The sequence below is a fragment of the Hyperolius riggenbachi genome, chromosome 10, assembly GCF_040937935.1.
Source record: "Hyperolius riggenbachi isolate aHypRig1 chromosome 10, aHypRig1.pri, whole genome shotgun sequence".
Lineage (NCBI taxonomy): Eukaryota > Metazoa > Chordata > Amphibia > Anura > Hyperoliidae > Hyperolius > Hyperolius riggenbachi.
Window position 1 is genome coordinate 58,221,771 of NC_090655.1, and position 144,179 is coordinate 58,365,949.

Consider the following 144,179-nt stretch of genomic DNA (forward strand, 5'->3'; position numbering starts at 1 on the left):
CTGACCATGGGTTTCACACTGACATATGACGCATGCACCGCCCACTGTTTAATATATCCAGAGTCAGCGTCATGTAGGGGCCAAAAACAGGTTTAATATAACAGAAATTGCTCCCATAGACTCACAACGAAGATTGCCTGGGACCTGGAGAGGTAGTTTACTATACCCAAATGTATGCAATATAAGAGTTTATTACAACGAGATTATACTGTAATAATAATAATAATAATAAATAGTGATGAGTGAAAATTCCAATATTCTTTTCACATAAATTTTTGTAAAAATAATGTAAAATATGCCATCGAAAAAATATTTTTCACATTTTTCATGTTTAAAAAAAGATAGATTTTTTTGCACTTTCGCAGTAAAAATCGTAGCAGTAAAAATATTGTTTTTCCGTGTTTTTGCAGTAAAATATCAATATTTCATGGTTTTGCAATTTGCATTCAACGTGTATATAAGCCTCTTGGGGGCGCTGCACACCTCTGTTGGTTTCATTTCATTTGCAGCTTGATTATGACCGCTGCCCATTCATTTCCTATTGTTTTTTTTCGAAAAAATGTGTAGACCATTAATGGGCTAGCAGCCCCAGGTTTAAACTATGTTTAATTTTCAGGTCTCCCCCGAAAGAACACATCATTGTCGTGGAAGAGTCTAGCATTGAACAATCTGTGCACAGGGTGTTTTTGAAGCCACCGTATTCCATTTGCTCCATCTGTTTTGAATGCAAGTTGGGTAATCTGCCCTTGTTGGGGCTCTGGACATCTATGCAGCTGGTCAATTCGGGTGCAGCCTGTATCGGATAGCACTGCCATTTCCTCCTGTTGTTCGTTTTCGCAATACAGGCTATTTTTTGAAATACTTTCTTGAAATCGAAAATATAGTGTTTTCGTTGTGAAAATGACTTTGGCGAAAATTCGCAAGCAACACCATCAGTAAATTCTTTGTTGTATGTGTTATATAGTTATAGTTATTTGGGTTGAAAAAAGACATACATTGAGTTCAACCAGAGAACAAGTACACCAGCCTGCTCCCTCACATATCCCTGTTGATCCAGAGGAAGGCGAAAAAACCCTTACAAGTCATGGTCCAATTACCCTGAAAAGGGAAAAAATTCCTTCCCGACTCCAGATGGCAATCAGATAAAATCCCTGGATCAACACCACTGGGCATTACCTAGTAATTATAGCCATGGATGTCTTTCAATGCAAGGAAAGCATCTAAGCCCCCTTTAAATGCTGATATAGAATTTGACATAACTACTTCCTGTGACAATGCATTCCACATCTTAATCACTCTTACTGTAAAGAACCCTTTCTTAAAGAGAAACTCAGACCAAGAATTGGACTTTATCCCAATCAGTAGCAGATACCCCCTTTTACATGAGAAATAAAATGCTTTTCACAAACAGACCATCAGGGGGCGCTGTATGATTTTGTGCTGAAACCCCTCCCACAAGAAGCTCTGAGTACCGCGGTACTCTGGGCAAACTGCCACAATGTAACAATGTTCACAGACAGGAACTAGCTGCTTAGAGCTGTCTCTAACAGCCAAAACAGCTAGGAGCAGCTACATAACCTGCCCACAGTAAAAATGTCACCATGTAAAAAATGTCAGAATGTAAATCGGGGAGAGGAAAGATTTTACAATGGGCAAACACTGACTAAATCATTTATACATAATTATGGTAAAAATGAAGCACTTTTTTTAATACATTATTTTCACTGGCGTTCCTCTATAAATAAATGGCTAAAACGTTTTTCCTCCACGCGCAGATCATGTCCTCTAGTCCTTTGTGAAGGCCTACGGACAAAAAGCTCATCTGCCAAGCTTTTATATTGCCCTCTGATGTATTTATACATGTTAATTAGATCCCCTCTAAGGTGTCTTTTCTCCAGACTAAATAAACCCAGTTTATCTAACTTTTCTTGGTAAGTGAGACCTTCCATCCCTCGTATCAATTTTGTTGCTAGTCTCTGCACCTGCTCTAAAACTGCAATATCTTTCCTGTAATGTGGTGCCCAGAACTGAATTCCATATTCCAGATGTGGCCTTACTAGAGGGTTAAACAGGGGCAATATTATGCCAACATCTTGAGTTTTTATTTCCCTTTAAATGCATCCCAAAATTGTATTAGCTTTAGCTGCAGCGGCTTGGCATCGAGTACGATTATTTAACTTGTTGTCGATGAGTACTCCTAAGTCCTTCACCAAGTTTGATGTCCCCATCTGTATCTCGTTTATTTTGTATGGTGCTAGACCATTGGTACGACCAAAATGCATGAATTTACATTTTTCAACATTAAATTTCATCTGCCATGTATGTGCCCATATAGCCATCCTATCCATATCCTGTTGCAATATGTCACTATCTTCCTGAGAGTTGATGATTCTGCACAATTTTGTAACATCTGCAAATATAGCAACACTGCTTTCTACTGCATCTACTAGGTCATTAATAAATACATTGAAGAGCACTGGACCCAGTACAGACCCCTGTGGGACCCCACTGCTAACAGTCACCCATTTTGAATATGATCTATTGACCACAACGCTGTTTTCTGTCCATTAGCCAGTTCCCTATCCACGCACACAGACTCTTCCCCAGTCCTTGCATCCTCAACTTTTGCACCAGACCTTTGTGGGGAACAGTGTCGAAGGCCTTTGCAAAGCCCAAGTATATCACATCTACAGCTTTCCCAATGTCCACATTAGCATTCACTACCTCATAAAAGCGGAGCATGTTAGTCAAACAGGACCTGTCTTTAGTAAACCCATGCTGATTCTGCGAAATAAGATTATTTTCTACTATGAAGTCATGTATAGTATCTCTTAGTAACCCCTCAAATAGTTTGCATACAACTGACGTTAAGCTTTCAGGTCTATAATTTCCCGGATCTGATTTATTTGCGCTTCTTAAATAATGGGAAAACGTGGGCTGTACGCCAATCCACTGGCACTCTGCCAGTTGCAAGAGAGTCACAAAAGATAAGATAAAGGGGTTTATCTATAACTGAACTTAATTCCCTTAGGACCCGAGGATGCATGCCATCCGGGCCAGGTGCCTTGTCTATTTTGAATTTATTTAGTCTTGCCTTGACGTCTTCCTGCGTTAAGTATTTAATATTACAATTGGAAGATTGAGACTCTTCCGCATCTTTAATTTGCAACAGTGATGTTTCCCTCGTGAGGACAGAAGCAAAGAAAGCAACTGTAGTGAGAGGTATATGGAGGCTGCCATATTCATTTCCTTTTAAATAATGCCTGTTACCTGACTGTCTTGCTGATCTATTTGGCTGCAGTAGTGTTTGGATCACACCAGAAACAAGCATGTAGCTAATCTTGTCAGATCTGACACTAATGTCAGTAACACCTGATCTGCTGCATGCATGTTCAGGGTCTGTGGCTAAAAGTATTAGAGGCAGGTGATCAGCAGGATAGCCAGGCAGAGGCGTAGCTATGGGTGGGGAAGGGGGACACATGTCCCTGGGCACAGAACTGTGAGAGGGCACAGAGCCTGGCCACCGCATCCTAAGTTAGTGAGTGGCAGCCCGCTGGCTGCCCGAAGTGCCCCTGCTTCTCTCCCTCCCTCTGCAGAGGAGTGCAGAAGTGTCAACAGCAGCAGAACAAGGGAGGCACATCTGGCTTTCTAAACGTGGGGAAGGGAGGCACGTCTGACTATCTAAAGGGGGGCACATTTAGCTATCTAAACAGCATTTGTACATGTGGATCCACACTTGACCACACCCATATTCCGAGGCATGACCATGCCCAATTTGTCCAGGGGGGGGGGGGGCAATAACTGTCTTTGTCCACGGGCGCTGAAAAGCCTAGCTATGCCTCTGTAGCCAGGCAACTGTTATTGCTTAAAGAGACTCTGTAACAAAATGTTTAGCCTTATTTCTTCTATCCTATAAGTTCCTATACCTGTTCTAATGAGCTCTGGCATACTGCAGCCTTTTCTAGTTGCACTGTCTCTGTAACAAATCTTATCTTCTTTCCTCTGTCGGCTCTGTTGGGCTCAGCCTGGAATGTGTGGAATGTGCAGTACTGCTCGTCATTGGCAGAAGCTATACACACCCTCTCCAAGCTCTGCATGAGTCACACAGTAAGCTGTTCTCAGCCTTTCTCACTCGGGTTAGAAGCCATGTTTTTTGTTTGTAAACACTGCATAAAAATGGCAATTACAAGCCAGGATTGAAGCAGGGAGTGACAGAAACAGCACAGGGGGGCCCAGGAGAACACCAGAAATAGAATAGTATGCTTTTTATTGTACAGATTCTCTTTAAAAGAAGTAAATATAGCAGCCTCCATATACCTCTCGCTACAGTTGTCTTTTAGGTAAGGACCTTGGTCATCCACAATTGAGTCCAATACAGTCAACCTTTCTTTTTTAAGAGTTGATCTACTTGTAAAACTTCTTTGGGCTTCAATCTTTGCCAGCCTAATTTTTTTTTTACAACTTTTATTGCACTCCTTATAATTGCCTAATGTCGACTTGGTCCCCTCCTGTTTTAGGTCCTTATAGGCATTCTTTTTCCACTTAATTTTATCTCTAACCTTTCTATTCATCCATAGAGGCCTTTTTTATTCCTAGACCTTTTGTTTCCATATGGGATATAATTACTACAGTATTGACTAAGAATAACTTTAAAAGCTTGCCATTTCCCTTCAGTGTCCCTCCCTTGTAGTACATTATCCCAGTTCACCAAACTTAGTGCCTGCCTGAGTTGATTGAACTTTGCTTTTCTAAAATTAATAGTTTTAGTTGTCCCGCTGCCCTGCGGCCTACCAGTCACCAGATCAAACGTTATCATGTTGTGATCACTATTTCCCAAATGTTCTTGAACCTGCACATTTGATACAATGGCCTCAATTCACTAAGATCATGCTGTAGATAATAAGGCAAGAGAAAACTTGCCACCACACTTGCCACCACACAGTAATCCTATCTCTTTATTCCTTAAAGAGAAACTCCAACCAAGAATTGAACTTTTTCCCAATCAGTAGCTGATACCCCCTTTTACATGAGAAATATATTGCTTTTCACAAACAGACCATCGGGGGGCACTGTATGACTGATTTTTGTGCTAAAACCCCTCCCACGAGAAGCTCTGGAACTGTGGTACTGTTGGCAGTTTGTTACAATGTAACAAGGTTCACAGACAGGAATTAGTTGTTTACAGCTGTCTCTAACAGCCAAAACAGCTAGCAGCAGCTACATAACCTGCCCACGGTAAAAATGTCAGAATGTAAATCGGGGAGAGGAAAGATTTTACAATGAGCAAACACTGACTAAATCATTTATACATAATTATTGTAAAAATGAATCACTTTTTTATTGCATTATTTTCACTGGAGGTCCTCTTTAAGTTACCTCCTCTGTAAAGTTACCTCCTCTGTAGTTATTTTCACACGCAGTTAATTAACAGCCTGTCTTTAACTTTAGAATTCTGGAGTTATTTTAAGGATTGAAGAGTTAACTTAAAGATAGAAGAGTTAACTTAAGGTTTGCCTGAGGTCAAATGTATCCTGAATACGACATGCCTCATCACCATGGTGATCACTCTAGAAACGTTATTAAAGACAGGAGATAAGCTTAGTGAATTGAGGACATTATCTGGTCTATTTGAAATTATCAAATCCAGTAACGCATTCCCCATGGTTGGCTCAGTTACCATTTGAGTCAGGTAACTGTCCTGTAGTGTTGCCAGAAATCTGCCGCTTTTACCAGAATGGGTAGCCTCAATACTCCAGTCAATGTCTGGAAAGTTGAAGTCACCCATAACTATGACCTCATTTTTACTTGCAGCTTTTTCAATCTGCTGTAGTAATTGCAGTCCTGCAGCTGCAGCTCTGCAGTGTTATAGCAGGGATGTCATCAGGATGTGACGGAGGTATAGCTGGGGCCTGATTAGGGGTGTGGCAGGGGTGTGTCTTCCCTCCATCTTTCTCATCTCAAAAATTTGGTAGGTATGGTGATGCCTCCAGGACTGGTGGCAGCTGGCAAGGTGGCATTCACAGATGCTGAAATAATGAAGGCGGGTGTAGTGCTCTTACTAACACTTCAGAGCTTAACTAGGTAGGAGTTATTTATTTTTTTATAATTTCCTTGCTAGAATAGTGCAGTCCTGATTATCCCATAAATCATACGACCACTATTAGGTTGAATTTATGGCCATTCCTGAACCCTATTGGCCAATAATTAGGCCGATTACACTCATCAATATTCAGATTGTGCGGCCCTGTGTTCTGCCTTGCAGCTGACATTATGGAGTTTCCAGCCTGGAATAATACAGGACAAGTAGGAAATTACTGTAATCAATACAAAGGCTGACAGTGAACATTAATCAGGACAAACCATATTCAAGCGGAAGGAGGACTGTTCACCGATGTTAATGTGAAAGGGAGTTCAGAGAAAAAAATAAAATAAAGGAGACCTATTGCTGAAATAAACTGCTGCGCATCTCTACATAAATACACAACAATGTACAAAAAAGCTGAATTAGACCCCCAGCAAACAGGATACAGAGATCTGTGAAAAACACACTATTTATTTATTGTATTTATAAAGCGCCAACATATTATGCAGCGTTGGACATAAGTTTAGTTTACAGACAATATTTAGGGGTGACATACAGCAATATGACAACACAGGACTACAGTGGCGTAGCTAAGGAGCTGTGGGCCCCGATGCAAGTTTTACATTGGGGCCCCAAAGCACTCTATACATAACAATTGATACGGCGCACAAAAACTTGCCAATGGCAACTACAGTGTCAGAGGTGCAAGAAGGGAATGGGGAACAGTTTGCTAATGATTACCACAATTCAAAGTATCTATAAAAGTGATTATTATGAGCACAGGACCAATAGAGAGCTAATACTAAAGTTGAGGGAAGGCCCTTTAGGGCCCCTCTGGCCCAAGGGCCCCGATGCGGTCACTACCTCTGCAACCCCTATTGCTACGCCCCTGCAGGAATACAAGAAAACCAGATCACGCAGCACAGTATGAGTACAAGGTAATGCTTAGTCAGTCACTGGATGGGAGAATGGAGATTAGGCAAGTTGAGTTCACTCAAATGCATAGCATGGGTGCACAGCAGGGGCGCAGCAATAGGGGTTGCAGAGGTAGCGACCGCATCGGGGCCCTTGAACCAGAGGGGTCCCGAAAGGCCCTCCCTCAACTGCATTATTAGCTCTCTATTGGTCCTGTGCTCATAATAATCACTTCTATAGATACTTTGAATATTGGTAATCATTAAACTGTTCCCCATCCCCTTCTTGCACCTGTGACACTGTAGTTGCCATTGATAGATTTTGGTGCGCTGTATCAATTGTTATGTATAGAGTGCTTTGGGGGCCCCCATGTAAAACTTGCATCGGGGCCCACGGCTCCTTAGCTAAGTCACTGGTGCACAGTAATGCAGGTGCATGATCGGGTAGGACACAAAAGGAGGAGGATCTTGCCCGAAGGCTTACAATCTAGAGGGAGAGGTAGGGACACGAAAGGTAGGAGACCAGAGTTCAGCTGCGGGTTTAGAGCACTTGTGAGGGGTGAAAAGGTGAGTTTTGAAAGCTTTCTTGAAGATGTTGAAGGAGGGGCTGCCCTAATGGGTGGAGGTAGGAAGTTCCATAGTGTTGGAGCAGCTCTTGAGAAGTCCTGGAAGCGTGCATGGGACTGGGTGATGTGGGGGGTGGTCAGGCGAAGTTCATTGGAGGAGCGGAGTGAGTGGCTAAGTATGTACCTCTGAGTTAGATCGGAAATGTAGGTTGGACAGGTTTTTAGGCCACTAGTAAATATAGAGCATTATTCCAGAGGAGGAACTACAGGGAAGGGGGAGCAGCCCCTGCAACAGGGGGGGGGGGGGGTTGCAGAGCTCTGAGGGGCCCCAAACTACTAACCTTTCCTTCCCCCATAAAGGGGTCTAACCTTCAGATCAGGTGTTCTTGTGGCTATACTTGTTATGTGGGTGAAGATTACGATGGCCACACTTGCTTTAAAAGAAAAACACTTATATAGCGCTTTTCTCCTGGCTGACTCAAAGCGCCAGAGCTGCAGCCATTAGGACGCGCTCTATGGGCAGTAGCAGTGTTAGGGAGGCTTGCCTATTGCCTAAGGTCTCCTGCTGAATAGGTGCTGGCTTACTGAACAGGCAGAGCCAAGATTAGAACCCTGGTCTCCCATGTCAGAGGCAGAGCCCTTAACCATTACACCTTGCAGCCACTCCCTGCAGGGTGTGAGGGTCACCAGGGTAGGCAAGGGAAAGGACGCAAACACTCGGGGGCCCCTTCAAAGTTTTGCTGGGGGGGTGGGGTACATGATTTGTAGTTCTGCCCCTGCCATTTAAATTTATACATATGGTTACAAGATTACTTTTTTTCCCTCCAAATGTTGTTTAAAAATCCTCCTTAAGCTCCTCATATGAGATTAGGGGAATAGGGGTACTGCAGTCGGTGGGGTTGCTATGTCACCTGCCAGCAATCAGCTGTGACATCCCCAAATAAAAACATGAAATGGCTCCAATATAATTTACCACTTCGATTTAAGTTTAGTTATTTAGTGCAGCATCAGTGTAACTGCCAGTAACTTTAAAGAGGACCTCCAGTGAAAATAATGTAATAACAAAGTACCTCATTTTTACAATAATTATGTATAAATGATTTAGTCAGTGTTTGCCCATTGTAAAATCTTTTCTCTACCTGATTTACATTCTGACATTTACCACATGGTGACATTTTTACTGCTGGCAGGTGATGTAGCTGCTGCTTGCTGTTTTGGTGGTTGGAAACAGCTGTAAACAGCTATTTCCCACAATGCAGCAAGGTTCACAGAAAGGGACCTGCCAGGACCATGGTCCTCACAGTTTCTTGTGGGAGGGGTTTCACCACAATATCAGCCATACAGATCCCCCTGATGATCCGTTTGAGAAAAGGAATAGATTTCTCATGTAAAAGGGGGTATCAGCTACTGATTGGGATGAAGTTCAATTCTTGATTACGGTTTCTCTTTAAGCAATATTTAGGGGGAGAAAAGAGAGAAGAAAAAGAAAGTTTGAAAAAACAAAGCCTTTCATGAATAACCCTTTAAAGAGACTCAGAAATGAGATAACGAGCAGCTCTTATACTTACCCCTTACCCGGCGCTTCCTCCTGCCCCATAGACACATCTAAGCCTTATGCTGTCCTCCCGCGGTCTGCCGTTCAGCCGCGATGAGCTCCGTTACCAGCCTCAGTCGAAGCCAGACAGCGTCTCCTGCACATGCGCAGACCTCCTGCTCATGCACAGTAGACCCGGACTGACGTCACTGAGGCTGGTAACAGAGCTCACCGCGGCTGAAAGCAAGACCGTGGGTGGACGGCGTAGGACTTAGACATGTTTATGGGGCGGGAGGAAGCCCCGGGTAAGTATAATGCTGAATACACACGTTGAGATTTCCAGTTCGATTCCCGGGATCGAACAGATCGAATCGATTATTTCCAACAAGCTCGATTCAGATTTCGACCGTTTCTGCCATCGATTTGCACGTTAAGTATGCCAAATCGACGGCAGAAACGATCGAAATCCGAATCGAGCATGTTGGAAATAATCGATTCGATTCGTTCGATCCCAGGAATTGAACGGGAAATCTCAACGTGTGTATTCAGCATAAGAGCTGCTCATTATCTCGTCTCGGAGTCTCTTTAAAGGATACCCGAGGTGACAGGTGACATTTTTTTATTATTATTTAGTATTTATATAGCGCCGACATATTACGCAGCGCTGTACAGTGTATATATATATATATATATATATATATATATATATATATATATATCTTGTCACTAACTGTCCCTCAAAGGAGCTCACAATCTAATCCCTACCATTGCCATATGTCTATATTATGTACTGTAAGTACTGTAGTCTAGGGCTAATTTTAGAGGGAGCCAATTAACTTATCCGTATGTTTTTGGAATGTGGGAGGAAACCGGAGTGCCCGGAGGAAACCCGCACAGACACGGAGAGAACATACAAACTCTTTGCAGATAGTGCCCTGGCTGGGATTCGAACCAGGGACCCAGCGCTGCAAGGCGAGAAAGCTAACCACTACGCCACCGTGGTGACATGATGAGATATACATGTGTATGTACAGTGCCTAGCACACAACTGTGCTGTGTTCCTTTTTTTTCTTTCTCTGCCTGAAAGAGTTAAACATCAGGTATGTAAAGTGGCAGTTCCCGACTAAGTCAGACTACAGTGTGACCCTCAATGATAAGAAATTCCAACCATAAAACAAGAAAAAGAAGAGAGATAGGTACAATTGTTTATTTCATTAGTTTATTTTCACCTCAGTTGTCAGTTTAAAATCCTGGGTTTGTCACGGAGTATGTTTTTGAGATAAAATCAGTAATGCGAGTCCATGGTATTATTGACCAGGTGTCCATTTCAAAATATGGATAACAAGTTAAGGAGAGTCCAAAGCCATTTAAAATACCTGATTTTATCCAGCAGGTAGCTTCCTCATTCTAATCCAAACTGATTCGCTGCAGGGACACGGCAGGACGAGATCTTAATACCCCCGAAATTCCTGGAGAAAAATGTGGGGCTTCCGGGTAGGGGCAGAGCTTTATGCAGTAGCTCTGCCTCTGCTTCCGTCAATCTCTGCCTCTCCTCGGCGCTGCGGGACTCCAGCCTCTCTCTCTGGCTACCTGTATCTTTCTTGGGCTGCCCGTATCCCCATATCCCCGTTCTTCTTCCGGGGACCCGGCGGCCAATCAGTGCGGTGGTTTCAGCGGTGCGGTGTAACATCATCGAGGGCGGCAACAATTTTTAAAGTGGAACACTAGTTTTCACACATGGCATAAGGAAAACAGAGAAATGTGCCATATTATTATTATTATTATTATTATTATTATTATTATTATTTATTGTATTTATAAAGCGCCAACATATTACGCAGCGCTGGACAATAAATATATACAATGATACAAGGATGACATACATAGGGTTATACACATAGAACAAAGTTATACATACAAATTGTACAAAATACATGATCATGCAATATGGGCTGGTTAGGTAGGCCCAGTAATACAAGTACAGGCTGTCATAGGACAGGAGCACATGATCCTGTAGATTACACTAGGGAGTGGAGGACCCTGCCAGAGGCTTACACTCTAAAGGGAGGGGTGGAAACACTAGGGGGGGGCTGTTAAATATTCCTTAGAGAGTTACTGTGTGGTAGGAGGTGGGTAGGCCATCATAAAGAGGTGGGTTTTGAGGGCTTGCTTGAATGTGTTGAAAGAGGGAGCAAGTCTGATGGGTGGTGGAAGGGCATTCCAGAGGGTGGGGGCAGCTCTTGAGAAATCCTGGAGGCGGGCATGGGAGTGTGAAATGCGCGGGGTGGTGAGGCGAAGGTCGTTGGAGGAACGGAGGGGGCGACCTGGTGTATACTTGTGAACAAGCTGCGAGATGTAGGTAGGGCATGTTTTGTGAACAGATTTATACGCCAGGCATAGAATCTTGAAACTTATCCTGAGACGGATAGGGAGCCAGTGCAGGGATTCACAAAGGGGAGATGTGGATGCAGAGCGGTGCGAAGAATGGATGAGTCTTGCAGCCGCGTTCATCACTGATTGAAGGGGGGCAGTGCGTTTCAGGGGGAGGCCAGAAAGGAGTGAGTTACAGTAATCAAGGCGGGAGATGATGAGGGCATGGATGAGCAGTTTGGTCGTGTCCGGGGTTAAGAATGGGCGGATCTTGGAGATATTACGGAGGTGGAAATTGCAGGCTCTTGTGATGTTTTGGATGTGTGGGATGAAGGAGAGGTCAGAGTCCAAGGTGACACCCAGGCAGCGGGCCTGGGAGGTAGGGAGAATGGTTGTGTTGTCGATTGTGAGGTGGAAACCTGGGATGGGTGCAGCAGCATGGGGTGGAAGGATCAGGAGCTCAGTTTTGTCTAGGTTAAGCTTTAGGAACCTAGCTGACATCCAGGAGGAAATTGCTGAGAGACACGAGGAGACCTTGTTTATGGTGGTGGCTGAGAGATCGGGGGTATGGAGGTAAATCTGAGTGTCATCTGCATAAAGGTGGTAATTGAAGCCCAGGGAGGAGATAAGCTTGCCAAATGAGGAAGTGTATATGGAGAAAAGAAGGGGGCCTAGAACAGAGCCCTGGGGGACCCCAACTGAAAGGGGGGCAGGAGTTGAGGAGGAGCCATTGAAGGAAGTGGTGAAGGAGCGATTGGATAGGTAGGAGGAGATCCAGGCCAAGGCAAGCCCATGGATGCCCATGGACTGTAGTGATTGGAGGAGGAGGGAGTGGTCAACAGTGTCAAATGCTGCAGAGAGGTCAAGGAGGAGCAGGATGGAATAACTGCCTTTGGCCTTGGCAAGGGTAAGGTCGTTGACCACCTTGGCGAGGGCTGTTTCAGTTGAGTGCGCAGGTCGGAATCCAGACTGTAGGGGGTCAAGTAGGGCATTGGTGTTGATGTATTGGGTAATGCGCTGGTGGACTAGGCGTTCGAGGAGTTTAGAAGCATAGGGAAGGAGGGAGATTGGGCGGTAGTTTGAGGGTAGGGATGGGTCGAGTGAGGGTTTTTTCAGCAGGGGAAGCACAGTGGCCTGTTTGAATGCTTTGGGGAAGATACAGTATATGTATGTGTGTATGTATAGAGAGTTTAGCTTGTCTAATTCCTCCTCATTTGTCTCTAATCACAAGTTGTAATTTGATCTCTTCCCAGTGTCACATGACTGCCATGGCAGAGATGGCAGATAAGCTCATTTGAAAGCACAGGATGACAATATAGCCATTTGGTCCTCAACTGTTTCTGAGCTAAGTGCTTCTGTCTTACTGTTACCAACTTTTGCCTGGCTTTTGATAACTTTCTGCCTGCCGCCTGCACCCACCTCTGCCTAGATTTTGACTACTCTCTGCCTGCCTTATTTGTACAGTTTCAGAATTTGTATTCATAAATATAATTAATTCAACAAATTTGTGTTCTAGTCTTTTATTTATATGTAGAATGTCTACCACGCTTTTATTCTGACATATTTTGGTGAATTATAGGATTTAAAAATGGGAGGCCTAAAATTCTTGAAAAAAAAATGTACCACTTTTGACTGATAATTCCAAACAGAAATGCACCACCAGGTAGGTTAAAGGACAACTGAAGTGAGAAAATTATGGAGTCTGCCATATTTTTTCTTGTTAAACAAAATATGGGTTGCCTGGCAACCCTGCTGATCTATTTGGCTGCAGTAGTGTCTGAATAACACCAGAAACAAGCATGCAGCTGATCTGATGATGTCATCAACATCTGATCTGCTGCATGCTTGCTCAGGATGTATGACTAAATGTATTAGAGAAGATCGCCAGCACAGCCAGGCAACTGGTATTGTTTAAAAGGAAATAAATATGTCAGCCTTCATACCATATCCTTCCAGCTTCAGTTGTCCTTTAAAGCAAAGCTAAAACGAAAATAAACTTATGATATAATTAATTGTATGTGTAGTACAGCTGAGATTTACCGATTACCCAGCAAGCTCATGGTGAACCAGAACTCCTAGGAGTGTGTAAAGGGCTACAAAAGGACCAAAAAGCCCTCTTACTAAAATGAATGCAAAGCAAAAGTTTGCGATAATTTAGATTAGAGTGAGCAAATGAGGTCCCCCATGATGCATCATTGCGGAATATGCAAATCATCCTTTGTTCCTGTAAGCTAGCCACACCTCCAGAACTGCTGAAATGCTGCTACGATGTGTCAGCTTGTCAATTGTACTAATTTAACAAGCTGACACATCATTGAATTCCAGTGGTTCTGGAGGTGTGGCTAACTTACAGGGATAACAAAGACTGATTTTCATATTCAGCAGTGATGCATCATGGGAGACATATGCACACTCCAACCTGACGTGAGCAAGGACGCCAGGGCCACGCAGGCGCAGTGGCCATCAATTTGTAAATTGGCAGAACTGAAAGCGAGCCACCGCAGGGGACCGCAGGATCCTGGAGTACCGGCGCAGGCACAGGTCTTCAGCAGGGGACCAATAAAATCACCGGTAAGTGAAATTAAAACAAACAAACAAAAAACCTAAAGAACCCCTTTAAGAAGGAAAGCTTTTGTTTTGTAGTACAGCTAAGAAATAGAACATTAGTAGCAAAGAAATTATTCTCATGTTGTTTTCCAGAACAAGAAGAGTTAAGAAACTGCAGTTATCTATACAATAGAGCTTCTCTGAGCTCTCCGACCCACTGGGTCAAATACAGTCCTGTTTTCTGAAGCACTTAAACATCAAATAAACAGTCAGATCCAGATTAGATAAGCCTTTTACTGCAGGGGAGGTCAAAGGGTAAGTAGCTCAAACATTACAGAATGATGCAATATTATATGCTATAAAAAAAAATTAAAAAAAAGCGCTATATAACTGAAAATAAAAATTTGAGACTCTTCTTCGTCTTCTCTCTTCTGAAATTAATGTTCTATTAATTATCTGTACTACTTACAATTCATTATATCATACGTTTTTTTTTCTTTAGTGTCACTTTAACCGCTCTGCAACCACCTAACTCTTGCGAGGGGTGAGATTAGATGAGAGCTTGCGCTCGCACGAGCGCGAGCTCCCATCTTTGTAAACAGCCGCAGCAATTAGCCTGCCAGCGGCCGATTAGTACTGGCAGGCGGTATATTGTATATATTAGACAAGTAAATATTTATATAGCGCTGACATCTTACGCAGCGCTGCACAGAGTATAGCATCTTGTCACTAACTGTCCCTCTGATGGGCTCACAATATATAGGCATATATTTTTATGTAGTATAGGGCCAATTTAGGGAGGGAGGGATCATATGAAAATGTAGGGCTTCTTTAATTAAGTACAAAAAATTGCAGCAGCAATCACATAGCACCAAAAGAAAGGTCTAATAGTGGGAAGAAAAGGAGATAAAATTAATTTGGGTGCTAAGTTGTATGGCCAAGCAATAAACTGCTAAAATTGTGAAGTACTGAATTGTAAAACATGGCCTGGTCACTGGGGGGTATAAACTACTGGTCCTCAACTGAATTAAGTATAAGTATAGTTCTTCCTCTGCACAAGAAGCGACGTGTCAGTATAGACCGCTAGGTGGCGCTGCGGCTCCAAATCTGAGTTTGCGGCTCTGCGGTGCTTAATGTGAGGCCGGAGAGGAGCTGCGATGTTGTTGTTGATATGAAGATGATTCGGCTTCTTGGAAGTGAACATCCTCTGAGCTGGGTTTATAGAGCGTGCATTCCTGCGGCTCCACCGCGCAGGCCATTAGTCTTACCAAGAAAATATGCTTCTTTCAAATAAAAACCAATAAGCAAAACTTTAAAGCCCGGCAAAAGGGAGCCCTTAATGGGCATTTAGACGGATCTCTCTTTAGCCCGTTTCCTAGCAGGATGAGGCAGTGATCTTCAATGTGTTGCAAGAAGCCGCGGGCCAAGCCACATCGCTGAGGTTACATTTATCCCGCCGCTGCTCCCACCATTCCGGCTAAAGAACATTTTTTCCTTTCGCTGAGCTTGTTAATGAAAAGATGAATATAGATCTTGCCGGATGGCCGAGCCAATCAGGAGATAAAGTGCAACCTAATGGCGGATTAATGGTTTTTCAAGGGTTCTAGTGGTTGTAATGTGGCGGTAACTGAAGACAACTTGTTTATGGACAAAGCAGCATATTAAAGTAGAATAGCACAGCTGTCCGGCTCATAAACTTTAAAGAGGACCTGGACTCAGAACTTCCTCTCTGCTCTAAAAGACAAGCAACAGCATAATAACCAGTGGTGTAGCTAAGGAGCTGTGGGTCCCAGTGCAAGTTTTACATTGAGGCCCACAAAGCACTCTATACATAACAATTGATACAGCGCACCAAGACCTGCCAATGGCAACTACAGTGGCGTACGAGAGAGAACGGCGCCGGAGACTTGGGCGCAGGACACAGCCAGTATATGGCTAATCCTGCTGCCGCACAAGTCCGGGCCGTGTTAATTACTATTCCCCCTCCAGGCCGACATGGATAGTGGGGGAATGAAATAATTCGGCTTCCAGCAATTGCTGGAAGCCGAATTATTGTTTTAAAAGCAACTTCAGATCCGTCTTCTGACGGCGCTGAAGTTACTCCCTGTGCCTGCGATAGCCGTAGTTCCTATTACGGCCTATGGTGGCGCCGGCTGCGCCCAAGTCTCCTGCGCTGCTGCGCCCAAGTCTCCAGTGCTGGATTTACCGTCCCTAACTACAGTGTCAGAGGTGCAAGAAGGGGATGGAGAACAGCTTGTTAACGATTATTATCATTCAAAGCATCTATAGAAGTGATTATTACCAACACAGGACCAAGAAAGAGCTAATACTACGGTTGAGGGAGGGTCCTCTGGCCCAAGGGTCCCGCTGTGGTTGAGATCTCTGCAACCCCTATTGCTACTCCACTGATAACCTTGAGGGCCCGTTTCCACTAGTGCATTGCGATTCCGTTGCGCAAAACGCGAAAACGAATTTGCATGCGGATGCAAATTTGTATGCGATTGTATGCACAATTTAAAGCGAAAACGCATTACAATTTGCATCGGTTTGTAGGTATGCGAATTTAACCATGTCAGTGCCTGTGTGCTTTTACATTGATTTTAAGCGAAAACGTACGAAATCACATGGAACATTTGCATAACGAAAACGCAGGCAAATTTCCTTTTAAAGAGACTAACAAAATGTTCAGCCTTATTTCTTCTATCCTATAAGTTCCCATACCTGTTCTAATGTGGTCTGTCTTACTGCAGCCTTTCCTAGTTGCACAGTGGCTGTATTATCTCGGTTATATAATCTAATCTTCTTTCCTTTGTCAGCTTTGTAGGCTCAGGCTGGAAAGTGCTGCTCTGCTTGTGATAGGAAGAAGCTATACACACCCTCTCCACGCCCCCTCCAGGCTCTGTGTGAGTCGCAGGCTGAGCTCCTCTCTGCCTATCACATGCTGGTTAGCAGCCATGTCTTTTGTTTGTAAACACTGCCTAAAACTGGCAAGTACAAGCCAGGATTGCAGCAGGGAGTGGCAGAAACAGCACAGAGGGGCCCAGGAGAACATAATTAATAGAATGGTATGCTTTTTATTGTAAGAATTTTAGAGTACAGATTCTCTTTAAAGGATACCACAACTGAAATGTGACATAATGAGATAGACATGTGTATGTACAGTGCCTAGCACACAGATAACTATGCTGTGTTCCTTTTTTTCTTTCTCTGCCTGAAAGAGTTAAATATCAGGTATGTAAGTGGCTGACTCAGTCCTGACTCAGACAGGAAGTGACTATAAAACACTTTCCTAGCAGAAAATGGCTTCTGAGAGCAAGAAAGAGGTAAAAAAGGGGAATTTCTTATCAGTGAGGGTCACACTGTAGTCACTTCCTGTATGAGTCAGGCAGAGAAAGAAAAAAAGGAACACAGCATAGTTATCTGTGTGCTAGGCACTGTACATACACATGTCTATCTCATTATGTCACATTTCAGTTGTGGTATCCTTTAAGTACATTACAGGTGAATCACACACTAGCCTTGCAGTGTGCGAATTCTGATGGCTCTGCTGTGCAGATTTTTTTCTGCACAGCTCACTGCACAGAATTTCTGACAAGTGGAAACAGGCCCATTGATTTACATTGGTTATGCAAATCTGCATGCAGAAAACGCATGCAGATTCGCTCTAGTGGGAAGAACGGGCCCTTACAGAACAAAATATTTTTTTGTTACAGCTGATACAAATCCTGCAATAAATCTACAGTGTGTCTACTTCCTGCTTTCCTGTATTTACAGATAAACTACTCTGCCATGGCAAAGGAGATCCCTGAGCTGACACAGCTGAGAGTTCACATTACAGTAGTGATTAGTCAAAAATTAAGGGGAAATAGACAGGCTAAACTCTCTAAATACATACAGGGTTCATTTCTCTCTGTTTTCCTTCTTCTGTCCTGTGCAAGGGTTCAGGTCCACTGGACAGGCACAGTGACACTGCGTGTGCTCACGTAGGTGGGTAGGTGCACAGTGAATAACAGGTAGGTATATGCAGTGGGTATTACAATGTGCCCCTGTCACACACAGACAGGTAACGGACAGGCACAGTGACACTGCGTGCGCTCACGTAGGTGGGTAGGTGCACAGTGAATAACAGGTAGGTATATGCAGTGGGTATTACAATGTGCCCCTGTCACACACAGACAGGTAACGGACAGGCACAGTGACACTGCGTGCGCTCACGTAGGTGGGTAGGTGCACAGTGAACAACAGGTAGGTATATGCAGTGGGTATTACAATGTGCACCTGTCACACACAGACAGGTAACGGACAGGCACAGTGACACTGCGTGCGCTCACGTAGGTGGGTAGGTGCACAGTGAATAACAGGTAGGTACATGCAGTGGGTATTACAATGTGCCCCTGTCACACACAGACAGGTACTGGACAGGCACAGTGACACTGCGTGCGCTCACGTAGGTGGGTGGGTGCACAGTGAATAACAGGTAGGTAGATGCAGTGGGTATTACAATGTGCCCCTGTCACACACAGACAGGTACTGGACAGGCACAGTGACACTGTGTGCGCTCAAGTAGGTGGGTGGGTGGGTGCACAGTGAACAACAGGTAGGTATATGTAGAGGGTATTACAATGTGCACCTGTCACACACAGACAGGTACTGGACAGGCACAGCGACACTGTGTGCGCTCATGTAGGTGGGTGGGTGCACAGTGAACAACAGGTAGGTATATGCAGTGGGTATTACAATGTGCCCCTGTCACACACAGACAGGTACTGGACAGGCACAGTGACACTGTGTGCGCTCAAGTAGGTGGGTGGGTGGGTGCACAGTGAACAACAGGTAGGTATATGTAGAGGGTATTACAATGTGCACCTGTCACACACAGACAGGTACTGGACAGGCACAGTGACACTGCGTGCGCTCACGTAGGTGGGTGGGTGCACAGTGAATAACAGGTAGGTAGATGCAGTGGGTATTACAATGTGCCCCTGTCACACACAGACAGGTACTGGACAGGCACAGTGACACTGTGTGCGCTCAAGTAGGTGGGTGGGTGGGTGCACAGTGAACAACAGGTAGGTATATGTAGAGGGTATTACAATGTGCACCTGTCACACACAGACAGGTACTGGACAGGCACAGCGACACTGTGTGCGCTCATGTAGGTGGGTGGGTGCACAGTGAACAACAGGTAGGTATATGCAGTGGGTATTACAATGTGCACCTGTCACACACAGACAGGTAACGGACAGGCACAGTGACACTGCGTGCGCTCACGTAGGTGGGTAGGTGCACAGTGAACAACAGGTAGGTATATGCAGTGGGTATTACAATGTGCCCCGTCACACACAGACAGGTACTGGACAGGCACAGTGACACTGCGTGCGCTCACGTAGGTGGGTGGGTGCACAGTGAATAACAGGTAGGTAGATGCAGTGGGTATTACAATGTGCCCCTGTCACAGACAGACAGGTACTGGACAGGCACAGTGACACTGTGTGCACTCAAGTAGGTGGGTGGGTGGGTGCACAGTGAACAACAGGTAGGTATATGTAGAGGGTATTACAATGTGCACCTGTCACACACAGACAGGTACTGGACAGGCACAGTGACACTGTGTGCGCTCATGTAGGTGGGTGGGTGCACAGTGAACAACAGGTAGGTATATGCAGTGGGTATTACAATGTGCACCTGTCACACACAGACAGGTAACGGACAGGCACAGTGACACTGCGTGCGCTCACGTAGGTGGGTAGGTGCACAGTGAATAACAGGTAGGTATATGCAGTGGGTATTACAATGTGCCCCTGTCACACACAGACAGGTAACGGACAGGCACAGTGACACTGCGTGCGCTCACGTAGGTGGGTGGGTGCACAGTGAACAACAGGTAGGTATATGCAGTGGGTATTACAATGTGCACCTGTCACACACAGACAGGTACTGGACAGGCACAGTGACACTGCGTGCGCTCACGTAGGTGGGTGGGTGCACAGTGAATAACAGGTAGGTATATGCAGTGGGTATTACAATGTGCACCTGTCACACACACAGGTAGTAGTCACTGAATGTGCTGGGCCTGGCAGTGGCACACACAGTAGGAATTAGCAAGGCTGTCTATGCAACACAAGTGTCAGTGGAACACACACACAAAAAAAATAGATCACAAGATTAGCTCTCAACAGAGCTGTTGGGTGTTTTTTTTAGCAATAAGAATCAGCAAAGAGCAAGCTAACAAGCCTACAAGAGCCTAACTAAGCTTTCCCTATGAGAGTCTGCAGCAGCTATCCCTTCACTAATTACTGCAGGCACACGAGTGAGTGAAGAGCCTGACGCTGCCTGCCTTTTATAAGGGGGGGGGGGGGGGGGGTTGCTCCAGAAGTGAGTGTAGTCTAATTGGCTACAATGTGCCTGCTGACTGTGATGTAGAGGGTCAAAGTAGACTCTCATGATGCACTATGGGGGCGAACCGAACTTCCGGAAAAGTTTGCGTTCGCTAGCGAACGACCGAAGTTCGGCGGGAACCGTTCGCCGGCAAACCGTCCATTGTTTATCTCATTTGCTTCTATTCCATTGGGAATCAGCATCAGAGCTGGGGCAGCACGTGCGAGATGGACTGGTAGGTGCGTGAAAGGGTCATTGTCCGGGTCTGTATGGAGCTTTCTGTACTTCACAAAGTGTCCCACCAGCTCGGATAAGCAGTCATAGAACAGAAAAACAATGGAGGCGTTCTTAGCCGTGAGAAGGTGAATAGCAGCGTAGAGTGAGGTCTGTATAAATCGGCATTATCCCCGCACAATCATCCGAACGTCCGCTCTATAGACCCGCCTGTGTTCTACCGTCACCGAGAGACCCTTGACATCTATTTTTTTTCCTTCATTTATATGGAAAATTGTAAATCAGTTCAAACACGTTTCGAGATCTCATCTCTGTGCTTTCATCACTTATCAAAGACGCTTACGTTTCTTTACGCCTCTGTTCCATCCCGGCTAATTATTCCACTTACCTCTACAAAGAGCTTATTTTTTCCATAAGGACATAACCATCCATATCTTCTAGAAAAAACATTATTAATTAGGTGGAAAGAAAAAAATGTGAATGGGTTGCAAGACAGTTCATCTCCCCACTGGAGTTTGCCACTCTAATCAACGATCCGCATTTATATATAATTTACCCTAACTAATCACATTGTATAAATCAGTGGATTACTTGTTGTTCTTTATATGAAGCTGTGGCGTTCAAATAATTGTTGTTGCGGTAGATATTCTCAGATGAGCACATTAGACAATGCAGCCTGATGATGAGTGCAGGCAAAGGCCAGCATGATGTAACTGTTATTTATTGCAGACTTAAAGTGCGTCTGAAGTAAGAGGGATATAGAGGCTGCCATGATTATTGCCTTTTTAAACAATACCAGTTGCCCGGCAGTCCTGCTGATGTCTTTGGCTGCAGTAGTATCTGACTCAAACACCTGAAACAATCATGTGGCTAATCCAGTAAGACTTCAATCAGAGCACCTGATCTGCATGCTTGTTCAGGGTCTAGAGGCAGAGAATCAACAGGACAGCCAGGAAAGGTGTATTGTGTAAAAGGAAATTAATATGGCAGTCTCTATATCCCTCTCACTTCAGGTTCCCTTTAATGATTGTACTAGTTTAGGTAACATTTATTCTACAGAAAAGGAAGAATATGATCCATTTGAGCAAGTTACCAATCCTGGATTTGCTGTCACGATCATGTGACTGTGTCTCACATCTGTTTCCTGTTTTTTCAGTGAATATTAGGAGAAGTTCACCTTCCAGTAGATATTTGCTTTCGGTGCAACCACACTCATCTGCACCCAAACTCTTCTTTTAGATTTCCCACACAAAATGGCTTGCCACAAGCCTTCTCCCTCAAGTTTCTTATTTGAGGCTGATACAGACGCTCAACAAAAGTCTTTTAAATGCACAATTATCAAACAACTTGAAGAAGTTGGCCAACTTTTGTCAAGAAAAGTTGCACAACGTTTGTCAAGACGACAAGGCGTTATCACTGATAAGAGGCGACCAACGACTGATAAGCAGCTCAATTCAATCCAACTGTTGGATTGACTTGAGCTGCGCCTTATCAGTTGTTGGTCACCTCTTATCAGTGATAACACCTTGTCCTCTTGACAAACGTTGTCCAACTTTCCTTGACAAAAGTTGGCCAACTTGTTTGATAATTGTGCATTTAAAAGACTTTTGTTGAGAGTGTGTATGGGGCTTTAAGCCCCATACACACGCTCAACAGCGGTCTTTTATGCAGCACAATTGTTGAACAACTTTTGTTGTGAAACAAGTTGAAACAGCTAAAAAATGTTTTGCTGTTGTTCAAAGAGCTGATAAGACTGTTGGGTTGACTTCTTATCAGTCTTATCAGCTTTTTGAACAATAGCAAAATACTTTTTTTTAGCGGTTTCAACTTGTTTCACAACAAAATTTGTTCAACAATTGTGCTGCATAAAAGTGTGTGTATGGGGCTTTAGATTATGCTTCAACTGAATATTTCTCACAGGTTTCTCCTTCAGATGAGGCTGCAAATAAACCCCTTCTTCATACATCCAAATCCCTTCTTCAGATCAGTCTACAACCAAACTCCTTCTTCAGATCAGTCTGCAACCAAAACTCTTCTTCAGATCAGTCTGCAACCAAAACCCTTCTTCAGATCATATTACAACTAAAGCTGGCCACTAACGGTCCAATTTCTAGCAAAAAATCGTTCGAGCGATCAGAAATTCTGATCGGACAAAAAATCGTTCACTACACCATCAACTAACCAATCATTGCTTCCTATCATGACCACCAAGAAAATCCAAATTTTCGTGGGGGCCCCCACTGCTCCCACCTCACCCCACAGCCACATGGAGTAACGGGTAGGACAATTTTTATCAACTGTGTGTCGTTATGCTAATCGCATGAAGCCGCAAGAATAAAGCTTTTTTACTGCTACGCATTTGCATGTGCCGACTTTCCTCTTGCATTCTGCTTACCATGACCTGCTGTTTTCAAGTCTGAGCACGCCATTTGTAGCATGACCCGTCACTAATCCTCTAAGAGGCACCCTACTTTAGTCCCAGTGCATGTTGATTGACAGTTGCAGTGCCGGTTCTGTGTATCTACTTAAGTCTTGTATTCCATATGCAGTAGAAGAAAAAGAGCGCTGGGCACCAGAACTTTAGCTTGCTATTTATTCCAGAATCATACAGACATTGAAAGCGAGGGGGGTAACAAAAGGCCTGACAGCCGTTTCGCGGGATAAAAGTTGCCCGCTTCCTCAGAGACCAAGATACACATGCAGAATGTCCCCTTAAATACATTAAAAGGTATGCAATCACTCACCAAACCGCAGAACGCCGTCTGTCCGGGTGCCCAGCGCGGGGATACATGGCCATGCCCCTTCCGGGAGCTTCACAGGGCTCACTGAGCCAATCAGAGGCCAGGGCTTTTGCCCAATCATCCTGCAGCAGTCTGGGTCACATGGGCCAGTTATCTATGCAAAAGAGCCACTGAGCTCTGTCTTCTGAAGCTTATTAGCTCAAGTGTCTGTAAGGCCTCTTTCACATTAGGACGTTGTGGTTTGATGTGACGTTAAAGTCGCAACGCAAATTACAATGCAACACCACCAAAAAGTTGCAACGCAACCTAATGCCCGTTATCGCATACAGTAGAGCATACAGGCAATGAAAAGTATGCTTCCAAGTTATTGCTCAGCATGTGCAAACAGTCCAACGCAGCTAGTAACATGTATAACGCACTGTATGCAGTACTTTCACTTAACATGCAGTGTTAGTCACCAACGCAACGTGTGCACTGTGAATGGGTGAATGGCTCGGATCAATAATGCTATAAACTTTCATTAGTGATTTTGCTGCTACTTCTTATACAGGTTATTTGCTGCTTCTGTTGACATTTCCAAAATTACTCAAAATTGGCCCATTCTCTGTTGATGTGCTGAAATTATCTCTAAACACTGCACACAGGGATAATTATGATTGCACAAGGTTTCTTTAACCCTTTATATTCACTGGGGAGAGTTTGAGACAGTTACAAGCAGAAACCAGACGGTAGCCAGTTTACATAGGGGCTGATTTATCAAAGCTACCGCTCTCTAACTGATTGGTTAATACCAACAAGCTCAAGCAGCGTGGGTTATTATACTAACAAGTGCACACTATGCGCGTTCCTGTCAGTGTAGCTGGCGCTCTTCACTTACACACTAACGTTCCTACTGCTGCGCGCTGGCCTTGTAGTGCTACCGCGATACTTCAGTAGCGCGCGTGCTGCTACGTTAATTACTACGTTTTTGTCCCCTGCTGGCGGACACAGGAGTGCCATTAGCCAGAACAGTCTTGATTGCGGAAAATGACGTGATGGAGCACAGTGTTTGCATGGGCAATGGTAAACGATCATGGCAGAGGTTCAGTTGCTTGAATGGACAGGATTTAAAAGGACACCCAAGGCAAAAATAAACTAATGAAATAAACAATTACATCTATCTTTCCCTTTCCTAAAAATGACTTTTTAAGCTATTTCACAGTTTTATTTTATGTTTAAATCTACTTTTTAAGTTTTACTGTTTTATTGTTTATGCTCAATGACCTGTCCCGCTCTCAGAAGCCATTTTCTGCTAGGAAAGTGTTTTATAGTTGGAATTTCTTATCAGTGAGGGACACACTGTAGTCACTTCCTGTCAGGACTGAGTTAGTCAATTGCATACCTGATATGTATTTCTTTCATGCAGAGAAAAAAAAAAAAAAAGGAACACAGCATAGTTGTGTGTGTGTTAGGTACTGTACACATCCAAGTCTGTCTCATGTCACAGGTCACCTTGGGTATCTTTGAAATTGTCGAGCGGTGCAGCCATTGTTTACTGCCGCGTTAGTGTCCGTGAGAACCGGCTCTTAAAAATAAAAAATTAAAAAAATATATGAAAGAAACTATATTTTAAAGTATAGACTATCAATGATCAAAGCCTCGTTTTCAATCTATTTTAAAAGGATGCTGTCCCCACTAATGTTCAATGTGCGCTCCGGTGCCCAGTGTACTTTACACATTACCTGTCCGTAGCCACCGCTAAGCTCCAGGCTCCTTCCGCCGTCCATACACGCGCAGCATGTAGTTGCCTAGTAACGTGATGTCACACGCACCACGTTACTAGGCAACCACGCGGAGCACGTGTATGGACAGCCGAGGAAGTACGGAGGCAGCGGTGGCAATGTACAGGTAATTTGTAGGGTGCACTGGGCCCATTAAACATTTGCGGGGACAGCTTCTTGTTCGACGCTCGTCATGAGATCATTCGCCGTTACCCCCGCACACCTGATCGAGCAAGTCAGCCCTACATCTTGCAGCATGTCCAACCGATTAATGCGATCCATTTCAGCCTGAAATTGGTTGCATGGTCGATCAGGCATGCACGTGGCGGCACTGATTTTCATCTGATTCCAATGATCAAACTGGATGGTCAATCGGCCGCCAAATCACCTGATGTATGGCTCCCTTTAGTTCTCAATTACTCTGTCATGGTCAGTTACCTGTTCAGCAATAAATATGGCAGCCTCCATATACGTTTCACTTCAGTTGTCCTTTAAGAAAGAGATATGGGACCTGATCCATTTCACTTTTTCTCCTGAGTTTTCCAGGTGATATTTTCACATTATAAATAAAACGCATTTTAAGCCACCAACAAGCAATAAATCATTTTTGAACTGGATGAGGGCCATAGTGTCGGATTGAATAGATGGTGGAATTGGGGATAGTGAGCAGGCTGGTACAGGCAGCTGAGGAACACTGAGGGTTTACAAATCAGGGGCGTTGCTAGGATCCTAAGAGATCCGGGGGCACTTTTGGGCACTCCAGCTGAAAAACGGGTGTGACCACGCACCAGAATGTGGGTGTGGTCATGGGTGGAGCCAAATTTACATGAACTTAAAAGCGGTCTTAGTAGGCCTGCCCAGCAAAATGTTGGATAAAGCCCCCCCTCTTCATGAATAAAAAAAAAAAAGCATGCTGTGGCATGCAGGGTACTGTGTGGTGTCATGCTGGGTGCTGTGGTGCCTCTATGGGGCATACTGGTGCTGTGGTGCCTCTATGGGGCATGCAGGGTGTTGTGGTGACATGCTGGAAGCTGTGGAGCCTCCATAGGCAGCATGCATCGTTGTGTGTACTCACTGTTACTCCCCTCAACCCCCCCCCCCCCTTCCCAGCAGATTAGCACAGCGGGAAGAACTACTCATCTCCTCCATCTACTTTCCAAGTCTGGTGACATCCTCTGTAGCTGGCGATCCTCCCCGTAGCATACAAGAATCAGACGCTAGGAGCTCTAGCTTCTGATACCCTCCCAGGCACTAAGGGGAGAAGCCAAGAAGTGACATCTGCAGAATCAGGAGACCAAGAGGCCAAAGATGAGTACGGCCACCCACTGCCTGACACTGCCTGGGGGGCATCCGGGGCATCCCAGAATAGATCCGGGGCACATGCTAGTGATCTTTGGGGCTAGCAACACCCCTGGGTATTATTTTAAACTTGCAACACAAAGTTTTTACATTTTTTACTTTTCTAGTAAGCAATTTAAAATTATGCCTGAACTGGGTTTGAAGCATGTTTTGCACGTGTGATTCTTTGTCTGAAACGACTCATAGCCACAATAGAGGCAGCTTCTTATCACTCAGTTTCCCTCCTGAGGGGATTGAGCAAGAATAGGAACATATTATAAATGCTAATTGGTTATTTTACTTCTGCACATGATCTTCATTAGTGTTCATCTGATTAATGTGTATCTACTCTGCTATCTTAGATGACAACTTTTCCGGGAGCTAGGTCTGCTTTAAAGTTATTCATGGAATAAAGTCCCAAAACTTGTCTCAGCCCTTTGATCGTCCTTGAACGCGGCGCACTAGAAGAAGTTGTTGCCAATCGGAAGGTGAATCATAAAACACAATGTGAGGATTGTTCTGCTAATATTAAAGATTTCCCCTGAAACCTCTTTATATGAGAATTTTCAGCAGGCTCATCTGACAGTTATTAGAGTCTTTAACGTACCTGATATAACCTCCTTGGGTTTAGCCAGATCTGGATCTCTGTAATCTGCAGGTTTTATTAAATATCAGATTCACATTTCTAAAATTCTAGTCTGTGCCTCTCACCGCTTTGTTCTGAATTCTTCCTGTATCAGATCTAAGTTTCTCAAGCCCCCTGAGGATTGCTGAAGACAAACAAAAAAAAGCAAGAAATAAAAAAGAAAGAATTCTACAGATTTGATCAGAAACTGCAGATATTTACTGTAATTGTTATTTTATCATCAACACAACCATAAAACAAATATGATGGATAATAATGTGAACAATAGTAGTATGAATAAAACTAATAAAAATACTAGGCAGACAGACATACAGACAGTATTCAACATCATTCACAAATGAGTCTTTCAAAATCGACAGTAATTCAAGCATGAAAAGAAATTGCAATAAAATTGGCTCTTGGATGCATGGGAATATCAAACTTTACTTTATTGTTCATAAATATTGAAGTAGTGTAATAAACATATACATAATACAGATGACTACACAGAGTAAAAACACTGTGCCACACTGTAACCACATTAGCAACCGGGGCTGCAGTCCCCAAATCTAACTGGCAGCAAGTCCAAGCCCTGCTAAAAAGTCTGGGTAGGAGACAAAGCACCTTATAGGCAGTATAGGATAGGAGATCATACAATCATTGATCCAGCTTACAGATAGTACAGTAGGGTGACCATATTTTGATTTCCAAAAAAGAGGACGATCACAACAGCATGTGAGCGTGGTCATGGGTGGGACCAAATATACAAGACCTTAGCAGTGTGCTGTCCAACTCTGAGGGCTTGGAGGGAGGTTTTTTTTTTTCGAGACCACATGGTGGAGGGCCGGCAGACCACAAAATGTAAGCAGATTTCCCCACAAATGCAATGAGATTGGCAGCACATTTCCCCACAAATGCAGTGAGATTGGCAGCAGATTTCCCCACAAATGCTATGAGATTGGCAGCAGATTTTCCCACAAATGCAATGAGATTGGCAGCACATTTCCCCACAAATGCAATGAGATTGGCAGCACATTTCCCCACAAATGCAATGAGATTGGCAGCACATTTCCCCACAAATGCAATGAGATTGGCATTGGTGGTATGCTGGGGGCCCCAGGCTCATATCAGTATCACATGCAAAAAGACGTTAAAGTTGGCTTGGATGCGCAACCCACCCATGGTAACCCACCTTGAGTCCTCCTCCTGCTGCTGCCTGCTGAGCTATTGGCTGTCCTCTTCGGACTCCGAATCTCCAAGTCAGGGGTGCCTCTAGCCTTTTTGTCACTCCAGGCAAGAAAGCCTGCGCCCCCCCCCCACTTCTGACACACCTTCCACTTATTAATAATATCATAAGATGTTAAACTAAGTATGGTAGAGAGATTACATTGTGAGCTCATCTAAGGACAGTCAGTGACATGACTATGTACCCTGTACAGTGCTGCAGGAAATGTCAGTGCTATATAAATACATAATAATAATATGGTAGGACATTACACTATGGCTATGGTAGGGCTAGAGTGTGAGCTCCTCTGAGGACAGTCAGTGACATGACTATGTACTCTGTAATGTGCTGCAGGAGATGTCAGTACTATATAAATACATAATAATAATATGGTAGGACATTAGACTATGACTATGGTAGGATTAGATTGTGAGCTCTTCTGAGGACAGTCAGTGACATGAATATAAACTTAATAAAATCTGTACTGAAGATGAAAGCATTGTAAAATAACACATCATAATCTTGATACAGGTCAGTAATTACTATCTTATGAGAGAAAAAAGTGAGGGAGAAGGAAGAGAAAGACAGCAGTCTGTGAGAGAAGGCAGGTAGGGATAGTAAGAGATAGCAGATGCAGGAAAGTGGAAGTGTCACAAAAGAGAGGAGGAAAAGGAGAGTGGAGAGTGGGGAGATGTAAGGTAGATAGAGGAATGTAGGAGGGACAGACACTGAAAAATGTGCGAGAGTCCCAGGAGAATGAATAGTGAGAGAGATGTGTCTCACCATAGGCTGTCCAGTTCAGCAGGGCAGGGGTTAAAGCACTGGGAAGGGGGATACAAGGAGGACGGAGGGTGAGAGGAGCATATGAGAAGCAAAGCAGGACAATAACAGGGCAGCCAGACACAGGCACTTCCAGCAGCAGGTCTGCTTGCCAATGTAAGAATAGTATGGACCTTATGGACAGTACTTCCATGTCTGCTTCTGTACTATGTGCTGTCCTTATCATTTAGCCTGGACAGTACTATGACTGGCTGTTGTGCACCACTGAGAGATCAATCTAATCAGGTGCATATATGCTGATTAGAATCTGTAACCAGTATTGTCCACAATGCAGATGATAATATCAGCAGTTGCAGGAGCATAGTGCCCACCTTCCTGATAAGCTCACTGACTAGTTGCAGCCAGGGAGCCTCCTCACTCAGCTTGCCTTTATTCTGGAAGGGTGGATCAGAGCAGGTGTACAGGCCCTGCTTTGAGGTTGTCCAGTGAGGGCTGGCGGGGGGGGACCTGGGTGTAGGGATGGAGAAAGGAGAGAACAGTAGCAGCACACTTGCTAAATGACAATACCCCATTCCCCCTCCTGCAGCCGCCCCATCTCCCCGGAGTCCAAGTGTCTGATTCTCCCTGAGTCACAGCAGTCAGGCAGACGGCAGTGCTCAGCTCACCTCTGTCACACATACAGCCGGATCGGCAGACAAGGGGGGAGTCTCTGGAGAGTCACGCACGCTGGCTGGACAGGCGGGGGCGGAGTTAGAGGTAATATACACAATATACCCAGGCACTAGCGGGGGCGGAGCGGAGGAGTGACAACAGCAGTGTGGTGGAACACTGCTTGCTTCTATTGGCTGGGCTGGGCTAGAGTCTGGCCCAAATGGGAAGTCCTAGTGAGCCGCAATGAAGTGCTAGAGACGAGTCTCTGGCTGGCTGCTCCTGTGAGTCATGAGTCGACTCATAAAGAGCCGGACATTTCTAAAACCCGCCAGGACGCCCCGGACAGGTCGGAAAAAGTGGACCTGTCAGGGCAAAAGAGGACGCCTGGTCAGCCTATAGTACAGTCACTAGAGATAGCTCGAACCTCCGATTTTCGGCTTGTGAACCGCGAACGCGAACTTGTGAAAAAGTTTGCGAACCGGTGAACATCGCAAGCCGCAATAGACTTCAATGGGCAGGCGAACTTTCAAAACTAGAAGCACTGTTTCAGGCCACAAAAGTGAAGGAAAATATGTTTTAAGGGGTCTAACACCTGCAGGGGGGCATGGCGGAGTGGGATACACGCCAAAAGTCCCAGGGAAAAATACGGATTTGACACACAGCAGGGTTATAATCCCTAAAAGGCAGAAATCACATTGCATTCCTAAATTGCATGCCTAAAGTGCTTGAAAACATCTTGCGAGTGTAGACATGGATCAGCAGGTAGTGTAAGTAGTGTACTGCTTCACACTGACAGACTAAACTCACTGTGTAACGCACCGCAAACAGATGGCCATGCTGGTGCGCACGTTGGCGAGAGTGCAGGTGATGGCGGCTTTCCAGCCCATGTGGTCGGGCTGAGGTAGCTCAATGACAGAACAACAGTGACTGTCCAGCTGATCGAATTTGGTCTGTCCACTATAAAGCAACGACCTCATTTTCTTGGTTGTGCCCCCCAACACACTCATATAGGTAATTGATTCCTTGTGATACGCAAGCCCCTTCACCGCGGCAAGGTAACGATCACGAAGGGGAATTGACACATGTACATGCCTTTTGTTTTGTTGTTGCAGCCACAGTGCAGCCAGAAAAATTAGGCAGGCTTGTACGCACACAAGAAAAATTATTATAGTGGCCGCTGCTAGCAGCGGCCTTAAAAATTCAGGAATCCACCTGGAGTCCTGGACCCTGTTGGTGGTGGCAGAGAAGGCATTCAAGCAGCCTGCAGGCAGAGATGCTGTGTGGGGACTGACTTAGTCTTGGGGCAGGCAGTCACATGGTGTGCAGGCAGAGATGCTGTGTGTGGGGACTGACTTTGGGCAGGCAGTAGCCCTCCGGGATCCATGCCTCATTCATTTTGATAAAGGTGAGGTACTGAGCACTATTTTGACCTAAGCGACTTCTCTTCTAACTGACAATGCCTCCAGCTGCGTTTAAGGTCCTTTCTGACAAGACGCTTGAGGCAGGGCAAGCCAGAAGTTGGATGGCAAATTGTGACATCTCTGGCCACAGGTCAGGCCTGCGCACCTAGTAGTCCAAGGGTTCAACACTGCTAAGACTGTCGATGGTTCTTTCTCTACCATTGTTAAAGCTTAGATCTATTTTTTTAAATTACTTTTTCTGCTGTCTGTGCAGTTCCTTCAACGAGATTCTGTTATGGAGGGCAAGTCTGCCATTCATTCAACTATGTGATAAACTTTCCATGGTACATTCTGGTGGTTTAATACAATGTGCAGTCACACAAGTGCAGTGAAAAGGTATGCAGTGACTGCTGGTGGTATGATACAATGTGACAGGTGCACTGAAAAGGTATGCAGTGACTGCTGGTGGTATGATATAATGTGCAGTCGCACAGGTGCACTGAAAAGGTATGCAGTGACTGCTAGTGGTATGATACAATGTGACACAGGTGCACTGAAAAAGTATGCAGTGACTACTGGTGGTATGATACAATGTGCAGTCACACAGGTGCACTGAAAAGGTGTGCGGAATGTGCTGGGCCTGGCACAGTATAGCAATTAGCAAGGGCCAGCTGCGACAGACAGGGCTGTATATGCAGTGTCAGTGGGCAACACACACACAAACACACCCACACAAAAAAAAAACACATCACAAGAACATTAGCTCTCAAAAGAGCCGTTTTGGTGGTTCTTTTCAGCAACAAATATGAGCAAGGAGCAATCTAACAAAACCTAACTAAGCTTTCCCTATCTCTGCAGCAACCTCTCTCCCTTCTCTCACTAATAACAGCAGCAGGCAGAGTGAGAAAATGGCCGACGCTGCTGCCTTTTATAGGGGGGCTCCAGGAGGGAGTGCAGCCTGATTGGCTGCCATGTGTCTGCTGACTGTGTAGAGGGTCAAAGTTTAGCCCAATGATGTAGTATAAGGGGCGGGTCGAATGCACTAAAAGTTCGCATTTTGCTGCGAAAGCAAACTTGCGTTGTTCACACTAATTAATTCGTGTGCAAACATTTCAGGCCATCTCTAATAGTCACTACGCTGATAGGTGAAGCACAAAAGTGAAGCACAGATCCATGCCAGTGCTGGGCGTAATGGAAAAAACTACGCTTACGGATCATTACGCGTAATTTTACGCTATTACGCATTACGGAATTACGCTTACGGCGTAGACATTCATTTACGGTACATGTCTGTAATTACGGATAGCCCTTACGCAATTACGCGTAAGAATACCGTAACTCAGGTTGTTACATTATTGGCTTGCGCGTAAATTCCTACTAGCAATTAATGCGTAAGGTCATGCTGCCAAGCGGAAAAGTTGATGCATAGATAAATGTTAGGTAGCCGCCGACTTTAAGGGTTAATAGCAAAGCCCCCTTAAGTGCTTAGAGCCTCAAATTTGGAGAATATATTAAGGAGATCAGAAGGAATAAGAGGAAAATTTTTTTTTTCAAAAAGACCTTATAGTTTTTGAGAAAATCGATGTTAAAGTTTCAAAGGAAAAATATATACATTTAAAAACCCGCCGATTTTAACGGTTAATAGCAAAGCCTGCTTAAAATTTAGGAACACCAAATTCACAGGGTATATTAAAAGGATCAGTGGGAATAAGAGGAAAAATTTTTTTTTCAAAAAGACCTTATAGTTTTTGAGAAAATCGATTTTTAAGTTTCAAGGGCAAAAATGTCTTTTAAATGCGGAAAATGTCAGGTTTTTTTGCACAGGTAACAATAGTGTTTTATTTTCATAGATTCCCCCAAGTGGGAAGAGTTTTACTTACTTCATTCTGAGTGTGGGAAATATTAAAAAAAACGACGTGGGGTCCCCCTTCCCAGACCTCTTTAACCCCTTGTCCCCCATGCAAACTGGGATAGCCAGAATGCGGAGCACCGGCCGCGTGGGGCTCCGCACCCTGACTATACCAGCCCGCATGGTCCATGGATTGGGGGGTCTCGGAAGGGGAGGGGCAGCCAAGCTTTCCCCTCCCCCTCCGAGCCCTTGTCCAATCCAAGGACAAGGGGCTCTTCTCCACCTCCGATGGGCGGTGGAGGTGGAGGCCGCGATTTCCTGGGGGGGGGGTTCATGGTGGCATCTGGGAGTCCCCTTTAAAAAGGGGTCCCCCAGATGCCCACCCCCCCCTCCCAGGAGAAATGAGTATAGAGGTACTTGTACCCCTTACCCATTTCCTTTAAGAGTTAAAAGTAAATAAACACACCACACAAACACATAGAAAAAGTATTTTAATTGAACAAAAAACATAACCACGAAAAAAGTCCTTTAATATTCTTAATTAACCATTAATACTTACCTGTCCCTTTAAAAGCCAGTTCCCACGCAATATCCTCGGAAATATACTAATCAGTTACAATGTAACAAAGTTGTTACAATGTAACAACTTTGTTACTTTGTAACTCCACCGCACCCGACGTCACTCGCCGCTCACCCGCCGGCCGCCGCATACACTAACGCTAAGTCCCCGCCGGCTCCCGCCGTCCACTCCGCCCACACCTGTCACCTATATACATGCTGGCACCCATGGGTGCCAGCATGTATATAGGTGACATGTGGGAGAGGCGGGGAGGGCAGCGAGAGCCGGCGGGGACTTAGCGTCCTACACACCCGACAGAGCTCTGAGCTATATAGCTCAGAGCTCTCTAAAGCATCTTTGTATTTGGGCTCCAAGGAGCCCCATTGGTCCTTAGCAGACCAATGGGGTTCCTTCAAATCAGAAGGAACCCCATTGGTCTGCTAAGGACCAATGGGGCTCCTTGGAGCCCAAATACAAAGATGCTTTAGAGAGCTCTGAGCTATATAGCTCAGAGCTCTGTCGGGTGTGCAGGACGCTAAGTCCCGCCGGCTCTCGCTGCCCTCCCCGCCTCTCCCACATGTCACCTATATACATGCTGGCACTCATGGGTGCCAGCATGTATATAGGTGACAGGTGTGGGCGGAGTGGACGGCGGGAGCCGGCGGGGACTTAGCGTTAGTGTATGCGGCGGCCGGCGGGTGAGCGGCGAGTGACGTCGGGTGCGGTGGAGTTACAAAGTAACAAAGTTGTTACATTGTAACAACTTTGTTACATTGTAACTGATTAGTATATTTCCGAGGATATTGCGTGGGAACTGGCTTTTAAAAGGGACAGGTAAGTATTAATGGTTAATTAAGAATATTAAAGGACTTTTTTCGTGGTTATGTTTTTTGTTCAATTAAATACTTTTTCTATGTGTTTGTGTGTTTATTTACTTTTATCTCTTAAAGGAAATGGGTAAGGGGTACAAGTACCTCTATACTCATTTCTCCTGGGAGGGGGGGTGGGCATCTGGGGGACCCCTTTTTAAAGGGGACGCCCAGATTCCACCATGAACCCCCCCCCAGGAAATCGCGGCCTCACCCGCCCATCGGAGGTGGAGAAGAGCCCCTTGTCCTTGGATTGGACAAGGGCTCAGAGGGGGAGGGGAAAGCTTGGCTGCCCCTCCCCTTCCGAGCCCCCCCAATCCATGGACCATGCGGGCTGGTATAGTCAGGGTGCGGAGCCCCACGCGGCCGGTGCTCCGCATTCTGGCTATCCCAGTCTGCATGGGGGACAAGGGGTTAAAGAGGTGTGGGAGGGGGGACCCCACGTCGTTTTTTTTTTATATTTCCCACACTCAGAACAAAGTAAGTAAAACTCTTCCCACTTGGGGGAATCTATGAAAATAAAACACTATTGTTACCTGTGCAAAAAAAACTGACATTTTCCGCATTCAAAAGACATTTTTGCCCTTGAAACTTAAAAATCGATTTTCTCAAAAACTATAAGGTCTTTTTGAAAAAAAAAAATTTTCCTCTTATTCCCAGGGATGCTCGGATGTGCCTCATCCACGAATTCGGAAATCCGCGTGGTTGCAAAAAAAAATCCGCATTCGGCCCCGCCGCATGCGGATTTTCGTCCGCGTCCACGCAACCACGCGGATTTTTTCCCGTGAATGGCGTAATCACGCGCGAATTCACGCCCGGAGGCGGATTTTCTTTTAACGTTAATAACAAAGCCCCCATACATGCTACAGTCCCCCAAATAGCATGGATTATCGAGGTGATAAGGGGCAACATAACTTCAACATAAAAAATTCCCCCCAAAAAAATTTTTCTAGAGAAAATGGATTTTAAAGTGAAATCAACACTTTAAATGGGGCTATTAATTGGTAATAAGTGGTTTTAAAAAGGGATATACGCGTTAAGCAGTCAAAGAGGTGAAGGCGAGTTCCAATGGCACTTGGCGGCGAAGGTACCGCTGGAGGAGGATGAGTGGCTGACGGCAAAAAGGCTCCAGAGAGGTTTTTGTAATTTTTTTTTTTTTTTTTTTTTTTTTTTTGCAGCAATTAGCAATGACATCGCAGCAGAGTTGTCAGTGGACACGGGCAGTGTGAACGCAGAGTGCAGTGGTGGTAGCGACTGAGTCAGGAGAAGGACTATGCGGGCGGTCAGTTCAGCAGCACAGAAGGACCACGGCAACATACTGGTGGTAGTAGTAGCAGCACAGCGTCATAGTGCTGGCCAAAAAATTAAATGCACCCGGTGACCCGGGCAGTGTGAACGCAGAGTGTAGTAGCGACTGAGTCAGAAGGACAAAGCGGGCGGTCAGTTCAGCAGCAGCAGCACAGTAGTAGTAGCACAGCGTCATAGTGCTGGCCAAAAAATTAAATGCACCCGGCGACCCGGGCAGTGTGAACGCAGAGTGTAGTAGCAACTGAGTCAGGAGGACAAAGCGGGCGGTCAGTTCAGCAGCAGCAGCACAGTAGTAGTAGCACAGCGTCATAGTGCTGGCCAAAAAATTAAATGCACCCGGCGACCCGGGCAGTGTGAACGCAGAGTGTAGTAGCGACTGAGTCAGGAGGACAAAGCGGGCGGTCAGTTCAGCAGCAGCAGCACAGTAGTAGTAGCACAGCGTCATAGTGCTGGCCAAAAAATTAAATGCACCCGGCGACCCGGGCAGTGTGAACGCAGAGTGTAGTAGCGACTGAGTCAGGAGGACAAAGCGGGCGGTCAGTTCAGCAGCAGCAGCACAGTAGTAGTAGCACAGCGTCATAGTGCTGGCCAAAAAATTAAATGCACCCGGCGACCCGGGCAGTGTGAACGCAGAGTGTAGTAGCGACTGAGTCAGGAGGACAAAGCGGGCGGTCAGTTCAGCAGCAGCAGCACAGCAGTAGTAGCACAGCGTCATAGTGCTGGCCAAAAAATTAAATGCACCCGGCGACCCGGGCAGTGTGAACGCAGAGTGTAGTAGCGACTGAGTCAGGAGGACAAAGCGGGCGGTCAGTTCAGCAGCAGCAGCAGCACAGTAGTAGTAGCACAGCGTCATAGTGCTGGCCAAAAAATTAAATGCACCCGGCGACCCGGGCAGTGTGAACGCAGAGTGTAGTAGCGACTGAGTCAGGAGGACAAAGCGGGCGGTCAGTTCAGCAGCAGCAGCACAGTAGTAGTAGCACAGCGTCATAGTGCTGGCCAAAAAATTAAATGCACCCGGCGACCCGGGCAGTGTGAACGCAGAGTGTAGTAGCGACTGAGTCAGGAGGACAAAGCGGGTGGTCAGTTCAGCAGCAGCAGCACAGTAGTAGTAGCACAGCGTCATAGTGCTGGCCAAAAAATTAAATGCACCCGGCGACCCGGGCAGTGTGAACGCAGAGTGTAGTAGCAACTGAGTCAGGAGGACAAAGCGGGCGGTCAGTTCAGCAGCAGCAGCACAGTAGTAGTAGCACAGCGTCATAGTGCTGGCCAAAAAATTAAATGCACCCGGCGACCCGGGCAGTGTGAACGCAGAGTGTAGTAGCGACTGAGTCAGGAGGACAAAGCGGGCGGTCAGTGCAGCAGCTCAGAAGGAGGACCATGGCAACTTACTGGTAGTAGTACCATAACACCAAAAAATTAACCAAGGTAGGCACTAGGCAGGTAGTAAATGTCTTTATAAAGGCAGGCATAGTTAACAACAGCACATGCAGCAGCCACTTCATGTCCCCCTGTGTCCGACAATAGGGGCCAGGAACTCACCTTCCACCCAAGCCTGGTTGATTTTCAGGAAGGTGAGTTTGTCCACAGAGGTGTGGGAGAGCCGAGAGCGCTTCTCTGTGACCACGCCACCGGCCGCACTAAAGCATCTCTCTGAGAGGACACTGGAAGGAGGGCAGGATAGGAGTTCCAGGGCGTACTGGGAAAGCTCGCTCCAGATGTCCAGTCTCTTGACCCAGTACTCCAAGGGGTCCACGGGGCTGTCGGTGTCATTGAGCCCGCTGGATGACCCCATATAGTCAGACACCATGGTGGTCAGTCGTTGCTTGTGCTGGTTGGTGGTGGATGCTGTGGCGGGCACCTCTGTTCTGGGCTGCTGCACTGCATACAGGCTCTTGCTTAGGCTCTTCAGGTCTCCGGGGCGCCAGTTGCTGCTGCTGCTGCTGGTGGTTGTTGTTGTGCTGCTAGTGGCAATGGCAGGCACCTCTTGCTGGCTTGGCAGAGCAGTTACAGTGGGGGTGGAATGCTGGGGGAATGCTTCCAGTAGTCTGCGCACAAGGGCCTCCTTCAACTCCCTTGTGCGTTGCTCGGTGGTGGATGGCGTCATTAAGTCTCCCAGCTTCCCCTTCAGACGGGGATCAAGCATCAAGGTAATCCAGATGTCCTCCCTTGAACGCATCTGGATCACCCGGGGGTCCCTGCGAAGGCAGCGCAACATGTGCACAGCCATGGGAAACAAGTGGGCCCTGCCAGCAAGATCTTTCTCGTCCTCGCCATTGTCCCATAACGCATGCCTGTCCTCTTCCTGTGCCATGTCGTTGTCCTCCTCAAACCGCCATCCACGTACAACGCCTGCTGCACTCTGCTCCTCCTCCTCCTCCTCATTCAGGTTAGGGACCTCCAACTCTTCCACTACCTGCTGTGAGCCCTCCTCTGAGCTGGACTGTGCTGCCATCTGCTCCTGTTCTTCCAACTGCCTCAGGGCTTCATCACCACGCTCAATTAAATTGTCCATTGCCTGCTCCAGTAGACAAACCAAGGGCACCCACTGGCACACAGAGGCCCGCTCCTCACTGACCATCTTGGTTGCCTCCAGGAAGGGACTCAGCACCAGGCATACTTGCTGCATCAGTGTCCACTGAGTGGCAGTAATCATGGGGACTTGCTGGTTGCTGGGGACACTTGGGTCTAGCATGTAGGCCCTAAGAGCCAGCCTGTGCTGACACAGCCGCTCCAACATGGCCAGAGTCGAATTCCAGCGAACTGGCATGTCGATGATCATCCGGTGTTGTGGCCTTCCATACTGCTGCTGTAAGGTGGACAAGAGTGCAGAGGCAGTGGCTGACAGGCGGAAAAAGCGTACCACCGCCCGGGCATCCTGCAGCAGCTCGCTCATCCCCTGGTAGGTGCGCAAGAAGCGCTGCACCACAAGATTGAGCACGTGGGCCAAGCAGGGGATGTGCTGGAGGTTTCCCTGCTGCACTGCTGCCACCAGGTTGGCCCCGTTATCGGCTGCCACATACCCCACTTCCAGGCCTCTGGGGGTCAGCCACCTCCGCTCCTGCTTCCTGAGGGCGGCCAGGACGTTGGTGGCCGTAAGCCTCTCCTTCCCCAGGGTCACCAATTTTAAAAGGGCTTGGCAGTGCCGAGGCTTGGCGCTGCTGCTGCCGAGGCGGGCTTGCTTTCCGGGTGCTGAGGGAGTGTCGTGACAGGACCCTTCTGCATCCCCCCTGATCCCGTGTGGTGGCACCACTAGCTGGGCTGATGCGCTCTTGTCCTCCCTCCCTTCCATCAGTGTCACCCAGTGGGCCGTAAAGGACAGGTAGCGACCTGTCCCAAATCTGCTACTCCACAAGTCCATGGTCACGTGGACCCGCTTGCCCACAGAGTAGTCCAGGGAACGGGCCACGTTTTCCACCGCAAACTTGTGGAGTGCTGGGATCACGCTCCTGCTGAAATAGTGGCGACTGGGGACTTGCCACTCGGGGATGCCAAATTGGAGCAGCGTCCGCATGGCGCTCCCCTCCTGCACCAGGGAGTAGGGAAGCAGCTGTGATGCCATGGCCCGGGCCAGCAAGCCATTTAGTTTGCGGATCCGCCTGTGGCTTGGAGGCAGAGGCTTGGTCAGACCCTGAAAGGTGTCGCTCAGCAGGGTCTGACGACGCTGGGATGCAGGGGAGACAGAGGAGAGAGATGAACACTGGCTGCCAGCCTCAATGTCTGTGTCCTGAGCAGCCGAGGTGGAAGAGCGCTTGCGTGCTACTACTGCTGCTGCTGTGGGGGATTCACGACCCTGAGGGAGGGAGGATGCTGCTGCGCTGGTGGGCCTTCTGCTCTCAGGAACCCCTGCCAGCAGTGCCTGCTTCCTCTTAAAGTCCGCATACTCGCGGCAGTGGCGGCTTCTCAGGTGGCCCTGGAGGGATGAGGTACCCATCTTGCTCAGACTTTTCCCACGGCTCAATCTTTTGCTGCATAACCTGCACACCGCATACCTTTTGTCATCAGTACATTCCTCAAAGCAATCCCACACTGGTGACTTTAATTTACTGCGGCCCCCACTAGCAGAGGGTGCAGCGGAGCAATGTGTGGTAGTAGTTGCCGGGGGTTGCATGGTGGTGGTGCCGGCTGAAGCAGTGTCCTGTCTACTTCCTCCACGCCCACTGCTGCCCCTGCCCCTGCCTGACATATGGCGATATCCTTGCCTAGGCCGAGGTGACTCGTCATCCTGCTCTGACCATTCTTCCACGGACTCAGCAGGCTGCACATAGTTAGGGTCCACAATGTCATCATCAGCAGCATCATCATAATCCAGCTCTTCCTCTGACTCCCCCGCCTCCTCTTCTGTCCCTACATCCCCAGACACAGACCCCTCTTCTTCATCACCAGAACTCAACAACGCTTGTGATTGTGGCCCGATCTCAATCTCTGCCACATCAGTCCCCAGTAAGTCCTGTGCTTCTTGCATCAGCAGGTTCCCAGATGCCGGACTGAGGGACAGAACGCTGTCATCCTGGGAGGGCTGCTGACCAGTGGGTGCTGGGGTGGATGTCACAACAAGCGTGGGATGTTGGCTGCTGCTGCTACTGCTTGGAGTGGTGCTCACAGTAGAGGTCTGGGAGGAAGTCATGATGTCCATGAGTACGTCAGGTTCCATTTGCTCAACCACCACACGGGGACCAGAAACTTTAAAATATTTGGACAATGGCGTCCGCTGACTCGGCCCAGGCTTTGCTGCCCCCTTTTCTGCTGCATCATGACCACGTACAGCTGGGCGTCCTCTCCCTGGACGTGGAGCAGTCCCAGAAGTGGCTGAGGCAATTGAACTCCCTTTCCTCTCACCCCGCGAAACCCTGCCAGACATGTTGCTAGTAATGAATCACTGGATGCAGTGGGCACAGTACAAGGTCACTGAAGGATGCAGTGGGCACAGCAGTGGGCACTGGATATACAACTAGGTCACTGAAGGATGCAGTGGCCACAGTACAAGGTCACTGAAGGATGCAGTGGGCACAGCAGTGGGCACTGGATATACAACTAGGTCACTGAAGGATGCAGTGGCCACAGTACAAGGTCACTGAAGGATGCAGTGGGCACAGTACAAGGTCACTGAAGGATGCAGTGGCCACAGTACAAGGTCACTGAAGGATGCAGTGGCCACAGTACAAGGTCACTGAAGGATGCAGTGGGCACAGCAGTGGGCACTGGATATACAACTAGGTCACTGAAGGATGCAGTGGCCACAGTACAAGGTCACTGAAGGATGCAGTGGGCACAGCAGTGGGCACTGGATATACAACTAGGTCACTGAAGGATGCAGTGGGCACAGTACAAGGTCACTGAAGGATGCAGTGGGCACAGTACAAGGTCACTGAAGGATGCAGTGGGCACAGTACAAGGTCACTGAAGGATGCAGTGGGCACAGCAGTGGGCACTGGATATACAACTAGGTCACTGAAGGATGCAGTGGCCACAGTACAAGGTCACTGAAGGATGCAGTGGGCACAGCAGTGGGCACTGGATATACAACTAGGTCACTGAAGGATGCAGTGGGCACAGTACAAGGTCACTGAAGGATGCAGTGGCCACAGTACAAGGTCACTGAAGGATGCAGTGGCCACAGTACAAGGTCACTGAAGGATGCAGTGGGCACAGCAGTGGGCACTGGATATACAACTAGGTCACTGAAGGATGCAGTGGGCACACAAGGATGTCACACTGTGTAATGAGATGCTCATATGCCAGCGAGCGAGCGAGCAGTGGGCACTGGGCACGGCACAAGGTCACTGACAGAATGAATGAACAGCGCTGGCAGAGAGTGGCGGCGCCGGCGGTGTGACTGGCTGCCTGCAAATAGTACAAGTGTATAACTGTCACTAGAATATACAAGTGAACACTGCAGCTGCACTAACCTGCCTGCCTGCACTCTACACACAGATAATCCCCACTCCCACTACACTGCAGCACTGAACCTGCCTGCACAGCACTACACACAGTTAAATAATCACTAGACTCCCACACTCCCACTACACTACACTGACTACAACTAACTACAGCAATCACTCACTGACTAGCTAACTGTGTACAGTATAAGAGCAGTGTTAGCAAAAAAAACGCTTTGTTTTTAACACAATAAATGCACTTGCTCAAACAACAATGGCCTGGAGATAATCCTCTCAGCACCACAGTCTAGTAGCAAGGACAGAGCTTTTCCATCATGGCCGCCGCTTTATATTCAGGAGGGGAGGGCATAGCTCCCCTCCTGTGATTGGTTGCTAGGGCCTGGCTGGGGCACTCTGATTGGCCTGCAATGTGTCACTTCCGCATAGTTTGACGCATTTCCGCAAACCACGACTACAGCCCCGGGTTTCACGAGCGTGAATGCGGATTTCTGTCCGCATTCACGCGAAGCCGAAGTAGATTTTCGTGGTTGAAAATCTATTCACGGATTTTCGTGTCCGAGGCGGAGTGCGTCAAAATGGTTGTGAATCCACGCGTAAGCGTGATCACGATCTGGCGGTGAGCACCACTGCTTATTCCCACTGATCCCCTTAATATACCCTGTGAATTCGGTGTTCCTAAATTTTAAGCAGGCTTTGCTATTAACCGTTAAAGTCGGCGGGTTTTTAAATGTATATATTTTTCCTTTGAAACTTTAACATCGATTTTCTCAAAAACTATAAGGTCTTTTTGAAAAAAAAAATTTTCCTCATTCCTTTTGATCTCCTTAATATATTCTCCAAATTTGAGGCTCTTAGCACTTAAGGGGGCTTTGCTATTAACCCTTAAAGTCGGCGGCTTTTTTATATTATACGGGAGCGTAATATTACGCGATTACGGCAGACTGTGTAATTTCAATGGGAGTTTACTGTCTTGCGCGTAATTTGTTACGCGTAATAACGTAACCTACGGTCTACGCGTAATTAATTACGCGTAATACCGTAAACTTACAAGTAACGCTTACGGTGCATTTGTAGTGAATTACGATGCGTAATTACGCTAATGCGTAATTTCGGCCCAGCACTGATCCATGCAAATGAAAGCATCCAAAAGGCACAGATAGCTCCCAGTCAATGGATTCCTGAAAATCATAGAACCCTAAATTAAAGTTTAAGAGCCAATTTTGTTGCAAATTCTTTTCATTTGTTGCTCGTTGGCATGGTGCATGGCAATATATGCTCATATGATATTTCTATTTAATATTTGTTGTATCTGATTTTCCCATTAGTCCTTTGCCTCCTACACAATTTTGTCTTTTTCACAGTAATTCAAGCATACACCCAAGGTCATGGAACAGTTTTTTAAAGGGCCACCATGATAAAAAAAAATAATATTTAAATGCATACAGTATCTCACAAAAGTGAGTATACCTCTCACATTTTGTAAATAATTTATTATATCTTTTCATGGGATGACACTGAAGATATGGTGCTTTGATGCAGTATAAAGTAGTCAGCATACAGCTTGTATAACAGTGTAAATTTGCTGTCCCATCAAAATAATGCAACACATGGCCATACATCTCTAAACCCCTAGCAACAAAAGTGAGTACACCTTTAAGTGAAGAATGTCAATATTCTGCCCAAAGTATCCATATTTTGTGTGCCCACCATTATTTTCCAGCACTGCCTTAATTAGTAACTCCAGTGAAAATAATGTAATAAAAAAGTGCTGCATTTCTACAGTAATTATGTATAAATGGTTTAGTCAGTGTTTGTCTATTGTAAAATATTTCCTCTCCCTGATTCACATTCTGACATTTATCACATGGTGACATTTTTACTGCTGGCAGGTGATGTCAGTGGAAGTAGCTGCTGCTTGCTTTTTGGCAGTTGGAAACAGCTGTAAACAGCTATTTCCCACAATGCAATGAGGTTCACAGACAGGAAACTGCCAGGACCATGGTACTCACAGTTTTCTGTGGGAGGGGTTTCACCACAATATCAGCCATACAGACTCCCCTGATGATCAGTTTTTCGAAAAGGAATACATTTCTCATGTAAAAGGTGGTATCAGCTACTGATTGGGATGAAGTTCAATTCTTGGTCACAGTTTTTCTGTAACTCTCTTGGCCATGGAGTTCACTAGAGCTTCACAGGCTGCCTCTGGAATCCTCTTCCAATCCTCTATGACAAAGCTGGTGGATGTTAGAGACCTTGTGCTCCTCCACCTTCCATTTAGGGATTCCCCACAGATGCTCCATAGGGTTTAGGTCTGGAGACAGTCCAGCACCTTTACCCTCAGTTTCTTTAGCAAGGCAGCTGTTGGCTTGGAGGTGCGTTTGAGGTCATTGTGTTGGAAAGCTGTCCTGTGGCCCAGTTTCCCGAAGGGGATCATGGTCTGCTTAAAGGAGTTACCAGCCTTAATTAAGAAAGTAAGCGCTACTTACCCAGGGCTTCCTTCAACCCCAAGCTCCCAGCATGTCCCTTGCCGCAGCTCTGCACACAGCCATTCGCCGCAGCTCCCTCCCAGTCCCCCCGTGATGACGTCAGGCCAGGTCAGCCTGTGCTGCGCCTGCGCGAGCAGCGCTGTCAATCGCAGGCACAGTCTGCTCCGGTCCATATTTGCATATCATTGACAGCAGTCATACTTCCATAGCTGCCGTTATTCCCTTCCAAGTACTGAACCCCTTATCCTGCATATGCAGCCCTTTCTTTCAATAGTAGATCCCCTGCTTCTCCTCTTCCAGCCCTAGGCCATTGCCTATGTGGCCTTTGCAGACATGGCTCTGAACCTGGCCCTGCAGCCCTGGCAGTGGATCAGGTGCTCTGTGAGCAGTCAAGTGGGTCCTTTTATTCCTTTCTTGTCTAATGTGGAAAAAATGTAAAATGCTTAAGGGCCTGTTCAGACTGCACGCGTTTCGGAAACGCGTGCAGGAGGCAGACACGCACGACATCCGACAGTGCATAGAGTGCACTGTCTGATGTTCACACTGCATGCGTTCTGGGAACGCATGCTGCATGCAGCTTTTGTCAAAACGCGCGGCTGTCCCATTCACTTTTCAGTGATGGGATCAGCCACGCAACGCACACAAACGCGGATGGCATGCGTTCCGCATGCATGGCCATCCGCATTTGTGATCTGAACGGGCCCTAAGACTGAAGTTCTCTGCGGTTAAACACAGTAGCAAAATTGAATCTGGCAGGGACAGCGTTAAGACCAAAGCGACGCCTCTATTGCTGGCCTGTCACTGTCTCCTGGGGGAAAGCTGAACTGAGCGTCTTGGCTCGCCAAGCGGGTCAGCATATTCCGGCCGACCGGCCACTTATCACTGTCACTGGGATTGAATTACACAAGATGCGAAAATCCCAGCAGGAAACGCATTCTGTTTATTTCCCACGTTTCATCTCTCCCCGGGCCTTTTCTCCTGTCACTTTTATGAACAGCATGACAAGCAGAGAGGACAAGTAAAGATCAGTCAGGGATTTAATCACCCATCTTGTCGTGAATCCTGCCTGTTGCCGCCTGTTCACGTATTTCACTGACCCTGGATACTGCACGGCGCAGGGTACAGATGCAGACCGCAACAGACAGCAGACACAGAGGAAGATCTAATGATAGACGGACAGAGCAGAACTCCCAGCAGACAGCAGAATACCCATATAAAAGGTTATAGAAATGCCATAAACAGACTGGAGCTATACAAATCTTTTTGGGCACTCCAGGTACTAAGCTATCAAATGTATGGCTGAGTATGGCTTTAAAGGACAACTGTAAGGAGAGGGATATGGAGGCTTCCATATTTTATTTCTTTTTTAGGAATACCAGTTGCCTGGCTATCCTGCTGATCCCCTGCCTCTAATACTTTTAGACCCTGAACAAGAAGCATGCAGCAGATCAAATGTTTCTGACATTGTCAGATCTGACAAGATTAGATGCATGCTTGTTTCTGTTTTATTCAGACACTACTGCAGCCAAAGGGATCAGCAGGACTGCTAGCCTGGTATTGTTTAAATGGAAATAAATATGGCAGCCTCTATGTTCTTCTCACTTCAGTTGTCACTTCAGTTGTCTGTTGAGATAGTCATCTGGGTTTCCTTCTAAAGGAAACCAACCTTCTGCTAATCCTCTGGGGTAATCCTTCTAAAAGACTCCTCCAGAATAAGTATGCAAGTCATTTGTCTAGACATTTCAGTATAGCACAGTGTTATGAGAGTACTAGTAGTTTGATTACAAGAGGAGAGAGCATAATTGAGGCTCATCGGTTGACCTGTACTGTCCAATCAGGAAGCCAGAAGGAGGGGTTTTGACTAAGCGGTGTTAAGCTGCAGAGAGGAGAAATGGGAGATGCAGAATTTAGACACTCATCAGTGGTTTGTGACCATGGATGGAACCTGGGTCCATCGCTTTACCCCAGAGCAAAGCAACAGTAAGTGTAGTAGAAGCACCCCAGTTCTCTCCCTACAAAGGAGGATAAGGCTGCTACTCCTGCAGGGAACGTGATGGTGTGTTAGGGATTAGAGATGTCGCGAACATCCGATTTTCGGTTCGCGAACTTCCGCGGAAGGTTCGGTTCGCGGAAAAGTTCGCGAACCGCAATAGACTTCAATGGGGAGGCGAACTTTGAAAAATAGAAAAAATTATGCTGGCCACAAAAGTGATGGAAAAGATGTTTCAAGGGGTCTAACACCTGGAGGGGGGCATGGCGGAGTGGGATACATGCCAAAAGTCCCGGGGGAAAATCTGGATGTGACGCAAAGCAGCGTTTTAAGGGCAGAAATCACATTGAATGCTAAATTGCAGGCCTAACGTGCTTTCAAACATCTTGCATGTGTATACATCAATCAGGGAGTGTAATTAGAGTACTGCTTCACACTGACACACCAAACTCACTGTGTAACGCACCGCAAACAGCTGTTTGTGTAGTGACGGCCATGCTGGACTACTGCGCAACATGGCGAGATTGCTCTTCCTCACTCAGTGATGTCAGGTAATGTGTGTGTGACTTCCTTCTCAACTTTCCATGGCATTGTTAAAAAGCTTACGTTTTGTTTTTAAATTACATTTTCTACTTGCTGTGTACTTGTTCAGTACCGCTACAATGAGAATCCTGTGGAGGCGGGCAAGTCTGCCATTGTGACCCCGGGTAATGGCCGGGGAATGAGGGGTTTGAATCCGGTGTGGAGCCTGAGCAACGGCTACCACTACACATCCAAGGAGGGCAGCGGGCAGGCATGCACGCCCGCCCGCCCCGAGGTAGTGACCAAAAATAACAATACAGGAGGAGGAATTTCGAGGCCCTGCTGTGTATTTGAAATGAATGTACTTTAAATCCTTTAACGAGAACCAGTTATGGCGGGCAAAGATGACACCACATTCCTTTCACGAGAATCATATGGAGGCGGGCAAGTCTGCCATTTGTGACCCCGGGTAATGGCCGGGGAATGAGGGATGGAATCCGGTGTGGATCCTGAGAAACAGCTACCACTACACATCCAAGCCCGCCCCGAGGTAGTGACCAGAAATAACAATACAGGAGGCGGACTTTCGAGGCCCTGCTGTGTATTTGAAATGAATTAACTTTAAATCCTTTAACGGGAATCCGTTATGGAGGGCAAGTCTGCCATTGTCACCGCGGGGAATGAAGGTTGGATTCCGGCCCGAAGTGGGAGCCTGCTGAGACCCATGCTGTAGCTGCCCTGACCGTGCTTTGCAGACCAGGCATCTGTGGTCAGATGGACCCTTGAGCCAGTGGAAGACAAACCAAGTCGAGAGCATTTGCCAAGAATGTTTTACGGAGGGCAAGTTTTTTTGCCCTTTTTTTAAATTTTTTGAAAATGGTAGATGGTTGTATTTTTCAATTGTTTGAAAGTTTAGATGGTTGTATTTTTAAATTGTTTAAAAGTGTATCCATTCAAATGCAAGTTATGCACTGACTGCCAGGTATAATGTGCAGTCACAGATGCAGTGAAAGGTATGCAGTGACTGCAAACAGCCATTTGTGTAGTGACGGCGGTGCTGGACTGGTGCGCACCATGACGAGAGTGCAGGTGATGGTGGCTTTTCAGCCCATATTCTCGCCCGGCTGATGTAGCTGAATGACAGAACAGTGACTGTCCACCTGATCAAATTTGGTCTGACCACAATGAAGTAACGACCTTATTATCTTTTGTGTGCCACCCCCACCCGAGACACTCAAATTTCCTGCGGTCATTGCTTCATTGTGATGCGCAAGCCCCTTCACCACGGCAAGGTAATGATCACGAAGGGGGATGGGCACATGTACACGCACCAGAAAAATTAGTGTAGCAGCGGCCTTAAAAATTCAGGAATCCGCCTAGAGTCCTGGACCCTGTTGGTAGTGGCGGAGAAGGCAGTCAAGCGGCCTGCAGGCAGAGATGCTGTGTGTGGGGACTGACTTAGTCTTCGGTCGTGCAGTAGCCCTCCGTGATCCATTCCTCATTCATTTTGATAAAGGTCAGGTACTGAACACTGTCGTGACTTAGGCGACTTCTCTTCTCAGTAACTATGCCTCCAGTTGCACTGAAGGTCCTTTCTGACAGGACGCTTGTGGCAGGGCAAGAGAGAAGTTGTATGGCAAATTGGGACAGCTCTGGCCACAGGTCAAGCCTGCGCAACCAGTAGTCCAAGGGTTCATCGTCGCTTTTCGCAGAGTCTACATCCACACTCAAGGCCAGGTAGTCGGCTACCTGCCGGTCCAGGCGTTGGTGGAGGGTGGATCCGGAAGGACTATGGCGAGGAGTTGGACTAAAGAATGTCCGCATGTCCGACATCACCCTGAGATCGCTGGAGCATCCTGTTCTTGCCTGCGTGGACTTGGGAGGAGGAGGGTTACTGCCAGTGGTACCTTGATTGCGTTGTGCAGCCACATCACCCTTAAATGCATTGTAAAGCATCATCGACAGCTTGTTCTGCAAGTGCTGCATCCTTTCCGCCTTTTGTTGAGTTGCTACGAGGTCCGCCACTTTGTGCCTGTACCGAGGGTCTAGTAGCGTGGCCACCCAGTACAGGTCATTCGTCTTGAGTTTTTTGATACGGGGGTCCCTCAACAGGCTGGACAACATGAAAGAGGACATCTGCACAAAGCTGGATGCAGACGTACTCTCCATCTCCTCTTGCTCTTCCTCAGTGACGGGACGCAACTCCTCTTCCTCCCCCCAGCCACGAACAATACCACGGGAACATGGAGCAGCAGAAGCCCCCTGTGATGGCTGCCGTGGTTGTTCTCCTTCCGCCGCCTCTTCCTCCTCCACAGAAACACCTTCCTCATCCTCACCATCATCAGAGTCTGACTCCTCTCCTTCCCCACACGACTCCTCTTCTTCCTCCTCCTCCCCCCTCTGTGCTGCCGCCGGTGTTGTGGAAACATCGGGTTCGTGTGTAAATGGCTCCCACGACTCCTGCTTCCCTAACTCTTCTTCTTCACGCTCCTCTACAGCTGTATCCACCACTCTACGCACGGCATGCTCCAGGAAGTAGGCGTAGGGGATCAAGTCGCTGATGGTGCCCTCATCACGACTCACCAGTTTGGTCACCTCCTCAAAGGGCTCCATGACCCTGCATGCATTTCGCGTCAGTGTCCAGTTGTTGGGCCACAACATCCCCATCCTCCCAGATTGTGTCCTTGTACTGTAATGATACAGGTACTGGGTGACGGCTTTCTCCTGGTCTAGCAGGCGAGAGAACATCAGCAGGGTGGAATTCCAGCGAGTCGGGCTATCGCAAATCCGGCGTCTCACCAGCAAGTTGATTCTACGCTGAATCTCCGCAAAGCGTGCCATGGCCTTGTAAGAGCGCCTGAAATGCCCACACAACTTCCTGGCCTGCTTCAGGACGTCCTCTAAGCCTGGGTACTTGGACACAAATCTTTGCACGACCAGATTAAGCACATGTGCCATGCAGGGTATGTGTGTCAGCTTTTCCAAATTCAACGCAGCAATGAGATTGCTGCCGTTGTCACACACCACGTTGCCGATCTCAAGCTTGTGCGGGGTCAGCCATTGCTCCACCTGTTTGTTAAGAGCAGCCAGGAGAGCTGCTCCAGTGTGACTCTCCGCTTTCAGGCAAGACATGTCTAACACTGCATGACACCGTCGCACCTGGCATGCAGCATAGGCCCTGGGGTGCTGGGGCTGTGTAGCTGGAGAGGAGATGGCGGCACCAGCCAAGGAGGAGGAGGAGGATGACGACAGCGAAGCGGTGATAGCAGGTGGAGAGGAGGTGGCTGGAGGCCTGCCTGCAAGCCGTGGAGGTGTGACAAGTCGGTCCTCTGCGCAGCCACGTACTCCCTGCTTGCTGCCATCGGTCACCAGGTTGACCCAATGGGCTGTGTATGTAATGTAGTGGCCCTGCCCGTGCTTGGCAGACCAGGCATCCGTGGTCAGGTGGACCCTTGACCCAACGCTGTGTGCCAGAGATGACACCACTTGCCTCTCAACTGCACGGTACAGTTTGGGTATGGCCTTTTGTGAAAAATAATTGCGGCATGGTATCTTCCACTGCGGTGTACCAATGGCCACAAGCTTACGGAAAGCCTCCGACTCCACCAGCTTGTATGGTAATAGCTGGCGAGCTAATAGTTCCGCCATGCCAGCTGTCAGACGCCGGGCAAGAGGGTGACTGGCAGACATTTGCTTCTTCCGCTCAAATACTTCCTTCACGGACAGCTGGGTACTGCTGTGGGCAGAGGAGAAGGAACCGCTGAAGGGAAGAGGTGGTGTGGAGGAGGGTGGCTGTGAAGGTGCAAGGGAGAAAGTGGATGAAGACGATGCACCTGAAGGAGGAAGAGGAGAAGGAGGGTGGCTTGTCTTTGAGGGGTGCTGCTTTTCCTCAGGTGTTCTTGCCATAGCTGTTTGTGCCTTCTCTCCAGGTGCCTTCGTAAGGCACTTGTCCCTACGTGAGAGTTGGCCTTTCCACGGCTCAATTTTTGCTGGCAGAGACAACAGATGGCTTTGCTCTGATCTGAGACACACACGTTAAAAAAATTCCAAACCGCTGAGCCCCCCTGGGCTGATGGCGCTACGGTGGCATCAGCAGCTGACATTGAAGGGCATGTTGGCTGTCTGGCCATAGCTGGCGATACGTGGCGCCGGACACTGCCCCCAGCTGTTTCTGAGGACGAGCTCCCTCTGCTTCTATCATGGAGTCATCTCCTCCTAGTCCTCTCTGAATCCTCCTCTGAACTGTCCCCCTGGTCATCTCCTCTACCGGGAACATATGTGGTATCCGTATAATCGTCATAATAATCCTCCTGGCCAGCTGTGCTTTCCTCAGAAACCTCCTCAACTGCACCAACTTCAGGTGGTCCATCATCCACATCCCCACACGTTACGTTCATACTATCGCCACCTAACTCAGACGTAGGAGGTGGTGTACCTGCGCCTTCTTCTTGTTGTTGCAGTAGTGGCTGTGAATCAGTGATTTCACCACCACCACCACCAAATAACTCCTGCGAAGTGTCAAATGCAGCGGATGTGGTGCTTTTTGTAGCGCTGGTGGCTGCGGGAGATGAGGTGTTCTGTGTTAAATACTCAATCACCTCCTCACGATTTTGGGAAGTGATGGCTTGTGCCTTCTTCTGAGCACTGTATTTTGGGGCAGGTCCGCACGAAATCACAGCAACACCACCTCGCACAGACCTGCCGGTGCCTGGTGGCCTTCCTCTGGGTCTGCCTCTACCTCTTCCTCTACCTGGTTTGTCCATTTTGTCCATCTCGGGGGGATGCTAGGTATATGCAGTGAGCTGGGTTTACTCAACACAACAGGTAGTTATGTGCACTGATGAGGTGGGTTAAGTAAACGCAACAGGTAGTAGGTATATGCAGTGAGCTGGGTTCACTCAACACAACAGGTAGTAGGTATATGCAGTGAGCTGGGTTCACTTAACACAACAGGTAGTAGGTATATGCAGTGAGCTGGGTTCACTCAACACTACAGGTAGTTATGTGCAGTGATGAGGTGGGTTAAGTAAACACAACAGGTAGTAGGTATATGCAGTGAGCTGGGTTCACTCAACACAACAGGTAGTAGGTATATGCAGTGAGCTGGGTTCACTCAACACAACAGGTAGTAGGTATATGCAGTGAGCTGGGTTCACTCAACACTACAGGTAGTAGGTATATGCAGTGAGATGGGTTCACTCAACACTACAGGTAGTTATGTGCAGTGATGAGGTGGGTTAAGTAAACACAACAGGTAGTAGGTATATGCAGTGAGCTGGGTTCACTCAACACAACAGGTAGTAGGTATATGCAGTGAGCTGGGTTCACTCAACACTACAGGTAGTTATGTGCAGTGATGAGGTGGGTTAAGTAAACACAACAGGTAGTAGGTATATGCAGTGAGCTGGGTTCACTCAACACAACAGGTAGTAGGTATATGCAGTGAGCTGGGTTCACTCAACACAACAGGTAGTAGGTATATGCAGTGAGCTGGGTTCACTCAACACAACAGGTAGTAGGTATATGCAGTGAGCTGGGTTCACTCAACACTACAGGTAGTTATGTGCAGTGATGAGGTGGGTTAAGTAAACACAACAGGTAGTAGGTATATGCAGTGAGCTGGGTTCACTCAACACAACAGGTAGTAGGTATATGCAGTGAGCTGGGTTCACTCAACACAACAGGTAGTAGGTATATGCAGTGAGCTGGGTTCACTCAACACAACAGGTAGTAGGTATATGCAGTGAGCTGGGTTCACTCAACACAACAGGTAGTAGGTATATGCAGTGAGCTGGGTTCACTCAACACTACAGGTAGTTATGTGCAGTGATGAGGTGGGTTAAGTAAACACAACAGGTAGTAGGTATATGCAGTGAGCTGGGTTCACTCAACACAACAGGTAGTAGGTATATGCAGTGAGCTGGGTTCACTCAACACTACAGGTAGTTATGTGCAGTGATGAGGTGGGTTAAGTAAACACAACAGGTAGTAGGTATATGCAGTGAGCTGGGTTCACTCAACACAACAGGTAGTAGGTATATGCAGTGAGCTGGGTTCACTCAACACAACAGGTAGTAGGTATATGCAGTGAGCTGGGTTCACTCAACACAACAGGTAGTAGGTATATGCAGTGAGCTGGGTTCACTCAACACTACAGGTAGTTATGTGCAGTGATGAGGTGGGTTAAGTAAACACAACAGGTAGTAGATATATGCAGTGAGCTGGGTTCACTCAACACAACAGGTAGTAGGTATATGCAGTGAGCTGGGTTCACTCAACACTACAGGTAGTTATGTGCAGTGATGAGGTGGGTTAAATAAACACAAGAGGTAGTAGGTATATGCAGTGAGCTGGGTTCACTCAACACAACAGGTAGTAGGTATATGCAGTGAGCTGGGTTCACTCAACACAACAGGTAGTAGGTATATGCAGTGAGCTGGGTTCACTCAACACAACAGGTAGAAGGTATATGCAGTGAGCTGGGTTCACTCAACACTACAGGTAGTTATGTGCAGTGATGAGGTGGGTTAAGTAAACACAACAGGTAGTAGGTATATGCAGTGAGCTGGGTTCACTCAACACAACAGGTAGTAGGTATATGCAGTGAGCTGGGTTCACTCAACACTACAGGTAGTTACGTGCATTGATGAGGTGGGTTAAGTAAACACAACAGGTAGTAGTAGGATGCAGTGAGCTGGATTCACTCAACACAAAGCTAGGTATATGCAGTGATGAGGTGGGTTAAGTAAACACAACAGGTACTGGGGTATATGCAGTACTGGGTAGTACAATGTGCAGCTCCCTGTCACACACACACACACACACAGGTAGTCACTGAATGTGCTGGGCTGCTAGCAGTGGCACACACACAGGGCCGGCCCGCTCATGAGGCGGGGTGAAACTTTTGCCTCAGGCGGCAAATTTCCAGGGGCGGCACCCGCCCGTCCGTGGGTGCGGGGAGCCGGCAGGACGGGGGTATTGGGCCAGCGGCGGGGAGGGGGGTCGGACACCCCCCTCCCTCGCCTGGGTCCCCCGTCCTCCGCTCCCCTCCAGCCTAAATAGAAGCAGCCGTATGTGTAAGAGGCATGGGCGGGGAGACACTCACCTCCTCCTCGCTCCAGCGTGCGCTCCACTGACATCACTTCCTGCAGGACGCTGCAGGAAGTGACGTCAGTGGAGCGCACGCTGGGAAGAGGTGAGTGTCCTCCCCGCCCGTGCCTCTTACACATACGGCTGCTTCTATTTAGGCTGGAGGGGAGCGGAGGACGGGGGACCCAGGCGAGGGAGGGGGGGGTCCGACCCCCCTCCCCGCCGCTGGCCCAATACCCCCGTCCTGCCAGCTACCCCTCCAGCGCGGCGGCCCCCCAGAGCGCCCCTCCCCCCCAATTTTTTAAAAATTTGCCTCAGGCGGCAAAAAGTCTAGGGCCGGCCCTGCACACACACTATCAATTAGCAAGGCTGTGCATGCAACAAAAGTGTCAGTTTGACACACAGAAAAAAAGTGCATTATGGGGCGAATCGAACTTCTGGCGAACCCCCAATGCTCGCCTGGAACCGTTCGCCAGCGAACCGTTCGCTACATCTCTATTAGGGATTCCGGAGGTATACTTCTTAATTTCCTGAAATGGGGTAAAACCATCACAGGGCAAGAGGCTATCAAGGAAAAGAGAAGTTCTTAAAAAGGTTCTGTTGCTTTGGGACAATACTCCAAATCATGTTTCTCATTGACTGCACTTTAGGGGCATGGATTTCATGATCCATGATCACGAGCCGGTTTTTGCAATCACAAGGTCAATCGGCATTAGTGATCGACTCTCAATCACGAATGCACTCGTGATTGCACTTGTTACCTTACTGGTGATCACGAGTTACTCATTCTTCTTAACATATCTGGCAAATTTGGTGTTTCTAGCATGTAAGGGGGTTTTGCTATTAACTGCTAAAGTCGGTGGGTTTTTAATCGCGACTTACGACTAGTGATTCGTGATTACATGCGGTTATTCGACTCAAAACCACACTCGAGTTGGATATCCATTTCTATTCGTGATCACGAGTTAATTCGTAAGTGGGCAGAGTCAAATTCATGATCACTCGAATACGTGATTGGGGGTATCCAAGCACCTCTGCCTCCAAGTGGAGCACCTATCCTTAACCTCCATGCCCAACCCTAGATGATCTTCCAACATTCTGTTATTCGCCGCCATAGGTGCACATGTAAAGCTCCACTTATAGCAGCTATAACCGTAAATATGGGCGCCAAAGGTGCCTGATAAAAGCACAAATGCGGTTTACAACGTGAAACAGGCTTCCTATTCTTTTCTGAAAACTTTGTAGACACAACTAAAACTTTTGGCAACTTGCATAACAAATTCCTGAGCTCCGCGGAAGGAATGGAGCGGGTCAGAGGATAATAGGAAAGCTGCCTTTGTAACAGATAACCTGCGAGGAACGCCAGTGATAAATCAGAGACAAGTCTCTTCAGATCTCACAAACATTCAGAATTCATTAGCTTTCTGCTGGCTCTAGTGGAAAAGTTGGAATAGGAAAGCGCTGTCACTGGTAAATAAAACATCACCTGCTAGTTTCCCGCATATATTTGCATGGCTATTAAGCGAGAGGCAAGACCCAGACAAAGCACCCACCGGAGGAAGCCAACATTAATGTAAATATTAAGAATAAAAGGCTTCAGATTCGCAAGCACAAAATATATATAATGATCAGGATAGTAACAGAGCCTCACCTAATTCATTTAAATGAAAGGTGGAATATTTATGTTCAGTTATTTCTTCTTAAAGTTTTCAGTTTATTCGTTCCTTGTCAGCCATATAAATACAAAATTACATAAACAAGCTAAAACGAGATTCCACCATTGCTGAGAAATGGGCAATCCCTTAAAGGGGAACTGAAGAGAGAGGTATATGGAGGCTGCCATGTTTATTTCCTTTTAAGCAATACCAGTTGCCTGGCAGCCCTGCTGATCCTCTGCCTCTAATACTATTAGCCATAGCCCCTGAACAAGCATGCAGCAAGACTAGCTGCATGCTTGTTTCTGGTGTCATTCAGATACTACTGCAGAGAAATAGACCAGCAGGGCTGCCAGGCAACTGGTATTGATTAACCACCTTAGCGGTATGGACGAGCCCAGCTCGTCCATCACCGCCGGTGGCTGCCGCTCAGGCCCTGCTGGGCCGATTTGCTCGCAGTAAAAAGCAGCACACGCAGCCGGCACTTTGCCAGCCGCGTGTGCTGCCTGATCACCGCCGCAGCGCGGCGATCCGCCGCGTGCAGCGGCGAAAGAGGGTCCCCCCAGCCGCCCGAGCCCTGCGCAGCCGGAACAAACAGTTCCGGCCAGCGCTGAGGGCTGGATCGGAGGCGGCTGACGTCAGGACGTCGGCTGACGTCCATGACGTCACTCCGCTCGTCGCCATGGCGATGAGCAAAACGAAACAAGGAAGGCCGCTTGTTACTGCGGATCGCCGGAGGCGATCAGAAATATTGGTTAGGAGCGCCCTCTAGTGGGCTTTCATGCAGCCAACTTTCAGTTGGCTGCATGAAATCGTTTTTTTTTTATTAAAAAAAAACCCTCCCGCAGCTGCCCTGGCGATCTTAATAGAACGCCAGGGTGGTTAAAAGAAAATAAATATGGCAGCCTCCGTATACCTCTCTCTTCAGTTCCCCTTTCAGTTGTCCTTTAAGTTCAACTCTGCACATTGCTAAGATTAATTGGCTAACATTAATTCTGCTAGGTTTCACAATTTCTAGGTTCATATAAAAACCATCACTGGGAAAGGAGGGGGGTGGCGTTTTACTTACCTGGGGCTTCAACCATGGTGTACATCCAAAAATGGCACCAGGGAATTTGGGCACGAGGTGGAGCTGAAAATGTCCTACCCTGCTTCTGCAAAAGGCAGGGTTGGCAACTATTTCCCCTTCAGGCCGCCATAGACTCAGTGGAAAGATGCAATTTGGCTGCAAGCCGTTGCTGGCGGCAAATTGCACTGTCTTTCTCGTAATTTGGACTGTCTTTTGCCGGTGCCGAAATTACCCCATGAGCGTCGCTATAGCCGTAATTCACATTACACCCTATGGCAGTGCCCAACTCTCCGGTGCCCCTTTTTGCCTTTCTCGTTTACCAACCCCCCACAGTCTATCAGGTACCTCAGAGTCCTTTTGACCATCAGTGTTCTGCTGCTCCATCAGAAAGATGTAAGACTAGAACTCTAGTGGTAGCTACTGCACATCCGTGGTCCCTTCCGCGCTACTCCTCAATTGCAGTGGAGTGAGTGTTCTGTGCATGCCCAGTTCTCTAAAACAATCACTTCACACTACAGGAGTGCAATCAAGGAGGCGCTCAGTCTGGGCCGTAGAGGGTGAACTCTTGAAGGCCGACAACACACTGGAGGGGATCTGATTTTTTCCCCCCACCTTGGGTCTTCTTGAACAATGTTCTTAATGGAGATTGTCGAATCGAAGTGCTAACCATCACTGGAATAGAGGCATAACTATGGATGGGCAAGGGGGAACATATGTCCACGGGTGCAGCACTGTGAGGGTGCTCCGCACGGCCGCTGCACCCCCATGTGCAGGTGTCTCGCTGGCAACACGGAGTGCCTCTGCTTCCCTCACTCTACAGAAACATTAACAGCAGCAGAAAAAGGCCATCTAAAGGGGGCACATCTGACTATCTAGACGGGGAAGGGAGTGGCACATCTCGCTATCTAAAGAGGCACACATTTGGCTATTTAAATAGGAGCACATCTGGCTATCTGAATGGGGTAAGGAGGCACATAAATGCCTCTAAATAAAATGCTCTCAATAACATTTGACTCCACTCATGACCACAGCTACATTCTGATGTGTGGCCACACCCACCCGCTCCAGAGGGGCGCACAAAAACAGTCTTTGTCCCCGGGTACTGAAAACCCTAGCTACACATCTGCACTGGAATATCCCAGAAGTTTAAAAAAAATTATCAAGGGCTTCTGCTTTCCTGTTGTTTATTAGTCAGGAAGGTGGTAATTTCTTATTAGCCTGTTCTCCAGAAAGGAGGCAGATGCCAGGCTTACAAATCCACAGCAATGTCAGCCTATTGTCACTGCTTGATGCTCTTATCGGACTACATATTGAAATAAGACGACCGGTTTCAATAAAATCAAATCACAAAGAATTGTGGTGAACTGATCTCGGTTTATAGAAACCAGCTTTAAAGAGAATCTGTATTGTTAAAATCGCACAAAAGTAAACATACCAGTGCATTAGGGGACGTCTCCTATTACACTCTGACACAATTTCGCCGCTCCCCACCGCATTAAAAGTGGTTAAAAACAGTTTTAAAAAGTTTGTTTATAAACAAACAAAATGGCCACCAAAACAGGAAGTAGGTTGATGTACAGTATGTCCACACATAGAAAATACATCCATACACAAGCAGGCTGTATACAGCATTCCTTTTGAATCTCAAGAGATCATTTGTGTGTTTCTTTCCCCCTGTTCTCATGCACTGAAGTTTCAGGCTGCTTGTTTCTTCCTGCAAACAGCTTTGCCCTTGTCTGTAATTCTTCAGTATGTGAAAGCCCAGCCAGCTCAGAGGACGATTTATCCAGCTTGTAAAAGATAAGAGAGAAGAGAGAAGCTGCTCTAATCCTAAATAACACACAGGCAGTGTGCATAGAGGGGCCTGGAAGTGGGAGTTCATAGCAGAACCACAACACTGAAGAACTTGGCAGCCTTCCAGACACAGGCCGACAAGTCTGACAGGGGAAAGATACGTTGATTTATTACAGAGACAGTGATAGTATAAAGTGCTGCAGTAAGCCAGAACACATTAGAATAGCTTTTTGAACTTGTAGGATGATAAAAAACAGGATGCAATTTTTGTTACGGAGTCTCTTTAACCAGTTCGGCCTTTCTGGACGAGCTTTCTCGTCCAGAAAGGCACTGCTGTGTTCCCTGCGTGGTGCGCGCGATCGGGCGCGCGCCCGCGCGCGCACCCGCCGCCCGCCGCTAGCCCCCCGATCAGTGAATGGGAATATAATTCCCATTCACCGATCTGACTTCCCCGCAGAAATACCGACGCTTTCTCTCCAGAGAGCGTGGTATTTCTGCCCCCCAGGAAACAACTCCTCTGAATTTTAGTTCCTGGATGCGACATAGTTCGCATCCAGGACTTTGCTCACTGTGGCCATCTTGTGGCCAAATAGTAAACTGCACCCACATACATTTTTAATAAAACAATTACATTATTTTACATTAGAAAATAGCAGTTTCCCTCCCACCCCAAAAATTACCCACATACATTTTTTTATTTAAAAAAAACAAAAAAAAAATACAATAAAAAAAAACAAAAACAACATAAATAGTTACCCAAGGGTCTGAACTTTTTAAATATGCATGTCAAGAGAGTATGTTATTATATTATTTAAAATTATAAGCCTATAAATAGCGATGGACGCAAATTGAAAAAATGCACCTTTATTTCTAAATGAAATATCGGCACTATAAATTGTGATAGGGACATCGTTTAAACGGTGAAATAACCGCGACAGATAGGCAAACAAAATAAATGAGTTTTAATTACGGTAGCGTATATTAATTTCAAACTATAATGGCCAAAAACTGAGAAATAATGATTTTTTTCATTTCTTTCTTAATCTTCCTGTTAAAATGGATTTAGAAAAAAATAATTCTTAGCAAAATGTACTACCCAAAGAAAGCCTAATTAGTGGCGGAAAAAACAAGATATAGATCAATTCATTGTGATAAGTAGCAATAAAGTTATAGGCGAATGAATGGGAGGTGAACGTTGCTCGGATGCATGAGATTTTCGGCACTGCGGCGCTGAACCGGTTAAGATAAGAGGCAGTTATAATATTCAGTATGGAAATTATGCTGAGATTGAAGTATAAATCATAAAATGTCAAAGCAAGATATTAACACTTGTTTCAAAATACAAGGAGGTTGATTCAAAGAGCATACCGTACTTATTTTTTTAACCTTAAAAAAAAAAATCAATACATTGCAGAGTGCAAAGGTAAAAAATATAAGAGAGCAGGGCCAGCGAGGCAGAGGTGAGAGAGGCTCAAGCCTCAGGGTGCAGTGTAGGAGGAGGGAGCACAACTCACTTCCCCTAATGTGTTTGAAGCAGAGAGAAATAAGAGAAGGGGATACATGGCAGTGACTGCAAGCCGGATAACTAGAGATTAAAAGTGGTATAAAACTCTGACATAATATTCAATAAAAACATGTTTTCCCACTTTTTATATCACATACAGTTATCACATATGCTTTTGTGCATAAGTAGTATTATTCATTTAGAAATTACAAGTTCCCAAAGTACAATTGTATTGCTCTGAGAGCTGCGATTGCATTTTATTCATAACTGGTGTATTTTTATTTTAGTTTTATTGTAGTGTACCCAGGAATGATTTCTGAGTAGTGCTCTGTATTCTGGAGTGTCTGCACAGTCAGAGAAGTGTTTACATCCCTCACTTGATACAATTAAGTAAACAAACTCAAGATAATCACTAGTTCGGATGCCGGCTGTCCCTGCAAGGAGCTTAAAGAGACTCTGTAACAAAATTTTCATCCTTATTTCTTTTTTTAATTTTTCTATCCTGTAAGTTCCTATGCCTGTTCTAATTTGGTCTGGCTTACTGCAGCCTTTCCTACTTGCACAGTGACTGTATTATCTCTGTTATATGATCTAATCTCTCCTCTGTCGGGCTGAGGCAGTCAGACTGGAATGTGCAGGGCTGCTTGTGATTGGATAGAAGCTATATACACCCTCTCCAGGCCCCCTGCAGGCTCTGCATGACTCACACACTCTGCTTATGTGAGCCTATCACAACCTGGTTAGTTTGTTTGTAAACACTGCCTAAAACTGGCAATTACAAGCCAGGTTTGCAGCAGAGAGTGGCAGAAACAGCACGGAGGGGCCCAGGAGAACATAATGAATAGAATGGTATGCTTTTCGTTGTAAGAATTTTAGAGTACAGATTCTCTTTAAGTAAGTCCTGTGTTTAACTAGGTGAATGCTGTTCTAGAAGAAAAAATGTGGTAGTATATAATATTCTGTTAATAATCTTTTAGAGCAAAAAAGAAGTGCTAGGTTTCATTTCGCTTTAAAGTGTTAAGGTGTTGGAAGCCCTGTGGCGCCTCTTGAGGGGCCCATACACACTGGTCAATTTCAGAGTTCGATTGATCAATTCGATTGAATCAATTGCAAATCGATGCACGATCGAATGGCCGATCGATCGATTTGCTGCGGATTTCGGTCAGATCTATCTGACAGGATGGAAAATCTAGGTCGATCTGCTGCTGGCAGCAGATCTTTGGCCCATAGAGATGCATTGGATCTAATGGAGCAGTAATGCCTTTAGATCGATTTTAAATAGATTTAATTCTGAAATCTATTGGAAATCTGTTCCTACTTTGTGGCACACATCCGATTTATTCCTGTCAGATTGGACCTGATTTGACAGAAATCTATCTAATGGTCGAGTCTGCTGCAAATCTATCAGTGTATGGCCACCTTCAGTCTAACAGCAATCAGTGTGTGACGGCTGGGGTGGGAGGGAAGGAGGGGCGCACTTTGGTGTCTCAGCCTTGGGTGCTGGAGGACCTTGTCCCAGCTCTGGAAGCGAGATCAAGAAATGATTGATATTCGCCATTTCATTTGTTCATGTGTGATCCAAAATCAGTCTGCACGTCATCATCTTCACTACTGGCAGACAAAAAAAATAAAAAATCAGACAGCACCAACTGCCATTATCTATAACCACATCCCCTAACAATGTGATAGGCTAAAAGAGAGTTTTTTTTTTTTTTAATAGATATACCTATGCACGGAGGGAGATCCTGGTTGCTTGTTAGAAACAGCTGTTATTTCTCACAGTGCAACATGGCTCATAGACAGGACCATGGTCATGACATCACACTATGGGAGTTGTTTCACCACAATATCAGCCATACAGGGGACCCTGAGGATCCATTTGAGAAAAGGTAAAAATTTCTAATAGGAAAGGGGGTATCAGCTACTCAATGGGATGAAGTCAGTTCTTGGTGACAGTTCATCTTTTAGAGCCGGTTCACATTCGCCGCGATCTGCAGGCAAAATGACGTGATTCATCGCAATTTGCGCTTGTGATTCCCGTTCAATAGAATGGGAATCACAGAGCAATCGCCCCCAAAACGCTGCATGCAGCGCGGTTGCAATTGATCAAAATCTCAACCAATGCAGTGTGAATGTATCCATAGGGATACATTGTAGCAGCGCTTTGCTGTTCGCTGGCGCTCAGCAAAGCGCTGAAAAATTGCCCTAATGTGAACCAGCCCTAACTGTGAGGAGAGCTAATGCTCGAGATAAAAAAAATACAATGCTTGAGATTAAAAAAAAGGACAAATAGATTAAGGGCTCGATTCACAAAGAGGTGCTAACCCACACTGGTGAAAAGCCAGTTTAGGCGTGATAAGTTTAGGCGTGATAAGTTTAGATCGCGCGCAAAGTCCCGCACGCAAAGCAGCACCATTAAACTCTATGCAAAGTGCCCCAGACTTTGCTATCGTAAAACTTTTGATCAGCTGTGCACTGCAGTGCTAACCCAGTTGGTGCTATAGTTATCGCGCCTAAACTTATCACACCTAAACTGAGTTTAGGCGTGATAAAAGGGCTTTTTACCAGCGTGCTAACTTTTAGCACCGCTTTGTGAATCAAGCCCAAAGTGTTAAGTTAGTTAAGGAGAGCTAAATCATGAGTCAGGGCCGGATTTACAGCTCAGGAGCCTAAAGGCACAGAAGTTCTGGCGCCCTAAGCCCCGCCTATCAGCACAGGCCACACCCCCAACTCACGCCCCTTTTTCTTACGCAAACTAATGTAGATATTACCAAAGGCAGTTAGAGAATACTAACAATATGCAGATATTGCCAATGACATGCAGAATTTACCAAATATATGCTATTACCAACAAGCAGATAATACAAATCACAAGGAATTAATACAGATAACACAGTTTCGTGTCAGACGGGTACGTCTTGGTGCGAGAGTGCGCACGTAAAGCACTTGGAGGTTCCACGCAAGTGCGGTCACAAGGCGCCAAAGCGGACATACTGTGCATGCACAGCATAGTATGTCTGGGTTTGAGAGCGCCAACAGGACCCTTAGAATGGGGAGGAAAATAGGCAAACGGAGGCAGACACCGGCCCACGGGAGGTGCAGTAAGCATATGTACAACTGCCCTCACACACAGACAATGTGAGGATATGTTTAGGACTAAGATATCCTATAAAATATCAGGCATTTGCGAAAATGTGGAAAATGCGATCTACTTACCTGTTGCTTCCTTAAGCCCCGGAAAGCTATGTGTCCCTTGCCACAGTTCTGCTCCCAGCTGGTCTCCAAAGGTCCCCTCTGTTGCATATGCCGACCTGGCAAGGTCATTATTTTCTGCGCCAGTGTGCGGCTGCTCACGATCACATAGACAGGAGATTTGTGTGCAGGTGCAGTGCTTCTGCGCCTGCACAGAACACTCCCTGCTACGTGACCGTGATCCCGCAAGCGCAGAAGATACCGACATCGCTGGGTTGGCATCTGCAACTGAGGGGACCTTTGGAGACCGGCTGGGAGCGGAGCTGTGGCAAGGGACACATAGCTTTCTGGGGCTGGAGGAAGGAACAGGTAAGTAGATATCATTTTCTTTAAAATACATATTTCCTTTAACCCTCACTGATCTCTAGCTGAGAGACTACATTACTTCCTCCTAACCGTGTCCCCTGCTGAGGCAATCCTATGCTTCCCCTTACTCCTTCAAATGGTCCCCATTTGACACCTAGTCCTGGCCTCCAGCAGTGTTTTCACAGAGTGACACCTCAGCACTGACCAGCTGTCACCTGATCTGATCAGAGCAGCAAATACATCTGATTAGGTCAGGTGACATCTGGACAGAGCTGCCTGTCACCCTATGGAAACATCACAGGATTGTCTCAGCAGGGGACAGTGTTCAGAAGGAGGGGAGGGGGAGCATTATAGTCTCTCAGCTAGGAAAAAAAGGGGGGGGGGGAAATCAAAGGTCCCAAGCCTCTCTGCATTAACGATCAGCCACTTACTCTGTCACTATAACTGTCTGCAGATCTCACTGGCACAATGCAAGTAGTCTGAATGCAGGCTGGTCCTGTCACTGTGATGTCATGGAGCAGGAAGGAATGGCATCTTCAAAAGTCCTGGGCATAGGAACAGGCTGAACCAATAGGCACGGGGAGGGGGGATGAGGGCAGAGCTGTAGCTCACACGTTGTGCAGCAAAATCATCCCAAAGCCACATGTAACAGCATTCCGTGCTGCTCTCCCCACCACTCGCCTGTCACTTTACTGACCCTTTGCCTGCACGTGTGAAATGAAAGGGGGGACGGAGCTGTGTGTATTTAGCCGAGCTCCACTTCCTCCTCCTCCCTCCCCCCTCTGCAGACTTTGTAATCACTTCGGTAACTTTCTCCCCTTGGGCCCGTTTCCACTAGAGCGAATCCGCATGCGGATTCGCATAACCAATACAAGTGGATGGCCCTGTTTCCACTTGTCAGTTTTCTTCTGCGTTTTTCTGTGCAGGATTTTTCTGCACGGTAGGGCCTGCAGAATTCGCCTGCGTGTGGAATGCAAGCGAATCGCAGGCAATGTATTTAATAGGGAAATCGCATGCGTTTTTTCCCGCGATTTCGCGTGCGATTTCACATTGGAAGTAATGTTAATTGACACAGGCAGTGACATGGTTAAAATCGCATATGCCCTGCCTATGCGAAATCGCGGCAAAAAACGCATGCGGAATCGCATCCGCATGCGATTTCGTCAGCGGTGCTATGCAGCGATTCCGCACCGCACTAGTGGAAACGAGCCCTTATAGCTCCCGGCGGCTACAGAGTGAAAAAGTAAATAAAGCCAGCCGGAGGACAGTACTCTCATCTTCCCGACCCCCGTCCAAGGCACTGTGTCACACACCGCTTTCTGCCACTGTCTAAATCTCATGTGTGCCCCCAATAGAATACACACGGGGCGGGGGGGCGGAGCTGTAAGGTAAATAGTGCAGCCGGGGGGCGAGCAGTGGTTCCTCAAACTCCCAGCCAGCAGCAGAAGGACAATCTCGCCGCCCCCCGCCGCCTATGCACGCAGCTAGCTGTTATTCACACAAGCACTGCGTGCAGGCATGGAAACGGCGGCCGGGGGGCGGGGAGAACGGGTAATGAATGTGTGTGTGCGTGTGTTGCCACTAGCAGCCCACCCCTCTCTGTAGTTTCGCCCGCGGTCGCCCAATTATCATGTAAATGAGGGCGCGAGCGGCCACTATTGCATTTTCACTGATTCAAATTTAAAGGGGGCATGACACAGACCGCCCTTTGACCAATCAGGCGCCTGTAGGCACGTGCCTAGGGTGCCTTATGGTAAATCCGGCCCTGTCATGAGAAGTTCGATAAGGAGAGATAAATCATGAAACTCGCTAAGTTCCTGTTAAGCATTGATGGTAAACTGAAATCATGATGGTGAACTGTATTCTTTCATGGTCTTTGTACCCTCCACCCATCCCTCTCCAATAAAATCTTTCATTGGCATTATTAGCTTTAACCACACACCCTAAAGCCCCACTTTTCTTAGTAAAAGATCCAACCCAATGCTTGAACAATATATCCCTGGCTAATGCCCCTACTTATACTGGATGGCAATGCATCTCCTGACTTGTGTTTTGGGTGGTCGTGGAGGAGGTGGGTGTAGCAAAAGGGGATGCAAAGCTGCAGAGGTTCCACCCACAGCAGAGGCCCCCGGACGATATGGGAGATATGGTCCACCCACACCTGAGCCCCTTCTTTAGCCACTGTCTTAGCTAAGTGGTAACCATTAAACTCTTCCCCTCTTCTGCTTGCAGCTTTTGTGGCGCTGTACCAGTTCTTGGCAGGAATTGGTGCTACAGTTATGTATAGTGCGGTTAAATGGGCTCAGTGTAAAACTAGCTAAGCCACTGTGTTGTATGGGCCCAAATGTTGCTATGACATCATTGTGTCATTATTACTCCACTATGGTTTGAGCTGCATCAAGAGTTTCAAACTTTTTTTTTTCAATTGATTTTTATTAAAATGTTTCACAGTTTACAAATCCAAGATATAGGTAATGAGTATCATTAATTTTCAATAATTCTTTAGTTGAACAAGGAATTGGAAAACAAAACAGTTATTTACTGTATAGCAACTCAGAAATAATATTATAGAACAGTTCTAAATCAGGTGGAATAAGCACCTTCAACTGAGTTAGTACTTGAAGCTCTAATTTTAATATATAAAGAAACAATCACCCACGTAAAGTGGGAATATGCCAAACTAATAGCATAAACACAACTAGTAGAGAGTGCATAGTGCCTTAATAAATGCGTAGGGCCGAGGATTACAGCCCGTGCCAAATAGTCAATGAATTTACGAAGGTCTAGAGCTAGATCTCAGACTTGAAGAGGTTCAAGTAGATCTAGTCTGGCCCGATAGTAGGACCTGCTAGGTCAAGCGGAAAGGAGATGGGGGGGAGGGTTTATCATTAGTTTAGGATCTCCATGACTGCCCTTGGGACCAGCCTATTCTGTGGAAGGGAATTCTAGTTTTAACTGTTTAGTTACGTATTGTTAGAGGGTGACCTTATGGGTTTAAGTTCCAGTCAAAGGACCATATGTGTTGCCATACATTTTGATTGTTTCTGGATCTGAACAGGTATTCCAATTTGAGGATATATTCTGTTAGGTGGACTACCTGAGTGATGGAAGGTGTGTCAATTGTGTTCCAGTTCGTCAGGAGTAGATGTCTATCTGCACATAGGATGTGCGTTATTCCTAATCTGAGATGTGGCTGGAAATTATCTATGTTGAGAAGAAATAAAGCTAGAGTTGGTGAGGGGAGTACTTGTGTTTTGGTGATTGAGGATATTATTTTGAAGATGGCTGACCAGTATGTGGTGAGTTTGGGGCAATCCCATAGTACATGGGAGAGTGTGTCGTCTGTGAACAATCTCTCCAACAATTTGGAGAGTGTTGTAGGGACATCTTGGCTATGATTCTGGGTGTAACATACCATTTGCATAATATTTGTTTGTGGTTTCTGTGTGGGCGACACATTTAGAGTATTTTTTTAGATTGCTTAGTGCTCTTTTGAGGTCTTTTATAGGGATCACTTCTTTTAGGTCATATTTCCCATATTTTAAGATAGTTCAGGATGGGAGAATGTGTTGGGATGTTTAGTAGATTGAACCAAAAAGAGATCCTCCCCTTGGGTGAGGATTTGGGTTTAAACAAAAAGTCCCATACTGCTTGAGGCAATGATTCGTTGGGTAGAGTATGAGAGGTTAATAAATGGTTAAGTTGGAGGTATGTGAAGTGGTCTTTGTCTGATAATTTCTACTTCCACTTCAGGAATTCAAAAGGTTCCAGTCTTTTCCCAGTCATTATGTCTTCAATATTATTGATACCTGCTCTTATCCAGCTATTGAGATTAATCAAAGGAATATGTGACTTTATTGCTGACATGGGAACGGGGGATTTCACCGTAATGAGATCTAATGGGGAGAGACTTTTGAAGAGTTCCCATGAGGTTAAGGTTTGGTGGATGATTGGGTGTAAGGTTTTATATGGTAAGAGTTTCAAACTTTTAATATGACACATAATTTGTAGTGATCGGTCTGTGTACAGGCCATTAGAAACCACAACTGAGCGTTAGAAATTATCTTCAGACTTTTCAAAAAAATTAACATGGCAGCCTCCATGGAGCAGAAAGAGCAAACACTGCAGCTCTGGAATGCAATATTCGTTTACCAGTAAAATTAGGTTATTTAGGTGTGTAGAACATAGTAGACCTGGGACCATATGCAATTCACTTTTTCACCTGAGTTATCTCCCAGGTGATATTTTCACACCTTGTAAATAAAATGCTTTTTAAACCACCAGCAGGCGAGGAAATTCTCAAAATAATTTTGACAGTGCCTTTCCACCTACTTTTTGATACCTTTTCTATTGTAAAGTGCTCAAAAGTCATTTTAAATCGACAATGAAAAAATATCACCTAGGAGAAAACTCAGGAGAAAACATGAATTGCATATGGGCCACTGGCCCATATGCAATTCCAGTTTTCTCCTATGTTTTCTCCTAGGAGATAATTTTTCATCTTCTATTTTAAATAATTTCCCAGCACTTTTCAACTGAAAAAGTACTGAGAAGTAAGTGCAAAAGTATTTTCAAAATTATTCTGAGTATTTTCTTGCTTGCTGGTGGCTTAAAAGGCATTTTATTGACAAATTTAAAAATATCACCTAGGAGAAAACTCAGGTGAAAAAGTGAATTGCATATGGCCCATGGTCTCAAGTGAGAGGACTTTTATTTCAGGGTTGCTTTAAAGCACAGGTGTCGAACTCCAGGCCTGGAGGGCCAGATCTATGCCAGTGTTTAGGATGGACTGAGAAAGAAAGGAATGTGTTCTACCTGATGGACCACACCATTCCTGATTCAGATCCATCAATTAATTTGAGCTGTGTCAAAAATGTGTGAGGACCTCGGCCCTCGAAGAACTGGTTTGACAACCCTGCTTTAAAGGGACGCTGTAGAAACCCATGTAGGGCATTGGCTGTATTTAGTCAGAAAGTCCTTAAACTACTTAAGGACCAAGCTAATTGAAATCTACACCCTGTTTTGGTGGTCACTTGGCTGGCAAGGCGTAGATTTGAATTAGCCACCGCTGAGTGCATCCACTGTTTCCGCCGCTTAATCCCCGCAGTCTGTATGACGGGAGAGCCCTGTGAGCGGGTGAGGAGCCGATTTCATTGGCTCCTGGCCCTGTCTTTCAACGTAAGCCACTCCCATTGGCTTACATTGAAAGACCGGGTCAGGAACCAATGAAAGCGGCTCCTGACCGGCTCAAATAGTGGGTGGCCAAGGATCCCGATGTGCAGCGCCGGCGGTTGCAGCAGGTATGTGTGGCGATTTGTTGGTATTCCATTGGGTTTCTGTACTAGCGGTCTCTGGTCAACCTCCTTGGCGGTATTCCCGAGCCAGGGTCGGGGCAGAAAAGCGCAGTTAAGAGCGGTAATCCCGACCTCTGCTTGTGGTAGCCACCGGAGGCTGTGTGCAGAGCGTTTCTACATACCTCCTGGGTATCCTGACATCGGCCGCCATTCCATTCTTCTTTCTCTCCTCCGAGGCTATGCTTCTTCCTGATGAGATCGCCGGCTGTCATAACGACAGCTGGCAATCTCACATTAGAGTTGCAGCACCACCCGGAGAATAGAGGGAAAACTGCAACGCTGGAGCCAAGGAGGTAAGTGATTTCTGGAACTGCTGCAGGCTCTCTGGCAGCATGATTTTTTCCAGGTTTTAGGATCTGAAAGGGTGCAAAAAAAAAAATTGCACCGCTTTTAGACACTAAAATCCGGAATCATAACGCCAAGGGGGTTAAGGGGGCAGAGACCGCTGGTACTTAGGTGGCTAAAGCAGCAGGGACAACCATACTAACCCACGAAAAACAAAACACCACAACACACACACCTATATATATATACGAGTTGTCTTATGTGCATCAATAAATATTACACCTACCTTATGTGGTTTGTTCCTTGAAGGTGCTAAGATCAAACTACTCCTACTTTTAATTGTGTAATTGTACTATTAGAATTCTAGGACGCCTCCAACAGTTTTCCTTAAAGTGAACCCGAGGTGAAAATAAACTGAGGAGATTAACAATGATATTTATCCTCCTACTCCTAAAAATGACTTTTTTGTTATCCCAGAATTTTATTTTATATTTAAACATTTAGAAAGTAGATTGAATGTATTGTTGTCTCTGCTCAGTTGCAGTCAATTAAGTGTCCCTAAATGAAAATACATGAACTATATTGACCCTCTCTATCCCTCTGCTCTCACAAATATGTAAAAAAAATGTATTCTGTAACAAAACTTTTATGGCTGTAATTTGCTTATCAGTGATGATTACTATAGTCCTGACAAGGTACTGACAAGACAGAAGCTGTCACTTTCATCCTGAAAAAAATTAACTCTTTCAGGCAGCAAACAAACAAGTAAAATACCCTGGTTCTTAATCGGTTTAGTACTGTACATACACATGTTTATCTCATCATGTCATATGTCGCCTCGGGTAACTTTAATGCAAATAAGAGAAATGTATTCCGATCTAGGAAGAGGTCCATAAATATGTAATGGGCGTCTATTTTTTTTTCCTGGTAGAATTTGTTCTGCCGATCGTCTCAGGTCAGTGTCGGCACATTAATGCAGGTCTGGCTGTTTATTTTCTCTTTTGATCAGCACTGTGTTAAGCTGTCGGGCTTTAATATGGAACCTCCTTCAATCCTGCCCACATCTAAAATTGTCTTTACAAATCCCTGGAACAGAGGCAGCGGAAGATGATTACGGCGCTCATTATGGTACCTGGCTGCCTGGCCAAATCCGCAGATAGGAAATTGTATCTCTGCTCCGTGCGGTGTACTAAATACAAAGCAACACAGAGCATATTTCCATCCAAATGTGATCAGATGAAACGGCTTGAAGCCAAAACCTTCCCAACAGAGTTTCCCAAGAATCGGACGGTATAATCTGTAAAAATGGGGTGAGAGCAGGTAAAACCGCCTCTCCCTGGAACCACCTGCAGGGCTTGCCGATAGGCAGCTAAATACACAGTAACAGAACCGCATACAGAATCTCCGAGTCTCACCTGCCAAGAGTATTTTCATTCAGTCTAGCAAGTTATTTGATTCAGACCTGTCTCCATGAATCAGGCAAAATTGGTCCAATTCATTTGGGCACTGGTGCTTAGCTATGTGTGGTGGCTTTGACAACTGGGGCATTTACTGTAATTGGGCACTACTCTTGACTATATGCTGCCACATTGTCTACAGGTGATTAAATATAGGAGCTGGTGTGGCGTTTGATAAACAGCCAGTATGGAAGTTTCTGGCAAAACTGGATTGGTTTGGAAGGGATAACAGAGAAAGTAGAGTATGTACAATTACTGTCGCCCGCTGGAATCAGGACTCTATCCCTATGGCAACAGTGCAAGGCCAAGTGCTGTATTGATGACACGTTCTGTTGCTATGGAAGTGGGCAGAGGGAGAGTGCGCCAGAAGGTGCAACAAAGAGAACAATGGGCTCGGCCTATGCTTAGTCGAGACTGCTGCACACTCGGGGCAGAGGCTGCTCAGGCTATTATTATTACCTATTTAGAATTTATATAGCGCCGACATCTTCTGCAGCGCTGTACAGAGTATATTGTCTTGTCACTTAAAGCGGAACTGTAGATATAAAATAAACACATTGTTTCACTTAGCCCGCGGCAAGCTACTTTCGGTTTCGCCACCGGGCCACTGCGCCTGCGCGGCTCTGGCCACGCATAGCCTTTCTTCGCGTTCCCTGCTATTGCAGAGGGGACACGAAGAAAGGATACGCTTGGCCAGAGCCGCGCTGGCATCGACTTACAAGTCGAGGTACGGGACCGAGCGGCGGCGGAGGAACGGAGACTCGTTGAGAAGCGGCACGGGACAGGACAGCTGCTGGGGGCTTGGGGAAGCCCCAGGTAAGTGAAACAATGTGTTTATTTTATATCTACAGTTCCGCTTCAAAATGTCCCTCAGAGGGGCTCACAATCTAATTCCCAGTGTTGCAAGGATGCACCCAATTCCAGATTCGGAGAGCTCCTGATGAAGTGGTCACATGGACCACGCCATGCGTGGAGCATCCTTGTGCCTCCCTCTGCCTGAATCCAATGCTGCTACACCTCGTTATATTAGTGGAACCCTGGGCCGGTATAGTATGCCATACTACTTGGTAGTTACCTATGCACAGCTGTATGCCTGTCTCATCACTTATAATTGCTTGATAACTTATTTGCTTATCGTTTGTGCTGATTTGACTATGAGCATATGTTTCACTTCACAGTAGGTCACTTACCACCTATCCCCTTTCTAGCAGTTGCACTTTCATCAGGCATCTTTATTGTTGTATGACCCGGGTCTCTACTACTTACTTGGGACTCTTATTTTGAACCCCAGGTTAAGTTTAAGTGCATTTGCAGCTCAGGTATTACTCATCATTTAGAGGTGAGGCTTTGTTTATCATGACATGTGTATGTAATGTAGTGTGGTTGGTGGTCTAGTGGGTAAGACAGATACCTGCTACACACTGAGACCTGGGTTCAAATCTCAGCCATGGTATGCCTTGATCAGCGGATTGAGGGTGTTTACTGTTGCCCTGGGTGTGTGCGTGTTGCTCAGAGGCGGAAGTCGCAGAGCTAAATAAGCATCTCGCAACACTGAGAAGCATACACAACATGGAGAAGAGCTTGGATCTCACGATCCAGACACTGGATGGAACCGTTGAAGATGAGGAGGGTGGAGTACAGCCAGACCAAGAAGCAGAGGCAGCCGCTAGTTGGGTCACAGTTAGAAGGGGTAGGGGAAAAAGTGGCAGGGAGGCTAGTCCCGAGTTGTCCCTCACTAATAAGTATGCTTGTTTGCGTAATATTGGGGAGGATGATTCAGGAGTAGCAATGCTGCAGCAGGATGTGCTCCTTAGCAACCAAGGGGCAGACTGCTGTAACGAGAAAGGGAATAGGAGTGCAGCTAAGGCTAGACAGGTACTGGTGGTAGGGGATTCAATTATTAGGCGCACAGATAGGGTAATCTGTCGAAGAAACCGCGAATGCCGTACAGTCTGTTGCCTCCCGGGTGCTCGGGTTCGGCATGTAGCGGAAAGAATTGACAGATTACTGGGTGGGGCTGGGGAAGACCCGGCTGTCATGGTACACATTGGCACCAATGACAAAGTTAGTGGGAGATGGAAGGTCCTCAAAAATGATTTTCAGGTACTTGGAGATAAACTTAAAGCAAGGACCTCCAAGGTGGTGTTTTCTGAAATACTGCCAGTGCCACGTGCTACATCTGAGAGACAGAGGGAGCTTAGGGAGTTAAATAAGTGGCTGAGAAATTGGTGTAGGAAGGAAGGGTTTGGGTTCCTGGAGAACTGGGCAGACTTTGCAGTCGGCTACAGGTTCTACAGCAGGGATGGGCTGCACCTTAATGGGGAGGGTGCAGCTGCATTGGGGGAGAAGATGGCTAAACGGTTGGAGGAGATTTTAAACTAGGATCTGGGGGGAGGCGGGAGGATAAAGTCTCAATACATAGACAAGATGAGGTAAAAAGACAGTGGGAACCTATCATTATGGAGGGTGGAGAGGGGGGTGGGGACAGTGTAAAGATTAAGGAGGTTGGTAAAAATTCAAGTAGCCCATTTCATGTAAACAAAATTGGTAAATGCGGTGGTAAAAATATAAAGTGCATGGTAACCAATGCTCGGAGCCTTGCAAATAAAATAGACGAACTAGAGTTCATTCTGAATGACAAAGGCTATGACATTGTGGGAATAACCGAGACATGGATGGATGAAAGCCATGACTGGATAGCTAATTTAAAAGGATACAATGTGTTTAGGAGGGATAGAACAGGGAAAAAAGGTGGAGGGGTTTGTCTCTTTGTTAAGAATTCTCTTACAGCTGTCCTCAACGATGAGATGGAGGAAGATTGCGAAGATGTGGAGTCCGTTTGGGTAAATATTCATGGTGGAAATAAAAGTTGCCAATTGCTTATTGGGGTATGCTACAGGCCACCTCTTATTAATGAAGCTGCAGAACTGCGATTACTACAGCAGATTGAAAAAGCTGCAGGTAAAAATGAGGTCATAATTATGGGCGACTTCAACTTTCCAGACATTGACTGGAGTATTGAGGCTACCCATTCTGGTAAAAGCAGCAGATTTCTGGCAGCACTACAGGACAATTACTTGACTCAAATGGTAACTGAACCAACTAGGGGGAATGCATTACTGGATCTGATCATTTCTAATAGACCAGATAATGTATCAAATGTGCAGGTTCAAGAACATTTGGGAAATAGTGATCACAACATGATAACGTTTGAGCTGGTGACTGATAGGCCAAGGGGCAGCGGGACCACTAAAACTATGAACTTTAGAAAAGCAAAGTTCACTCAAATTAGGCAGGCACTAAGTTTGGTGAACTGGGATAATGTACTACAAGGGGAAGACACTGAAGGGAAATGGCAAGCTTTTAAACTTATACTCAATCAATACTGTAGTATGTATATCCCATATGGAAACAAAATGTCTAGGAATAAAAAAAGGCCTCTATGGATGAATAGAAAGGTTAAAGATAAAATGAAGAGGAAAAAGAATGCCTATAAGGTCTTAAAACAGGAGGGGACAGAGGCTGCACTAAGCAATTATAAGGAGTGCAATAAAAATTGTAAAAAAGAAATTAGGCAGGCAAAGATTGAAGCTGAAAAACAAATCGCTAAGGATATCAAATCTAACCCAAAAAAGTTTTACAAGTACATTAACTCTAAAAAAAGAAAGGTTGACTGTATAGGACTCCTAAAGGATGAGGATGGGAACTCAATGGTGGATGACCAAGGTAAGGCAGAGTTATTAAATGCTTTCTTTGCTTCTGTCTTCACAAAAGAAACAGCACTGTTGCAAACTACAGAGGCGGAAGAGTCTCAATCTTCTAACTGTAATATTAAATACTTAACGCAGGAAGAAGTGAAGGCAAGACTAAATAAATTAAAAATAGACAAGGCACCTGGCCCGGATGGCATGCATCCTCGGGTCCTAAGGGAATTAAGTTCAGTTATAGATAAACCCCTTTATCTTATCTTTTGTGACTCTCTTGCAACTGGCAGAGTCCCAGTGGATTGGCGTACAGCCCACGTTTTCCCATTATTTAAGAAGGGCAAAAAATCTGATCCAGGAAATTATAGACCTGTAAGTTTAACATCAGTTGTATGCAAACTATTTGAGGGGTTACTAAGAGATACTATACATGACTTCATAGTAGAAAATAATCTTATTTCTCAGCATCAACATGGGTTTACTAAAGACAGGTCCTGTTTGACTAACATGCTCAGCTTTTATGAGGTAGTGAATGCTAATATGGATATTGGGAATGCTGTAGATGTGATATACTTGGACTTTGCAAAGGCCTTCGACACTGTTCCCCACAAAAGTCTGGTGCAAAAGTTGAGAATGCAAGGACTGGGGAAGAGTCTGTGTTCATGGATAGGGAACTGGCTAATGGACAGAAAACAAAGAGTTGTGGTCAATGGATCATACTCAAAATGGGAGACTGTTAGCAGTGGGGTCCCACAGGGGTCTGTTCTGGGTCCAGTGCTCTTCAATTTATTTATTAATGACCTAGTAGATGCAGTAGTGAGCAATGTTGCTATTTTTGCAGATGATACAAAATTGTGCAGAATCATTAACTCTCAGGAAGATAGTGTCATATTGCAACAGGATCTGGATAGGATGGCTATATGGGCACATACATGGCAGATGAAATTCAATGTTGACAAATGTAAGGTCATGCATTTTGGACGTACGAATGGTCTAGCACCATACAAAATAAATGGGATACAGTTGGGGACATCAAACTTGGAGAAGGACTTAGGAGTACTCATTGACAACAAGTTAAATAATCGTACTCAATGCCAAGCAGCTGCAGCTAAAGCTAACAAAATTTTGGGATGCATTAAAAGGGAAATAAAAACTCGAGATGCTAGCATAATATTGCCCCTGTTTAACTCTCTAGTAAGGCCACATCTGGAATATGGAATTCAGTTCTGGGCACCACATTACAAAAAAGATATTGCAGTTTTAGAGCAGGTGCAGAGACGAGCAACAAAATTGATGCATGGGATGGAAGGTCTCACTTATCAAGAAAGGTTAGATAAACTGGGTTTATTTAGTCTAGAGAAAAGACGCCTTAGAGGGGATCTAATTAACATGTATAAATACATCAGAGGGCAATATAATACCTTGGCGGATGAGCTTTTTGTCCCTAGGCCTTCTCAAAGGACTAGAGGACATGATCTGCGCATGGAGGAAAAACGTTTTAGCCATTTATTTAGGAAAGGGTTCTTTACAGTAAGAGTGATTAAGATGTGGAATGCATTGCCACAGGAAGTCGTTATGGCAAACTCTATACCTGCATTTAAAGGGGGCTTAGATGCTTTCCTTGCGTTGAAAGACATCCATGGCTACAATTACTAGGTAATGCCTAATGATGTTGATCCAGGGATTTTATCTGATTGCCATCTGGAGTCGGGAAGGAATTTTTCCCTTTAGGGGCTAATTGGACCATGCCTTGTAAGGGTTTTTTCGCCTTCCTCTGGATCAACAGGGATATGTGAGGGAGCAGGCTGGTGTTGTACTTTGTACTGGTTGAACTCGATGGACGTATGTCTTTTTTCAACCAAAATAACTATGTAACTATGTAACTATGTAACTATAAAAAGGTCTTTTTCAGTGGTTTATACCTTCTTTTTAAATGTTTTTATGATTGCTTGTTGTTCAATAAAGTTTATACTTTTGCATAATTGAATTGGTGGTGCAGATTTATGTACAGTTCTTGGTTCCTTCTTGCTATATACAATTCCAGATTCGAGTGGTTTTGATCACGGCTCCACCCACTTCCGGATTGCCGTGATCAGGATTATGGATAGAAATGGAAGTTCTGAATTTAAACGCAGTTGAGTCGGAATTAGGCATTACATTTGTGATCGCAAGTCGGAATCGGTGATTTATTTAACGGTTAATAGCAAAGCCCCCATACTTGCTAGAAAAACCAAATTTGCATTTGTTAAGTAGAACATTGGGAACAAAAACTTTTTTTTCAAATCGACGTTATAGTTTTTGAGAAAATCGATTTTAAAGTTCTCATGCAGAATGTGAGAAAAGTTTCCCTAGCCGCCGACTTCAGCAGTTAATAGCAAAGCCCCAGTATGCACTGGCATAACAATAGGGGAAGGGGGGGCGCTCATGGCCATTTGGGGGGGCAGGTTGGGACACAGCATGAAGCGAGAGCTTTGCACATCAGCGGGGAGGGGGGGGGGGGGCAGTCCTCCCCCCTCCCTCAACTCAGGTTCTCCCCTCTGCGCTCCCCCTCCTGCATCTATCAAAGTGGTAGCAGCGGCAGCAGCTATAATTACCTCCATTCACCACAGAGGTCTCCGATCTGCAAGGGCTTCTCCGTTCTGCTAGGGTAATGTGAAGCCCTTGCAGATTGGAGAAGCCCTTGCAGATCGGAGACCCCTATGGTGAATGAAGGTAATCATAGCTGCTGCTGCCGCCGCTACTGCCACTTAGATAGATGCAGGAGGGAGAGCGCAGAGTTGAGGGAGGGGGGGGGGGGGGAGGACTGTCCCCCCTCCCTGCTGATATGCAAAGCTGCGACCCCTCCTGCCCCCCCAAAACGGCCATGAGCGGGCCCCGGGGGGCACTCAAATTCTTGCAGGAGGGCCTGGGGACTTCTAGCTACGCCCCTGCCTGTATGTGCTAGAAACACCAAATTTGCAGGGTATGTTAAATAGAATAGTGGGAATAAGAGGAATTTTTTCTTAAAAAAATACCTTAAATACGGTAAATGACAGATAATGTAGCAACCTAACGGCGGTGTAAATTTACATGCAGCAAAAGAATGAGCAATTCATTTCATGACTGCATTCCCTGGAAACTCCGTGGAAGTGGCAACTAGGTTTGCTCCTCACGGATTAATTACAATTAACCACGGTGGTTACTCGTGATTCAAATTAGCTCTAATTGCTCCAACTGAGCGGGTAGATGCGGCAGGATTAGTTACCCAGAATGCCACTCTCCGTCCATCGTTTCAACAAGCTCACAAGCTTCCTAATGGACGGTTTGCAAGCCTCGCTATGGTGCACTTCCTCCTTCCGGCTTGAAGGAAGAAGTGCTTTATAGCGAGCCTTGCAATAGACGCTTGTGAGCTCGTTGAAACGCTGGGCGGAAAGCGGCATTCTGGGTAATTAACCCTGCCGCATCTACCCGCTCAGCTGGAGCAATTAGAGCTAATTTGAATTACGAGTAACCACCATGGTTACTCGTGATTAATCCGTGATGAGCAAGTCTAGTGGCAACGTTTTGGCCAGGGATCGCTGTACAGCCGCAATATGGCTGTATAAGGATCCCTGGCAACTTTACCTATTTTTTAAACATTTTTTTTTATGGTCAGAGTGTGGGATATGTAAAAAAAAAATGATGTGGGGTACTCCTTCCCGAGCCTCCTTAACTCCTTGTCTCCCATGCAGGCTGGAATATCCAGAATGTGGAGCCCCGGCTGAGTGTGGCTTCAAACCTTGAGCTATGCCATCTCACATGGTCCATGGTATGGGGGGGTTCCGGGGGAGAGGGGCGGCAAAGCCTAGGAGGATGTGGGGGCGGCCAATGCCCTGGGGGGGTTCATGGTGGCATCTGGGAGTCCCCTTTAAGAAGGGGACCCCCAGATACCCGCCCACCTCCAAGAAAAAGTAGGTATGGGGGTACCCCTTACCCATTTCCACAAAAGGTTAAGTAAAAAAAAAAAAAAATGATGAAAAAGGTCTTTTATTATTCTAAATTAACCAGAAATACTTATCTGTATCCTGTATTAAAAAAATGTGTTTTCATGCCAATATCCTCTAATCTTGCACTCTTCAGTTACATCTTGATTAAAGTTCCCGGCCGCTGCAAAACACCACCGCTAGCCGCACTGCTGTAGCTATACTCCAGCCAGCCAGGTTCTCTCAGTATATTTATTGCACAAAGTAAAATCCCCCCCCTCCCCCCCCCCCCCCCCCCAAAAAAAAAAGACTAATGCCAATTCATGCAGATTTACAGGAATATGCATTTAAAATAAGGTGGAAAATGATATATTTTTAAAAATACAGGTGAAAAAATACTTTGGCCATCTGGACTGCAGTGCTACTCACGGTGCAACATTAGTGTAGGGACTGATGGGAATTAGGCCCCGTTCACACTGCACGCGTTTCCAGCCGCGTTTTGGAAACGCGTGCAGGTGGCCGACACGCACGACATCAGACATCGCATAGAGTGCAATGTCTGATGTTCACACTGCATGCGTTCCGGACATGTGCGGTCCGGGAACGCATGCTGCACGCATTTTTTGCCAAAACGCATGGCTGTCCCATTCACTTTTCAGTGAAAGGATCAGCCACGCATCGCATACAAACGCGGATGGCGTGCGTTCGTACGCGTTGCATTCCGCGTGCGTGCCCGTCCACGTTTGTAATGTGAACGGGGCCTCAGGGACTGGTCTGATCAGCTTCATGTCATAATTACAATGCAGACACTTCCTATTTTAAACAAAGCTAGCAGCGTTTTGTTTTTTTTACTGCGGTTAGTGAAAGATCATTGAATGCATGGTTTTGGGTGTGCAAAGGGTTAAAAAGGATATGCATTGTGCAACTCATCAAGGCTCCCACCTTCATGGAACTGTAGGAAGCTTCCCCACATAGCTTTACCTTCATTAACGCTCAATATACTGTATACATATCAAATACCCATTCACCCTAATAAATTAAAACAAATAACACGTAGGCACTAGAGATGGCCCGAACCTCCGCAAACATGCGAAAAATTTCCACACCGCTGAGCCCTGGGGTGATGGCACTTTTGGCGGTGGCGGACGATTGAATGTTAAGTGGGGTGGCAGAATCAGAGCAGGAGGAGGAGGAGGAGGATATGTCACGCTTCCGTGTGGAAGCTGAAAAAGATGAGGTGTTCTGTGTTAGTCAACTACGTCCTGACACTATTGGGGGTTGATGGCACGTGCCTTCTTCTGAACACTGTACTTTGTTCGAGGGCCGCACAAAATCACAACAGCACGACCTAACAGACCTGCCAGGTGGCCTGCCTCTCGCTCTGCCTTTTATTTTGTCCATATTGGGGGGATGAAGTGAAAAGTATGCACTGACTTGACTAATACGATGTACGGTTACACAGGTGCCGTAAACAGGTATGCAGTGACTGCTGGTACAACAATGTGCGGTTTCACAGGTGCAGTGAACAGGTATGCAGTGACTGCTGGTACAACAATGTGCGGTTACACAGGTGCCGTAAACAGGTATGCAGTGACTGCTTGTACAACAATGTGCGGTTACACAGGTGCAGTGAACAGGTATGCAGTGACTGCTGGTACAACAATGTGCGGTTACACAGGTGCAGTAAACAGGTTGCAGTGACTGGTATTACAAATGTGCAGCTGTCACACACACAGGTACCGTGAACAGGTGCAGCGACTGGTGGTGGTATATAAAACTGCGTGCGCTCACGTAGGTAGGTAGGTGCACGGAACAGTGAACAGGTGCAGTGATTGGGATTACAAATGTGCAGCTGCCTGTCACACACACACACATACAGGTACCGTGAACTGGTGTAATGACTGGTGGTATTAATACATGCGCTCACCTAGGTAGGTAGGTAGGTAGGTAGGTAGGTGCACTGAACAGTGAACAGGTGAAGTGATTGGGATTACAAATGTGCAGCTGCCTGTCACACACACAGGTAGTCACTCACTGAATGTGCTGGGCATGGCAGTGGCACAGTAGGAATTAACACCAAGGGGCCAAAGGCCAGCTGCGACTGACTGACAGGGCTGTATATAATGCAAGTGGGCCACAAAAAAAAAATAGATCACAAGAACAAGATTAGCTCTCAAAAGAGCTGTTGAGGGGTGCTTTTTTAGCAATAAGAATCAGCAAGGAGCAAGCGAACAAGCCTACAAGAGCCTAACTAAGCTTTCCCTATATCTCTCTCTGCAGCAGCTCTCCCTTCTCTAATTACTGCAGGCACACAAGTGAGTGAAATGGGTGGGGGGCTCCAGGAGGGAGTGTAGCCTGATTGGCTACAATATGCCTGCTGACTGAGATGTAGAGGGTCAAAGTTGACCCTAAGAATGCACTATGGGGGCGAATCAAACTTCCGGAAAAGTTCACGGTTCTCTGCGATCGCGAACCCCGGAAGTTCGCCGGTGAACCGTTCGGGCCATCTCTAGTAGGCGCTGACACATCTGTCAGTTTAATGGCTGCAGCATTTTAATTGGTTAAAAATATATGTGTTGACAACTATGGCTCGAAGAACAAGTGGACTCCGTCATTCTCCAATCAGAACTTCTTTATTCAAGCCACAACGGAACAGGTAATATAAATGCCTGAACATCCCCTCCCCCTTTGTTGTTGTGGCAACATTTACTTTAAAGGACAACTGTACAACATTTACTTTAAAGGACAACTGTAGCGAGAGTTATACAGAGGCTGCCAAGTTATTTCCACTTAAGCAATACCAGTTGTCTGGCTGTCCTGCTCTGATCCTTTGCCTCTAATACATTTAGAGGGGGAAAACCTTTCAGAGGTGCTACTAATATGAATTGACCCTCAATTTATTTATGTGTGTTTTGCAGTGTCCCTTGTTTTTAAATCAGCAGCAGTATTGCTATTTTCCGTATCCTAGTGAAATTCACATGTCAATGGAAATGCAGAAAAACTGGATATTACACAGAAATTGGATTGGATTTCAAAATTAAATTACAAACATTCTCATGTGAATTACCTTCAATGGCACCCAAAGGAATTGCACTTGGAAAAATCTTACAAATAAATAAATTTAAAAAAAAAAAACGCTCAAAAATGCAAAATCACAGAGAGAAAAATTCAAAAGGCAAAGCCAAAAAAAAAAAATTTGCAAACCGCAGAATTGGACTTGAGGAAAAATTAGGAAAACCGCAGATGGAATTTGCAGATGTAAGTGTGCAACGCCATTTGATGTTTCTAGCTCCATCTATTTCCTTATGTTCTTGCAGATGTAAGTAGCTCATCCAAATAAGTATAGATTTAGGGACCTATTTTCTATCAAACAGAGGATCGCCTTCATTTTCTTTATGTAAAACGCCATCCCTCATGAACCTGCAGGAACTCTTGCCGTTTTCAAGAACTGCAGAAGAGAAGGATAGGCGTGGCATTTTTGACAAGGACAAGTAACCTATTGATATTATGGGTGAGAAATTTGGGGAGGTGCCCATAAGAAAATTAGCATAACTAAAATAATGGAAATTAGGTTTTTTTACCTCAAATAAGGACTCACATGGGTGAAAAAGGAGTCTTTATTAAAAGAAAACGGTTATTCTATAGACAACGCGTTTCATGGGACTCAGCCTGCTTCCTCAGGTCAGTACAATCAGATAACCTGATCTATGTCCGAGTGATGTGGGGGAGCCTCACGGGTGTACCCCTACACCTATATGAGGTGTTGTTCCCCACTACTCGCTGACCCAGCTCACCAGTAGACAGGACCACAGGTGGAGAGCAACCACCCAGACCCAGAAGGTTCCGGCATACCGAGTGGAAATGTTTTTTTTTTCCGCATGCGCATACAGTGGTTGAAGGATTGCAACCCAGCTTTGTGAGCTTAACTACCCACAACACATTTTTGCCACTATTGGATCTAATGATACTGCACCACAAGTGCTCCTGTTCTTCCTTTCACCACAGGCAAAAGTGATCCAGTCCCTCAAGAAGGGATCTCCTGTTACCTGTACCAATATGATACTAATATTATTATTATTTAGTATTTATATAGCGCCGACATATTACGCAGCGCTGTACAGTGTATATATATATCTTGTCACTAACTGTCCCTCAAAGGAGCTCACAATCTAATCCCTACCATTGCCATATGTCTATATTATGTAGTGTAAGTACTGTAGTCTAGGGCCAATTTTAGGGGGAGCCAATTAACTTATCTGTATGGTTTTTTTTGGAATGTGGGAGGAAACCGGAGGGCCCGGGGGAAACCCACACAGACACGGAGAGAACATAAAAACTCTTTGCAGATAGTGCCCTGGCTGGGATTCGAACCAGGGACCCAGCGCTGCAAGGCAAGAGAGCTAACCACTACCCCATGTCTGGATGTCTGAATACCAAAGGGAGGTTATATACAAATATTTTGTGACTTTTTCTCTCTTTGTACTGTATTTTATGTCTTAGATTTTCATTTCTGCATTCCAGTTTCCCTCTGCTGTGAACTTCATTCACACCCGGCTGTTAACAGCTACCGATATATTGTAAAGCCTAATATCTGTTCACAGCCCGGGTGCAGCCACATTTAACTCAGACCCGTCAGAGGACAAGGTGATGTCATGTTAGAGACACAGGAGCAGGGGAAAGGTAAGCTCTGCAAAACTTCTGCTAAAATCCTTGGAATGGCTCTACTTCTTCTAAAGGAAACCAATTTTTTTTTTATTTAATAGGGGTACCCTTTAAAGGACATCGGAGCTCAAAATACCCTCTTTCCCCGAAATTAAGACATCCCCTGAAAGTAAGCCCTAGTAGGAATTTTAAGCATACTCAAAATATAAGCCCTACCCTGAAAATAAGCCCTAGCAGCAGTAAGAGGGGGAGAATATGGAAACTTGTGTTATTACTGGAAGTCTTGCGAGCAAGTAGACACGGGACCAGTGGCGTACCTAGGGCATTTGACACCCGGTGCTGGGTATTATAAGACACTCCCCCCCCCCCCCAAAGTAAAGGGGCAAAAAATGGGTGGCGCGATGGCAAAAAAATGGGCGTGGCCATGACCAGATGAGGGCGGAGCTAACTGTAATTTGACGTGAACCCGGGTGAGAGTGATATGGAGGCTGCCATATTTATTTCCTTTTAAACAATACTAGTTGCCCTGCTGATCTATTTGGCTGCAGTAGTGAACTGAATCACACCAGAAACAAGCATGCTTGTTCAGGGTCTGTGGTTGAAAGAATTAGAGGCAGAGGACCAGCACGGCAGCCAGGCAACTGGTATTGTTTAAAAGGAGATAAATATGGCAGCCTCAATATTATTCTCACCTCGGGTTCCCTTTAAAAGTGCAATGCAAAGACAGTGGACCCAAGTTTTGGTGACCCTTTCCCCAGAAAATTCACATAATTGTGCAGGTTTTCTGAAGAAAATACACGTAATGTGTGCAGATTTGCCCAGAGAATACGTTCAATCATGTCGGCAGATTTGCCCAGAAAATACATGCAATCATGTCGGCAGATTTGCCCAGAAAATACATGCAATCATGTCTGCAGATTTGCCCAGAAAATACATGCAATCATGTCGGCAGATTTGCCCAGAAAATACATGCAATCATGTCGGCAGATTTGCCCAGAAAATACATGCAATCATGTCGGCAGATTTGCCCAGAAAATACATGCAATCATGTAGCAGATTTGACCAGAAAATACATGCAATCGTGTGGCAGACCTGTCCACAAAACACTTCAATCGTCAATAGTTGCCCCCAGTATAGCTAGTATAGTTGCCCCCTGTATAGCTAGTATATTTGCCCCCTGTATAGCTAGTATATTTGCCCCCTGTATAGCTGCCCCCAGTATAGCTAGTATAGCTGCCCCCAGTATAGCTAGTATATCTGCCCCCAGTATAGCTGCCCCCAGTATAGCTAGTATAGCTGCCCCCAGTATAGCTAGTATAGTTGCCCCCAGTATAGCTGCCCCCAGTATAGCTCCCCCCAGTATAGCTAGTATAGCTGCCCCCAGTATAGCTAGTATAGCTGCCCCCCAGTATAGCTAGTATAGCTGCCCCCCAGTATAGCTGCCCCCAGTATAGCTAGTATAGCTGCCCCCAGTATAGCTGCCCCCAGTATAGCTAGTTTAGTTGCCCCCAGTATAGCTAGTATAGCTGCCCCCAGTATAGCTGCCCCCAGTATAGCTGCCCCCCAGTATAGCTGCCCCCAGTATAGCTAGTTTAGCTGCCCCCAGTATAGCTAGTTTAGTTGCCCCCAGTATAGCCAGTACAGTTGCCCCCAGAATAGCTAGTATAGCTGCCCCCAGAATAGCTAGTATAATTGCCCCCAGAATAGCTAGTATAATTGCCCCCAGAATAGCTAGTATAATTGCCCCCAGTATAGCTAGTTTAGTTGCCCCCAGTGTGAGGAAAGCCTGGAAGGAGGGGTGGCGGGGAGGGGGGCCGGACCCCCCACCTCCCTCACCTGGGTCCCCTCCTTCTGGCGCTTCCCCCTCCTAATTAGCAGCAGCGGGCAGGAGTGGCGAAGAAGACTCACTCACCTGCTCCTGGCGATAGCGGCGGCGCATAGCGTCATCCTCACGCGACGCTGGTCTCCGACTTCTCTGTTGCTCACTGTGCTTCCGCCAATCAGGAAGCACAGTGAGCGGTGGAGAAGGCGGAGACCAGCGTCACGTGACGATGACGCTATTTGCCATCGCCTGGAACGCAGGAAGGAGGTGAGTAAGTCCTCTTGCCCGCTGCTGCCCGCTGCTGCCAATTAGGAGGGGGAAGCGCCAGAAGGAGGGGACCCAGGTGAGGGAGGTGGGGGGTCCGGCCCCCCTCCCCGCCGCTTTCCCCGCCACCCCTCCTTTCCGTGCTGCTTCCCCCTCCTGTCCTGCACATTACACAGGCCTCTGTGGGAGGCCTGATGACACCCCCTGGGGCGCCCGACACCCGGTGCGGGGCGCCCCCTGCCGCCCTATGGTAGGGACGCTACTGCACGGGACACAGGGGATAGAGAGGACACAGGTACATAGAGGGACACCAGGGGACACTAAAGGTACAAAGGGGAAAAAAGTGACACACAAGAGGTGGATCCAGCAGAGGAAAAGGTGTCAGTGTCACAGTGGGGATGTCCGGAGGACATCCAATATGTAGAAAAAGAAGCGGCGACCGGAAGAGGAGGGGCATATCCCCGCGATATACCGGAAGCCCCGCAACTCGATTTAGTTATTGGAGCACAGCGTGACCAAGCGTCCACTGAGACGCGAAACGGCCGTCGCAAGCCCCATTCGGTGCCCGGTACCCCCCCCCCCTACCTCCATCACACCATCACTTGAGGATCTGTATCCCGGATGTATCGTAGATGTATCACCTGTACCTAAGCGCTGCAATAAAGAGATTGGACGGAAGGTGCCTGGAGGTTCTGCTTCTTTTTCTACATATTGGATGTTATTGATGGCTTTCTTCACACAGTCCGATGTGCACACGTCCCAGCAGTGGATGCAGGAAGCGTCGGTGATTTGGTGAGAACGTTCTTTGCCCATGCACTCGCACTACTCCATAGCATTGTAGGGAGTGCCACTCATATCTGTTTCTCTGTTTAAAGAGATGTCAGGAGGACACACAGCTCAGGAACTTGTGTGTTCATAGAAATATAAGACATCCCCTAAAAATAAGCCCTAGCACATATTTTGGTGCAAAAATTAATATAAGACACTGTCTTATTTTCGGAGAAAGATGGTAAACTGAGGAGATATACCATTGTATCTATCCTCCTCCTCCTAAAAATGACTTTTTAGATATCCTACAGTTTTATTTTATATTTAAATCTAGTTTTTTAGTTTTTACTGTTTCATTATCTCTGCTTAATGACGTGCCTTGAACTATGCCAGAGCTAACATCTATGAACTTTTGACTTTTTTTTTTTTTATCTCTTTCCTGCTCTCATAAGCCATTTTCTGCCAGGAAAGTGTTTATGGCTGTAATTACTTATTAATGAGGGTTATACTAGTCTGACCCAGTCCCGACCTGGACAGAAACTGTCACTTGCATACCTGATGTTTAACTCTTTCAGGCAGAGAAATAAATAAAAAGGAACACCGCATAGTTATTTGTGTGCTTGGGACTGTACATACACATGATTATCTCATGTCACCTCGGTTGTCCTTTAAAAAGGACGTGTAGTGAAAATAACGTAATGAATGCATTTTTGTTTTCCCATTGTAAAATCTTTCCTCTCCTCGATTTACATTCTGAAATTAGTCACTGGTGGTGGCATCTTTACTCCTGACGGGTGCCAGGTGATTGCTGCGGAATGCTAGTTTACTGAGAGTTCTATGCACAGATCTAGATGCTCCTTGCTTGGCAGTTGAAAACAGTTATTTCCCACAAAGCAACGAGGTTCAAAGACAGCAAACTGTCAGGGCCATGGCCCTGACATCACACCGTGGGAGGGGTTTCACCACAATATCAGCCACACAGATCCCCCCTGATGATCTATTAGAGAATAGGTACAGATTTCCGGTGGGAAAGGGGGTATCCGCTACTGATTGGGATGAAGTTTGATCCTGAGTTAAAGTTTCTCTTTAAGTTAAAATCTTTACATTGGATATCACTGCCCTGAAGGGAATTTGCCTGTTCCTTCCTCCCTGAAAATGGAGCCGATGTTTAAAAGAATTAGCAGTAAATGGAGTAGGTAACTGATCCTTGGAATTCAATCCCCATCATACCGCTAGACAGGAAATGGTTGTGGGCAGCTGAAATGTAATTTCTCCATCTATAACCCATAATTAAATGGAAATAAAACTTCTCCTGCCCACTTTGTCCATAAGAGACTCTCCCAACTGCCCTGCGTTTGATGGACCAGCCTTAACACGATTATCGATGCAAGCTTCCAAATTTAGAAAGGGAAGTTTATTACAGCGGGGCGGAAGGCGGACTGGCCGGGGAGAGCTGCATGGATCCATACGGCGGTGTGTTTGGACGCCAGCGCATTCACCCCATTTACACAAGGCTCATTTCAGAGGCCACTCATTTCATCAGGATAATTTAATTCAGAGAAGCGCTGTGGATAGCGGGTCACTTTCAGAGATAATGGAACGCTGATTGTATAAAAGCTGCATGAGAGGAGCCACCTCTGGATAATAACAGCGTACAAAAAAACCAACAACTCATCTTCACATCTGCGCTTCCAACAGAACCTCATTTGGAAATAAAAATTTATTTTCACAGAATAATCATGCCTCATGGCCCGTCTGTAAAATAATGTCTTCGTTTCGTGCTGGGAGGCTGCGTCACTCTACAGAATGAAACCATCGTATTTTTCTGAATTTGTCATAATATCCTCTGATGTTTTAGCCCCGCCTCCAGGCACATGGCAGCTCCTTAAAGAGAAGCTGTCAGCCATACTATCTCAAGAACAAAAACCCCACATATGTAAGTACATAAATACTTGTTCTACTTACATAACATATGTATTGCACTGTCCACACATTGATTTTAGTGATTTTTCTACACTAAAAAAATAAAATAAAATCCTTCTTAGCATTTCCCATCGTAAGTGTGGCTGTTTTGAAGTCAATCCTGATCCTGTCATTTCCTCCCTTAGGCTACTTACACACCAGGACGTTGCGTTTAGGAGACATTATAGGGCACATAATGTGCCCCTAACGCAACGCCTGGTGGAGCAGGATGCTACCAAGAGCCGTGTTACAAGCAGCTCTTGGTGCGCCTGCTCTGTCGGAGGCGCTGTGGAAACCACGTGAGCGGAGCTCTCCGCATCGCGTGGTCCCGCCAGCCAATCAGTGGCCGCTCCAAAGAGTAAACACTGCAAGTGCAGTGAATGGCAAGAAGCCATGTGCCTGGCTACATAGTGGCCTCTCCCCGCCTCCTCTCTGCCCCTAAAATTAAAAAAAAAAAACACCCGTACTGAGCATGTGCAAACAGTCTAACGCGGCTTAGCTGCATATAAAGTACTGCATGCAGTACGTTGTCTTGACGTGAAGTGTTACTGTGTAACTCAACGTGGGCACTGTGAACAGCCCATTGATTTTTCATTGCTGTGCGGTGGGGGTGCGTTACAGGCTGCTCTAACGTGCGCCTGTAACGTCCCACTGTGAAAGCAGCCTTACTCTTCTGCCTGATTTGCCCGCCTTTCACTATAGAAAGTGCATTGTCTCAGCATGAAAAATATTGAGAGGAACAAAGGTGTGGGAGGGGAAAACAGGAGGGAAAGAGGCTTCAGCCAATCAGGTTGCATTAGTTAAGTCTGAGGGAAAATAGAGAAGTGTAACGATCAGATTAACACAGAGAGGGTCTGATTACCGGTGATCTGCAGTATCACCGAGAATGCAGAATATACCAGATTATTGATGATCTGCAGTATCACCGATAATCAGATATATATTCTAACCTCTGGACACCTGAGAGAGAGTGTTTTGGTGTAACAGTAATACTTTGAGTATTGCACCTTAGGAGAAGGTACAGAAGCAGTAAGGAGTACTGCACAGAAGTATGTTCCTTCCGTATGCCTAGACTCTCCCAGGGGAGGAGCTAGGCTGAAAGTAGGAGGACAGAGTGTGAGTGACACCAGAGAGAGGGTGTCACTAACAGGTCTGGGAATTGCCTCTAACAGTAAGGCCAGTTCTCGAGGTCGGACAATCCAGGTCGTAAACACACAGGCAGATACGGTACAGATTCAGGAGACAGATACGGAATCCAATAAACAGGCAAGGTTCGGCAACGGGGTATCAGAATAGCGGGGTACAGAATCAGGAGGCAATTACAGAGTCCAGGAACGAGCAGAGTTTGGCAACAGGATATCAGAGATAGCAAGGTACATAATCAGAGTACAGAAGAATAGTCAGGCAGGCAGAATGTCATAACAAATAATACAGTTAAATATTCCTAACGCTAAGGTGTGAGGTCCGTGATCGTCAACACCTTTGGAAACTATGCTAGAACATAGATACAGACAAGGCCTGAGTGCTACCACGATGTGATCACAACGACAGACAACCAGAGAATGACCAGCACCCAGTATATATACACCAGTGCTCTCCAGCACCTCCCTTAAGTGCTGGACCAATGAAAGTTGCTGAAAATGTCAGCTGACCGTCCTGGTCAGCTGACCTTTCTCTGACTGCCATAAAAGTTTTGCCTCTCCGCACGCACGCGCGTCCTTCTGAACCTAGGTGGACTATCAGTCCCAGCCACACCAGTACTGCTTTGCAATGTCTCTGCTGACCCATGCGCGGGGTTGGTCGCACCGCTATCTGCACCGGCGGCTGCCTGCCCGCGCTGGGTCAGAGTGTCAGCAACAGGGCCATGCTTGCTTAACGCCGCGTCAGACGCGGCGGTTTTTCCGCGTTCCGCCATGCTCTCCATGGAAACAGCCGCCTCCCTCTGAGTAGAGGCGGCTGATTTTCCGCGTTTCCTTACAAGAAGCAAAAAAGGACAACCCAGTATGCCCTGCAACTTCCTATTTGTGTACCAAATTTTGTGTGTACCAAATAAGTCAGGTAAACTGGGGAATGAACATTTATACACAAGAAAAGGAATAGTGATTTTAACTTTAGTGTTGCCTGGTTAGCATCCTTATTACTTGTTTACCAGATAAAAATAAAGAATTGATTTTTGATATGCCCAACAGTTACATTTTAGAGGAAAACAGTTATGTAAAGTGTAAAGTGTATAGTGTATAGTGTATGTGTAGGCATACGTATAAAATGTACATTCGTTCCAGAGCAAAATGCACTATAAATGTATTATCCAGTACAGGAAGAGTAAAAAAAACTTCAGTTTATCATGCAAAAGAGCTTCTCTGAACTTTTCCACCCACTGGGTCAAATACAGTCCTGTTTTCTTAAGCATTTAAACAGCTAAGAAACAGTGAGAGAAAGCTACGATAAGGTTTTACTGCAGGAAGTTCAAGGGGTCATGCATTCTGCTTTGTTTTATAGATTAAAATACAGAGTGTGTTTTTAAAACTTCAACTGTGACAGCATGATGCAATGCTATAAAAAAAATATAGAAAAAAATAAAAATATGAGATTCTTCTCCGCTACTAGTTTTCTATTCATTATCCGTACTACACACAATTCATTATATCATAAGTTTGATTTTTGTTTTCGCTTCAGGTTTGCTTTAAGCCACCACCAAGAAAAAACATTCAGAATATTACCCTTTCACTTACTTTTTGATTTGCAGAGTGCTGCAAAGTTATTTAAATAGAAGAGAAAAATGATCTCCTAGAAGAAAAAGTGAATTCAATAAGGGCCATGGTCACCATTCATAAGGGATCTTTCACACTAGGAGCGGATTCATGTATTTTGACAGAGGGCTCCTAGATTGCGTTTGGAAAGGTAACATGAAAGTCTATTTGACTTTCATGTTAACTTTCACATTAGGCAAAGCGTTACAGAGCGTTACTTTGTAACGCATGTGGGAGCTTCGTAACATCCAGCTGTGGCGTTTTCCCGTCGGGTGAATTAGAATTACCGCCGCTAATCAGTGTCGCACTGCAACTTCCCAACATTCATGCCGCAGGTCATAAGGCTTGCACAAAATCGGCTCATGCATGCATTCTGTGATGTGAAAGAGCCCTAAGTGCAGGGGCGTAGCAATAGAGGTCGCAGAGGTCGCATTGGCGACGGGGCCCGCCACCTGAAGCCTTGAGGGGGGGCCCGGCCGCCGGGCCCCCCCTCCCTGTTTGCATAATGTAATGGTGTGTGCTGCCGGGTCGCCGGCATCCATTCCTTACTAATTGCGGCAGCGCCGGCTCCGGCAGAGCAGAGTGCAGCAGATTCTCTCCCCCTCTCTCCCTCCTCCCCAGCGTCAGCAGCAGAGACAGTCACAGCAGTGACAACAGCACAGCAGTCATTAGCGGCGGCCGGCGGAGCGTCTGGCGAGATGACTCATGTCACTGTCTGTGACTAATGACGTCACTCGCTCTCTCCTCCCTGGTGCTAGCTGGCCTCTAATCTACTACGGTGGTGAGTGACTGACTGAGACATCACTCTCCGCACTCCGCAGCCTGTACAGTACAGCCGGGTGGGGGGCAGCTACCTACCTAACCTATCCTGAGGGGCCAGCTACCTACCTAACCTATCCTGGGGGGCCAGCTACCTACCTAACCTATCCTGGGGGGGCAGCTACCTACCTAACCTATCCTGGGGGGCAGCTACCTACCTAACCTATCCTGAGGGGCAGCTACCTACCTAACCTATCCTGAGGGGCCAGCTACCTACCTAACCTATCCTGGGGGGCCAGCTACCTACCTAACCTATCCTGGGGGGCAGCTACCTACCTAACCTATCCTGAGGGGCCAGCTACCTACCTAACCTATCCTGGGGGGCCAGCTACCTACCTAACCTATCCTGGGGGGGCAGCTACCTACCTAACCTATCCTGGGGGGCAGCTACCTACCTAACCTATCCTGAGGGGCCAGCTACCTACCTAACCTATCCTGGGGGGCCAGCTACCTACCTAACCTATCCTGGGGGGCAGCTACCTACCTAACCTATCCTGAGGGGCCAGCTACCTACCTAACCTATCCTGGGGGGCCAGCTACCTACCTAACCTATCCTGGGGGGGCAGCTACCTACCTAACCTATCCTGGGGGGCAGCTACCTACCTAACCTATCCTGGGGGGCCAGCTACCTACCTAACCTATCCTGGGGGGCCAGCTACCTACCTAACCTATCCTGGGGGGCCAGCTACCTACCTAACCTATCCTGGGGGGCAGCTACCTACCTAACCTATCCTGGGGGGCCAGCTACCTACCTAACCTATCCTGGGGGGCCAGCTACCTACCTAACCTATCCTGGGGGGCCAGCTACCTACCTAACCTATCCTGGGGGGCCAGCTACCTACCTAACCTATCCTGGGGGGGCAGCTACCTACCTAACCTATCCTGGGGGGCCAGCTACCTACCTAACCTATCCTGGGGGGCAGCTACCTACCTAACCTATCCTGGGGGGGCAGCTACCTACCTAACCTATCCTGGGGGGCCAGCTACCTACCTAACCTATCCTGGGGGGCCAGCTACCTACCTAACCTATCCTGGGGGGCCAGCTACCTACCTAACCTATCCTGGGGGGCCAGCTACCTACCTAACCTATCCTGGGGGGCCAGCTACCTACCTAACCTATCCTGGGGGGCAGCTACCTACTCTAACCTATCCTGGGGGCACTACATAATCTAACCTATCCTGGGGGAAAGCTACCTAATCTATCCTGGGGGGCAGCTACCTAACCTAACCAATACTGGGGGCACCTACCTCATCTAACCTATACTGGGGGGCAGCTACCTAATCTAACCTGGGGGCACTTACTTGTCTAACCTGTATTCGGGGCACCTAGCTAGCCTATACAGGTGGCAACTATACTTGCTACCTATATTGGAGGCACCTACCTAACTAACCTATACTGGGGGCACCTACCTATCTAACCTATGCTGTGGGCAACTATTCTGGCTACCTATATTAGAGGCACCCACCTAGCTAACCTGTACTGGGGGCACCTATCTATCTAACTTATACTGGCGGCGCCTGCCTATCTAACCTATACTGGGGGCAACTGTTCTGGCTACCTATGCTGGAGGCACCTACCTGGCTAACCTATACCGGGGGCAACTATACTGGCGTACCTATGCCTGGCTACCTATACTGGGGGGACCTATAGCTGGCTATAGGGATTCGGATATGTGTGTGCGTCGGGTGTTGCCGGGGGAGGGGGGCTGTTGTTGCTGTGGGGGGGGGGGCCCACATCCAGATTCCGCATCGGGGCCCAGAGGTTTGTAGCTACGCCACTGCCTAAGTGGAACTCTGAGTCCCGGTCCCCCTCTGCTCCCTCCCCCACATCAGGGTCACTGTTGGCCCGGGCAGCTCACGCTAATGGCTAATGGCCCATACTCACGAGTGACATTTGTCGCCGCAACACGCGGCGCGCGCGTGTTGCGGCGACAGGTCGCCCGTGAGTATGGGCCGCCGCACACGCGCGCACCCCGAACTGTCGCCCGTCGCTCATGTCGCCAGGCGATTGAAACTTTCAATCGCATGGCGACAGTCGCTGCTGACCCCCCGCCGCAACTGTCGCTAGTCCGCGTGAGTACGCGGACTAGCGACAGCAACCTCCATGTAGGTACATGGAGCTTCCGGCGGGGGGGAGGAGGAACGTCAGCGACAGCTTCCGCCTTGCCGCTGGTCCCTCTTCCGCGTGTGTACGCGGAGGGACCTGGCGAGAAGCTGTCGCCGGCCTGTCGCCCACACGCTCACGTGTGCTGGCGACAGGCCACATTTCTCGCCCGTGAGTATGGGCCTTTAGAGAGAGGGCCTTGGAAGTACATTTTATGGTTGAACACCTTTATATTTTATTATTTCTAAGCTCAGAGTTTCTTGTCTCAGCTATAATCCCTTGTTACTGGAATAAAGTCTCCCGGGATGCCTTCTTCCTCTTCTCTGAATAATTAATATTGATTAATTAATGAGGGTCATTAAACATCAGAATAGCAGCTTCTGTTACTGGAAGCAGTAAACAACCAAATTCCAACGGGCTATAAAATGGCAGACTGGCTACGATCATAAACCGAACAAGTCCTTTGCTTGTTGGACAGATGGCAATTTTGGCAGGAAGGCAAAGATGAAATACAGTGCAAGAGAAATGGGAGCAGGCTTCACTTCCCCCCCATCCTAATTCCCTCAATACGCAGCAGAGTTATTTACCTGCTTCAGTGCTGTATTGGTCCGCTCTATCCCTACTGTAACCACGCCCCCTGTGCTGTAGCTTACCTCTGGACAACTCAACTATAGATGGCTCGAACCTCCGATTTTGAGTTCGCGAACCTCGAACGCGAACTTCCGCAAAAGTTTGCATTCACGCAAACCATGCGAACTGCAATAGACTTCAATGTGCAGGCAAACTTTAACCTATGTTATGCCGCGCAGGATGATTTCTCAGGCCCTGCTGGGCCGATTCGCATAATTTTTTTTTTGCAACACGCAGCTAGCCCTTTGCTAGCTGCGTGTGCATTCCGATCGCCGCCGCTACCCGCCGATCGCGCGCCCCCCCAGACCCCGTGCGCTGCAATGGCCAATCAGTGCCAGGCAGCGCTGAGGGGTGGATCGGGACTCCCTCGGTGACGTCATCCCGCCCAGTCGCCATGGCGACGGGGGAAGCCCTTCAGGAAATCCCGTTCTTTGAACGGGATTTCCTGATCAAAGATTGCCGGAGGCTATCGAAGCGGGCGGGGGGATGATTTCACAAACATTTTTTTTTTTTTAAAAAGCTACTGCGCTGCCCCCTGGCAATTTCTAATAGACCACCAGGAGGGTTAAAAACTACAAACACTGTTTCTGGCCACAAAAGTGATGGAAAAGATGTTTCAAGGGGTCCAACACCTGGAGGGGGCATGGCAGAATGGGATACACTCTAAAAGTCCCTGGGAAAATTACGGATTTGACGCACAGCAGGGTTATAATCCCTAAAGGGCAGAAATCACATTGCATTCATAAATTGGAGGCATAAAGTGCTTGAAAACATCTTACGTGTGTAGACATGGATCAGCAGGTAGTGTAAGTAGTGTACTGCTTCACACTGACATACCAAACTCACTGTGTAAGGCACCGCAAACAGCTGTTTAGGTAGTGATGGCCATGCTGGACTGGTGCGCACCATGGCGAGAGTGCAGGCGATGGCGGTTTTCAAGCCCATATGGTCGGGGCTGAGGTAGCTCAATGACAGAACAACAGTGACTGTCCAGCTGATCGAATTTGGTCTGTCCACAATGAAGCAATGACCTTATTATCTTGGGTGTGCCCCCCAACACACTCATATAGGTCTGGTCATTGCTTCATTGCGATCTCAAAGGGGAATTGACACATGTACATGCCTTTTGTTTTGTTGTTGCAGCTGCAGTGCAGCCAGAAAAATTAGGCAGGCATGTACACGCACCAGAAAAATTATTCTTTATGTTAGCGGCCGCTGCCAGCAGTGGCCTTCAAAATTCAGGAATCCACCTGGCGTCCTGGACCCTGCTAATGGTATTGGAGAAGGCAGTCAAGCGGCCTGCAGGCAGAGATGCTGTGTGGGGACTGACTTAGGCTTCGGGCAGGCAGTAGCCCTCCGAATGCATGCCTCATTCATTTGGATAAAGGTGAGGTTCTGAACACTTTTTTAACCTAGGCGCTGAAGGTCCTTTCTGACAGCTTGAGGCAGGGCAAGCCAGAAGTTGGATGGCAAATTTTGACAGCTCTGTCCACAGGTCAAGCCTGCGCACCCAGTAGTCCAGGGGTTTATCGCTGCTCAGAGTGTCTATATCTGCACTTAAGGCCAGGTAGTAGTCTACCTGCCGGTCGAGGTGTTGGTGGAGGGTGGATCCAGAATGGCTAAGGCGAGGTGTTGGACTAAAGAATGTCGGACATCACCATGAGATCGCTAGAGTGTCCTGTCCTTGCCTGCGTGGACAAAGGACGAAGAGGAAGATTACTGGCAGTGACACCTTTATTCCGCTGTGCTGTGACATCACCCTTAAACGCACTGTACAGCATACTTGCCAGCTTGTTGTGCAAGTGCTACATCCTTTCTGCCTTCTGGTGATTTGGTAACATCTCCGCCACTTTGTGCTTATACTGAGGGTCTAGTAGCGTCGCCACCCAGTACAGGTCACTCCCCTTGAGTTTTTTTATACGGGGGTCCCTCAACAGGCTGGACAGCATGAAAGACCGCATCTGCACAAAGTCGGTTGCCAACCTACTAGCCATCTCCTCTTGCTCTTCCTCAGTGATGTCAAGCAAGTTCTCCTCCCCCAGCTACGAAAAAATACGATGGGAAAGGTGAGCAGCACAAGCCCCCTGCAATGCCTGCTGCGGCTGTTCTTCCACCTCCTCCTCAAAAAAAACACCTTCCTCATCTGACTCCTCTTCCCTAGTGATGGGCGAACACCTGGATGTTCGGGTTCGGGAAAGTTCGCCGAACATGGCCGAGATGTTCGGCATGTTCGGGCCGAACCCCGAACTTCCCGAACATCCCGCTTTTGGGGGCCCTATGGGGTCGCAGGCATAAGGGGGGAGCATGCCCCGATCGCGGGGGGGGGGGGGTCGGAAATTCCCCCCACCCCCTCCGCTAGCGCTCCCCCCTCTGCCCGCTTCCCCATACAAAAGTTTCAGGAAAGTACCTGTGGTAGTGGATGGCCTGGCAGTGGCACTGTGGAGTGAGGAGTGGAGTGAGGAGGAGGAGTCCGGAGAGTGACGTGTTGAGGGAGGCCGGGCAGCGGGCGGTTCAGCGGTAGTACCCTTGTGGTACTTCCGCCCTTTCTCTGACCTCACGCCCGCTGCCCGGCCTCCCCCTTATGCCTGCGACCCCATAGGGGGGCCGTATTGCGGCATGTTCGGGTGAACAGGGCCCTGTTCGGCCGAACAGGGGCCCTGTTCGGCCCTGTCGGCGGCCATTCAATAGTTCGGGCCGAACCCGAACTTAAAAGGCCGAACACCATCAGGTGTTCGGCCGAACTCGAACATCACCCGAACAGGGTGATGTTCTGCAGAACCCGAACAGTGGCGAACACTGTTCGCCCAACACTACTCTTCCCCAGACAACTCCTCCTCCTCCTCCTCCCCCCTCCTCTGTGCTGCTGCAGGTGTTGATGACAAATCTGGTTCTGGTCGTGATGTTTCCAACAACTCTTCCTCCTCTACCTGTTCACGCTCCTCTACAGCTTGATCCACCACTCTACGCACGGCACGCTCCAGGAAGAAAGCATATGGGATCAAGTCGCTGTTGGCGCCTTCACTGCGACTCACCAGGTTTGTCACCTCCTCAAACGGACGCATGAGCCTGCAGGCATTATGCATGAGTGTCCAGTACTTCAGCCAGAAAATGCCCAACTCCCCAGAGCATGACCTTTCAGCATAGCTGTACAGATTTCTCCTGTTGTAGCAGGTGGTCAAGCATGAGAAGCATTGAATTCCAGCGAGTTGGGCTATCGCAAATCAAGTGCCTCACCGGCAAGTTGTTTCTCTGCTGAATATCGACCAAGCGCGCCATGGCCGTGTAGGAACACCTGAAATGCACACATACCTTCCTGGACTGCTTCAGGACCTCCTGTAAGCCTGGGTACTTACACACACATCTTTGAATTATTAGATTGAGCACATCTGCCATTCAGGGTAGGTGTCAACTTTCCCAAACTCAAAGCCGACAAGAGATTGCTGCCGTTGTCACACACCACGTTGCCGATCTCCAGTTGGTGCGGGGTCAGCCACTGATCCACCTGTTTGTTCAGAGCAGCCAGGAGAGCTGCTCCAGTGTGACTCTCCGCTTTGATGCAAGACATGTCCAAGGTACACCATCGTACCTGGCATGCAACATAGGCCCTGGGGAGCTGGGGGTGTGTAGTTGGAGAGGAGATCGCAGCACCAGTAGAGTGGCACTGCCACTCAGCCAAGGAGGAGGACGACGACAGCGAAGAGGATTTAGCAGGAGAAGTAGGAGGAGAAGGAGAGGAGATGGCAGCAGGCCTGCCTGTAAGCCGTGGAGGTGTCACAACTAGGTCCGCTGCACAGCCTTGTACTCCCTGCTTGCCAGCGGTCACCAGGTTGGCCCAATGTGCTGTATAAGTAATTTACCTGCCCTGACCGTGCTTTGCAGACCAGGCATCCATGGTCAGATGGATCCTTGACCCAACGCTGTGTGCCAGAGATGACACCACTTGCCTTTCAACATCACGTTACAGTTTGGGTATCGCCTTTTTAGAAAAAGAATTGCGGCCTGGTATATTCCACTGCGGTGTCCCAATCGCCACAAATTTTCAGAAGGCTTCAGAGTCCACCAGCTGATATGGTAACACCTGGCGAGCTAACACTTCTGCCAAGCCAGCTGTCAGATGCCGGGCAAGGGGGTGACTGACGGACACCTGGCTGCTGTGGTCAGAGGAGCAGGAACCGCTCAAGGTGAAAGGCGGAGTGGAGGAGGATGGCTGTGAAGGTGCAAGTTTGTGCTTTCTTATCATATGCCTTCGTAAGGCACTTGTCCCTACGTGGGTCTTCGTCTTTCCAGAACTCAATTTTTGGTGGCAGAGAGTACAGATGGCATCGCTGTCGTCTGAGGCCAACACACAAAAAAATGTCCACACTGCTGAGCCCTGGGATGATGGCACTTTGGTGGTGGTGGCAGCAGCAGCTGACCTTGAAGGGCATGTTGGCTGGCTGTCCATAGGTGGCGATACATGCCGCCGGACACTGCCACGAGCTGTTTCTGACAAGCTCCCCCAGCTTCTTTTAGCAGCTAGTCTCCTCCTACTCCTCTGACTCCCCCTCTGAACTGTCCTCCTGTTCATGTTGTCTATTGGGAACCCACGTGACAGCCATAGCAGTATCATCATCACCATAATCATCCTCCACAGCTTTGCTTGTATCAGACACCTTCAAAACTGCACGAACAACAGGTACTTCTTCATCCTCACACCATACATCCATACTGATGACTAAACTCAGACATATGAGGTGGTTTAACAAGTTTAGCGCCTTCATCTTGTTACACTAATGGCTGTGAATCAGTTTATTCCCCACCAAATGACTCCTGCGAACTGCCAAATGGAGTGGATGTGGTGCTATTAGTAGCAGTGATGGCTGCTGACTGAATGTTAAGTGGGGTGCCAGAATCAGAGCAGGAGGAGGAAGATATGTCACGGTTCTGTGTGGAAGCTGAGGAAGATGAGGTGTTCTGTGTTAAATAGTCAACTACGTCCTGACAATCTTGTAAGTTGATGGCACGTGCCTTCTGCACATTGGGCCGCACGAAATCACGTCAGCACAACCTCAAACAGACCTGCTGGGTGGCATGCCTCTGGTCCTGCCTCTGCCTGTTTTGTCCATATTGGGGAGGGGGGGGGATGAAGTGAAAGGTATGTACTGACTTAACTAATACAATGTGCAGTCACACATATGCAGTGAAAGGTATGCAGTGACTGCTGGTATAATACAATGTGCAGTCACACAGATGCAGTGAAAGGTATACACTGACTGTTGGTATAATACAATGTGCAGTCACACAGATGCAGTGAAAGGTATGCACTGACTGCTGTATAATGATGAGACTAATACACTTGAACTCCTATAACGAGAATCTGTTATGGAGGGCAAGTCTGCCATCCTTTTCAAAGTGAAAGGTATGCACTGACTGGTATAATACAATGTGCAGTCACAGAGATGTAGTTAAAGGTACTGACTGCTAGTATAATACAATGTGCAGTCACACAAATGCAGTGAAAGGTATGCAGTGACTGGTAGCATATTACAATGTGCAGTCACACAGATGAAGTGAAAGGTATTGTAATACTCACGTTGCTCTGTTGTCCCGGCGTTTCGTTCTCCCTGTGCGCCAGCGCACTGCCGGCTGTGGATTGTTGTCTATGGCCGGTGGTGTGCGCAGGTCTGTGCGTGGTTGCGCAATGCTTCGCATGAGCAGAGCGTGGCACACATCGTGCATAAGGTCAGGGAAACTTCGCACGGGGGCAGGTACGTGCCGGAAGCGGTGCACACAGGCTCGGGCACGGACGTTTTGGCACCATATTCAGCTATAAAAGTTGTTCTTGGATTTCCTCTGCCTGCTGCCTGCCCCGACCTCGGCCTGTACCTCGGATTCTCCTGTCTGCTGCCTGCCCCAACCTAGGCCTGTAGCTCGGATTTTCCTGTCTGCTGCCTGCCCCGACCTCAGCTTGTTTATCTACTACACTTCTCTTTGTGGGAACTAGGCTGCGAAGTCCAGGGCAACCCCCTCGGGTTGTGTTTTGGTGAACTTAGACCCTGCATCTGGGTAAAACCTCATTCCCTAGTGAAAGGGTCAACTAACCACCGGACTAATACCTGCACCTCAAGTCACCACCGTACCAGGTATGCAGTGACTGGTGGTATAATACAATGTGCAGTCACACAGAAGCAGCAAAAAGGTATGCACTGACCGGTATATAAAACAGTTGCGCAGTCACACAGATGCAGTGAAAGGTATGCAGTGACTGGTGGTATAATACAATGTGCAGTCACACAGGTGCAGTGAAAAGGTATGTACTGACTGGTATATAAAACAGTGTGCTGTCACACAGATGCAGTGAAAGGTATGACGTGACTGGTGGTATAATACAATGTGCAGTCACACAGGTGCAGTGAAATGTATGCAGTGACTGCTATATAAAACAGCGTGCGGTCACAGGGCCTGGCACAGTATAGCAATTAGCAAGAGTCAGTTGCAAAAGACAAGGCTGTATATGCAGTGTCAGTGGGCCAGACAAAAAAAAAAAAAATCACAAGAACATTAGCTCTCAAAAGAGCTTTTTTTGTGGTGCTTTTCAGCAACAAATATCAGCAAGGAGCAAGCTAACAAGACCTAACTATCGCTTTCCCAATCTCTCAAGCAACCCTTCCCTTCTCTCACTAAAGCAGGTAGCAGACAGAGTGAGAAAATGGCTGACGCTGCTGCCTTATATAAAAGGGGATGGGGGTCCAGGAGGGAGTGCAGCCTGATTGGCTGTAATGTGTCTGCTGACTGTGATGTAGAAGGTCAAAGTTTAGCTCAATGACGTAGTATAGGGGGCGGGTCGAACTCGCTATATGTTCGCGTTTCGACACAAACCCGCGTTGTTCGCATGATCAAGTTCGCCGGCGAACCGTTTGGGCCATCTCTACTCTCATCAAGTCATGTGACATGTGTGAACTTTTAGGAGCTCTACAGAGGTAGGCTGCAGTGACGAGGAAGGGAGAGAGTGGACTGACAGGTAATGAAATTATGCTGCTTTCCTGAGGTAATATATGGCGGGTAGGGGGGTTCTTCCATGAAGCAACATGAAGCACGTGGTTCAGGACGTTAAGAGATGGCTCCCCTCCCCAGATGCGAGGTGCTGCTTTACTCACCTGCTCTCAATGTTACAGCAACAGAATCTCCATTCCCCCCGTCCAGCGTTCTGTATCTATGGCTACAGGGGTGCCTCATGTGACCTGTTACGTGTTGCCGGTTCACATGAAGCGCCACTCTAGTCCAAAAGGAAGCAGGACCTCACATGTGGCTGGTGATCCCATCGCTAATTTGCTGAGAGCGGGTGAGTGATGCGGCACCAATGCAGCACATACCAAACATCCTTGGGATCAGAGCCATTATGCTCCCGGCCAGCAGGGAGGAGATGCCGTCTTGGAGCCAATGCCTGCAAAGCACAGCCTGATTTGTCTCTGCTCTCTGGTCCGGTTTTGCAGACACACATTGGGGGGGGGGGGTATGTGGATGCTGGGAGTCTTCACAATGTATTTCACCCGGAGGCAAAAAGTCTAGAGCAGGCCCTGATGGCGGGGGTATGCATGGAGGGAGAGGGGTTCGGGGTTCATGTATTGGGAAGTGGCCTGTTATGTTGTACACACTTGCTATAGGGGTGGGGAGTGTTTGGGGGAATGTGTTCGACTACTGCTTACTTTAAATTTCATCATTTTTTTTTTATTTTTAATATGTGAGGCACGTTTTCCTTCATTAAAAATGAGGATAGATATGGAGAATGTTTTTTCTCCATGCTCTTCTTCAGTAAAAAGGGAGATATTTGTTGATCATGTGTAACTTTTTTCCTATCTTTTGAAAACTTTATAAAAAAAAGAGTTAAGAAAACATAAATGCTTCTCTCTCCAAGCATGTTTACCCCCCCCCCCCCCTCCCCTCGCCATGCAACCTAGAATTACCTCAGGTTTTGCCACCAGAACAAAGCTAAAACACACACACACTCACCTTGACACCTTGGGGTACTCGGGTTAAATCTTATTAATAATTCTCAGGCACACAATCCAACACAACATTTAACTCCAGCAATAGCATCTTTGATTGCCCCAAAGGAGTCTTCCCATGGGTCCATTGATCTGGACCAATAGGAGTCCTTGGCAGGAATTTCTTGCCAAGGCTTTCCATTGGTCTAGATGAATTTAGCTTCTAATTACATCAATCAAAATCAACAGCTGCTGCATTTGATTGGTCCAGGCCCAAGCTGCATATATTTGCTTGAGGTTAACACACATTTTGCAACAGCTCAAAATTATTAGTATCTATGTCTCTCTCAGACAGGCAGAAACAAAAATGATGCTATTGTTTAAAATGGAAACTATCAGTTCATAAGACCCTGCAACGATGACAGACCCAGCCAGGTGTTGCCCACTGTTTAGCCGCTCCCCGAATCCCATACCATCCTGTTTGGAGAAAAAACTTTGACATGGTGGTTGATTAGCTTAGTTTCCGAGAGTTACTGAGAGTCCCCATTTAATACAAAAGTAGTAGAGATTTTCTTTTCTGTATGAAAAAGTTATACAATCATTTTATTTCACTTCTCACAGAAACATGCATTTGGGGAATAAGCTGCCTCCATAGTAGAGCTGAATGAAAGAGCAGAATTTGGTCTAGAGAGGAGTGGCTAGAATGACATCATCCTATTCTCTTTTATAAACTGCTGTAATGAGGAAAGCCAAGGCCGGATCTCTGGAAAGGCCACAAAGGCCCAAGTATTGGGCGACTGCTGCCAGAGGGAGTGGCTAGACATGGAAGAGGGGTTGCTGCTGCATATGGAAATGGAGAGCAACAAATGGAATAAGGAAACTGTTGCCCAAGGGAACCATACACAAAAGAGAATGGCTGCTATACATGGTAGATAGAGCTGCAAATGGCTGGTACACTTGGTAGAGGGAGATGCACATGGAAAGGAAGGGTGCTGTAAATGGATTTGGGAGGCGGGCTGCTGAGCAGACTGCTGTACATGAAAGAGCCACTGGAAAGCTGGCCTAAGGGTGGAAAAAGTAAGTCCGGTTTCCACTGAAAATCCTTTGATCCACCTTTTGGATACGTGTTTTGCATATCTCAAGGACACTGACAAAACTATGTAAATTGCATTTTTTCACGACTGAGTTTTGTTTCAGTTTTTCTGCATTTTGAGATTTGCCTGAAAAAGCAAACACACTATAAAAATGCATGGCATTGCACAGAAGAAGAAAAAAAATGCATGCATTTGTGATTTCCTGGCAGAGGAAAGGGCCCTAAATCCAGCCTTGAGCATAGTAGAACTTCTCACATGCAGACTATCAGAAATCTTAGGCCAAGCTACCCAAGCCCATCATGTCGGGATATTATATTGTCTCTGTCAGTAATACTGCTCATGGTTATTAATGGGTAAAGCAGTGGTCCTCAAACTAAGGCCCGTGGGCCGAATGGACCCCCTGAGGCTTTTTTTTTCCGCCCCCCCCCCCCCCCCACACACACACACACAAAATGAATTATAGATGCGGTCAGCTACATCTTTAAATATTGGTGATCTGTATACAGAATGAAGCCAGAAAGCAGTAATTCGCTGGTTTCCAATCAAATTCCATATCGGGTGACACTGCTGTCCAATTGGACTGCAGGTTGTCACCTGGGTATGCTTCATTGTCTGGTGCAGAAAGACTTCTACATCATTTTATGCATACTCCGGCCCCCCAGCAGTCTGAAGTATGTTGACTCGGCCCAAAACATTTGGGGACCCTTGGGTTAAAGTATGAACAAAAAAGTAACTACAGCCTTCCTCTCTTTTGCTTGAATTTTTTTCTGCATCCTATAATGTGGCAAGCAGACATTGCTTCAGACTGCACTTACTGTCTGTAGAATTACAGAGATTCTGTCATCGGAGTCTCGAATCCCTATTAGTCTGACCGCGCTTCTTGTAAGTAAGACTTTTATTCCATTAACCAGATGCGTGCTGCATCCCGCAGGGGCATAGAGGCTTTGTACCTTCAGGGAGCGCACTGATAGATGCGCAATCCTGGCTGGTAGCCAATTAGAGATATAAGATTTGGGGCCCATTCTCCATTAAGCAGTAATTCGTGAAGATTGCAGAAAAACCTCATTTAAAAATGTGCCTGTGGAGTCATTCACTAATTCAGGCACCATGCTTACAACTGCCTTTCATAGCACCCACTCTGCAAATATTTCACCCCCATCCAAACTGCAGGACATGAAGAGTTGGCTGGAGCTCTTGCAGCAGTTGAAGGCCTTACACTAACCCACCAGTGGTCACAGGACCTCCCACCACCCTACTAATGATCATAGGACCTCCAACACATTCTTAGCCGTCACAGCCACTCAACACCCCGCCATCAGTTACAGCCACCCAACCATTCTAACAGTCACTCTAGGCACTACCAGCAGTCCCAACCACCCCACAGTGCTACCAACAGTCCCAACCACCCCACAGTGCTACCAGCAGTCCCAACCACCCCACAGTGCTACCATTATTGCCAACCACCCCACAGTGCTACCAACAGTCCCAACCACCCCACAGTGCTACCAGCAGTCCCAACCACCCCACAGTGCTACCATTATTGCCAACCACCCCACAGTGCTACCAACAGTCCCAACCACCCCACAGTGCCACCAGCAGTCCCAACCACCCTACAGTGCTACCAGCAGTCCCAACCTCCCCACAGTGCTACCAGCAGTCCCAACCACCCCACAGTGCTATCAGCAGTCCCAACCACCCCACAGTGCCACCAGCAGTCCCAACCACCCCGCAGTGCTACAAGCGGTCCCAACCACCCCGCAGTGCTACCAGCGGTCCCAACCACCCCGCAGTGCTACCAGCGGTCCCAACCACCCCACAAGGCTACCAGCAGTCCCAACCACCCCACAGTGCAATATTCCCTGGTTGTGTAGTAATCCTGCTATACCCATATAGCTTTCTAGAATGGTCTACTAGTTCCCCCATTCCACTTACAGTATTTCCTGGTGGTCTAGTGCAGGGCTTCCCAACCCTGTCTTAAAGTACCACCAACAGTGCATGTTTTGTGGAAATCTACAGAGGCAGTTAATCCGCTCTGGTGAGACACTATTTACCCCACCTGTAAATGTTTGTAAAGTCCTGAAGAACATTAAACTTTTGGTGGTACTTCAGGACAGGGTTGGGAAGCCGAGGCGTATCTAGAGGGGTGCAGGCATAGCTCATGCCATGAGCGCAACAGCACCATGGGCGCCATGCCTGCCCGTGCTGCGTCATCATGCAGACCCCTGTGCTGCACCGCAATGCCTGTCCTATGCTGCACCACCATGCTTGCCCCTGTGATGCGCCACCATGCATTCCCCCATGCCTCCCTGTCACTCAGACCTCAGATTAGATTAATTCTGTTATCTGGGGAATATGGCTACTTATGTATAGAAGGCATACTTTTTTAGAAAAAAAATAAGCCGTAGGGAACAAGAGATATTTCCAAAAAAGTTACTTTACTGATATCCCAAGCCAAAAAAACCCCACAGGCAACCATAACAAATGTATACGAGAAAGGATGCTGTTTTTACAGGGGAAGGGGGCTCTGACTGGGGAGGGGGCGCAATTTCAGTGTTTGCCGTAGGCTCTATATTACCCAGATACACCCCTGTTGGGAAGCCCTGGTCTAGTGGTCCCATCATCCCCATAAAGCTTTGCCTGATGATCTAGTTAGTAATCCCCTCTCTACCTCACAATTTTCCTGTTGGTCATGTGCCGCTCTTCCTGTGCCCGCAGGTATAGGCTATTAGCAGAGTAAAGGCGCAGCAGTCGTATTTGAAGTGCAGCCTCTAACATCTTCCAGAGATGCATCTTCTGTCCCATCTGTCCTCAGCAGCTGCTTGCTTCAGTGTATGCATGCATGCAACATCGACACATGCAGGGGAAGTAGGAAGCCGAGAGCGGGTGGCTGCAGTAGACAATGGACAGAACAGCAGACACATCGCTGGAAGAGGTAAGAGGTTGCATCTCAAATACCACCGCTGTGCAGCTACTCTGTCTATATGGTAGAAGAGGAGGGGGGGATTCCGGGGAGGAGAGAAATCAGAGCCCCTTCCTAACCAGTCAGCCATCTATGGGCCCCTAAAGTCTTGGATTCTGGTGTGACTGCACAGTCTGGACAGGACTATGTCTGCCCCTGACAGTTCATTGCGACAGAGGATTTCTCTGCGCATACATATGAACTGGCCGCCGGGAGACTGGGGCGCAGGATACAGACGGTATATGGCTTATCCTGCTGCTGCACAAGTTTCCGGCGGCGTTAATTACTATTTCCCCTCCAGGCAGGGCCGGCCTTAGGTTTCACAGCGCCCTGAGCGTAACCAGATTTTGGTGCCCCCCCCCGTTCATCCTCTCTACACACACCACACACCACGCAGTGCATTGGGAAAAAGATTTCAGTTGAAACGCGTTAAGCGTGAAAGGAGCCATAGGAAAACATGGGACTTACTTTGAAAATCAGTTTTCTTTCCGTTTTAACTGAGAGCAACTGATTTTGTAAAAGGGCCCCAAGTGTATATAAGCTGCTAGTCTTGTATATGTAGGCAGATCCCCCTTTAGTGTATATATAGGCAGATCCCCCCTTTAGTGTATATATAGGCAGATATATACACCAAGGGGGGATCTGCCTATATATACACTAAAGTGGGGATCTGCCTACATATACAAGACTAGTAGCCTATATGCACTAAGGGGGGGATCTATCTATTATAGGCAGATCCCCCCCCTTCCTTAGTGTATATAGGCTACTAGTCTTGTAGGCAGATCCCACCTTTAGTGTATATATATTAGGCAGATCCCCCCTTAGTGTATGGGTAGCACGGTGGCGTAGTGGTTAGCTCTCTCGCCTTGCAGCGATGGGTCCCTGGTTTGAATCCCGGCCAGGGCACTATCTGAAGGGGTTTGTATGTTCTCCCCGTGTCTGTGTGGGTTTCCTCCGGGCACTCTGGTTTCCTCCCACATCCCAAAAACATACAGATAAGTTAATTGGCTTCCCCCTAAAAAATTGGCCCTAGACTGTGATACATGCACTACATAATACATACATAGACATATGACTATGGTAGGGACTAGATTGTGAGCCCCTCTGAGGGACAGTTAGTGACAAGACAATATATACTGTGCACAGCGCTGTGTAATATGTCGGCGCTATAAATACTTAAATAAATAGTGTATATATAATATATACACCAAGGGGGATCTGCCTACTATATATACACTAAAGGGGGGGATCTGCATACATATACAAGACTAGTAGCCTATAAACACTTTAGGGGGGGGGTCTAATCTGCCTATTATAAGCAGATCCCCCCATTAGTGTATATAGGCTACTCGTCTTGTAGGCAAGTCCCCTCCTTTAGTGTACATATATTAGGCAGATCCTTAGTGTGTGTATATATAATATATACACTAAGGGGGATCTGCCTATATATACACTAAAGGGGGGATCTGCCTACATATACAAGACTAGTAGAGCCTATATACACTAAGGGGGGGATCTGCCTACTATAGGCAGATCTCCCCCTTAGTGTATATAGGCTACTAGTGTAGGCAGATCCCCCCTTTAGTGTGTATGTATATAGGCAGACCCCCACTTAGTGTGTGTGTGTGTGTGTGTGTGTGTGTGTGTATACGTAGGCTACCAGATCCCCCTTTAGTTGCCTATAATATGCAGCAGCCAGCAGATAAGATTCCCAGCTGAGCTGACCGCTGTATGATCAAAGCTATATACATCCAGCCTCCCTGCCTTGACCTGGTTGTGTGTGGCAGTGGGTGACTGTCCCTCGAGACCCGGGCTGGCCATCGCCCCAAGACCCCAACTGACTGGACAGACCATGTCACCAGCAAAAGTAAGGCTCCGCTCCCCATCCCATATATATATATATATATATATATATATATATATATATATATATATATATACATATATATACATATATATACACACACACACTTGTGCTGTCTGTTGTGTTACATTTTGCTTTGATCACAGGGTGGTCAGCTCAGCTGGGAATCTCATCTGCTGGCTGCTGCATCTATTATATTTCATCTCATCTGCTGGCTGCTGCATATATATATACACACATCTCATGGCTGCTGCACATATATGGGATGGGGAGCGGAGCCTTACTTTTGCTGGTGACATGGTCTGTCCAGTCAGTTGGGGTCTTGGGGCGATGGCCAGCCCGGGTCTCGGGGTCTCGAGGGACAGTCACCCACTGCCACACACAGCCAGGTCAAGGCAGGGAGGCTGGCCTGGCACACGGCGGGCTTCCATCCTCCTCCTATCACGCACGGGGCCAGCAGCGCGGGGCGGAGACTATCAAAGACACTGCCTCCAAGAGGCTGCAGGCTCCAGCACTTGTTTCTGGTCTTCGCCCCCATCACCCCCAGCGGCACCAGGGGGCGGAGCCAGAGGGAGACAGTCGTGCGGCGCAAGCCGCCGCAAGTGAGCTAGCAGATAAAAATAAACAATATGCGGCCGGGGGGCAGGAGAGCGGCGCGGCGCCCCCCCTGGAAGCCGGCGGCCTGGCGCCCTGAGCGATCGCTCCGGTCGCTCAGGTCAAAGGCCGGCCCTGCCTCCAGGTCCCCGTGGATAGTGGGGAATGATATAATTCGGCTTCCAGCTATTGCTGGAAACTGAATTACAGTGTTTTAAAAGTAACTACAGCTCCGTCTTATGACAGCGCTGAAGTTACTGACTGTGCGCCGCTATAGCCGTAATTCCTGTTACGGCCTATGGTGGCGCCGGCTGCGCCCAAATCTCCTGCGCTGTTATTACAGCGCTCATTCTCTGCTGCTTCACACCACAGCAACAGGTTGCAACGGACTTAAAAAAAAATAACAGCCAAACACGTGGCGCTGACACAAGGAGTATTGAATGATAACTGTACTCTTTAACGTGTTCATTTGAGAAACAACATGTGCTTAGCGGATTGCGTTTGTGGTGTGTAAGAGTTTGTAATATTCCTTGTATTATAGGTCAATATCAGCAAATCGCTCCAGGCATAAATTACCAAGCGGAACATTCTGTCCTTGTATTTCTGCTGCTTATCTGATCAAATTGGTTTCTTGCACAAAAGGTGAACAGGCTGTATTTTTTTCCAGAGTAAAAAAATAACAGTCCACACTTTAAAAACCGCAAGTATAACCACTGTCTTGCTACTGTTTGGCTTTAAAGGGATACTTAAGCCTGAAATAACTTACCTGGGGCTTCTAGCAGCCCCCTGCAGTTATTCTGTGCCTGCGCAGTCCTTCCTGACCCTCCAGCTAGCAGCAGTGACCCCCTCAAAGCTGGCCGGTCGTGGACAGTTGCAGGTTACTGCGTATGCGTGACCCTGACCTGCATGCATTTTGATCATGCTCCCGTTGCCAGGAGTGGTCTGCGCATGCACAGTAGAGATTTCCCAGTACTGGGCAAGTGCAGAACACTGCTGTGCATGAGGCCCCATGAGGAGGTGCATGGCCGGCCAACTTTGAGGGGGTTGCTGCTATTTGAGGGTCTTGGAAGGATGGCGCAGGCACGATGACTGCGGGGGGGGGGGGGGGGGGTGAGGTGCAAGAAGCCCTAGGTGAGTTAACCTCCACGGCAGTATGATTATTTCCAGATTTTAGGGTCTTTTTTTAAATGTTTCAGACCCTAAAATCTTGGATCCAGAATGCTTACTGCAGCCCCTGCTCTCACTCACCTCCCTTGGTTCCAGTGCTGCAATTTTACCTCCGTCCTCCGCGTGACGCTGTAACTCTGTAGTGAGATCGATGACCGCAATCTCACCAGAGAGATTCAGAGCTTTGGAGGACAGGTAGGAGAATGGCTACTGACGTCTGGATCCCCCGGGAGGTGAGTAAAATGTCCACTGTGCGCTATACTTTGCATAGAGTTCCCCGGTGACTACCTCGAGCATAGTTCAGGATTACCGCCAGGAAGCAGGGCTGTGGAGTCGGTCCAAAAATCCACCGACTCCGACTCCTCAGTTTAGGATTCCACCGACTCCGACTCCTCGACTCCGACTCCTCTAATTTGCATATTACAATTTTGTTGGTTAAAAGTATGTAACATGAAATTCGTCTCTTAACTGCCAACGCTTAGGAATTTTACAAGACAACTGAAGTGAGAAGGATATGTAGACTACTATATTTATTCCCTTTAAGCTAAAACTAGTCCTTGGTAAGAGTACTTGTAATAAGTACAAACCGGAACAAAGAACATCTATCAGGCCCTAGGCAATGTAAGTGTGGGTACATGTAAGAGTGATGTGCAGGTACTCTGCAGGGGAATGAGGAGATTGTAAACAGACAACACCTCTGTGTTCAATGTGCACAGCATTCTCAGTGGATTCCCTGCAGCTCTGTGGGGAGTGCATATGTAGAGTATAGTACTACTGTGTAACAAAGTAAACCTGAGACAGATGAAATTAAAGTTTTATACATACCTGGGGCTTCCTCCAGCCGCCTTCAGGATAATCAGTCCCTCGTTGTCCTCCTCCACCACCTGGATCTTCTGCTATGAGTTCAGGTACTTGAGCTAGTCGGGCGTAGTGCGCATGCACACACTCCGCCGCCAGGAGCATACTACACCTGTGCAGCACTATTGCGCAGGTGCAGAATGTTCCTGGCTGTGGCAGCAGCATGCGGCCGGACTGCGCTGACTGGCTGAATTACCAGGACTCATAGCAGAAGATCCGGGTGGTGGAGGACAGCGAGGGACTGGTTAGCCTGAAGGGGGCTGGAGGAAGCCCCAGGTATGTATAAAACTTTACTTTTTATCCGTCTCAGTTACCCTTTAATTTGTAGTCACCAAACCAAATTTTAACAACATATCAAATTATTTGATTTCATCAGCAAAGGGAGTGCATACATTTGCATAAATCAGCATCAATGCAGAATTATTTCCATCTCGTTGACCATCTCTATTAGTGACACAGCTACACATCAGGCTTTATTCTTACAGCATAGATGTTATTTAGTATATATAAGAGATTCCTGTGTACACATCATATATACAGTCACAATCAGATATGTATATCTGACCTTAAAAATATGGGGACTTCTTTATTGAAGCAGCACAAGTAACTAATTTTGATTGGTTTATTTCATTTTTGTGGACTAAGCACAGCTATAACTGTATATATACACATTATTTTTACTGACTATTATCTGAGAAATAGAACCTTTTATCATATTTTCTATTTTAATTATAGTTACAAATTCATTAGGAGTCGGAGTCTGAGTGCATTTTTTTCCCGACTCCGACTCCAGGCACCCAAAATTGCCCGACTCCACGACTCTGACTCCGACTCCACAGCCCTGCCTGGAAGGTTAAAATGACTTTTTTTTCAGACTTAAGATTTCCTTTAAGCTGAATCTGCTTAAAGGGAACCAGAGACGAAGCACCCTCATGTATTTTACCATATGTATCAGTGGGAACATTAGAGAAAACATTTACCCTGCTCTTTGTTTCATCCTCACTGCTAAAAGTGTCTGTTATCAGCTGAGATAAGAATCCTGGACTAAGCATCGAGTCTGGCTTTGCTATAATGACTCAGCTATAATGATTCCTGAGCAGAGCCAGCAGGGGGCAGGCTTGGACTTGAAAAGACACCAAAAGAACACAGTCTCAGCTATAATTATTCCTTAGCAAAGTCAGACTTAGTCAGTCAGAGTGCTCAGTCGGGATTCTTATCAGAGGTGATAACAGGCAAATTAAACAGAGAACAATGAAACAAAGAGCAGATTAGGTGTTTACTGTCATGTTCCCACTGATTTATAAGGTAAAATACATGAGGGTGCTTCATCTCTGGTTCTCTTTTAAGCCTAAGCATGAAAGCAGAATGCCAGAAAGTCTTGGTTAACACACAGAAGCGTATCTAGAGGGGTACAGGGCCACAGCACCATGGCTGCCCCTCCTCCCTCATGGGGGGGGGGGGGGGCTAGTTATACTTGGGAGACTCCTGTCACTACCTACTAATACTGGGGGACAGGGCCGGCCTTTGACCTGAGCGACCGGAGCGATCGCTCAGGGCGCCGGGCCGCCGGCTTCCAGGGGGGGCGCCGCGCCGCTCTCCTGCCCCCCGGCCGCATATTGTTTATTTTTATCTGCTAGCTCACTTGCGGCGGCTTGCGCCGCACGACTGTCTCCCTCTGGCTCCGCCCCCTGGTGCCGCTGGGGGTGATGGGGGCGAAGACCAGAAACAAGTGCTGGAGCCTGCAGCCTCTTGGAGGCAGTGTCTTTGATAGTCTCCGCCCCGCGCTGCTGGCCCCGTGCGTGATAGGAGGAGGATGGAAGCCCGCCGTGTGCCAGGCCAGCCTCCCTGCCTTGACCTGGCTGTGTGTGGCAGTGGGTGACTGTCCCTCGAGACCCCGAGACCCGGGCTGGCCATCGCCCCAAGACCCCAACTGACTGGACAGACCATGTCACCAGCAAAAGTAAGGCTCCGCTCCCCATCCCATATATGTGCAGCAGCCATGAGATGTGTGTATATATATATGCAGCAGCCAGCAGATGAGATGAAATATAATAGATGCAGCAGCCAGCAGATGAGATTCCCAGCTGAGCTGACCACCCTGTGATCAAAGCAAAATGTAACACAACAGACAGCACAAGTGTGTGTGTGTGTGTGTGTATGTATATATATATATATAAATTACCAAGGGGTGAGCAGCACAAATTTATTTATAATTTTCCCCTGTGAGCCTGCATGACCACGCCCACCTCTAGCACAGTTAAGTATATAAATGAGTGCTTTGCACATGTTAAGAGAGTTCGTTTGGTAGCTAGGTGAAGGGTGAGGTGTTTTTAATTTCCTTTTTTCCCATCTAGTTGACATTTTAGGGTTTTTGGTTTAGTTCCCACTAGACTGCTTATAAAAACTGGCATTTTGCATGGTAGAGTAGGACTCACCAGATTGGGGACACTTTGGCGCAGTTGGTGAGCTTAAGCGCGTTAAAGCGTAACCAAGAGCCCCTGTCACTGTTTTCCTGTAGTGTGCTGCAGCCCCTCTGTACTTATATATATATATATATATATATATATATATATATATATATATATATATATATATATATATATATATATATATATAGGATGGGGAGCGGAGCCTTACTTTTGCTGGTGACATGGTCTGTCCAGTCAGTTGGGGTCTTGGGGCGATGGCCAGCCCGGGTCTCGAGGGACAGTCACCCACTGCCACACACAACCAGGTCAAGGCAGGGAGGCTGGATGCATATAGCTTTGATCATACAGCGGTCAGCTCAGCTGGGAATCTTATCTGCTGGCTGCTGCATATTATAGGCAACTAAAGGGGGTTCTGGTAGCCTACGTATACACACACACACACACACACACACTAAGTGGGGGTCTGCCTATATACATACACACTAAAGGGGGGATCTGCCTACACTAGTAGCCTATATACACTAAGGGGGAGATCTGCCTATAGTAGGCAGATCCCCCCCTTAGTGTATATAGGCTCTACTAGTCTTGTATATGTAGGCAGATCCCCCCTTTAGTGTATATATAGGCAGATCCCCCTTAGTGTATATATTATATATACACACACTAAGGATCTGCCTAATATATGTACACTAAAGGAGGGGACTTGCCTACAAGACGAGTAGCCTATATACACTAATGGGGGGGATCTGCTTATAATAGGCAGATTAGACCCCCCCCTAAAGTGTTTATAGGCTACTAGTCTTGTATATGTATGCAGATCCCCCCCTTTAGTGTATATATAGTAGGCAGATCCCCCTTGGTGTATATATTATATATACACTATTTATTTAAGTATTTATAGCGCCGACATATTACACAGCGCTGTGCAGAGTATATATTGTCTTGTCACTAACTGTCCCTCAGAGGGGCTCACAATCTAGTCCCTACCATAGTCATATGTCTATGTATGTATTATGTAGTGCATGTATCACAGTCTAGGGCCAATTTTTTAGGGGGAAGCCAATTAACTTATCTGTATGTTTTTGGGATGTGGGAGGAAACCAGAGTGCCCGGAGGAAACCCACACAGACACGGGGAGAACATACAAACCCCTTCAGATAGTGCCCTGGCCGGGATTCAAACCAGGGACCCATCGCTGCAAGGCGAGAGAGCTAACCACTACGCCACCGTGCTACCCATACACTAAGGGGGGATCTGCCTAATATATATACACTAAAGGTGGGATCTGCCTACAAGACTAGTAGCCTATATACACTAAGGAAGGGGGGGGGGATCTGCCTATAATAGATAGATCCCCCCCCCCTTAGTGCATATAGGCTACTAGTCTTGTATATGTAGGCAGATCCCCACTTTAGTGTATATATAGGCAGATCCCCCCTTGGTGTATATATCTGCCTATATATACACTAAAGGGGGGGGGGATCTGCCTATATATACACTAAAGGGGGATCTGCCTACATATACAAGACTAGCAGCTTATATACACTTGGGGCCCTTTTACAAAATCAGTTGCTCTCAGTTAAAACGGAAAGAAAACTGATTTTCAAAGTAAGTCCCATGTTTTCCTATGGCTCCTTTCACGCTTAACGCGTTTCAACTGAAATCTTTTTCCCAATGCACTGCGTGGTGTGTGGTGTGTGTAGAGAGGATGAACGGGGGGGGGGGGGGGGGGGCACCAAAATCTGGTTACGCTCAGGGCGCTGTGAAACCTAAGGCCGGCCCTGCTGGGGGACACCTCTCACTACCTATACAGAGGGGATACTTGGGGGGGAGGGTGCTATACTGTATTACCCAGATGTGACCCTGTTAACCTGAAAATGCACATTTCAATTCCAGGCCAGTACAGTCCTGGCAGTTTTGCAATAGTTTTCTTTCAGTTTTACCTGACAGGATTGGAACTGTACACCTTTTAAATGTGAACATACCTATAGAAAACTGATACAAAACTGACAGAACAGGAACTCCATGTGTCCTTGTCTATTCTCATCCACCGACATGCACACGTCTAAATACCAGTAGGCAATCTGGCTAATATATCTATATATACACAAAAGATAAACAACATTTAATTTGGAGGCAATTTGCTGCTTGCATTCGCTCTTGTATTCATTTCTCCCCAGCATTAGTGAACTCTTGCTTCATCTTCTTATTAATTTGAGAACATTAATAATGGTTTGCATGAGATTGGGGTTTTATGTTTTGATAGATTCCTGAATATAACACCATAACACCCTCATCTTGCTGAAAAGAAACTCCTCATTAAGCTGAAAAACGTATCTCTCCCGTTGCTATGGTGAATTTATGACAATTTTTAAGAGATGCAATAGATTCCAGTTATTTACCCGTTTACATTCATACTCTCATATGCACCTTTTTAAAATATTTTAAGCACGTCAAACCTGTTACTTTCCTCAAATAAATTATGCCGGCAAACAAGTCTCTATTGTGGATACAGATGCCGGGATCTTAACTCAGCCTGCCTGAGGCCAAGCCAGCCGAGCAGGCTTTAGAATCTGAACGGCTTCTTCTCATGGGAATCAGGGAAGGTTTGTATTTATCCTGCAATTTTTGGTGCTGCAAAATAAACCCCCTTTCCTCCTTGGGCAAGTAGATGGTTACAAACCAAATGAAAGGGGAAGTGTATTCATAACAGAAACATGGCAAATCAGCTTCAGAATACCATACATCTTAAAAAAACTTAGAGAACCCAAGGTGGTTCCTTGGGGGCAGATGGGACACAGAGCCATGTCCTTTGCCTCATGACATGCGTCTGTGTTCCCACCCCGCCACTCTCTGCCCCCCCCCCTATAGTCCCCAGAAATTATCGACAATATTTGTCCCTATCTTGGAGGGTAAATAGAGGAGAGTGATTCTCTGCTCAAAACGCCCACTAGGGACGTTCATGCAGGCTTTCCTGCTATTGGGCAGCTCTCTGCCTGGCCACGCCCACTGCCACTCCCCGTCTCCATAAATGCTGCTGAGAGAGAGAGAGAGAGAGAGAGAGAGAGAGAGAGAGAGAGAGAGAGAGAGAGAGAGAGAGAGATATCTCTCCTTCCAACGTCATGAACCAGAGGTCACGAAAGTGAAAGCGGGCCAGTGCAGCCCACAGGAGCAAAAGTTTTGGTGGCTATCTGATCTGCCCGGCCCCCCAGATCAGGTAGCATGCATATATATATTGCATATATATATATATATATATATATATATATATATATATATATATATATATATATATATATATTTTATTTTATTTTTTTATTTTTTTTTAGCCCACCTCGGGCTCTCTTTAAAGTGGGATACAACTCTGACATCACATTCAATAAAAATGTGTTTTCCTACTTTTTATTACCCAGTTTTCTTTGGGTAATTTGTAAACAGACAATATTACTAGTGCACAACAGCAAAGTACAGTTTATCTGCTCTGAAAGCTGCCATTGCATTTTATTCATTGCTGCTGTAATATATGGAAGTTTCACCTTGCAGCAGGACAACGACCCTAAACATAAAGCCAGGGCAACAATGGAATGGTTTAAAACAAAACATATCCATGTCTTAGAATGGCCCAGTCAAAGTCCAGATCTAAATCCAATCGAGAATCTCTGGCAAGATCTGAAAACTGCTGTTCACAAACGCTGTCCATCTAATCTGACTGAGCTGGAGCTGTTTTGCAAAGAGGAATGGGCAAGGATTTCAGTCTCTAGATGTCCAAAGCTGGTAGAGTCATACCCTAAAAGACTGGCAGCTGTAATTGCAGCAAAAGGTAGTTGTACAAAGTATTGACTCAGGGGGCTAAATAATTACACACACCCCACTTTGCAGTGATTTGTAAAAAAATGTATGGAATCATGTACGATTTTCGTTCCACTTCTCACGTGTACACCACTTTTGTGTGCACAGGGATGAGTGCTTGGCGTTCTCCCAAATATACTCCCAATCTGCGTTATCTATGGTAGTTGAGAAAACAGTTTCCCATTTTTCCATGTATGGGTGAGAGGCCTCTAGAGAGCCTGACTTTGATTGCAATAAAGAGTATATTTGGGAGATTAGCCCTTTTTGATGTCCCCTGTGCGTACAGAGCCTTTCAAAAGCCGTGTAGGAAGTGAAGGATGAGGATCCCTTGGTAAGTTTCTGCAAGAAGTGAAGGGTTTGGTTTAGTTCAAAGAGTGTTAGAGGGGGAAGGTTGTGTTTTTCTTGTATTGAGGCTGGGGTAAGTAGTTTATTGGAGGCAGGGTCTGTCCAGTTTTTGAGATTGAAGTAGCCTAGTTGATACCATCTGGCGATAAATGTGGGGGCAGTACCCGGAGGGAACATAAGGTTTCCCAGTATGGGATATAGAGGGGATAGGTGGGATCTAAGGGCAGCCGTTTGTACTGTGGCTTTCCAGATTTTTAGGGTAAAGGTTATGGTTGGGATAATGTCTTTGTGAGGTAGTTTAGGCGGTTTCTCAACCCATATAAAGGAGGCCAAAGATAGAGGAGAGACTTCCATGGCCTCTATTATTGCCCATTTAGAGAAGACTCTATAGTCGGTCCATTCAGTTAGCTGTCTTAGGTGTGTTGCCTGATAGTAGTGTTTTAGGTGAGGTAGGCCTATACCTCCCTGTTCTCTGGAGGAAAGGAGAACCTTTTTAGAGACTCTTGGGCGTTTGTGGTTCCAGACAAATTTTAGGAAGGCAGATTGTAGGCTGGACAGTTGAGCTGAGGGGACTTGTACTGGTAGGGTCTCAAATAAGTAAAGTATACGTGGTAGTATATTCATTTTTAGTGAGTAAATTCTCCCTATCCACGAAATTTTGTAGGCTGTCCACTTATGTAGATCTTGGAGAATTTTCTGAATGAGGGATGGGAAGTTGTGTTTATATATAGAAGAATATGAAGTGGTTAAATTAATTCCTAAATATTTTAAGGTTTGGGTTCTCCAGTTGTAGGGGTAGTGGGATTTTAGGGCGAGTAGTAATTCTAAGGGGATTTTAATTGGCAGAGCTTCCGTTTTATCTTTGTTCAATTTGAATCCAGATAGGTTTTCATAGGAGGATAATGTGGAGTGGAGAGCAGGGAGAGAGGTCGTAGGATTAGAGAGCGTGAGCAGAATGTCATCCGCAAACAATGAGATTTTGTGCTCATGACCAGCATGTTTTATTCCTAATATGTCTTTATTAAGTCTAATGGCACTAGCCAGGGGTTCAATACTGATGGCAAATAATAGGGGGGATAGGGGACAGCCCTGTCTAGTGCCGTTTTTGATGCTATTTGGGAGAGGGGAAGCACTGGGTAGTTTGACTGTGAAGGTGGGAGAAGAGTATAGGAATTTTAAGAGGGTGATGAAGGGGCCAGAGAAGCCCTGATGCTGGAGCACCTTAAAGAGAAAAGGCCAGGAGAGCCTGTCAAAGGCTTTTTCCGCATCTAGGCTCAAAAGGAGCGAAGGTTTACCCTCTCTGTTCATTATTGAGATGAGGTCTATTGCTTTCCTGGTGTTGTCTCCAGCTTGGCGCCCCAGTATGAAGCCTACCTGGTCATTGTTTATTAAGGTTGAGAGAATTAGGTTTAAACGATTGGCGAGAGCTTTGGTTATTATCTTTAAGTCGGAATTTAGAAGGGATATTGGCCTGTAGCTTTGGGGTAATTGTGGATCTTTTCCATCTTTTGGGATTACTGTAAGAAGGGAGGCTAACATGGAGGTTGGAGGGATATGGCCTTCCATTATTTTAGAAGCTAGGGAGGCTAAGTGGGGGAGTAAGATGTGTTGAAATTTCTTGTAATAAGAGTAGGGTAGTCTATCCGGTCCAGGGGATTTTGAGGAGGGGAATGATTTTAGGACCTCAATCAGTTCTATTGTTGTTATGGGGGAGTTAAGCGCGGCACGTTGGGGTTCAGTGAGTAGGGGTAGTTTTAGGGGGGTCAGGAATGAGTCAACTTTAGAAGAGAAATTAGGGTCATTATTATGATCAGGCAGGTTATATAATTGTTCGTAGTAGCTCGAGAATATTTGTGCGATTTTACAGGGATTATATTGTATATAGCCTGCCGAATCTTTCATAGAATAAATTAGGTGTTGGGAGTTTTTTGGGTTAAGCTTTCTGGCCAATATTGTGTGGGGTTTGTTCCCTCTTTCATAGAACAGCTGTTTGGTCCAGCGAAGGGATTTTTCGATCTGTGCAGTTTGTAAGGAGCGGATGTTTTGCTTAAGTTGTTGTAGCTGCAAGAAGTGCTGTTGGGTTGGATTTGATTTGTATAGATTTTGAGTTTTGGATAAAGCTGTATGAAGGGATATTAACTTTTGAGAGGATAACTTTTTCCTCTTGGACTCTTCTGCTATAAAAAGGCCCCTGATAAAAGCTTTATGCGATTCCCATAACACGCCGTAAGATGAGACTGAGTCAGTATTGGTTTGGAAAAATGATTGCAGCTCTTTAGCAAATTCAGAGATAAGTGATTTGTCCTGTAGGAGTGTCTCGTTTAGTCTCCTGTAAAGAGGTTTATGTGGTGTGTGTAGCCACTCCAATTCGAGAGATACGCTTTGGTGGTCAGACCAGGCTACTGGGTGAATTTCGGATTTCTTTATCAAAGGGATTAGAGTAGCTTCAGAGAAGAAATAGTCTAGTCTTGAGTGTGAGGCGTGGGGGGGGGGGGGGAGTAGAAAGTATATTCCGTTAAAGTGGGATTATTGATCCTCCAAATGTCAAGCAGTCTAAATTTCCTCATTAACATTCTGAATTTGCGAGAGTTGCGATCGTGTGTGGTAGCTGAGGATGTTGAGGTGGGGGAGCTACGGTCCATAGAGGAAGAGAATGCTAGATTGAAGTCACCTCCTAGAAGGAGGGTGCCCGTGGAGATTTTATGGATCTTTGTTAGGAAGGATGATAAGAAAGAAACTTGTTGTTGGTTAGGGACGTAAACATTGGCCAATGTGATTGCTTTCCCAGCTAGCATGCCTGTTAGGATTAGGTAGTGTCCTTTAGGGTCATTTATGATTTTATTGATCTGTAGGGGGAGGGTTTTTTTATGTAAAATTGCGACACCCGCCTTTTTATTTGGTCCTGAAGCTAAATATGCCCCAGAATAGAATCTGTCCCCTAATCGTATTGAGTCGTGGCGAGTCTCTTGGAGCATAGCTATGTCTATGTCCATTCTCTTCAGATCTCGAAGAAGTGAGAGCCTCTTCTGGGGTATATTCAGACCCTTTGATTTTAAGGTGAGAAGCTTAACCATATTCCTTTGGGTTGAAGTAACTGTTTAGAAGGAGGGGGGCCGAACACTGTATCCAGGGTAGGGGGGAAGAAAGTGTGTACATCATGTTCATAAAACAGTATAGGTGTAACAAACAGGAACATAAAGATAACATATTAACAAACTTTGAGGGTTGAGAGCCTCTGCAAAGGATGAGGCTACAATTTGTGACAACTGAAATCAGTTGTCTAGGTGAGATCATCCCAGAGAGGTCCAGGCTTTCAAGAAGCCGGGGCTGTCTGGGTATGATTCTCCGGAGGCGGATACTGGAGCACCAAGATCAGCGCCCAGGGGCCCGGAGCCAGCATATTAAACATTTTTTAACCGGGATCCAAACTGTGTATGAAAGTTGTGTGTGTTTTAACTAAGCTATTTACTATAACATTTATCAGTAAAAATGAGGGAGGTGAGAGGGCAGCATAGTTAAGGAGAAACTTTTAGAGCCACAGTTGGCTATTAACAGGCGAATATAGTAGAACAGTGGTCAAAATCTCCCTGCAAGTAGCAGGAATGGACAGATCCTGATAAGGAGTGTTCAAGTTATTCAGGTTGGATGAGCTTCCATTTCCTCCATCCCTTGTGGGTAGGTAAGGCTTCTGACTGGATTTTTAGCCCATTCTGCAATATGGCGCACTTTCCTCAGAGGAGAAGATATAGTAGGTGATCGGAGGTTTGGGTTTGGTAGAGGTGGGGGCATCTTGAGGCCCAGTTGCCTAAGAAACATAGGGGCGTTATCCAAGTCTGAGACGGAGAAGGTCATCCCGTTTCTAATCACTATTAGACGGAAGGGAAATCCCCATTTATATGGGATATGGGAGTCTTTGAGGAGCTGTGTAATAGGCTTGAAGGCCCTTCTTTTTGCTAGTGTTATTAAAGATAGGTCATTGTAGACGTGGAGCTCATCCCCTTTAAAGGTGATTGAGGGAGATTTCCTAAGGGCTTGAAGTACAGCCTCTTTAGCTTCATAGTAGTGGAGCCTTGTGATGATATCTTTAGGTCTCTGAGCAGAAGGTGAGCGTTCACCCAGGGATCTGTGAGCTCTGTCTAGTTACCATAGTTCGTCAGGGATATCTGGAGCCACTGATTTGAAGAATTCAGTGAGGTGTGAGACTATTTGGTCAGGCTTTATGGACATTGAGACCCCCTTAATTCTCAGGTTTTGCCGTCTTTCTCTATTTTCAGAGTCTTCCTGAGCTGTGCGGAGCGATTTGAGGTCTGATAGCATAATTTGCTGCTCTTCCTCAAGATCTGCTTGCTTTTGTGAAAGAGAGTCTACTTTCCCCTCTAGGGCATTGGTGCGTTCCCCCAGCCCTGCCAGGTCTGATTTTATGTCCTGCAGCGCTGTGATCATAAGCTGCTGCAATGAATCGTGCATGGAACGGTAGTGTCTCTCCAGGGCTGATTCCAGCATTGAGGCTGTGATAGGAGTGTTTTCTGCGGTGGCATTGTTCTGGGATGCTGGGGTGAGGGGAGGATCTGTGTGACTCACGTTTTCGGCGAATTGCGTTTGATTTCTGCTGAAAATGTGCCCAAATTGTGTTTGATTTCTGCTGAAATGTGGCCCAAATTGCGTTTAATTTCTGCTGAAATGTGGCCCAAATTCTGTTTGTTTTCTGTTGAAATGTTGCACAAATTGCGTTTGTTTTCTGCTGAAATGTTGCACAAATTGCGTTTTTATTTTCTGGTGTCTGGGGAAACTGTTGCTGCATTTATTATTTAATGGTCATAGTTGGCTATATTTGCTGTGCTACGGTTAAGCTCCGCCCATACAATGTCATGGCCAAATCCATCTTTCGCCGCCTCAATCACCCCCACATCCATTTTCTCCGCAAACAGCCCCGCCCCAATCCGCCCTCCAGCTCCACCCACATGTCATGGCCATGCCCACTTATGCGGGATAGCCACACCCATTTTTCGCCGCGGCATAGGGCCACTTCCTACAGTCCGCTTGGGGCCACAAAAACTTTAGCTGCACCCCTGATCCTGCCCTGACCTTACCTCCAAGTCGCTCAGAAAGGAATACGCAGTTTGCAGTTTCTTGAGCCAGAGATTGGGACAGTCTTCGTTCCACCATTCGTGGTCAAAGAAGATAGCCAAGCCACTCAGAACACTTACCAGCGACTGCCGAGGAGACGCTCCTTCCGCCAGAATAAGAAGACCAAATTCGAGGCTGGCTCTGCTAATGGCGGGGTGCAGAAGGAGGCCACCACCAGGTGATATCAGCGTACCCAAAGACATCGACCTCATAGGACTACCCCAACTGTGTTTTCCAAGGGGGCTGCCGGTGACTGGCGAGTCTAGCGAAGACCATTTTCACTTCCTGGTGTTCACAGATGTTTTAGGGAACAGGACATACGGAGTGGTGGCCCAATTCTCTCGCCCCCTTCAGACGTGCTGGGATTGTCCAATGGGCAGGCGTACTGAGATTCGTCCGTCAGCCACACGAAGACCATCGTAGCTTATGTGACCCATGCTCTGTGCGTTATCTCCAAATATCCATACTGGTACACGGCCCTGAAGGATTGCATCTTGTGGCCTTGATCTTCCGGATGGTGTGCCTGAACTAATATAAGGATTTTTGGAAGTCTTGGATCCTGGGCGTTTCCTGGTCCCTTTTACCACTGAATGCGAGACACACAACCTTATACTGTGGGTTGTCAGCAGTTGGTAAGCTCCCTCTAATCCTTTGGGTGACGGATACCACTTGGATATAAGAATTGAATGACCACTTTGATGAAATATGATTGATTGTGAAACAGTAGATTCACACGTATGATCTGCGCTGACTTTAATAGTTTATGAGTGTGGACTTTTGGACATTGTCTTTCGTCAGCAGCGATCGAATTATTGATTCTGGCGCTGATTTTTCTGTCTTAGTAATATGACAAAATGTGGAAAACTTCAAGGGGGCTGAATACTTTTGCAAACCATTGTATTAAAATCTTCTAGTGATCATTCCTCAACTGTGTGCATACTAGAAGCAGAGACAGCTCATTTTCAGCCAAGCTAGGACCGTAGTAGCAACAGAGGAATGTAAACAAAAGATAATGTTATCACCTCGTCATCAGAAGCTGAATCAGAAGCCGATTTTCTTTCATTTTTTCCAATTAAGAACAAAGTCCTGTGTTTGAATGTTGTTCTGCTACAATTTTGTTTGTGGTATGTTTAAAAGTGAGGACTAGTTAAAAACAAAAAAGCACAGGGACACCAGGAGCCCAGTATCGTGTAATATCGTAATTGACAGTGGCACAATTTCTAACAAATTATACTCACAATTGTAGGTTGCTGAAAAAGAGCAACCACCTCCAGAGCATGTGGAGAAGAAGTACCGTCCCCACTCGGCCTTTTGGTCGCAACTCCTGAAAAAGATGGCACTCCACGTGTCCGCAGAGACAGTGCCCCTAGTAGATATACTAGTGTGATAGGTTATAAAACAACGTAATAGGAGGCGCCCCTGTGATATGTATAGAGATATAATATAATAGGTGCACAATTATGTACTTAATAAACAGGTAAGGGGAAATAAAATTCCTACCTGGTATGAAGACTTGGGACTATAAAAGATAACAATAGTTTATTTAGCACTTCGACAACGAGTTTCGCGATAGAAATCGCTTCTTCGGGTCATATAGTGTGCTCCGAGAAATTACGCTCTGCCCGGACGCTCTCAAATTTCTCGGAGCACACTATATGACCTGAGGAAGCGATTTCTATCGCGAAACTCGTTGTCGAAGTGCTAAATAAAATATTGTTATCCTTTATAGTCCCAAGTCTTCATACCAGGTAGGAATTTTATTTCCTCTTACCTGTTTATTAAGTACATAATTGTGCACCTATTATATTATATCTCTATACATATCAGATGGGCGCCTCCTATTACGTTGTTGGATATGTTTAAAGTGAGACTGAAGTGAAAAAAACTCATGATATAATGAATTAAATGTGTAGTACAGATAATTAATAGAACAATTGTAGCAAAGAAAAACAGTCATGTTTATAGTTTTTTTTTTTTTTTTTATTGCATTGCATCATTCTATCATACTTGCAAATTTACAAACCACACTATTTTAAATATGAAACAGAGCAGAGCTAGTGACCCTTTAACCCCAATGGCGGTATGAAAAATACCGCCAGGGGGAAGCGCAACAGTTTTTTTTAAATTTTTTTTTTTTTATCATGTAGCGAGCCGAGGGCTCGCTACATGATAGCCGCTGCTCAGCGGCATCCCCCCAGCCCCGCCGATCGCCTCCGGCGATAGGCGATCAGGAAATCCCGTTCAAAGAACGGGATTTCCTGGAGGGCTTCCCCCGTCGCCATGGCGACGGGGCGGGATGACGTCACCGACGTCGGGACGTCATTGGGAGACCCGATCCACCCCTCGGCGCTGCCTGGCACTGATTGGCCAGGCAGCGCTCGGGGTCTGCGGGGGGGGGGGGGCCGCGCGCCGCACCGGATAGCGGCGATCGGGCGCGCGGCGGCGGCGATCGGGGTGCTGGCGCAGCTAGCAAAGTGCTAGCTGCGTCCAGCAAAAAAAAAATTAAGTAAATCGGCCCAGCAGGGCCTGAGCGGCACCCTCCGGCGGCTTACCCCGTGTCACACACGGGGTTACCGCCAAGGAGGTTAAACTTCCCTGCAGTAAAAATCTTATCTGAAGATACTTGTCACTGTTTCTTTGATGTATAAGTGCCTCAGAAAACAGCACTGTAGCCGACTAAACTAGTCGAAGAGCTCTGAGAAGCTCTTTTGTATAGAACAGGGGTGCCCACACTATTTCAACTCGCGAGCTACTTTGAAACTTGCCGAGCCCCTGGGATCTACCAACATTTAAAATTCTAAACTCTGCATATCCCCCCCCCCAAATCATGATTTGGCAAAGGCATATTTCTTCCCCCTAATACCACATTATCAAGTGGACTTTCCTGCCCCCAGTATAGGTAGCAAGGCATGGGTGCCCCCAGTATAGGTTAGCCGGTATAGGTAGCCAGGCATATATGTGGCCAAGTGTAGGTAGCCGGGCATACATGTGGCCAAGTGTAGGTAGCCGGGCATACATGTGGCCAAGTGTAGGTAGCCGGGCATACATGTGGCCAAGTGTAGGTAGCCGGGCATACATGTGGCCAAGTGTAGGTAGCCGGGCATACATGTGGCCAAGTGTAGGTAGCCGGGCATACATGTGGCCAAGTGTAGGTAGCCGGGCATACATGTGGCCAAGTGTAGGTAGCCGGGCATACATGTGGCCAAGTGTAGGTAGCCGGGCATACATGTGGCCAAGTGTAGGTAGCCGGGCATACATGTGGCCAAGTGTAGGTAGCCGGGCATACATGTGGCCAAGTGTAGGTAGCCGGGCATACATGTGGCCAAGTGTAGGTAGCCGGGCATACATGTGGCCAAGTGTAGGTAGCCGGGCATACATGTGGCCAAGTGTAGGTAGCCGGGCATACATGTGGCCAGTGTAGGTAGCCCGGCATACATGTGGCCAAGTGTAGGTAGCCCGGCATACATGTGGCCAAGTGTAGGCAGCCAGGCATACGTGGCCAAGTGTAAATAGCCAGGCATACGTAGCCAAGTGTAGGTAGCCAGGCATACGTGGCCAAGTGTAGGTAGCCAGGCATACGTGGCCAGTCTAGGTAGCCAGGCATACGTGGCCAGTGTAGGTAGCCAGGCATACGTGGCCAGTGTAGGTAGCCAGGCATACGTGGCCAGTGTAGGTAGCCAGGCATACGTGGCCAGTGTAGGTAGCCAGGCATACGTGGCCAGTGTAGGTAGCCAGGCATACGTGGCCAGTGTAGGTAGCCAGGCATACGTGGCCAGTGTAGGTAGCCAGGCATACGTGGCCAGGGTAGGTAGCCAGGCATACGTGGCCAGTGTAGGTAGCCAGGCATACGTGGCCAGTGTAGGTAGCCAGGCATACGTGGCCAGTGTAGGTAGCCAGGCATACGTGGCCAGTGTAGGTAGCCAGGCATACGTGGCCAGTGTAGGTAGCCAGGCATACGTGGCCAGTGTAGGTAGCCAGGCATACGTGGCCAGTGTAGATAGCCAGGCATACGTGGCCAGTGTAGGTAGCCAGGCATACGTGGCCAGTGTAGGTAGCAGGCATACGTGGCCAGTGTAGGTAGCCAGGCATATGTGGCCAGTGTAGGTAGCAGGCATATGTGGCCAGTGTAGGTAGCCAGGCATATGTGGCCAGTGTAGATAGCCAGGCATACGTGGCCAGTGTAGGTAGCAGGCATATGTGGCCAGTGTAGGTAGCAGGCATATGTGGCCAGTGTAGGTAGCCAGGCATATGTGGCCAGTGTAGGTAGCAGGCATATGTGGCCAGTGTAGGTAGCCAGGCATATGTGGCCAGTGTAGGTAGCCAGTGATATGTGGCCAGTGTAGGTAGCCAGTGATATGTCGCCAGTGTAGCTAGCCTTTAAGGTTTAAAAATTATCTTTTAGAGCAGGGGGTCCCCAAACTTTCTTTTTTTTCTCGGTCCAGGGACCACTAGCCAGACCGAACTTTTCTCTGGGGACCGGGTGTGGCAGCAAAATGATTTGGAGTGTATAAGTATGCAGGTAACCAGGTACAGTTATAGGGTATCTAGATATAGTTGCCCGACCCCCCATATAGGTAGCCAGTACAGTTGCCCCAGTATAGGGAGTATAGTTGCCCCAGTATAGGGAGTATAGTTGTCTCTAATATCTGCTCCCCTCTCCCCCGCAGTGTTAGTTCAGCTGGCGGCCGCTTCTTCTTTTATATTCCCCTCTCATCCATGCTCGTCATCTTCCTTCACAACAGCGCTTCCCGTGGCTGCTGTGAAGAGGAAGGAAGCAGGACAGCGGTTCCCCTGGTAACGGCGACAGACATTGCCGCTACAGGAAGCTGCTCTCCTGCTTCTGCCTCTTCACAGCAGCCGCAGGATGCACTGCTGTGAAGAAAGATGACGAACATGGAGGAGAGGGGAATATAAAAGTGTAAGCGGCCGCCAGCTAAGCTAACACGAGCGGCGGCTGTGGTGGAAGGGGGCGGCGAGAGGCCAGACTCGCGGATCACCCGAAAACAGCCCATGGAGCGGCAGTGGGCCGCGGACCAGGGGGTTGGGGATCCCTGTTTTAGAGCAAAGAAGAAATTCTGAGTTTCAGACCACTTTAAGCCACGTTCACGGTGGCTGATGCATTTCCAATGCAATGGATCATGACAGCAGGAATGCAATGGATCGTGACCGCACGCTGTGCTCTTATTGGGTTAAGTAAAGTGAGCATTCAGTCAATGAAAAGTGTGCTTCTCTTCTTCTGTTATAGCATGCGCTTACCGGTAACACACTGCATGCAGTGCCTTACCATACCGCAACCATTTATACCACAAAGCACCGGCCGCATTGTGAACGTCGCATAAGTGGTGCATTGCAGTGTAGTGAGCTGCGTAACAAAGTGGGTGTTACAACGCAACAAACCACTGTAAACATGGCCTTAGACTTCTATAGGTGTTCCATGTTACCGCTGTAACCCCCAAAAGGAGGTTACAAAATATTATTGCAGATTTGCCTTATGAAAAATGGCCACAAGATGGCAGCACTGAGTCTCTAGGCCAATGGAACCCAATAGGCGCATGGGAGGGAGAGTAAGCGTCAAACAGGTCGCATAGACTGTTGCCAAGTGATCCAATATGCAAATTAGGGGAATTTGCTGGAACTTTCCAGAAACCCCGCTTGGCCAGTCGGGGGGGGGGGGGGGGGGGGGAGACCAGGATGTAGCGGGAGGGAACAGGCTGAGACGAGAGAGAGAAGGATTTATGCCAAGAGCTGGTGGTGCGAAGCGAGCAGGAGGTGACACAGAGGCCGTAGCAGTCGCCCGGACAGTAGGAGGGGACCCGGTGGCCATAGAGAGACCAGTGCATACCGGTAAGGACAGCGGCAGCAGGTTGGACAGACCGAAGCCCGGAGGAGGTAGACCTTGCTCATACCCGAGCCATACCAGAGGCCACAGACAGATGAGTACAGGCCTGCGGGCCAACCCTAAGCCACCTAGGGCTTGATTCACAAAGCTGTGCAAACTGTTTAGAACAGGAGTGCTAAACAGTTAGCACATGAAGTGCCGTTCGCGGACTTTTGCGTGCGCAAAGTGTCTCGATTCGCACGTTCGCGAACTTTGGTGCGTGCAATTTGCCGCGAATCGGCAAATTGCGCGCGCAAAAGTTCGCAATCGCGCGAATCGTGGCACTTTGCGCACGCAAAAGTCCGCAAACGGCACTTCAGGTGCTAACTGTTTAGCACTCCCGTTCTAAACAGTTTGCACGGCTTTGTGAATCAAGTCGCTAGTGTGTTTCAAAGTCGTGTTACTAGAGACTGTTAGGCCCGGTTCACATTAGCGGTGGCCGTCCGGAATCGCCGTGCCGGAGCCGGACCGCTTGCAGAACGGACGGAACGGACGCACGGCAATAGCAATGAAAGCCTATGCGTCTGTTCACATGCGTCCGTTCTGCCGGACCGGAGCCGGACCGGATCCGGACCGGATCCGGACTCCGGCGTCCGTTCCAACATGCGCTATTTTTTGGTCCGGCTCCTCCGGCAGCCGTATCCGGGGCAGAGCCGGACTGCACCATCCGGCCAATACAAAGTAATGAGAACCGGAGAGCGCACAACACACTGGCTACAAAAACCGGACGTTCTACCCCACTTCCTATGCATTTTGGATGGGGACCACATGGAGTTCACAGAGTGGGGCAGCAGCGATTTCATGCTGGAGCTCTAGGCAGCAACATGTCTGATATAAGTCTGATAACAAGGAGGCGAACAACAGAGAATTCCCAGGTATACGAAAAATGCCTGGATCCATGGTCCCAACTGCAGTCTCTGTATCCACGGATGGTCTCCACACGTCCACCTGTCTCCAACAATGACCCCAGACCCTTCTGCTGACCTCCCAGACCCCAGGTATTTACAGGTTGTTATCTCCTTAAGAAACCGGATCCGGACCGCAACCGTGTTCACACCGCACGGAAACCGGATGCAAACGGACCGGATCCGGACCGGATCCGGATAGGAACCGTACGGATCAGGTCCGGTCCGGATACGGTGCGGTCCGGACATCCGGTGCGGTTTTGACAAAACCGCAAGTGTGAACGGGGCCTTAGTGTGAGAAAGCTTTCCACACACAGCGACATTGAACTTAGAGAAGATACTGTTGATGATAAGAAGTACATTGCATGTTCAGGCCTAGCTGCTGCTGTGTTGATAGACTGTCATAGCCTCCCTAAAGTACCCGCATAGCTGCACCCCCCGCTAGCAACTCCGAGCTCTAACTAAAATCAAAATCTGAACTTTCCTGGGGCTTTCTCCAGCCCACTGTAGGTCGGGAGGTCCCTCAACGTCAGAAATGGCTCCTGGCGACACTGGGCCCAAGTGTCGGGCTCCTCTTCCTGAAAGCTGAAGTCAGTCGTCACCACGCCGGCCGCAGTGATGACGCGAGGCGGCCGGCGTGGTGACGACGGACGTCAGCTTTCAGGAAGAGGAGCCCGACACTCGGGCCCAGTGTTGCCGAGAGCCGCCAGGGGAGCCATTTCTGACCAGGCCCTGGGAGAAGAGCCAGATGGACATCGAGGGACCTCCTGATTTACGGTGGGCAGGAGAAAGCCCCAGGTAAGTTCAGATTTTGATTTTAGTTAGAGCTCGGAGTCCCTTTAAGGTCTGGTTGATAAAGAGACATTGTCCCTGTCAAGTCCGTTTCGAGTCAGGAGTTGAGTTACAAGTTCTTCAATTGATGTGTTCTGCAGAGTTAACAGGAGTGTGATATTTAAAGTGAACCTGCCAGGATTACATTAGAAGAGTGGAGGAGGAGTCACATTGCATCTTATGACATTAAAGTGTGCTGCAGGAGCAACCAGGTGATACCTGAGCAAGATACAGAGTAAACAGATTTGGATTACAAGATTTGCATCAACTCTAATTCAGAGTTCATTCAGCTTTAACAAAGTGCACTCAAACAGAGTCCTATTGTAGTGGGAAGGTGTTGATGGTATAAAGGGGTGCATCGTCACTTTATATTTTATTTTACTTTAACCCTTTTTGATTATTTGCTTTATCTTTAATTTTTTTGTTGTTGTTTTGGGGAGCCCAATCTAGAGGGTAAGTATTCCGAGGAGAGTGTATTGAGTGCTACAAATACAACCAAAAGAGTATATAAGATCTTGGAGCACGGTGAATGTCCTGATTGGACCAACCAACGAACTGTGAACTACTCAGTACCCTATTGCAAACTGTCATGAGTTTCCCCCAAAGTTTTGCTGAGCAATAGAAATAAAAACCTGTGTATTCTTGTGTTATGGCGTGCATCAGCCTCGGAAGAAGCACCGCAGTGCGAAACGGCTGTTAGGCTACCGTTTTTGCCCTGCACCAACCACCGCCACCCTCTGATATGGTAGGACATCCTCCTCATGCAATTGTTTGAATGCACAAGATGTCTGCACATGATGATGATTTTTTGTACCTACCTCTTTGAATGCAACAATCTTTTATACAAATGGTGATATTATCCACATTGAAAACACCATTAAAACAGAGTTAAATGCAGTGCCTGATTCAATAGTTTTTTTCTTTCTGATGCAGAACTTTAACTTAGTTGTGAGAGACTGAGAACTGAACTGATACCGGACTGAATTGCTCAGTAGACCAGTCCTATCCCAAGCCCACACCCAACATTGGTACTGTGAACTGTATATGCTGTAAGTGGTTGATTGTTGCATGAGAAGACCTATTGTAGCTCACTATAATTTCTGTGTAACTAACAGTTTCCTTTCACAGCTTTTACCGGTGCACCGGCAGTGAAGACCAGAAGATTGTATTATTTGACCTTTAATGTGCAAGGAAAGTGTACGTTGTTAATTGATTGACTCCTTTCTACAGTGACCACTGTTAGCAGGGGTGTAGCAATAGCCATAGCAACTGCTATGGGGCCCTGCAGGGCCGGGCCGAGGCATAGGCTGGAGAGGCTCCAGCCTCAGGGCGCAGTGTAGGAGGGGGCGCACAATTCATTCAGCTGTCATTCCTAATTGTGTATGAAGCAGAAAGAAATAAGAAAAGGGGATACATGGCAGTGACTGCAAGCCAGATAACTAGAGATTAAGGTGTTTGGGAGGTTGTGGGCCCTGTGGCGGCTCTTAGTCTAATAGCAATCAGTGTGTGATGGCTGGGGTGGGAGGGATGGAGGGGCGCACTTTGGTGTCTCAGCCTTGGGTGCTGGAGGACCTTGTCCCTGCTCTGGGGCCCTGGATAAAAGGGGGGCCCAGATGGTACTTGTTGTGTTCACTATTAACTTTACTTTGTTGCTCCACCCTCTGACTGTCTCAGTGCTCCTGGACTATACGCAGTGTACATTGCATGAGAATGTAAATTGACCAATCAACTCATATCCACAGGGTAGGGGCAGGTGGCATTGCTTAAAGAGACTCTGAAGTCTCATAAAAATCATGACATTATTGTCTGATCTGACAAGATTAGCTGCATGCTTGTTTCTGGTGTTATTCAGACACTACTGCAGCCAAATAGATCAGCAGGATAACCAGGCAACTGGTATTGTTTAAAAGGAAATAAATATGGCAGCCTCCATATTCTTATCACTACAGTTGCCCTTTAAGACGTCCGTGACGTGTGGATGTGGTGTAACCCGCTTGATCCGTCAGCATGAGCACCAGGCACTCGGCTAAGTGGAATCTACCCGACACTGGCTCAGATGAAATGATCAAAGATTTATTTGTGACCTAACAGTCAGTGGCGTAGCTAGAGATCATGGGGCCCCACAGCAAAATGTTTGTGGGGCCCTCAGATAGAGACACTTAGAGACTCTGAAGTCTCATAAAAATCATGTTTTTATATTAAAAAATCTCTTTAACATGATAGCCCTAACTAAAACGCTGCATCCCCGGGGCTGAACTCTAAGTGCAGCCCGACCTCTCCCTCCCTTCCTCTCCCCCTCCGACTGCAGTGATTGCAGCAGGGAAGCACTGTAAATAGTAACTCACCTCCCTGGTTCCAATCGCAGATCACTCACTAGCCGCCGGTCTCCTCCTGCTCTGCATAGACGCTGATACACACGCTGCTTCGTGTTTAACAGGAAGCAGCATGTGTATCAGCGTTTATGCAGGAGACCGGCGGCTAGTGAATGATCTCTGCAGTGATCTCTGCAGTTGGACGGGGGAGCACAGTGGGTGACCCGGGGAGAGGAAGGGAGGGAGAGGTCGGGCTGCACTCCCCCTTCCATTACAGTGCCCCCCTCCCAATAGCACTCAGGGCGGCTGTACGGGCCGCAGGGCCCTAGAAACAGGCCTGAAGCTAGTAAAGCTGCATTTAAAATGGTGCTCACATCTTCAGGGTCTCTCCACAGCCCCCTCCTGTCCCAACTAGCCAGGGACAGAGCCGGATGTATCATAAGGCACTGTAGGTACGTCCACTATACAGAGTCTTGCGCACATATATAGAGTCCTGCGCAAAGTGTAAATGAAAGGTTACTAACACGACTCTCTGCATTACACTGACTAGATATCCCTTCAGTTGGGGGCACCTGTAGCTACCTATGATGGACAGGGGAAGTAAGGGAGAAGTGACAGCTGGTCCGGCCAGCACATTTGCTTTGCGGTTCGGTGGGGGTTTGTAGGTTCATGGAGGGTGAAGTATAGTGTGCTACATCATTGGTGCCTATAGGCTCCTGTGGTATAAATCCAGTGCTGTAGGCAAAATGGGGGCCTGGGCGCAAATTAACATTAGGTCCCTTACACTCTAGTACTGTGTTGACAGTAGGGGTAATCATCAATGATATGCACATTTTTTTCTGAGTTAATGCAAATGTATGCACATTTTTAAGCAAATATATACAGCTTCAAAATGGTTCAATCAATGTAAACCTGTATTTAAATTGGCTGGTCCATTTTCAAGCTGCATATATTTGCATAAATTCTGAAAAATTTACATATTGATCATCCCTAGTTGAAAGTAAAGTTGTTGTGACCAGGGCCTGGCCAAGGCAGAGGCAAGAGAGGCTCCAGCCTCAGGGCGCAGTGGAGAAGGGGGCGACGCACACAATTCACTCAGCTATCATTCCCCTATTGTGTTTGAAGCAGAGAAAAATAAGAAAAGGGGATACATAGCAGTGACTGCAAGCCAGATAACTAGAGATTAAGGTGTTGGGGGCCCTGGGGTGCCTCTTAGTCTAATAGCAATCAGTGTGTGACGGCTTGGGTGGGTGGGAGGGATGGAGGGGCGCACTCTGGTGTCTTATCTTTGGGTGCTGGAGGACCTTGTCCTGGCTCTGGTTGTGACCTCCACAACTCCCTGATTTGCGGGGCCTCTAGGGAGTTTGGGGTCCTGAGCAATTGCCCAGTTTATCCCTATGGAAGAACTAGTCTATAAACCCAGAGTAGAAGCCCACTAGGAATCCAGCTTAAGCACCCTATAATTGGCATGGGGCACCAATACCCACCAAGGACAGCTTCAGCGCCAGGCCTAAGGCTTACGACTATTCAAAGCACATGCACAGATCATTACTAGAATAGCACCAGTGAAGCGCGAATACAGCAGATAAAGGAGGTCCCTGATGGGCCCTTCTAGTGCTGGGGTCCCAGTGTGGTCACAACCTCTATATGCCGTATTGCTATGCGACTTCTTCAGAGACATTAACCCAAGTAAGAGAAGGCACTTTGATTCCATTGGCCAGATTGCTTGTTCCAGGCGCATTGCCCAAGCAAGACTGGAGCCCAAAAAATCCAAAACAGCCAGGCAGGTTGCCATTTTTAAAATCAGATAGTCCTATGGCTGCCTTCCTATTCCCCTCACTTCAGCTTCCTTTCAAGTTATAAGCACACTTGTCCTTTACGTAGAGGGAATGGAACAAGAAATACAGTTCTATGTTAGAAAATCTCATAAAACTGCAAAGGAACGAAAACAAACATTCATAAAACAATTCCCGGAAGTCCTCCGCCGCTTCATCTCATTTCACTACAAGCTCATTTCGGTCAGCGGTAATGAAACGCAATCCTCACCACCTCAGTCGCCTCGTTATCGCCGCAGCACGCCGATGCGGAGATTAATAAAGTCTGCTCTTGATTGCTGTAAAGCACTACATTGTATTTCCAGCAGCATCTGGGATTTAAACCGCCTTAACCCGGCCCGCTACGTGACGTCAGCCACCCGCCAGAAAATTTCGGTTCATAACCCGCGACCAGGCACAAACGGCGCTGACATTCCTCCAGAGAGAAGGGCCAGCGCCGACATGTATATTTATTTATGATTGCCGCCGTTTATTAGATGTAATTCCTTTTCCTTTCTTTTTCTAATTAACAGCCTTTGAGAGAGACTCTGTATATTTGAATTTGTAAATGAGTTTTGGGCTTTGATTAATAACAGTGTTTTTTTTCCTACATACTTTGAATGGGTCTCTTCTTAAAGAAAATTGGATACTTTAATTAAAGTGTTACACTTAATATAGAAAAGGGCCTATCTGGGGAGGAACAAGACTCTTTCTAGAGAAGACGAGGCAAATTCATTTGTTATTAAATGAAGGATTCTGAGAACCCTCATCTTTATTGGTTTCAATTCAAGGAACTCTGTAGTCTCCTTATAAAACTCCCTACATGTAGAGTTGTGTACTGAACAACCTTATCCTGTTTCCACTGTGTGCTACTCTATCCACATTCCAACCTGCACTGCCTTAGGCTCATCCCACCACCTTCCACCCCATGCCACACTACCCACTTTCAACCCTGCGCTGCCCTACCCACCTTCCACCCCATGCTACGCTATCCATTCTCAGCCCTGTGCTGCTCTACCTACCTTCCACCCCATGCTACTCTATCCACCTTCAGCCCTGCACTGCCCTACCCACCTTCCACCCCATGCTACTCTATCCACCTTCAGCCCTGCACTGCCCTACCCACCTTCCACCCCATGCTACTCTATCCACCATCAGCCCTGCGCTTCCCTACCCACCTTCCACCCTGTGTCACTCTATCCACCATTAGCCCTGCGCTTCCCTACCCACCTTCCACCCTGTGTCACTCTATCCACCATCAGCCCTGCGCTGCTCTACCCACCTTCCACCCCATGCCACTCCATCCACCTTCAGCTCTGCCCTACCCACCTTCCACCCTGTGCCACTCTATACATCTTCAGTCCTGCGCTGCCCCCCCCCCACCTTCCGCCGTGCGCTGTCCCCTTTCCACCTTATGCTACCCTATCCACTTTACCTCTTTGACCTCCCTACCAGTGCTGCTCGGATACCCCTTTTCAAAATCCGAAGTAAATTCGGATCCAGATACCCAGATATCCGGATCCAAATTGGGCAGCACGGTGGCGTAGTGGTTAGTGCTCTCGCCTTGCAGCGATGGGTCCCCGGTTCGAAACCCAGCCAGGGCACCATCTGCAAGGAGTTTGTATGTTCTCCCCGTGTCTGTGTGGGTTTCCTCCGGGCACTCTGGTTTCCGCGTACGTTAAAAAAGGGCGTCGGGAAAAAAGGGCGCAGGGTTTTAAACGATAAGCATGAATAGCGTTTAAAAAAAATGCTGCTATATTTCGTTTAAAAATAATTTTTTATAAAGCTATAAATCATTAAGGCCCCGTTCACATTACAAACGCGGACGGGCACGCATGCGGAACGCAACGCGTATTAACGCACGCCATCCGCGTTTGTATGCGTTGCGTGGCTGATTCCATCACTGAAAAGTGAATGGGACAGCCACGCGTTTTGGCAAAAAATGCGTGCAGCATGCGTTCCCGGACTGCACAGGTCCGGAACGCATGCAGTGTGAACATCAGACAGTGCACTCTATGCAGTGTCTGATGTCGTGCGTGTCGGCCACCTGCACGCGTTTCCAAAACGCGACTAGAAACGCGTGCAGTGTGAACGGGGCCTCAATAATGTGCATGAAATCGGCAATTGTAAAAACGTTAATCTTCCCTGTTTAAAAAGTGAAATGTATAATAACGTTTTATAAAAGATTAATAAGAATTTTACTAAAGCTATACCTAACCCTACTCTCATACAGAACCCTCCCTGTACCTACCCCTAACCCCTAGACCCCCCTGGTGGTGCCTAATCCTAAGACCCCCCTGGTGGTGCCTAACCCTAGTGATGCTCAAATACCCCTTTTTAAAATTCGAGTTTGGTCGAATTCGAATAGTAAATTATTCGAGGTCAGTCGAATATTCGAGTCGAATAATTTTTACTATTCGATTCGACCTCGGACTTCGAGCTCACTATTCGAGTCGGTATTCGAGCTCACTATTCGAGCTGACTATTCGAATTGGCCTTAAATAGCTTCCAACACTTGTTTTGAGGGTGAATGATGCAAGAAACATCTTTTTTTCCAAGTAACAACAGCAAGTGATTATGTGGGGATGTTCCTTTAAAAAAAAAGGTGGAAAGAGAAGTTGTGTCCTTAATTTTGTTCAGTAGTGTTACTGTATATACTTGTTCTTCTTCTTCTTTATCTTTCTTCTTCTTCTAGATCTTCTTCTTCTATATCTTCTTCTTCTTCTTCTATATTGTCTTCTTCTTCTTCATCATCATCTTCTTCTTCTTCTTCTTCATCATCTTCTTCTTCATCTTCTTCTTCTTCTTCATCTTCTTCATCTTCTTCTTCTTCATCTTCTTCATCTTCTTCTTCATCTTCTTCATCTTCTTCATCTTCTTCTTCATCTTCTTCTTCTTCTTCATCTTCTTCTTCATCTTCATCTTCATCTTCATCTTCATCTTCTTCTTCATCTTCTTCTTCTTCTTCTTCTTCATCTTCATCTTCTTCTTCATCTTCTTCTTCTTCTTCTTCTTCATCTTCTTCTTCATCTTCTTCTTCATCTTCTTCTTCATCTTCTTCTTCTTCATCTTCATCTTCTTCTTCTTCATCTTCTTCTTCTTCATCTTCTTCTTCTTCATCTTCTTTTTCATCTTCTTCTTCATCATCTTCTTCATCTTCTTCTTCATCTTCATCTTCTCCTTCTCCTTCTTTTTCAATATCGTCTTCTTCTTCTTCTTCACGTATTTCTCTTTTCAATTTTTTTTTTTAAAGAAATGCAGCTATTTTTGAGCGTAACAAATAGCTGGTGGGCGCACGCATGTTGGAAGCGCCATTGTATGTGCTCCCTGGCAGTGGAAACACAAAGACAGCAGGAGGTAAATTCAGCAGCAGGAGGAGGAGGATGAGTGTGTGGCAGCAGGCAGTCAATGAGGCAGGCAGCTCGCCGTGACATAATAGCCCTGGTACCTAGCGGTGATACCAGGGCTGTAAATAAACACAACAGGAGGTCCCAGACAGCGGTCGTGCAGCCCACATTGTGTCCAATACACAACTGGGACAACACAGTTTTCAACCCGGGCACCTCAGAAAAATTAAACCTTTTTTTTTTTTTTTTTTAATGGTTTGTTTGGTTTTGGTTTTGCAACCAATATAGCTATTGTTTGACGTAATAGCTGGTGGCAGAGTGGCAGCAGAAGGTAATTCTGTGTACCCTGGCAGTGGGAAACACAGACAGACAGCAACAGCAGCAGGAGGAATGGAGGAGTAGGCGAGCAGCTATTGTTTGACGTAATAGCTGGTGGCAGAGTGGCAGCAGAAGGTAAATCATCTGTGTAGTGTACCCTGGCAGTGGGAAACACAGACAGACAGCAGCAGCAGGAGGAGGAATGGAGGAGTAGGCGAGCAGCTATTGTTTGACGTAATAGCTGGTGGCAGAGTGGCAGCAGAAGGTAAATCATCTGTGTACCCTGGCAGTGGGAAACACAGACAGACAGCAGCAGCAGGAGGAGGAATGGAGGAGTAGGCGAGCAGCTATTGTTTGACGTAATAGCTGGTGGCAGAGTGGCAGCAGAAGGTAAATCATCTGTGTACCCTGGCAGTGGGAAACACAGACAGACAGCAGCAGCAGCAGCAGGAGGAGGTATGGAGGAGCAGTGTGAGTGTGGCAGCAGGTAGGCAGCGTGACATAATAGCCCTGGTACCTAGCGGTGATACCAGGGCTGTAAATAAACACAACAGGAGGTCCCAGACAGCGGTCGTGCAGCCCACATTGTGTCCAATACACAACTGGAACAACACAGTTTTCAACCCGGGCACCTCAGAAAAATTAAACCTTTTTTTTTTTTAATGGTTTGTTTGGTTTTGGTTTTGCAACCAATATAGCTATTGTTTGACGTAATAGCTGGTGGCAGAGTGGCAGCAGAAGAAGGTAATTCTGTGTACCCTGGCAGTGGGAAACACAGACAGACAGCAGAAGGGCAGTACACAGCAGCCCACTGTAGGTGTAAAATGTGTGGCTGCAGGCGACGTAATAGTCAAAGTGAACCAGGCTGGCTTAGTGAGCAGGAGCCAGGAGGTGGTAAAGGGTGGTAAGGCACATTAACGATGGTTCCGGCAGCCAGTTCATGTCCCCCTCTCGCCGACTACAGGGGCCAGGAACTCGCCTTCCACCCACGCCTGGTTCATCTTGAGAAACGTCAGTCTGTCCACAGACTTGTGAGACAGACGTGAGCGTTTCTCGGTGACCACGCCACCAGCTGCACTGAAGCAGCGCTCGGACAGCACGCTGGAAGGGGGGCAGGACAGCACTTCCAGGGCGTACTGCGCCAGCTCGCTCCAGATCTCCATGCGCTTGACCCAATACTCCATGGGATCAACAGGGGCATCGCTGTCAAGCCCGCTGTACGACCCCATGTAGTCAGCCACCATGCGGGTCAGGCGCTGGCTGTGACCGGAGGAGGATGCTGCTGCATGCATCTCCTCTCTAGTCACTGCTGCCGGAGCCTCTACAGTCCTGTAGAGCTCGTGGCTGAGAGACAGCAGGTCTGTGGGGCGCTTGCTGCTGCTGGATGCAGGCACCTGCTGCTGCCTCTGTGCTGGCTGCTGGACAGTGGGGGTGGAAGGCTGGGGGAAGGCTTCCTCCAAGCGCTCAACAAGGGCCTGCTGCAAGCTCCTTATTTGTTGCGCTGGGTCTCCTCCTGCAGGCGGCAGGAACTGGCTCAACTTCCCCTTGAGGCGTGGGTCCAACATCATGCTGATCCAGATGTCCTCCCTCTGCTTCATCTGGATCACCCTGGGGTCCCTGCGCAGGCACGTCAGCATGTGCGCTGCCATTGGGAAGAGGCGGGCCACGTCTGCTGGCACATCGACGTCAGTGCTGTCCTCATCCTCCTCCTCTGCCGCCTCATCCTCTCTCCACCCCCGCACCAACTCAGCTGCGCTGTGCTGATCCCCCTCATCAGCAGCCAGGTCAGGGACCTCCACCAAGTCCTCCTCCTCCTCCCCCTCAGAGGTGGACTGCGCAGCTGGTTGCCGCTCCTGCTGGTCCAAGGCTGCCGCTCCCTGTTCCAGCAAAGCATCGAGGGCCCTGTTCAGCAGAGAAACCAGGGGCACCCACTCGCAGACCATAGCATGGTCCCTGCTCACCATGTTTGTGGCCTGCAGGAAGGGAGCCAGCACTAAGCACACCTGCTGCATGTGCCTCCAGTCATCATCGGGGACGATGGACGGGATGTTGCTGGTCTTGTCCCTTCTCTGAGCTGCGGAAACAGTGGCCAGGGCAAGGTACTGTTTGACAGCGTGCCTCTGTTCAACCAGACGCTCCAACATCGCCAGGGTGGAGTTCCAACGAGTCGGAACGTCAAGGATCAGCCGATGGCGTGGCAGATCCAGCTCCTTTTGCACGTCTTCCAGGCTCGCACAGGCTGCAGCCGAGCGCCGGAAGTGACGCACAACATTCCTTGCCGTTTCCAGCAGTTCGCCCATCCCCTGGTAGGTGCGCAGGAACTTCTGCACCACCAGGTTCAGCACGTGGGCAAGACAGGGGATGTGGGTCAGGTTTCCCCTGTCTATTGCGGCAACCAGATTGGCCCCATTGTCGGCCACCACCTCTCCGACTCTGAGGCCTCTGGGGGTCAGCCAAATCCTCTCCTGCTCCTGGAGTTTGGCCAACACATGGGTTGCCGTCAGCTTGGTCTTCCCAAGGCTGACCAAGTGCAGCAGCGCTTGGCAGTGGCGGGCCTTCACGCTGCTGCTGAGGCGGGGGGTTTGGCCAGGTGTGCCGGAGGATGGCAGAGGATCGGAGGAACCTGCTGCAGTTCCCCTGACCCTGCGGGGTGGCACCACCCACTGTGTTGCTGCTGCTGCTGTGCCCGCTGCTGCTCTCCCATCCTCACCCCTTTCCACCAAGCTGACCCAGTGGACAGTGAAGGACAGGTAGCGGCCTGTCCCGAAGCGGCTGCTCCAGGAGTCCATGGTGACGTGGACCCTTTCACCAACCGCGTGCTCCAGCCCTCGCTCCACATTGGCCATCACAAAGCGGTGCAGTGCAGGAATGGCCTTGCGGGCAAAGAAGTGTCTGCTGGGGAGCTGCCAGTCTGGGGCTGCGCAAGCAAGCAGCGCACGAATGTCGCTCCCCTCCTGCACGAGCGTGTACGGCAGGAGTTGGGAGCACATGGCCCGTGCCAGCAAGCCGTTCAGCTGCCGCACGCGACGGCTGCTGGGAGGCAGAGCCCTAACCACCCCCTGGAAGGACTCGCTCAAAAGGCTCTGGCGTGGCCTTTTGCTGACACGGGAATCAGCAGACACAGCAGAGGAGGCCACTGAGGACTGGCTGCCAGAACAGGCCTCAGTGTCGGCGGCAGGAGTTGCAGAGGGGGGAGGAGCAGTGCGTTTCCGCACTCCTGCTGGTGCTGCTGGAGGAGCAGGAGGGCGGGTGGCTGCTGTTGCTGCTGCTGCTGCTGAAGGCTGTGCAGTGATGGGTGTGGTGCCACTGCCAGCAGCAGATGCCTTCAGCCTCTGGAACTCCTCATGCTGGTGGAAATGTTTAGCCGCAAGGTGGTTGATGAGCGAGCTGGTGCTGAACTTTAAGGGGTCTGCACCTCTGCTCAACTTCCGCTGACAGTGGTTGCAAGTGGCGTACTTGCTGTACACAGTGGGCATGGTGAAAAACCGCCAGATTGGTGACAGAAACTTCCCCCTACGGCATGGAAGCGCTGCTGCCTGTCTCCCTGTGGTGGTTGGGGGGGGGGGGCTTGGGTGCGGCTGGTGGTGGTGCTGGCTGATGCTGCTGCTGCTGCTGCTGAGCCTGAGACACCAGCAGGCTGTGGGACGCTGCCAATGCTTGCAATGATGCGCCTCCTTGCAAGGCCCACAAGCGCATCCTCCTCCTCCTCCTCAGAGCTGCTGAGGACGACATCCCCTGGAGGTGGTGGCACCCAGTCTCTGTCTGTCACCGGGTCATCATCATCCTCCCCCTCCTGAAACATGTCCTGCTGGGATGAGGACCCCCCAAACTCCTCTCCTGATGCATGGATGGGCTGCTTGACTGTCGCCACAGTCTTGCTGTCCAATCCCTCATCCCCCAAAGTGCCCATCAGCATCTCCTCCTCAAGATCGCCAACAACAGCAGACAATTTACTCATGATGCCTGGGGTCAAAAGACTGCTGAATGACAGGTCGGCGAGTGACGGTGAACTGGCCTCCTCCCCAGACCCTGCTGGGCGGCTGCTGCGAACAGGGGTGGTGGTGGTGGTGGTGGTGGTGGTGAGGGTGGAGGCCTCGGATGCAGAGCTGATGGCGGGCTGCTCATCCTCCGTCATGAGTTGCACCACAGTGTCTGCATCCTTTTCCTCAATGGGACGTTTCCGACCCGGCTGGAGGAAAATGGGAGCAGGTGCTACACGCTGCTGCTGCTGTGTCTCTGCAGCGTGAGTTGCAGATGCTCCTGCTGAGCGGCGCCCAAGGCGTCCACGGCCAGTGGCTATGGGAGGAATGTTAGCCACTGACGCTGCTGCTGCTGCTGCGGAACTGTGCATGGTGGCGCGCCCGCGGCCGCGGCTTGCCACAATGCTGCTCCCTCTCCTCCTGATTCCCTTGCTGCCCTTCCCCTTGCCCAAACCGCGCTGGCTGCCACTTCCAGACATCTTCAATGTTTTGGGCGTATAGACAAAAGTTTTTTTAAAAGGGCGGGTGAAAAGTGGGGTACTTTAATGGAGTGGGTTGGTTGGTGAGGTGACTGAGTGAGTGTCCCCTAGTACAGTAAGTAAGTAGTAACAGTCAGGAAGTACAACTAGCAGTTACAATAATCAGTAGTAATCACAAGTAAATTTAGTGTGTGTACACTCAGACAGTGAGTGCACGCACGCAGGAGCTAGTAGCCTATGAACACAGTGACTGAGTGTCCTAGACTCCTAGTACAGTAAGAGTAAGTAGTAACAGTAAGTAGAACTAACTAATTACAATAATCAATCAGCGATCAGAAGGAAATGGAGTGTGGGTGGTGTGTGTACACTCAGACAGTGAGTGCACGCACGCAGGAGCTAGTAGCCTATGAACACAGTGACTGAGTGTCCTAGACTCCTAGTACAGTAAGAGTAAGTAGTAACAGTAAGTAGAACTAACTAATTACAATAATCAATCAGCGATCAGAAGGAAATGGAGTGTGGGTGGTGTGTGTACACTCAGACAGTGAGTGCACGCACGCAGGAGCTAGTAGCCTATGAACACAGTGACTGAGTGTCCTAGACTCCTAGTACAGTAAGAGTAAGTAGTAACAGTAAGTAGAACTAACTAATTACAATAATCAATCAGCGATCAGAAGGAAATGGAGTGTGGGTGTGTGTACACTCAGACAGTGAGTGCACGCACGCAGGAGCTAGTAGCCTATGAACACAGTGACTGAGTGTCCTAGACTCCTAGTACAGTAAGAGTAAGTAGTAACAGTAAGTAGAACTAACTAATTACAATAATCAATCAGCGATCAGAAGGAAATGGAGTGTGGGTGGTGTGTGTACACTCAGACAGTGAGTGCACGCACGCAGGAGCTAGTAGCCTATGAACACAGTGACTGAGTGTCCTAGACTCCTAGTACAGTAAGAGTAAGTAGTAACAGTAAGTAGAACTAACTAATTACAATAATCAATCAGCGATCAGAAGGAAATGGAGTGTGGGTGGTGTGTGTACACTCAGACAGTGAGTGCACGCACGCAGGAGCTAGTAGCCTATGAACACAGTGACTGAGTGTCCTAGACTCCTAGTACAGTAAGAGTAAGTAGTAACAGTAAGTAGAACTAACTAATTACAATAATCAATCAGCGATCAGAAGGAAATGGAGTGTGGGTGGTGTGTGTACACTCAGACAGTGAGTGCACGCACGCAGGAGCTAGTAGCCTATGGACAGTGACTGAGTGTCCTAGACTCCTAGTACAGTAAGAGTAAGTAGTAACAGTAAGTACAACTAACTAATTACGATAATCAATCAGCGATCAGAAGGAAATGGAGTGTGGGTGTGTGTACACTCAGACAGTGAGTGCACGCACGCAGGAGCTAGTAGCCTATGGACAGTGACTGAGTGTCCTAGACTCCTAGTACAGTAAGAGTAAGTAGTAACAGTAAGTACAACTAACTAATTACGATAATCAATCAGCGATCAGAAGGAAATAGAGTGTGTGTACACTCAGACAGTGAGTGCAGTGCGCACACGCAGGAGCTAGTAGCCTATATGAACAGTGACAGTGAGTGTCCCTACGGGTACAGTAAGAGTAAGTAGTAAGTAAGTACAACTAACTAACAATAATCTATCAGTAATCAGAAGGAAATAGAGTGTGTGTACACACAGACAGTGAGTGAGTGCACACACGCAGGAGCTAGCTAGTAGCCTATAAACAGTGACAGTCAGTGAGTGTCCTACTCCTAGTACAGTATAACTACAATACTATTAGTAAAGGACAGCAGAAATACTGGTATAGATGAGAGAAATAAACAGAGGACAGCTGCCCACAGAGGCAAGGCCCCCCTGAGGCCTAAACCTGTAAGCTTGCAGCAGCTGCCTGTCTCTAATGTAACACACAAGCTACTAACTAAAATACAATGTCTAAATAACTAACAACAATATAGGTGTGTATAGGAGGTGTATGTGAGCAAAAACGCTAGGTAAATGACCACAATAGAGCTCTTGCTAAGCCAAAGCACAAAGGAGCAACTCTCTCTCTGTACAAGTCTCAGGCAAGCACGGAGAAACGGAACATGGCGGCCGCTATTTATAGGGTAGGGGCTGGCCAGGGTCCCCCTCTGTGATTGGCTGCCGTCAGAGGGCCTTGGAGCCCTCTGATTGGCTCTAAGGACATCAATCTGGGCTATGACGCTATTCGAGCTCGGTACCGAGCTCGAATAG

At 47.3% G+C, this 144,179-nt stretch overlaps 1 long non-coding RNA gene across 1 annotated transcript; it reads right to left on the reverse strand.

The window, feature by feature from the left end:
* Positions 1–10,330: 10,330 nt before the first annotated feature.
* Positions 10,331–63,816, reverse strand: LOC137535954 (uncharacterized). The gene is made up of 3 exons (XR_011024487.1): positions 63,726–63,816; positions 27,072–27,234; positions 10,331–10,820 (listed from the first exon to the last, which is right to left on the reverse strand). It is a non-coding gene; the product is annotated as an uncharacterized lncRNA (long non-coding RNA).
* Positions 63,817–144,179: the final 80,363 nt, after the last annotated feature.